General features: G+C 38.0%; 1 protein-coding gene across 7 annotated transcripts; it reads right to left on the reverse strand.

Annotated features, from left to right (window-relative positions):
* Window positions 1-61,013: 61,013 nt before the first annotated feature.
* LOC132189699 (YebC-like protein) lies at window positions 61,014-112,325 on the reverse strand. 7 transcript variants are annotated; one of them, XR_009441057.2, is made up of 8 exons: window positions 112,075-112,325; window positions 111,816-111,985; window positions 111,261-111,322; window positions 110,758-110,914; window positions 110,323-110,600; window positions 90,868-90,988; window positions 87,406-87,652; window positions 61,014-61,032 (listed from the first exon to the last, which is right to left on the reverse strand). XR_009441057.2 is itself a non-coding variant. In XM_059604472.2 (7 exons), the coding sequence occupies exons 1-7, from the start codon at window positions 112,169-112,171 to the stop codon at window positions 87,560-87,562; spliced, it is 978 nt and encodes a 325-aa protein (XP_059460455.2). In that variant the 5' UTR covers window positions 112,172-112,325; the 3' UTR covers window positions 87,234-87,559. The 7 variants fall into 7 exon arrangements, 1 of the variants encoding a protein (XP_059460455.2); XR_015909172.1 differs by lacking the exon at window positions 61,014-61,032 and adding an exon at window positions 86,616-86,930; XR_009441060.2 differs by lacking the exon at window positions 61,014-61,032 and adding an exon at window positions 86,616-86,967.
* Window positions 112,326-139,526: the final 27,201 nt, after the last annotated feature.

The following is a 139,526-nucleotide window of genomic DNA, read 5'->3' on the forward strand; positions in this document are numbered from 1 at the left end:
AAATGTAAATTAATGGGCTAAAATATGAATATTTTAGCATTTATCCATCACCCAAGTGAATCTTAAGTAGTCATCCACAACCACCATGATGTATTTCTTTCCTCCCATACTCTCACTTCTGTTGGGACCCATAAGATTCATGTGAAGTAATTCCGAAGAGAATGAGGTGTGAATGGATTTTGTTGCTATGTGTTGAGATTTGATTTGTTTTCCCAACTGACAAGGCCCACACACCATTCTTTCAAATTTACCTAACTTGGGAAAATCACTAACCAGCTCATCCTTAAAGGCCATGTAAAGGTCCTTGAAGTTCAAGTGACCCAAACATTGATGCCATAGATCAGCAATGTCTAGCTTGGCATGCCTGCAACTGAGAGAAGTCGTAGGGCCAATCCCATTGCAATTATTAGAAGTCCTCACTCCTCCCATAATCCATGTTCCATCCTCATCAAACACATTGCACTCCTTTTAAGAGAATTGAACGATACGGTCATCGTCACATATCTGGCTGATACTGAGCAGGTTGGCTTTGAGGTTCTTCGCATATAACACCTCACGAATCTCAAGAATTCCTTTGATTTCAACAAAACCCCTTCCTTTGATTTGAGCATGATTTTCATCTCCAAAAGTAACACTGCCACCTATATACATTTAAATAGTTAAACATAGACTTCTCCCCCGACATGTGCTTAGAACAAGCACTATTGAGGAACCAGAGAAATGAATCAAGAGCTTTTAAAGCAGTATGAACAACACGATTAACATAATCATGTTTTTCATTTTGACACTTCTTAAAAGAGCAATTGTATTCACTAAACTCTTGACTATGCACAAAAGCGGAGGGGTATTTAACTGAAATAACACTAGAAAGAAAGTCTAGTTTAGAATTTATGAGCTCCAACTATTGTTGAACAAAACTAGAGTGTTTTCTACCTAAGACAACATTTGATGACTTAGAACTCTGATGCTTCAAAAGAGGACATTTAGCACAAAGTGTCCTTGGACTCCACAATGAAAACAAGGGCCACGATTCTTAGTAATACAAGGTTTAGGAGAAAGAACAATCACGAGATTTAACAACCAATATCCCATATTGCTTAGAATCATGGAGTTCTTTTGTTTTCATCTCATTGTCCAGAGACAGTCTATCTATTTCAATGTTTACTCTGACCAATTCTTCCATAATATGATCGGTGTCTAGATTGACAGTGCAATGTTCCTTGGACATCATATTATGAGAATTTAGATGCAGCAGGGTCAATACAATCCTTTTCAATACAGTCAGAAGAATTAAGAGTTTCAGTAAAACTAGCACATGAAAACGAGGATATATCAAGTTGCTTAAACAGCCAAGCTCATACAAAAAAGGAATATTCAAAGACATGATAGAAACAATGGAAAAGAGATTGTGAACACACTCAAGATGTGAGTCAAAAACCGAGTGAACTCGCTTTGATACCAATTGAAAGAATACGAGGATCATGTTCTACCTCTAATCACCAAATAAAATTTATGGAACTAAGCTATTTGATAAAATAAAACATGCATAGCAGAATTTAAAAAATCATCACAAACACAACACAAAGTTTGTTTACGAAGTGGAAAACCCTTTGAACCAATCAAAAGTAAAATCCACTCTAGAGCAACCAAACCCGGGAAATCACTATATGAAGATTCAAAGTTACAAACTAGACGATACTCACAACCCTGGAGGATCTCTAGACTTAGTAAGAACAACAAGCTCCTAGCTTGTCACCATACTGACCATCTTCACGGATTGCATCTGCTCACTGACCCTTCAGTACACTTCTTTCACCAAGTGACCAACAACAATATTTTGAGACTTATACAAAGAAAAATCTCCCAAAAAGTCTGCAATGAACAGTGACAGGAAAATCCTTATATAGGGAAGACATTTTACTCTTTGCATCTTAATGTGACTCATTTCTCATTAAGATGGGATGAACAAAGCTTCACAGATTTTCTGATCTGGAAAATCCATGCCTTAACAAAAAAGGAGTCCTCATGACGGGAAGAACAAATGTCTCATCCTTGTCACATGTCTTGTCTTGACGCTCCATCTAATGAGAAAGCAGGGAGTCCAATATTGGTCCCGTTACATGTCCCATCCTGACGAGGAAACAGTAGGTTCCCATTACATGCCCGTCCTAAAGCCCCTTCTAACGAGGAAACAATAACTTCCCGTCACATGCCCATCTTGACGCGCCTTTTGACCAGGAAATAGTAGGTCCTAAGCTCAATCCCGTTACATGTCCCGTCATGACAGGGTTCATGACAGGAAAATAGAAAGCACTTGGTTAAGAGCCATCACGAGCCCGTCCTGATACATCTTCTGACGAAAAAATAGGGAACACTTCTAAAACTCCTAAAAACCTAACTCCTACTTCCTAAAGTTTTAAACAACAAAAAATTATAGACAATTTCATTGAATTAGGCCAAACTAAAACATAACAAAAAGGATTATAAACGTTGTCTTTTCTACTCTTAATCTGTAAGGAGAAAAGGGGAACTTTCAAAAATATTTCCATACACACTATGGAATGTGGCCAATTTAGCAACCAAGTGTGCTTGGGAGTTACCATATCTTGAGACTTTCAAAGCAAATCAACTTTCAAAGCGAAGAAGTTGTAGACAATTATCTGCCATCACATTGGCATAAGGCGAATCCATGAAAACTTGACCATTGAAAATAAGCAATAAACTAGAAGCCAAAAAAGCTGTTGAAGCCTCCCAATCCAAAATGAAACATGTATGATCACTCATAACCACGGCGGCAACACTGAGTAGAGGCCGAATAGCAACATCAAAGTTGTCTTTTATGAAACCACAGGGAGGAAGAGACCATTCAACATGAAAAAGGAGTGACTCTTTCTAGGACTTAAGATGAGCTTTAACCATAGAGCAGATGGACTTTGTGTTATCCCTCTCTTGATGTGTTGATCGTTCTATCATCTACAACCTTTCACTCTATAGTTGCGAAGAAGTCTACTGATGGGTCAGTGAGGATATTCACTCAAGGAAGATAGTTAGCTAAGAGGCAAGCGAGGAGCTTCTTGTCTTACAAAGTCTAGAGACTTGCAAGATTTTCAGAGTATTTTCTAATGTCTATAATCAAGTGTTAGGATTATGCCCTAAATCCCAATGATTTTATATATATATGTGTTGACATTCAAATGTTTGTTATGAACATCAATGTTATATTCACTAATTAAAATGAATTGAGCATATAACATATAAAATGTCTTTTACATGCTTATTACCAAGTTTATCATATTTGTTATGAATGTGAAAGGTCCTAGGATTACATTGAATATGGATATAGGTATGAATAACATGGTTATCACACAAGGTCATAGTCCATAATCCTTGTATCCTTAAACTATATAGTTCGTAGTCAGTAAATGGAACTGGGCATTCCATTTTGAGTAAAACTAAAACTGTTACTACAATACCTGGACAAAAACACCCGCTTTAAATAACTCATTACAAACATGGTTAATAATATTTTTAAAACAAAAAGACCTAAGCCCTTATGCATAACCAAACTCATGAAACTTTTAAGGCAAAACCCAAGCCCCACCCCTTCTGACCGAACGTATGTTGTGCAAATATCCACCTAAATTAATAGGGGAATAAATGTATGTTGTAACTTGCAAGTGCACAAGGTCAAAACAATAGTATAGGGTGCAAGTACGAGATCATTCCCACGAGAATTGCTATAAACTATGCTTAAAATTAATTCCGTAGATAAAACAAAACAAAAGATGGATTTTTGATCTAATAGAAATAAAAAGGGTAGGGCTTTGATATCCACAACGAATCATACTCAAATAATATAATAATATGCCAATGTTCCGATCATATGAAGATTACTTAATGTTTGTCAACCTAAGGGCATGGGTGTATACTCCTTAAGCTATTGATCTCCTAAGCAATGAATTAGGCATGGGTGCCTACTCTAATTCTTTTCTTTCTCAAAGGATTTAGCATGGGTGTTTACTAAGTTGTTCTTTAAGAAAGCATAATTCTATGGAAATCGACAAACACATGGAGCCTAGGGCATGGATGTCTACTCCCGGTTTTCCATGTTGATTAATCCAAGAATCCGTGATGAGATTCTTTTGTCACTCTATTAAGCCCAGGACTCGATCATCCAAATTGACTTAAATAACTAATCCATACCACATGCATATGTTGGCCAAGCACATTCATATGAGGAATTCAATAAAGCAGGAAATAATCAAGTTAAGCATCACAATATGATTATCATAAAGGCGTCAATATTGAAATATTAAAGAGACATGATTAGGGCTTCAATCTAGCCCTACTAAAGTAAACTCGTAGGTTTAAGTCCTAGTTCAACTAGGACTTGGAAAACCTATTTTGATGAGGAAAAGGAGTCTGGCAACATGTCTTTTTGCTCCAGCGCACGAGTGCGCTCTATCGCAAGGTTGGGCGCTTGATCGCAGTTGTGCGATCGATCTACTGTGTTGGGTGCTCGAGTGCTGATGCGCTTGAGCCTTCTTCTTGCACGCGATCGCATGCTGTGCACGCTCTTTGGCTTAGGCGCTCAAGCCTAGGTCATGTGCGCTCGATCACACACTCTAGCTTTTTCCAATTTTGCCTTTTATGCTCAAACTTTCCAGGGATGCTTCCTTTTCTTCCATGAAGGAAATAAAATATCACAAAATAACAAGACTAAGAAATTAACAAGTGAAAATTAAGTGAATATTTTAGCTCTTATCACACCCCAAACTTACATATTACTAGTCTCTTAACAATACGAAACTAAAAACAAAATGAAAAACAGAAAACAAAAAGATAAATCCATCTTTCGTGGAATGTACGATTGCATTTAGCATATGCAACAAGCCTTTTAAACCCCTAAGCATTCCGTAGAAGACGAGTCAAGTTTCATGAGAGTTTTCCAAGAATGTTACCCAAAAACCTTATGCAAAGTTCACGTTATCCAAAAATTTATGTATCACTCAAAACCATGGTTTTCATTCATTGGCAAGATTAAAAAAATAAACTCCATCTTCACAATGAATTGGAATTTTAAAGTTTAATCACTTACAAAAGACAGGCTAAGGCATCACAATGTGCACATAAATTTGAAGCTTCCAATTATTTCCAATGTGCAATGTCTCAATATCTCAAAGTTTACTGAAATCCCTATTAGAATGAAAAATTATGGCATAACTTTCTTTTTCTTCGTTTTTTTCTTTTTGGTCATGGTGTGCAATGCTTGGTTCCCTTAAGCTTTCAAGTTGACCCATGTAACTAGTGTTAAGTCAATGACTCCCAAGGTTTTAGGGCATTAGGTGTAAAGACACCCTTAAGAACTTACTAACACGAGCAAAAAAGGCTACGAAACCAAACTAACCATGACATTAACCAAATCAAAATTCTTCACCTTTTGACATGAACACTCATTGCTTACTGAGGCAAGAGGTCCAATTACTTAGTGAAATGTTTATAAAAGATCATCATTTTTTTTTTTGAAATATTAAAATTATGCAAAAGTATCCGATCAAAAAATCATCCAGTTTCACTCAAGACATCGAAACATACACATCAGACTCTCATGTCATACCCCAAAAATTATGTGCTAATGTGCTTGTGTGAGATCAGATCAAATAGTTGAATTCTCAAATGCCTAAAGTAAGTACCCAAACTTACAAACTCTATCATCAGATCATGTGTTCAAAATTATAAGCTCACCGATGAAATCAAATCACAATTTTTTCAGATCAACCAAAATTTTAAGATAAAAATGAACATGCAAATTTTTTTTTCATAAAAAAAAAAAAAAAAAGTTATGGGGCAAAGTGTGTGTAAATGACTGTTAAGTGCCAAAATATTCATATTTTAACCCTAAACTTACATTTGTTAATTTCTTAGTTTTGTTAGTTTATGCTATTTTAGTTCTTTTATGTGCTTTATGTGTTTTTTGTAGGCTTTTGGGAGAAAAGAACGCCTTTCTGGAAGTCTCAGGCTTACAGGACAAAATTGGAAAAAAGCTAGAAGATTTGAGTCAAGCAAAAGGTTCTGATAGTGCGATTGATCGCAGGGTTACTGCGCTCGAGCACACTACCAAAGAGGTCCAAGCCAAGACAAGGAAGGCGTGCGCTCGTGCACACATGAAGCAGCCTCGATCGCACCTACGATCGAGTGCCCAACATATACGATTAATCGCATACCTGCGATCGAGCACACACGAGATGCGATCGAGTGCACCTGTGCGTGAGGAGCGAGGCAACTGCGGCCTATTATGGAAAGTTCTCTTTTTCACCCCTTCAAAACCCTAGGTGACTTAGAACACAAAAGCTACGATTTTTAGGGTTTCTAGAGTGTTCCTAAGGCCTACAAATAGACCCTTAAGCCTTTAGAATAGACACACCACTCCATGGTGAAGAATTGGAGCTCTTCAATTTCAAGTTTTCGAGTTTATTCTTTTCCTCTTTATTTTATTTTATGAAGATGTTTAACATCAAACTCCTGTGTAACTAAACTACTTCGTAGGGCTAGATTCAAGCCCTAATTATGTTTAGTTAATATTTAAATATTTGCGCCTTTGTGATAATCATGTTGTGATGCTTAACTTGATTAATTCTTGTTTTATTGAATTCCTCATATATGTTTGCCTGATCAACATATGCATGTGGTATGGATTAGTTAATTAAATCAATTTAGATGATCGAGTCTTGGGTTTAATAGAGTAACAAAAGAATCTCACACCGAATTCTTGGGTTAATCAACATGGGGAACCGGGAGTAGACACCCATGCCCTAAGCCTCATGTGTTTGTCGATTTTCATAGATTTATGCTTTCTGAAAGAACAACTTAGTAGACACTCATGACTAATTTGTTGCTTTGGGAGATCAATAGCTTAAAGAGTAGACACCCATACCCTTAGGTTGGCAAACATTAAGTATTCATAATAGGATTGGATCATTGGCATATTGTTATATTATCTAAATGTGATTAGTGGTGGATATCAAAGCCCTACCTTTTATCATTATTGAATCAAAATCAACTTGTTATCTTGTTTTCTTTACTGAAATTAATTTTTATCAAAATTTACCAATCCTCGTGGGAATGATCTCGTACTTGCACTCTATGCTACTGTTTTGACCTTGTGCACTTGCGAGTTTAAATGTACAATTATTTGTCTATTAATTTGGGTAGGTATTTGCACATCAATGACTTCCGTACCCCCAAGCTTAAATTACACATTGTCCCCAATGTGTGCATCACATGGAAAGATTTTACCCGGGAGATGCAAAAACTGGCTGGAACAGGTATGGCTTGCAGCACACCCCCAAATTTGAATGCAAACACACTTGCCCCTTAAAAACAAAACACTAAAATAACAATGGAAAATAAAAATATATAAAAACAAACATAAATAAAATGAAAGACAAATAAAGAAATAAAAAGGATGTGTTGTGGGGTGCCTCCCATGAGCGCTAAGTTTAACGTCTTCAGCTAAACTATGGTCTTCCCCTCACTATTGTCCAGAAGAAGACGCCCCTGGAGCAGGTGGCAATCGTGCTAAAAGGAACTGTAGCAATTATTCTTGTTTTGCTAATCTTTGATCTACCAAGATCTTGTCCTCCCATGCTTCTCTTCTTTGATTAGCAAGCTCGTATCGGAGGAATTCGAACTCATCACAAATGAATTGATAGTGTGAAATGCCCATGGTGATGGTCTCCTCTCCCCCTGCCTGCTCAGCTGCTTGGTCATCCACGTCCATATGCCCCACCTCCTCTACTCTCTCTGCCTCAGCTGCTGGCGCCCGAGGTACCCTTGGCATGTGTGAATAACTTTGGTTCCACTGGGTTCTGCCAAATTGCGGGTGTTCTTTGACAGGTCCATTTGTTGGGGTGCCTTTAATGCCCTTTCTCTGAAGTATATGAGTGAGTAAAAATGGAAAAGGTAACCCCCATGTGTTGGTATTGTCTGCTCCTCCTACATGCACTCCTTCCCAGAACTTATGCATCTGGCCCCATATGAGCTCAAGAATAGAACACCAGTATCCTTTATGAAAGACGTATAGAGCATTAAGGAAAGGACCTTGTCTTTTTGTTTTGCATCCCAAAGGACATGCATTCCGATGGAGGATAAAATCCACAAGCTAGAGTTGTGGAGGCAGCTTGGCCTTGGTGGCTGCATTGCGGTGCTTATCTACATATTGTCCCTCACACATTTCTTCAACGATATCCGAAATAGTGAGCACGGGAGGTTCCTCTTTAAACTGATTCTCCTCTGGGGGTAACTCATTATTGCACTTAAGAGCAGCTACAATGTCCGCAGCAGTTACTTCAATGTTGTCGCCCTTGATGGATGATGGGAGGACACCTGGCTGGTTGCAGTCATATGTAGGATTTTTGTAGAATTGCCGGACCAGACTCTCGTAGGCAGTGGAGGCGACTAGTTTGAACAACCGTTTCAACCCACGGCGTTTGAACTCTTTGACTGCCCATTGATTAGCTTCAAAATTTGTGAAGTCATCTTTGATTGCAAAGGAGGTCTCCATAATGAGTTTCCATTCCTCAAAGTTAGGCTGGGAGGAGATGGCTTGAGTTTCGGAGGACTGAGAAGACGAAGCTCGCACTCTAGGCATTGTGCAAACTGGTTCAGGCTTTTCGTCGAATAGGTGGTGTGCACTCCCAAAACCAAGTGGTGTAAAACCACTTTAAAATTGGCTCCAACCCCCTGCAAAACAAGAGAAAACCAACACAGAGACAATTCGTGTGTGGAGAAACACCCACGACTAGTCTAAACACAAAAGAAATTGGGAAAAGGGGAAATGGGTTAGGGGAGAAAAATGGGGAGGAAAAAAAATGGGGGAAAATGGGTAAGGGGTGTGGCGGTGTGTGATAAGTGCTGAGGTGAGATGGGTGCCACGGCAGATATGACTAGTGGTGCTAGGCGGTGATGGGTGTGTGCAGAGTGTCACAGCGCAGGGAGGAAAGTGAAGGGAAAAATGGGGGTTTGTGACCTAAAAACAGGTCACGTGAGCCACTGGTCGATTGCGCTCGATCGCACTCGCGCAGAGGATGCGTGTGCGCGTGCTGCGCTCGAGCCTACCTGGGATGGACTTCGAGCGTAGGTGTGAAAAAAATTTTCTTTATTTTTTATTTTTTTTAAGGACAAAAAAAATAAAAATAAAAAATAAAAAATAAAAAATAAAAAAAATAAAAAACTTCAATATGAAAGGAAACTAACATGCAATTAAAAGAAATAAAACAAAGCAACAAAAATTAACAACAGAACAAAATTCTTTAAAGGTATAGATTTTTAGTGCATGCAGTGGCCTCAGTACCACTGATCTAGGCAGATGCAGATGAGCTCCTGGACTGCTCAAGCGCTTTTGGCAGTAGCTTCAGTGCTACTATTCTGGGGAGATGCTCTTGAGTTTCACTGAATGTGGCTCAAGCACTGCATATTCGACAGACTGGAGTGCCAAATCTTCATCTCTTGGTCCAAAGTTCATTTCAATGTATGGCTTCACTCTAAGTCCATTGATTAAGTGCCAAAATATTCATATTTTAGCCCTTAACTTATATTTGTTAATTCCTTAGTTTTGTTAGTTTATGTCATTTTAGTTCTTTTATGTGTTTTCTACGTTTTTGTAGGCATTTGGAAGAAAAGGAAGCAATTCTGGAAGTATCAAGCTTAAAGAGCAAATTTGGGAAAAGCTGGAGGCTCTGGTAGTGTGATCAATCACAAGGGACCTGCGATCGAGCACAGTACAAGCAGAATGGCCAGACGAGCCCAAGGTGTGTGCTCGTGCGCACAAGCAGCAGCCTCAATCACACCTGCGATCGAGCGCCCAACACTAGAGATCGATCGCAATCTTGCAATCAAGCGCACCCGTGCGTGAGGAGCAAGTCAGCTGTAGCCCTATTCTGGAAAGTGTTTTCTTTTAAGGTTTTGAAGTTTGTGCGAACTATGGCTCAAACCCTACAATTTTTAGGGTTTCTAGAGTGTTCCTAAGGCCTATAAATAGACCCTTAAACCTTTAGAATAAACAAACAATTTCCAAGGAGAAGAATTGGAGCTCTTCAAGTTTAAGTTTCAGGTTTATTCTTTTCCTTTCTATTTTATTTTATGAAGATGTTTAACATCAAACTCATGTGTAACTAAATTACTTAGTAGGGCTAGATTGAAGCCCCAATTATGTTTATTTAATATTTCAATATTGGCGCCTTTGTGATAATCATATTATGTTGCTTAACTTGATTAATTCTTGTTTTCTTGAATTCCTCATATGTGTTTGTCTGATCAACATATGTATGTGGTATAGATTAGTTAATTAAATCAATTTGGGTGATCAAGTCCTGGGATTAGTAAGAGTAACAAAAGAAGTCCACACCGATTTTTGGGTTAATCAACATAGGGAACCGGGAGTAGACACCTATGCCCTAGGCCTCATGTGTTTGTCGATTTTCATAGATTTATGCTTTCTTAAAGAACAACTTAGTAAACACCCATGCTAAATCCTTTAAGAAATAATAGAATCAGTGCAGACACCCATGCCTAATTTGTTGCTTAGGAAAATCAATAGCTTAAGGAGTAAACACCCATTCCCTTAGGTTAGCAAACATTAAGTATTCATAAAATGATTGGATCATTGGCATATTGTTATATTATCTAAGTATGATTAGTGGTGGATATCAATGTCCTACCTTTAATTATTATCAACTCAAAATCAATCTTTGTTTTGTTTTACTTACGGAATTTATTTTAAGCAAGATTTAGCAATCCTCGTGGGAATGATCTCGTACTTGCACCTTATACTACTATATTGATCTTGTGTACTTGCGAGTTAAACATACAATTATTTGCCTATTAATTTAGGTAGATATTTTACACTCCATTGACATGAAATTCGAATTATTGATCAACATCTTCTGCCCCACATGAAATTCCTTCCTAACAAGTTGCTTATCATGATATGCCTTGGTTCTTTCCTTGTAGAGCTTGGCATTCTCATATGTATCACGCCTCAACTCCTCAAGTTCATTCGGCTGCAGCTTTCTCTTGTCACTTGCTTGTTTCATATCAAAGTTGAATTTCTTGATGGCCCAATAGGCTCTATGCTCCAACTCCATTGGTAGGTGACACGCCTTCCCAAAGACCAACCGATATGGGGACATTCCAATAGGAGTTTTGTAGGCAGTCCTATAAGCCCACAATGCATCATCATTCAAGCACAAAGACCAATCCTTCCTACTTGTATTCACTGTCCTTTCTAGGATTTTTTTATCTCCATGTTGCTTATCTCTACTTGACCACTAGTTTGAGGATGATATAGGGTGCCAACCTTGTGTGTGATCCCATATTTTTTTGTTAAAGAAGCAAAAGGTTGGTTGTTGAAGTGGCTACCTCCATCACTGATTATTGTCCTTGGAGTCCCAAACCTAATAAAGGTGTTCTCCTGCAAGAGCTACACAACAACTTTGTGATCATTAGTTTTTTAGGGAACGGCCTCGACCCATTTAGACAAATAATCCACACCCACAAGAATATATAAATAACCAAATGAGTTAGGAAATAGACCCATAAAGTCAATACCCCACACATCAAAGAGCTCCACCACTTGAATGTTTTGCAATGGCATCTGATTTCTAGATGAAATGTTACCTATCCTCTGGTATCTATCGCAAGAACTACAAAACCCAACAGCATCTTTAAACACATTAGGCCAATAAAAACCAAATTGTAATATCTTAAGTGCTATTCTTTTGGCTCCAAAGTGCCCTCCACATGCAAGTTGATGACAATGTTGTAATATGCCATGTGCTCCTCCTCTGGCACGTACCTTCGGATGATTTGGTCAGCGCAGGATTTGAAAAGATAAGGGTCATCCCAATGGTACTGTCTAGACATAGACATCAACCTCTTCCTTCCTGACTAGACAATCCTGGAGGAGAAACCTTCTCAGTTATATAATTAACAATATCTGCATACCATGGAAGTTGGACATCTATTGTAAATAGCTACTCATCTGGAAAGTTTTCACTCAAGGAAAGCTCATTTCCTTCTTCATCAGGAAGTAACCTGGATAGGTGATCCGCCACCACATTCTCACTGCCCTTTTTGTCCCTAATATCAAGGTCAAATTCTTGTAATAAAAGTACACATCTAATCAATCCAGGCTTTGCATCTTTCTTAGCAAACAAATATCTCAAAGCAGCATGGTCAGTGAATACAATAACTTTAGAACCCATCGAGTATGACCTAAACTTCTCCAAAGCATATGTGACAGCTAACAATTCTTTTTCAGTAGTAGAATAATTTAGCTGAGCATCATTAAAAGTTCTAGAGCCATAATATATAGCATTAGGTACCTTGTTGATTCTTTGACCTAAAACAGCTCCCAAGGCAAAGTCACTGGCATCGCACATGAGCTCGAATGGAAGGCTCCAATCAGGTGCCATCATTATTGGTGCAGATGTGAGTAGCCTTTTCAAGATGTTGAAAGCATCCATGCATTCGTTAGTCCATTCAAACTTGACATCCTTGGGCAGTAGTGCACAGAGGGGTCTAGAGATCTTGGAGAAATCCTTGATGAATCTACTATAGAACCTGACATATCTATTGTGCAAATTATATTAACTTGCAAGTGCACGAATCGATTGTAGTTGATGGATTGCAAGAGCGAGGTCGATCTCACAGAGAATTGTATTTTTGAAAGAGCAATTTAAATCTAAACTAATTCAGTCCTAACCTAGTTCCAAAAAGGGTTTTTGAACTTGGTTTTAAAATTAAAAGACTAAAGATAAAACAAATAAACTAAGTAAATCAATAGATAAAGGCACTAAGGATGCGGAATCCACACTCACCAAATCATAACAACATACTTTGTGTTCATCAATATTAATCTAAAGTTCTCACAATTTAAATCTTATGTATGTTTTACTATGCTTCAGAGAATTAATTAAAATCATCCCATGTATCCATTCATTGCACAAATCACAAGAGGAATCCAAATTTAATTGAAACACCAGATGTATCCGAAGAACAAATCACAAGGGATATCCAATTTTTAGGCATATAAAACCAAGCAATCAATCATGTGAAATTATCATAAATCATCAAGTGTATCCTTGAATCACAACAAGATATCCAAGATTTCATTCAACACGATTGAAAAGAAGTAAAACAATTGAAATAGTAAACTCAATAAAATCATAATAATAAATACTTACATAAAAGTAATGTTGTTCTTCATCGATGAGGCTTCATCCCCAACCTTGGTTGAGAGTTTAACTCCACATGACTATGAAACTAAAACCTAAACCTAAAGAAAAACTAAACTAAAAGAAAAGCTGTGGATTACATTCTGTCTCCAAAATTGTATCTCAAAACTAGTCTCTGGAGTTGTATCTTTTCTTGAATGCAAAGAAGTCTATTTATAGGCTTTGGAAAATTCTAGAAGCCCTATTAAACCTAGATAATTCGGAGGTCTGTCTCCTAGTCAAAGTAGAAGTCTAAAATCAAAATAGGATTCGTCCAAATTTGTGTCCTTTTATTGCGAGGCAATTTTGGCATAGTAACCATCCAAACTAGGAAAATCTTATTTCCCATCAAATTGTAGTAGTTTGAGTTATCTTTCCAATGCCACTTGAATCACTTCAATCTGATATTGGAGCGGAAAGTTATGGTCAAAATACTAAAATATGTGCAGAATTTGAATTTGAATACAATCTGAAATTTTATCCAATCTGATCTTTAATCCGATTTAACATTTTCTTGGATTTGGTTAAACTTAACCAAATCATTTAGGTCTTCTCAAAGTATGCTTTCTTCCAAACTTTGCATTTTTCCCTTTAAAACTGTAGTTTTTCTTCAATGACCTAAAAACACAAAACTAACACAAAACATTAAATAACGACAAAACTAAAGGATTAACTAATGTAAATAAAGAGGTCCAAATATAGAATATTTAGCACTTATCAAAGTCCCAGAAAACTTCTTACACCTTTGGCCGTTATAGGAGGAGGAAGTTTGGAGATGATGTCAATTTTGGCCTTATCTACTTCAATGCCCTTGCTGGAAATGGCATGACCTAGCACAATGCTTTGTTGTAACATAAAGTGGCATTTTTCCCAATTAAGCACTAAGTTGCATTCTTCACACCTCTTGAGGACAATCTTCAGATGATTGAGGCATTCATCAAAATTGGAGCCAAAAACACTAAAATCATCCATAAATACCTCAATAAATTTTTCCACCATGTCTGAGAAAATGCTCATCATGCATCTTCATCATGCATCTTTGAAAGGTGGCAGGTGCATTGCAAAGTCCAAACGGCATCCTTCTATACGCAAATATGCCAAAAGGACATGTGAAAGTGGTCTTTTCTTGGTCCTCTCATGCTATTGCAATTTGGTTGTAACCACTGTATCCATTCAAAAATCAATAATATCTATGGCCAGCGAACCTCTCTAGCATCTGATCAATAAAGGGCAAAGGAAAATGATCTTTTCAGGTCACCTTGTTCAGTCTTCAGTAGTCAATACATACCCTCCAACTAGTGGTTATTCTTGTAGGTACCAGCTCATCTTCTTTGTTTTTCACCACTGTGATCCCACTCTTCTTCGGCACTACTTGAACCGGCCTTACCCATTTACTGTCTGAGATGGGTAGACAATGCCAACATCCAACAATTTCAAAACCTTAGCCTTGACTACCTCCTTCATGTGTGGGTTGAGTCTTCTTTGTGCATCCCTGGTTGGCTTTGCTTCATCCCTAAGGAAGATTTGATGCATGCACTTGGCCCAACTTATTCCTTTGATGTTGGCAATAGTCCATCCTAACGCAGTTTTATGCTCTCTAAGAAATCTTAATAGCTCCTCCTCCCCCAAACTTAGGTTTGCAGCAACTATCACAAGAAGTGTCTGGTTCTCTCCCGAGTAAGCATATGTCAGATGTTCTGGTAACTGCTTCAACTCCAATTCTGGAGCCTTGACAGTGGAAGGGACAAGAGTAGTATTAATAGGCACAAGAGTCTCAAAGGGAGCGGTGTACTTACTTAAATGTGGTAGAGAGGTCTCAAGGAGGTGCACGGCTTCAATGATGTCATCAGTAACATCTTCAAAATCTGGCTCAGTGTCTTGCCTTGTGAAACCGTGAGTGAGGGTGACCTCCCATGGATCAATATGATGGACCTAAAAAACTCTCTCAATAGCACCTGAATGATACAGACATTAAAGCATTCCAGATTATCTTGGGGTAATTTCAATGCATCAAATATTTTGAATTCTATCTTCTCACCATTTACCTTCATACTCACAGTACCCTTTCTCACACAAATTTTAGTATCAGCAATTCTCATAAAGGGTCTTCCTAAGATAATAGGCAAAGGAAATGGCATAGGGGATTCTTCCATATCTAATACAATGAAATCAGTAGGTAAAATAAATTGATCTACCTTTACCAAGACATCCTCCAGTATACCTCTCGGTCTTTTGATGCTTCTGTCTACTGTGATTGAAGTTGGATGAAGTTTCCCCAAACCTAGTATCTCATACACAATGTATGGCAGCAAATTGACACCCCCCTCCTAGATCCAGTAATGCATGTTCAAAAAGCTGGTCACCAATTATGCAAGGAATAGTAAAACTACCCAGATCTTTAAGCTTTGGTGGTTATTTCCTTAACAACACCGCACCTACCTCTTCTGTTAAAGACACTGTTTCATACTCCTGAAACTTCCTTTTATGAGTGCAACAATCCTTTAAAAATTTAGCATATGAAGGAATTTGTTGAATTGTATCTAATAAAGGAATATTCATTTATACTTTTCTCAAAGTCTCAAAAATATCAAGTAGTTGCTTTTCTTTCTTTGGTTGTACTAACCTTTGAGAGAAGGGTGGTGCATTCACCTTCTCCATTTCACTTACCTTGGATGTTGTCACTTCAGTTGGAGATGCTTGTGCTGTCTCTCATCAGTTCCTATGATCTTACCATTTCTGAGAGTTGTGACAACTTTTAGTTGCTCATGACCTCCTGGATTGGGTAATGTTTGGGATGGAAATTCGCCCTTCTTTCTTTCACTCAGCTCGTTGGCCATTTGCCCCATTTGTGCTTCCAGTCTTTAAATAGCTTGATTGGTCCATGCATTGGCTTGTTGTTGTGCAGCCACAAATTGTTGTTGCAAGGTCACAAGTTGGAGTATAGTACTCTCATGGTCATTCTTCTTCGACTCCAAAGTTGGTTGGGCCGCTTGTGGTGTAGCCTGGTAGTTACCTCCTTGTTGGGAATTCCTCTGTTGCCCTTGAGGGTTCAGAACATTCTAATTGGTACTCCATGAGAAATTTGGGTGGTTGCGCCAATCTGTATTGTAGGTGTTGGGGTAGGGATTGTTCTTGGGAGGATAATTGTTTTGTCCCACATAGTTTGCTTGCTCCTGATCTATAAATGAGTACGAAGAGCAAGTCTTAGTGGTGTGGTCAAAATAGAAACATATGGCACATACCTGGACTTGTGCAGCTTGTTGAACGAGAGAGATGTTCTGAGTAGTCATGGCCTTTACAAGCATATCTAGCTTCCTCTCCATTGCTGCCATCTAATTTTGAACTCTGCCATTCATGTTTACTTCATACATGCCCTTACTTTTTACTCTTTGTCTAGCTCTAGATGAGAATTGTTGGGAGTGCTCATTTAATGTCTTGAAGAGCTCTATGGCTTCCTCACTGCTCTTTTCCATAAGCACACCTCCACAAGCTAAATCAACAATACCTTTTTTAGTGTCATTTAACCTTGGTAAAAAACCTGTACTTGGTCATCTAGAGATAAGTTGGGATGTAGACACTTGAGAAGCAGCTTATTGAAGTGTCCTCATGCTTCAAAGAAAAGATCTCCATCTTTCTATTGAAATGTTTGAAGCTCCCTTCTAAGTTGCCTTGTCTTTCGAGCTGGAAAAAACTTCTTAAGGAATTTAGTAGCCAACCCTTCCCAAGTAGTAATGGAACCTACAGGCAAAGAATTTAACCACAACTTAGCATTATCTTTTAAAGAAAAAGGAGAGACGATTAACCGAATTCCCTCTGGAGTTAAGCCTTGTATATGCTGAGTCTTGCAGAGATCAAAGAACTCCCTAAGGTGTAAGTGTGGATCCTCAGTAGGTGTGCCTTTGAAGTGAGTCAAAGTATTGAGTATTTGAGGGGACAAATTGAAGTTGCTCTGTGCTTGTACTTGGTAGGCAATGCATGATGGCTGGCTGAGGTTTTGAGGGATGAAAGAATGTTTCATAGGTCTCTACACTGGTGGTGGGTTCAAGGCAGGTTCTCCCATTGTTTCCTCAACTTTGTCTCCTTCTTCTGTATCGGAGTTGTCTCTAAGCCTTCGTCGAATGGTCCGCTTAATTTCTGGATCGTATGGAATGATGGTTGGGTCCTGAGATCGAAGACCCTGCATAAGAAAAAAGTCAGTTTCTGCAGTTATAGCAGCTTCAGTGCTGCTGTCTGGACAAGTGCACTCGATCGCATGATGCCTGTGCTCGATCGCAGAAGTACACTCGATCGCTCCTGAGTATGCACTTGATCACAGTGCTTCCAGAACAGAACACAGAACTGAAATCGAACTGAGGAAAAATTTAGATTTTTGATAAAAATTAAAAATTAAAATTAAAATTAAAAATTAAAAGATTAAAAAATAAAAATTAAAAACTAAAGGGAAAAAAAATTCTAAACCAAATTTAACTCAATCCCCGGTAACGGTGCCAAAAATTTGTTACGCAAATATCCACCTAAATTAATAGGCGAATAAATGTACGTTTTAATTTGTAAGTGCACAAGGTCAAAACAATAGTATAGGGTGCAAGTACGAGATCATTCCCATGAAGATTACTGTAAACTATGCGTAAAATTAATTCCGTAGATAAAACAAAACAAAAGATTGATTTTTTATTTAATAGAGATAAAGGGGAAGGGCTTTGATAGCCACCACTAATCATACTCAAATAATATAACAATATGCCAATGTTCCAATCATATCAAGATTACTTAATGTTTGTCAACCTATGGTCATGGGTGTATACGCCTTAAGCTATTGATCTCCCTAAGCAACGAATTAGGCATGAGTGTCTACTCTAATTCTTTTCTTTCTCAAAGGATTTAGCATGGGTGTTTACTAAGTTGTTCTTTAAGAAAACATAATTCTATGGAAATTGACAAACACATGGAGCCTAGGGCATGGATGTCTACTCCCGGTTTTCCATGTTGATTAATCCTAGAACCCGTGATGAGATTCTTTGATCACTCTATTAAGCCCAGGACTCGATCATCCAAATTGACTTAAATAACTAATCCATACCACATGCATATGTTGGCCAAGCACATTCATATGAGGAATTCAATAAAGCAGGAAATAATCAAGTTAAACTTCACAATATGATTATCACAAAGGCGCCAATATTGAAATATTAAAGAGACATGATTAGGGCTTCAATCTAGCCCTACTAAAGTATTTAGTTACACATAAGTTTGATGCTAATCATCTTAATAATAAAATAAAAAGGAAAAGAATAAGCCTGAAAAACGCTTCCATGAAGAGCCGTCAATTTTTATGTGCCAAAATATTCATATTTTTGCCCTAAAACTTATATGTGTTAATTCCGTAGTATTGTTAGTTTGTGCTATTTTACTTCATTTTTGTATTTTCTTTGTTCTATAGGTTTTTGGAAGAAAAGAAAGCGTTTCCGAAAAAGTTTCAAGCTTTAAGGGAAAATTGGGAAGACCTAAAAGATATGATTAAGCTTAACCAATCATAATATGATGTGGTTAAGTTTAATCAAATAAATGAAAGGATTAAATCGGAATTTCTCAAATTGGAGTTAAAATCGGATGGGATTCAATTTTGAATTCTGCACATGTCTCGGTATTTTGACCATAACTTTCAACTCAAATATTCGATTGAGGTAATTCAAGCGGCATTGAAAATCTAACTCAAAATTATATAAATTATTGGGAAATAGCATTTTCCTAATTCGGAGCGCCGCTATGCCAAAATCATCCCGCAAGATAGGAACGCAATTTTGGACGAATCTTATTCCGATTTGGACTTAGGTTTTCTCTATCCTAATTGGACTAGGACTTAAATCTCCGAATTTCCTAGGATTTCTAGGGCTTCTAGCACTCTCCTAAGCCCTTTAAATAGACCTCTAAGCCTCACAATTCAATACACAATTTGAAGGAGACAACTTTGGGGAGAGGAATTGGAAGCTACTTCTAGGAGCGGTTTTCGATTCTTTCTTTCCCTTTTCTTTTTAGTTTTATTTTAATTATGTGTAACTAACTCTTAAGGAGGGCTAGATTGAAGCCCTAATTATGTTTATTTAATATTTCAATTTAGCGCCTTTGTGATAATCATATTGTGTTGCTTAACTTGACTAATTCCTGTTTTCTTGAATTCCTCATATGTATGTGATTGACCATTATATGCATGTGGTATGGATTAGTTAATTAAATCAATTTGGATGACTGAGTCCTAGGTTTAATAAAAGTAACAAAGGAAATCCACACAGGATTCTTGGGTTAATCAACATGGAAAACCGGTAGTATACACCCATGTCCTAGGTTTCGTGTGTTTGTTTATTTCCATAAATTTATGCTTTCTTAAAGAACAACTTAGTATACACTCACGCTAAATTCTTTTGAGAAAGAAAAGTGTTAGAGTATACACCCATGCCTAACTCATTGCTTAGGGAAATGGTAAGTGCTAAAATATTCATATTTTCAGCCCTTAAATTGTATGTTTTAATCCTTTGGTTTTAGTTAATTGGGCCATTTTAATTCATTTTTGTGTTTTTCATACTTTTGCAGGCTTTTGAAAGAAAATGAAGTAAATCTAGATGATTTGGCTCAAAGAGAGAAGATAGGAAAAATTGGAGCTCTCTGACACTGCGATCGATCATAGGGTACCTGCGATCGAGCGCAATACCAGAGAGGACACAGCACAAATCAAGCCAGGAATGATCGAGCGCATGACAGAAGAAGGATCGATCGTAGACCTGCGATCGAGCGCACACGGGCTGTGATCGATTGCACCCGTGTGCAGAAGACACATCAAGTGGCGGCCAGAATGTCCCTCTTTCCATATTAGGGTTTCCCGACTCCCAATTGTAATAGGTCTCAAAACCCTACAAAATCCCTAGCTTTACTACTTTGTCAAGAACTTCTAAAACCTATAAATAGACCCTTAAGCCTCAAAAATATATATGCCTTGTAAGGAGAAGAAGATGAGCTCTTGAAGTTCAAGTCTCGGGTTTATTCTTTTCTTTTCTTTTCTTTTCTTTTATGAAGATGTTTAACATCAATTTTATGTGTAGCTAATTTAATTAATAGGGCTAGATTGAAGCCCTAGTTATGTTTAGTTAATATTTCAATATTGGCGCCCATGTGATGATCTTGTTGTGCTATTTAACTTGATTAATGCCTACTTGCATAAATTCCTCATATGTGTGTGCCTGATCAACATATGCATGTGGTATGGACTAGTTAGTCAAATCAATTTGGATGGCCGAGTCTTGGGTTTAACATAAGTAACAAAAGAATCCACTCCGTGATTCTTGGGTTAATCTACATGGGGAACCGAGAATATTTGCCATGCCCTAGGCCTCATGTGTTTGTTGATTTCCATAGAGTATATGCTTTTCTAAGGAACAACTTAGTATACATCATGCTAAATCCCTTAGAAAAGAAAAGAGTTAGAGTATACGCCATGCCTAACTCGTTGCTTAGGGAAATCTATAGCCTTAGGAGTATACGCCATGCCCTTAGGTTGACAAACATTAGATATGCATAACATGATCAAAGCATTGGCATATTGTTATATTAGCTAAATATAATTAGTGGTGGATATCAAAGCCCTACCTTTTATTATCATCACTTAAACAATCAATCATTGTTTTACTTAAGGAATTTATTTTTTTAAACATAAATCCAGCAATTCTCGTGGGAATGATCCTGTACTTGCACCATATACTACTATGTTGATCTTGTGCACTTGCAGGTAAAATATACAATTATTTACCTTTTAATTTAGGTAGATATTTTGCACATCAAGTTTTTGGCGCCGTTGCCAGAGATTGCGATGAATTTTGTTTAAAATTATTTTCCTTTAGTTGTGTTATTTTAATTTTTAATTTAGTTGTTATAAAAAAAAAAAAATCAAAAATAGTTTTCGTTTTCCCTACCTTTTCTGTTTTCTGTTTCAGGTTGCAGATTGGCATTCTATGATTGCGATCAATCGTCAGCCAGGTGCGATCGAGTGCACTGCAATTGAACGCACCAACCTGCGATCGAACGCACCAACCTGCGATTAAACGCATCAACCTACTATCGAACGCACCAACCTGCGATCGAGCACAGTTCCAGGGAGCATTCGGACCAACAGTACTAAAGCTGCCTAACTAAAGAACTAATTCAGTTGATGCAAGGTCGTCAATCTCAAGCCTCAACCGTTATTCCACTCAATCCTGAAGTTAAGCGGACAATTCGACAACGACCTAGAGACAAAGAAGAAGATAAAGAAATTGAGATGGAAGATTTGCAAGAGAATCCAATTGGGCCAAGACCATTAGAGGCAAATCCACCACAGGTGAGGAGACCAATGAAGCAGGCATATGTTCCAGCAAACCTCCATCAACCCTCATGCATAGCATATTAACCAGAGATTCCATCCATACTTGGGAAGAATTAACCACCAAGTTTCTAAAGAGATTTTTCCCAGCCCAGAAGACAAAACAACTTAAAAGGGAACTTCAAATGTTCCAACAACGAGACGGAGATTTGTTCATTGAAGCCTGGGATCACTTCAATTCCTTGCCTCTAAAGTGCCCACATCACAACATCCCTCAAGATGTGCATGTACAAATTTTTTATGAAAGATTAGATGATACTAACAAAGGGATGGCTGATTCAGCTTGTGGAGGAACACTTATGGAGAAGAGTAGTGAGGAAGCTATGGAACTTTTTGAGACATTAAGTGAGCATTCACAGCAATTCTGTTCAAGAGGAAGGAGAGGAATCAAAAGCAAGGGCATGTATGAAGTAAACCTCAGTGGGGGATCAACCAATCAGTTGGCTGCTGTAGAAAAGAAGTTGGACATGATTGTCAAGGCCATGACTGTTCAGAAAATCTCACCTCTGCAACAGGACACACCAATCCAGGTATGTGCTATCTGTTCCCATTTAGATCACACCACTGAGACGTGTCCTTATGCAGCGCAAGAAGAGGTGAATTTTGTGGGACAAAACAATTACCCCCACAAGAACAACCCATACTCCAATACTTACAATCCAGGATGGCGCAACCATCCAAATTTCTCTTGGAGTAATAATCAAGGACAACAGAAAGGGCCCCAACAAGAAAGCCAACCAACTCAAGAGTCAAGGATGAACCAACTGGAGAATATGATACACAACCTGGTGACTTCACAACAACAATTCACGGCTGATCAAAAGCAATTCAATACAAAGACTGATCAAGCCATTCAAAGACTGGAAGTGCAAATGGGTTAGATGGCAAAGGAGCTGAGTGAGAGGAAGCAAGGAGAATTTCCAGCTCAAACAATACCTAACCCAGGGAGTCACCAGCAGCTGAAGGCAGCCACAATTCTAAGAGGTCCTGCCCCTACAAAGGCATTTGAGCCAAATTCTAAAGAGCTCAAGTGCAACTCTTCACACTAGGAGCATTACAGTCACACGTAGATGCTTTTGAGCAGTCAAGAACCTCAAGCGCATCTACTCAAAACAGTAGTACTGAAGCCACTGAAGGTAGTAACCTTTTCCCTCTTGTTTTCTTCATATTACTTTCTTTACTTTACATATGTCTCAATTATTCCTTGTATTTTATTTTATTTTTCTTTTGCTTTGTTTTTTTTAAAAAAAATAAAATAAAATAAAATTTGACATTCTGTTACTACGATCGATCGCAACAAGTATGCGATCGAGCGCAGTAACCGAAGGGTGGCTCGACACTTTCTGTCAGTGCAATCGAACACACCTTAGGTGCGATCGAGTGCACATGACCCACACACGCACACCTCTACCCGAATGCGATCGAGCGCACTCGGGCAACAGGCCACGTGACCTATTTTAGGTCACTTTTTCCCCATTCCCCTTCACATTCTCACAACGCCGTACAGTCTCCATCATCTGCACCCACACTTTCACCAGCGCACCACCATTTTTCCTCATCTCCACCGGCCTTCAACCACCACCACCACACCGCATCTGCACTTGCACGGCCCCATTCTCCCCTGCGGCCACCACCATCATCACATATCACACACACATCACCCATCAACACCCCAACTCCGTTCAATCCCCAACCTCCATTTTTCCATCATTTTCTACAATTGTGGGTGTTCATCCACCCACATTGCCTCTCTGTGTTGGGTTTTATTATTTTGCATGGAGTTTTGGGCAGTTGTTGTCGTGCCTTGGCAACCTTGGTCATCAGAAGTGCGCACCACCTGTTCGATAAAAGTCCCCAATCAAGCTCAACATGCCTAGAACCCGTGCTTCATCTTCCAGGGGGTCCGAGGCCCAAGCTATTTCTCCCCTGCCCACTTTTGAGGAGCAGGAGCTACTGTTTGAGACTACCTTCGCCATTCACGAAGACTTTCAAAACCATGAGGCGACTCAATAGGCGGTCGCCGAGTTTAAGCGAAGGGAACTCAAGAAGCTCTTCAAACCGGTCACCTCCACTGCCTACCAGAAGTTGGTCATTAAATTTTATGCCAAGCTTTCCCATGACTATGACAACTCGGCTGTACTCTCCTCAAAGGTGCAAGGCCAAGTTATTGATGTGACTAGGGCCGACATTGCCGCCGCCCTTCAATGCAACGATGAGCATCCTCCAGAAGCTACACACCTTGCAGAGCAACCGCCCCGATACAATGTGGCGAAAATCATTGAAGATATGTGCCAAGGGCATTATGCGGATGCCCACCATAATGCCGGCAACCGGTCCAAGCTACCTCGAAGGCTGTGGTTTGTGGACTCCATTTTACATCGCAATGCCTTCCCCTTGGGACACAAAACTCAATGGCGTGATCAATTTCTTCAAACTCTCTACGCGTTCCACAAAGACGCTTGGTACTCCATTCCCGACATTATTTGGAACCAAATACATAAATTTTGGAAAGGAGTGGACATTGGGGGAGCGGAGTCCACTCATTCATGGGGGTTGCCTTTCCCATATCTCATCACATATATTTTTCAGAAAAAGGGCATCAAGGGCACCGCAGCTAATGAGCCAGTCACCACCACTCCCATATACGGCATTCGCCAATGGAACAAAAGCTGCTCCCATATGCCCCGGGCACCTCCCGTACCAGAAGCTGGTGAAGAGGCGGATGAGGCCTAGCCAATGGCAGAAGATAAACCGGCAGCTGAGTCGGTAGCAGCAGAAGATGAGGAGGCCCCATTTGTCTTTCGAGCCACCCAATACCGCTCCCTTAGTGAAGAAATGGCGGGCCTTCGGATAGAGCTAGCTGATCAAAGAATGGAGGCTCGGGAAGATAAGGCACTAATGGATCAACGCTTAGTTGCCTTGGAAGAATTGATGCAAACCATCCTAAGCCGTTTGCCACCACCATCTGGAGCATCTACTTCTGGTCAGCACTGAGATGGGACCACTGTCTGGCTGAAGATGTAAAACTTAGCGCTCATGGGAGGCACCCCATAGTTTATCCTTTTCTTTTGTTTAAAGTGTTTTCAATTCAATTTTTTTTTTTTTTTTTATTTAGTCTTCGTTTTGTTCCTTTTTACTTGTTTGTGTGTTTTCTTATTTCGTAAGGCCAAGTGTGCTTCACTTCAAGTTTGGGGGTGTGCTATGAGCCATACTTTCCACTACCATATCGACCATCTCTTGGGTACATTCTTTCCTTTACTTAGACACATTGGGGACAATGTGTCATTTAAGTTTAGGGGTATGGGTACACATGTTCACACACACTTTGTCCCAATTTCATGTTATTTGTTTTGTGTTGTTGTTTGTTTATTTGAGAAAAAAAAAAAAAGAAAAAAAAAGTTTATGCATGTTCATGTTTGCTCTAAAATTTTAAGTTGATCTAGAAAGAATTGTGGCTTGAATTCATCAATGAGCTTAAAATTTTGAACACATGATCTGATGAGTGAATCTGTTAGTTTGGTTACTTGTTGAGGATAGTTGAAAAATCACATGTTTGATCTGATCACACAAGCACATTAGCACATAATCTGTGAGGTGTGACATGAGGTCTGATATGTGTGTTTTTGCATCTTGGATGAATTTGGATGACTTATTAGATGACACTATGACATATATAGTGATGAAAAGAAAAAAAAAAGAATAAATAAATGATCATTGATGGATTTTCACTGAGTAACTGGACCTCTTGCCTCAAAGCATTGAATGTTCACATCAAAAGGTGAAAAATTTGGATTTGATCAATGTCATGGTTAGTTGGTTTTGTAGCCTTTTTGACTTGAGTTAATAGGTCCCGAGGGGTGTCTTTACACCTAATGCCCTGAAACCATCTGGTTTGGGAGTCATTGACTTAACACTCGCTACAAAGGTCAATTAGAAAGCTTAAGGGAACCGAACATTGCACAACCTGACCAAACAAAAAAAAAAAAAAAAAAAGAGAGAGAAGAAGAAAAAAAGAAATATGCCATGGTTGTTCATTCTAATAGGAATTTCAGTGAATTTTGAGATATGGAGACATTACATGTTGGAAAGAATTGGAAGCCTCATAATTTTGTGCTAATTCACCTTACACTGTTTTCAAACTTGTGATGTTTTAGCATGTCCTTTGTAAGTAATTGAACTTTGAGATTCCAATTCATTGTGAAGATCGAGTTCATCTTTTTAAACTTGCTAATGAATGAAAATCATGATCTTGAAGTGATACTTTAATTTTTGGGATAACATGAACTGTGCATGATGTTTGTGGGTAACATTTCTAGAAAACCCTCACGAGACATCACTCGTCCACTATGGAATTCTTAGGTGTTTAAAAGGCTTGTTGCATATGCTAAATTCAATCGTACATCCCACGAAAGATGGATTTATCTTTTATTTTTTGTTTTTCCATTCTTATTTTTAGTTTTGTATTGCTAAGGGACTAGCAATATGTAAGTTTGGGGTGTGATAAGTGCTAAAATATTCATATTTTTAGCCCTTAATTTCCATGTTTTAATCCTTTGGTTTTAGTTAATTAGGCTATTTTAATTCCTTTTTGTGTTTTTCGTACTTTTGCAGGCTTTTGGAAGAAAATGAAGCAAATCTAGATGATTTGGGCTCAAAGAAAGAAGATGGGAAAAATTGGAGCTCTCTGACACTGCGATCGATCACGGGGTACCTGCGATCGAGCGTAATACTAGAGAGGACACAGCACAAATCAGGCCAGGAACAATCGAGCGATTGACAGAAGAAGGATCGATCGCAGACCTGCGATCGAGCACACACGGGTTGCGATCGATCACACCCGTGCGCAGAAGACACATCAACTGGCGGCCAGAATGTCCCTCTTTCCATATTAGGGTTTTCCGGCTCCCAATTGTAATAGGTCTCAAAACCCTACGAAATCCCTTGGTTTACTACTTTGTCAAGGACTTCTAAAACCTATTAATAGACCCTTAAGTAACAAGAGAATCCACAGCGCAATTCTTGGGTTAATCAACATGGGGAACCGGGAGTATATGCCATGTCCTAGGCCTCATGTGTTTGTCGATTTCCATAGAGTATATGCTTTTCTAAAGAACAACTTAGTATACATCATGCTAAATCCCTTAGAAAAGAAAAGAGTTAGAGTAAATGCCATGCCTAACTCATTGCTTAGAGAAATCTATAGCCTTAAGAGTATACACCATGCCCTTAGGTTGACAAACATTAGATATGCATAATATGATCAAAGCATTGGCATATTGTTATATTAGCTAAATATAATTAGTGGTGGATATCAAAGCCCTACCTTTTATTATCATCACTTAAACAATCAATCCTTGTTTTACTTAAGGAATTTATTTTTTTAAACATAAATTCAGCAATCCTCATGGGAATGATCCTGTACTTGCACCATATATTACTATGTTGACCTTGTGCACTTGCAGGTAAAACGTACAATTATTTACCTATTAATTTAGGTAGATATTTTGCACATCAGGAAACCAATAGCTTAAGGAGTACACACCTATGCCCTTAGGTTGGCAAACATTAGGTATTCATAAATGATTGGATCTTTGGAACATTGTTCTATTATTTGAGCATAATTATTGGTGGATATCAAAGCCTACCATTACTTTATCTTTATATCTTTTTATTTCTTTTTCATAATATCAATTTAGTGACAACTTGATATTTTTAATCAATTCTAAATAAAATCAACAATCCTCGTATGATCGATCTCGTACATGCTGCACTATACTATCGTTTAATCTTGTGCATTTGCGAGTAAAACGTACAATTATTTGCCTATTAATTTAGGTAGATATTTGCACAACATCAATTATTCTTCCAAAGCAAGTCTGGAATTCCCTATTTTTCCTAGAGGCCTAGAGGTCTATTTATACGTTTAGAAAAACCCTAGAAGTCCTAGAAACCCTAGTAAACTCCTAGGTTTAAGTCCTAATTCAACAAGGACTTGGAAAACCTATTTTGATGAGGAAAAGGAGTCTGCCCACGTGTCTTTTTGCTCCAACACACGAGTGTGCTCGATCGCAAGGTTGGGCGCTCGATAGCAGTTGTGCGATCGATCTTCTATGTTGGGCGCTTGAACGCTGATGCGCTCGAGCGTTCTTCTTGCACGCGATCGCATGGTGTGCTCACTCCTTGGCTTGGGCGTTTGAGCGCTGATGCGCTCAAGCCTAGGTCTTGTGCACTCGATCGTACACCCCAGCTTTTCCCAATTTTGCCTTTTATGCTCAAACTTTCCAGAGATGCTTCATTTTCTTCCATGACCTACAAAAACGTAGAAAACACAGAAAGGAAATAAAATATCACAAAATAACAAGACTAAGAAATTAACAAGTGTAAATTAAAGGTCTAAAATATGAATATTTTATCAGTTACCAACATACACCATGGGACCACCCATAAGTACGCACTTGCCTTAGTGAGAACATACGCTGAGGGACCATCTGAACGTACGTTAACTATTCCTTGACCTAGTGGGCAATACCCCAGAACATACACCCAAACAATTTTTTCCAACATATAATAGTACCTGTTGTGCCAAATACTACCTAAATTAATAGATAATATTTAGTACGTTTTAACTCGCAAGTGCACAAGATCAAAACAATAGTATAGTGCAGCAAGTACGAGGTCGAACCCACGGAGATTGTGATTTTGTGTAGAATTAATTAAAAATATCAATTTGCCATTGAATTGATATTGTGAAAAAGAAATAAAAAGATATAAAGATAAAATAAAGGTAAAGGCAGGCTTTTATATCCACCACTAATTATGCTCAATTAATATAACAATATGCCAATGATCCAATTATATTATGAATACCTAATGTTTGCCAACCTAAGGGCATGGGTGTATACTCCTTAAGCTATTGATTTCTCTAAGCAACGAGTTAGGCATGGGTGTATACTCTAACTCTTTTTTTTCCTAAAGGATTTAGCATGGTATATACTAAGTTGTTCTTTAGAAAAGCATAATTTCTATGGAAATCGACAAACACATGAGGCCTAGGGCATAGGTGTATACTCCCGGTTCCCCATGTTGATTAACCCAAGAATCGCGGTGTAGATTCTTTTGTTACTTATGTTAAACCCAGGACTCGGTCATCCAAATCGATTTAACTAACTAGTCCATACCACATGCATATAATGGCCAGTCACATACATATGAGGAATTCAAGAAAATAGGAATTAATTAAGTTAAGCAACACAATATGATTATCACAAAGGCCCCAATATTGAAATATGAAATAAACATAATTAGGGCTTCAATCTAGCCCTCCTTAAGATTTAGTTACACATAATTAAAATAAAAAGAAAAGAAAAGGGAAAGATTTAGTTACACATAATTAGGGCTTCAATCTAGCCTCCAATTCCTCTCCCCAAAGTTGTGCCTCTTCCAACGATGTTTATTCTTGAGGTTTAGAGGTCTATTTATAGGCTTTTGAAGTCCTTGATAAACTAGTAAACCTAGGAATTTCGTAGGGTTTTAATCCTATTACAATTGGGAGTTGGAAAACCATAATATGGAAGGAAAGGGAGTCTGTCCGCAGCTTCTTGAATTCTCCAGCGCACAGGTGCGATCGTTCGCAACCCGTGTGCGATCGATCACAAGTCACCTGCGATCGATCACACTACCAGAAACTCCAACTTTTCCAAAATTCTCTCTTTGAACCCAAATCTTCCAGATTTACTTCATTTTCTTCCAAAAGCCCACAAAAGTATGAAAAACACAGAAAGGAATTAAAATGACCTAATTAACCAAAACCAAAGGATTAAAACATGCAAGTTAAGGGCTGCAAAAATGAACATTTTAGCACTTATCACACCCCCAAACTTACATATTGCTAGTCCCTTAGCAATACAAAACTAAAAACAAGAATGGAAAAACAAAAAACAAAAGATAAATCCATCTTTCGTGGGATGTACGATTGCATTTAGCGTATGCAACAAGCCTTTTAAACCCCTAGGAATTTCCTAGTGGACGAATGGAGTCTCGTGAGGGTTTTCCAGAAATGTTACCCAAAAACATCTTGCAAGAGTTCATGTTATTCCAAAAATTAAAGCATCATTTCAAGATCATGGTTTTCATTCATAAGCAAACTTAAAAAGATGAACTCCATCTTCACAATGAATTGGAATCTCAAAGTGCAATTACTTACAAAGGACATGCTAAATCATCACAAGTTTAAAAATTGTGTACAGTGAACTAGTACAAAATTATGAGGCTTCCAAATCTTTCCAATATGCAATGTCTCCTTATCTCAGAATTCACTGAAATTCCTATTAGAATGACACACTGGCATATTTGTTTTTCTTTCTTTTTCTCTTTTTTTTTTTTTTTTTTTTTTTGGTCAGGTTGTGCAATGTTGGTTCCCTTAAGCTTTCTAAATTACCCTTGTAGCGAGTGTTAAGTCAATGACTCCCAAACTAGATGGTTTTAGGGCATTAGGTGTACAGACACCCCTAGGACTTACTAACTCGAGTAAAAAAGGCTACGAAACCAAACTAACCATGACATCAATCAAATCAAAATTTTTCACCTTTTGAAGTGAACACTCAATGCTTTGAGGCAAGAGGCCCAGTTACTTAGTGAAAAGCTTATCAATGATTTTTTTTTTTTTTTTTTTTTTAAACATGCCAAAGTCTCATCTAATAAGTCATCCAATTTCATCCAAGATGCAAAAACACACATATTAGACTTCATGTCATACCTCACAAATTATGTGCTAATGTGTTTGTGTGATCAGATCAAACATGTAATTTTTCAACTATCCTCAACAAGTAATCAAACTAACAGATTCACTCATCAGATCATGCGTTCAAAATTTTAAGCTCATTGATGAATTCAAGCCACAATTCTTTCTAGATCAACTTAAAATTTTAGAGCAAACATGAGCATGCATAAACTTTCTTTGTTTTTTTCTTTTTCTTTTTTTTTTTTTCAAAAAAACAAACAACACTCAAAACAAATAACATGAAATTGCGACAAAGTGTATGTGAACATTGTCCCCAATGTGTCTAAGTAAAGGAAAGAATGTACCCGGGAGATGGTTGACATGATCTTGGGAAGCATGGCTCATAGCACACCCCCAAAATTGAAGTGAAGCACACTTGTCCCTGCAAAATAAGAAAACACACAAACAAGTAAAAAGGGACAAAACTAAAGATAAATAAAAAGATTAACTTAAAACACACTAAACAAAACAAAATAAAAAGATAACTATGGGATGCTGCCCAAGTGCACTCGATCGCACTTGCGCAAAGCTGTGCATGTGTGGGTGATGTGCGCTTGAGCGCACACAAGGTACGTTCAATCGTACTCAGGGTGCGTTCGATCGTACTTAGGGTGCGCTCGATCACAGTAACAGAATGCAATGAACCACAAGTGGAGACCTGGGCTCGATCGCATGCAGGTTGCGATCGATCGAAGTAACAGAATGTAAAAAAAATGACAAAAGAGTTGCAACACTAAAACACCAAAGTAAAATAAAACACAAAGGAAAACAAAAACAAAATATAAGTCAAACAACAAAACAAAAGGATATGCTATGGGGTGCCTCCCATGAGTGCTAAGTTTAACGTCTTTAGCTAGACTGTGGCGCTTTAAACTCAAAGCACCAATCTTTCCGTCTCTTGCACCAAAGGGAATGAATCTTTTCTGTTGCATGGTGCTTCCGAGTGTCTATAGATTTGGGAGGACCACTCTGAGTTTTCTCAAACAGTTGCTCATCAGGTGGGGAATCATGAACTAGAATAAAGTAAGAAGAAAACTCAGGGAGCTTCTCTATCTTAATGTCCTCAATTTGCTCATGTGGTAGCTCTAACCGACTTCTCTCCTGGCCTCTTAGTGTTTCAGGAATAAGAGTTGTTGTTAAAGAAATCTCAGTGCTCTCTTCTTTTCCCTGATGTGCCTTTTGTGGAACTTCGGCTTGCTCTTCCTTCTCCTCTTCCACTTGATTTTCTTCACTCCACAATGAGACAGCTTGCTCATGATAGTAGGTGCACTCTTCCTCCATGTATTGTCCATTGGGATTTTCCATCAACTGACTTTGTCACTCTTCTTCTTGGTATTGTTGAGGCCTATTGATGCGGAATGTACTCGTCTCCTTGGCCAATTTTTCCATTTGTACTTCCAGTCTTTGGATGGCTTGATCGATCCTTGTATTGAATTCTTTTTGATCAGCCATTGATTGCTGTTGTGAAGTCACAAATTGTCGTAAAAGACTCTTCAGGTCCTCCTTTTCTGGGTCTTGGGCTGGTTGAACTGTTGGTTGGAAATTGCTTTGCTGTCCTTGAGGGTTCCGAATGTTCCTACTATTACTCCATGAAGAATTGAGGTGGTTGTGCCACCCAGAATTATAAGTGTTGGAGTAAGGATTGTTCTTGGGAGGATAAGTGTGCTATCCCACATAATTGGCTTGCTCCTGATTAGCGGATGGGTACAAAGGGCAGGTCTCAGTAGTGTGATTTAATTGAGAACATATGGCACATACCTGGAATTGGGTGGCTGGCTGATTGGGAGAGATGTTCCGCATAGCCATGGAATTAACAGTATATTTACTGTCTTCTGCAAGGCAACCAGCTGATCTTGTAGTGATGGATTGGAATGAGAGGAATATGAATGATTTCTAGGAGCTTGAGCTTGCCATGAAAGATTGGACTGTTGGCTCCATGTTGGGTTACAGGAATCAAAATAGTTATCTTTCTCCGGTCCAGAGATCGATGTGTTCTTATGCCCATTAATTTTGTTAGAAATTTGTCTCATTCTAGGACATTCTCTAACACGATGATAAGGGTCATGGCATAAAGAACACGGTCCAGGGGGTGTCGGAATGCCGCCCCACATGTGTGAAAGCAAAAATAACAAAGGATTAAAATAAAAAGGGAAAATAACAACAAAATTAAAAATAAAACTTACAAAGATGCAGACTCAACTGACCCTGCATGAAATAAAAGAAAAAAATTTAGATCTATAATTATCGCAGTACTGTGTTGCTCTCTGGATGTGCAATCGATCGCACCGTGAGGTGCGCTCGATCGTACTGGTTGATAAGTGCTAAAATATTCATATTTTCAGCCCTTATCTTACATGTTTTAATCCTTTGGTTGTAGTTAATTAGGCCATTTTAATTCTTTTTTGTGTTTTTGATGTTTTTTCAGGCTTTTGGAAGAAAGTGAAGTAAAACTAGGTGATTTAGGCTCAAAAAGAGAAAATGGAAAAATTGGAGCTCCCTGGAACTGCGATCAATCGCAAGGTACTTGCGATCGAGCGCAATACCAGAGAACATACTGCAAGAGCCAGGCCAGGAGTGATCGAGCGCAAACCAAAAGAAGCATCGATCGCAGACCTGCGATCGAGCGCACACGGGCTGCGATTGAGCGCACCCGTGCGCCGGAGGCATTCCAAGTGGCGGCTATAATGTCCCTATTTCCATATTAGGGTTTTTCAAACTCCAAATTGTAATAAGATTGAAACCCTATGAAATCCCTAGGGTTTACTACTTTTCCAAGGACTTCTAAAGCTTATAAATAGACTCCTACGCCTTTAGAATAAGAAGGCTTGGAGAAGGGTGAAGAATAGGAGCTCTCAAGTCAAGTCTCGGCTTTATTCTTTCCATTCTTTTCTTTTATTTTATGAAGATGTTTAACATCAACTCTATGTGTAGCTAATTTACTTAGTAGGGCTAGATTGAAGCCCTAGTTATGTTAAATTAATATTTCAATATAGTCGCCTTGTAATGATCATGTTGTGCTATTTAACTTGATTAATACCTGCTTGCATGAATTCCTCATATGTGTATCCCTGATCAACATGTGCATGTGGTATGGACTTGTTAGTTAGATCAATTTGGATGACCGAGTCCTGGGTTTAACTTAAGTAACAAAAGAATCTACACCGCGATTCTTGGGTTAATCAACATGGGGAACCAGGAGTATACACCCATGCCCTAGGCCTTGTGTGTTTGTCGAGTACACCCATGCCTAACTCATTGCTTAGGAAAATCAATAGCTTAAGGAGTATACACCCATGCCCTTAGGTTGGCAAACATTAAATATGCATAACTTGATCAAAGTATTGGCATATTGATAAACTAGTTTAATATAATTAGTGGTGGATATCGACATCAACAATCAATTTTTATTTTGCTTTTGCTTAAGGAATCTATTTTTAAACATAAATTCAGCAATCCTCGTGGGAATGATCCTGTACTTGCACCTTATACTACCATGTTTACCTTGTGCACTTGCAGGTAAAACGTACAATTATTTACCTATTAATTTTGGTAGATTTTTGCACAACAAGTTTTTGGCGCTGTTGCCGGGGATTGCGGCGAATTTTGTTTAAATTTATCTTCCTTTAGTTTTGTTATTTTAATTTTCAATTTTTAATTTAGTATTAGCAAAATTCAAAAAAAAAAAAAAATTCTTGTTTCCCTTCACTTTTCTATTTTTTGTTGCAGGTTGCGGATTGGCATTCTGTGATTGCGATCAATCGTCAGCCAAGTGCGATCGAGCGCACTGCGATCGAACGCACCAACCTGCGATCGAGCGCAGTTCCAGAGAGCATTCGGACCAGGCAGTGCTGAAGCTGCCAAGTTCACTCAAGGTCGTCAATCTCAAGCCTCAACCGTTTTTCCCCTCCATCCTGAAATTGAGCGGACAATTCGACAATGACCTAGAGACAAAGAAGGAGAAGAAGAAGTTGAAATGGAAGACTTGCAAGAAAATCCAATTGGGCCAAGACCCCTAGAAGCAAATCCACCACGAGCGAGGAGACCAATGAAGCAAGCATACATGCCAACAAACCTCCATCAACCCTCATGCATAGCATATCAACCGAAGGTGGATGGCAGTTATTATATCTCTCCCCAAATCCTCAATGCATTGACTCACTTCAGAGGCATAGCTACTGAGGATCCTAACTTGCATCTTAAGGAATTCTTTGACTTATGCAAGTTGCAGAATGTTCAAGGCCTAACTCAAGAGAGACTCAGGTTAGTTCTCTTTTCTTTTTCCTTGAAAGATAATGCTAAACTGTGGTACAATTCCTTGCCTGCAGAGTCCATTCATACTTGGGAAGAATTGACCACCAAATTTCTGAAGAGGTTTTTCCCAGCCCAGAAGACAAAGCAACTTAAAAGGGAACTTCAAATGTTCCAACAACGAGACGGAGAACAAAGCATGGGATCACTTCAATTCCATACTTCTAAAGTGTCCACATCACAACATCCCTCAAGATGAGCAGGTACAAATTTTCTATGAAGGATTAGATGATACTAACAAAGGGATGGTTGATTCAGCTTGCGGAGGAACACTTATGGAAAGGAGTAGTGAGGATGCTGTGGAAATTTTTGAGACATTAAGTGAGCACTCACATCAATTCTGTTCAAGAGGAAGGAGAGGTGTCAAGAGCAAGGGCATGTATGAAGTGAATCTCAGTGGAGGATCAACTAATCAGTTGGCTGCACTAGAAAAGAAATTGGACATGCTTGTCAAGGCCATGACTGTTCTGAAAATTTCACCTCTGCAACAAGACACACAATTCCAGGTATGTGCTATTTGTTCCCATTTAGATCACACCACTGAGAAGTGTCCTTTTGCAGAACAAGAAGAGGTGAACTTTGTGGGACAAAACAATTATCCCCACAAGAACAAACCCATACTCCAATACTTACAATCCAGGATGGCGTAACCATCCCAATTCTCCTGGAGTAATAATCAAGGACAGCAGAAAGGGCCCCAACAAGCAAGTCAACCAGCTCAAGAGCCAAAGATGAACCAACTGGAGAATATAATACATAACCTGGTGACTTCACAACAACAATTCATGGCTGATCAAAAAGATGTCAATACAAAGACTGAGGAAGCCACACAAAAGCTGGAAGTGCAAATGGGTAAGATGGCAAAGGAGCTGAGTGAGAGGAAGCAGGGGGAATTCCCAGCTCAAACAGTACCTAACCCAAGCAATCACCAGCAGCTAAAGGTAGTCACGGTTCAAAGAGGTCCCACTCCTACAAGAGCACTTGAGCCTAATTCTGAAGAGCTCAAGTGCAGCTCTTCACACTAGGAGTCCTACAGTCACTAGTAGATGCGTTGAGCAGGCAAGAACCTCAAGCGCATCTACTCACAATAGTGGTACTGATGCCACTAAGAGGACGGTAACATTTTCTCTCTTGTCTTTTCATCTTACTTTCTTTCCTTCACACATGTCTTAATTATCCCTAATGTTTTGACCTTTTTCTTTTCTTTTGTTAAAAAAAAAAAAAAACTTTTAAAATTTTGACATTCTGGTACTACGATCGATCCTAGGGTCCCTGCGATCGAGCGCAGTTACCGAAAGGGGCCTGATACTTTCTGTTAGTGCGATCGAACGCACCCTAAGGTGCGATCAAGCGCACTATGCCCAGGCATGCGCACCTCTAACCAAATGCGATCGAGCGCACCTGGAGTGCGATCGAACGCACTCGGACAGCAAGGTCTGCGACCTATTTTAGGTCACTTTCCCTTTGCCCCACATATCACTATTCCGGCGCCGTACAAGATCTCCACAAAACCTCCCCCTCCAGCACTCATCTTCCTCCCATCTTACACATCAGTTTCACAAATATCACCACACCACCACCACATACATCATTCTCCGGCCACCATACCACCCTCTTTCACCGAAAACCACCTCATACAGCCCATTCTCACCTCCAACCCTCAATCTCTCCGAACATTCATCCAACCTCCTATTTTTTTCAATTTTTCTCGCAATTGTGGGTGTTTACCCACCCACATTGCCTCTGTGTTGGAATTGTTTGTGTTTTTGCCGGGGGTTTGAAACATCCTAGGCCGAAGTTGTCGTTGTGGTCAATAGGAGTGCACACTACTTGCTTGACAAAAGTCCCCAACCAAGTCCCAAATGCCTAGAACACGTGCTTCATCTTCCAGAGGGTCAGGAGCTCATGATATTTCTCCCCCACCAGCTTTTGAAGAGCGGGAGCTACTGTTTGAAACCACCTTCACCATAAGAGAAGATTTTCAACACAATGAGGCGACTCAATGGGCGGTTGCCTAGTTTAGGTGAAGGGGCCTCAAGAAGCTCTTTAAACCGGTCACTTCTACCGTCTACCGGAAGTTGGTCGTGCAATTCTATGCCAAGCTTTCTCATGACTGTGACAATCTGGCTGCTCTCTCCTCCAAAGTTCAAAGCCAAATTGTTCATGTGACGAGGGCCAACATAGCCGCCGCCTTGCAGTGCAATGATGAGCATCCTCTAGAAACTACAAATCTTGCCAAGCGATCGGCCCGATATTATGTGGCGGAGATCATCGAAGACATGTGACAAGAGGACTATGCAGATGCCCACCACAATGCTGGCAGCCGGTCCAAGTTGCCACGAAGGTTATGGTTCGTGGACTCGGTGCTTCATCGCAATGCCTTCCCCTTGGGACACAAAACTCAAAGGCGAGATCAATTTCTACAAACCCTTTACGCCTTTCACAAGGATGCCTGGGTATTCCATTCCCGAAATTATTTGGAATCAAATACATAAATTTTGGAATGGAGTGCATGTTGGGGGAGCAGAGTCCACTCACTCATAGGGGTTGCCGTTCCCATACTTGATCACATATATTCTTCGAAAAAAGGGCACTGCAGCGGACGAACCAGTCTCGACCACGCCCATATTTGGCATTCGCCAATGGAATAAGAGTTACTCTCATATGCCCCAAGCACTTCCAGAAGAAGGGGAAGAGGCAGAGGAGGTCGAGCCAATGGCTGAAGATGAACTAGCAGCTGAGCCGGTAGCAGAAGCTGATGAAGAGGCCTTAATTGATGTTCAAGCCATCCAATACCGATCCCTTTGTGAGCAAATGGACGGTCTTCGGAGAGAGGTAGCTGATCAAAGAAGGGAAGCTAGGGAAGATAAGGTCGCTATGGACAAATGTTTAGCTGCCCTGGAAGACTTGATGCGGTCCATCCTAGCTCGATTACCACCACCATCTGGAGCATCTACCTTTGGGCAACATTAAGAGGGGACCACAGTCTGGCTGAAGACATAAAACTTAGCGCTCATGTGAGGCACCCCATAGCATATCCTTTTGTTTTATTTTTATTTTATTTTGTTTCTATTTGTTGTGTTTTATTTTACTTTGGTGTTTTTGTGTTTTAAGTCTTTTCTTACATTTTTGCATTCTGTTACTACGATCGATCGTACCTTATGTGCGATCGAGCGCAGATTTCCATTTGTCATTCCATCGCATTCTGTTAGTGCGATCGAACGCACCATGCGTGCGATCGAGCGAACTTGGCAGGATCCCATAATTATTTTTTCTACTAAAATTTTATTTCGTTTCAAGTTTTGTTCCTCTTTACTTGTTTGTGTGTTTTATTATTTTGCAAGGACAAGTGTGCTTCAATTCAAGTTTGGGGGTGTGCTATGAGCCATGCTTTCCAAGACTATGTCCACCATATCCCGGGTACATTCTTTCCTTTACTTAGACACATTGGGGACAATGTGTCATTTAAGTTTGGGGGTATGGGCACACATGATTGTACACACACTTTGTCCTAATTTCATGTTATTTATAGTTCAAAAAAAAATATATATATATCAAAAAGAAAAAAATATATGCATGTTCATGTTTGTCTTAAAATTTTGGTTGATCTTAAAAAATGTGATTTGATTTCATTGGTGAGCTTAAAATTTTGAACACATGATCTAATAATTGAATCTTTCAGTTTGGTTACTTGCTTAGGACAGTTGAGAATTCACATGTTTGATCTGATCTTACACAAGCACATTAGTACATAATTTGTGAGGTATGACATGAAGTCTGATGTGTGTGTTTCTATGTCTTAAGTGAAACTGGATGATTTATTAGATGGATACCTTGGCATATATATATGTGAAAAAAAAGAGAGAAAAAGAGAAAGAGAAAAATATGATCTGATAAGCTTTTCACTGAGTAACTGGACCTCTTGTCTCAAAGCATTGAGTGTTCACGTCAAAAGGTGAAGAATTTTGATTTGGTTAATGTCATGGTTAATTTGGTTTCGTAGCCTTTTTGACTTGAGTTAGTAAGTCCTAGGGGTGTCTCTACACCTAATGCACTAAAACCATCTAGTTTGGGAGTCATTGACTTAACACTCGTTACATGGGTCCATTAGAAAGCTTAAGGAAATCAAGCATTGCAAAACCTGATGGGAAAAAAAAAAAAATATATATATATATATATATATATGCCATTGTTGTTCATTCTAATAGGGATTTCAGTGAACTTTGAGATATTGAAACATTACACATTAGAAACAATTGGAAGCTTCATATTTATGTGCTAGTTCACTTTACCCTATTTTCAAACTTGTGATGTCTTACCATGTCTTTTGTAAGTAATTAAATTTTAAAATTCCAATTCTTTGTGAAGATGGAGTTTATCTTTTTAAGCTTGCTAATGAATGAGAATCATGGTTTTGAGTGATACCTTAATTTTCGGATAGCATGAACTCTTACATGATGTTTGTGGGTAACATTTCTGGAAAACCCTCACGAGACTTCACTCGTCCACTAGGGAATTCCTAGGGGTTTAAAAGGCTTGTTGCATACGCTAAATGCAATCGTACATCCCACGAAAGATGGATTTATCTTTTGTTTTCTGTTTTTTTCCATTTTTGTTTTTAGTTTTGTATTGCTAAGGGACTAGCAATATGTAAGTTTGGGGGTGTGATAAGTGCTAAAATATTCATATTTTCAGCCCTTATCTTACATGTTTTAATCCTTTGGTTGTAGTTAATTAGGCCATTTTAATTCCTTTTTGTGTTTTTGATGTTTTTTCAGGCTTTTGGAAGAAAGTGAAGTAAAACTGGGTAATTTAGGCTCAAAAAGAGAAGATGGAAAAATTGGAGCTCCCTGGTACTGCAATCAATCACAGGGTACCTGCGATCGAGCGCAGTACCAAAGAAGATACTGCATGAGCCAGGCCAGGAGCGATCAAGCGCAGACCAAAAGAAGGATCGATCGCAAACCTGCGATCGAGCGCACACGAGCTGCGATCGAGCGCACCCGTGCGCAGGAGGCATTCCAAATGGCGGCTATAATGTCCCTGTTCCCATATTAGGGTTTTTCAAACTCCAAATTGTAATAGGATTGAAACCCTATGAAATCCCTAGGGTTTACTACTTTTCCAAGGACTTCTAAAGCTTATAAATAGACTCCTAAGCCTTTAGAATAAGAAGACTTGGAGAAGGGAGAAGAATATGAGCTCCCAAGTCAAGTCTCGGGTTTATTCTTTCCTTTCTTTTCTTTTATTTTATGAAGATGTTTAACATCAACTCTATGTGTAGCTAATTTACTTAGTAGGGCTAGATTGAAGCCCTAGTTATGTTAAATTAATATTTCAATATTGGCGTCTTGTGATGATCATGTTGTGCTATTATTTAACTTGATTAATACCTGCTTGCATGAATTCCTCATATGTGTATGCCTGATCAACATGTGCATGTGGTATGGACTTGTTAGTTAGATCAATTTGGATGACCGATGACCGAGTCCTGGGTTTAACTTAAGTAACAAAAGAATCCACACCCCGATTCTTAGGTTAATCAACATGGGGAACCGGGAGTATACACCCATGCCCTAGGCCTTGTGTGTTTGTTGATTTCCATAGAACATTTGCTTTTCTAAAGAACAACTTAGTATATACCATGCTAAATCCTTTAGGAAAGAAAAGAGTTAGAGTATACACCCATGCCTAACTCGTTGCTTAGGGAAATCAATAGCTTAAGGAGTATACACCCATGCCCTTAGGTTGGCAAACATTAAATATGCATAACTTAATCAAAGCATTGGCATATTGATATACTAGTTTAATATAATTAGTGGTGGATATCGAAGCCCTACCCTTTGTTATCATCACATCAACAATCAATTTTTATTTTGCTTTTGCTTAAGGAATCTATTTTTAAACATAAATTCAGCAATCCTCTTGGGAATAATCCAGTACTTGCACCTGATACTACCATGTTGACCTTGTGCACTTACAGGTAAAATGTACAATTATTTACCTATTAATTTAGGTAGATTTTTGCACAACACTGGTGCGCTCGATCGCCCTGGTTCGGCGATCGATCACACCTCCAGAGGCACAGAACTGCGGAAAAGACTATAAAAAGAGAAAAATTTAAGATAAAAATAAACTAAGGAAAATAATTCCAATCAAAATCAAACAATCCCCGACAATCTCCGTATGTTTTAACTCGCAAGTGCACAAGATCAAAACAATAGTATAGTGCAGCAAGTACGAGGTCGAACCCACGGAGATTGTGATTTTGTTTAGAATTAATTAAAAATATCAATTTGTCACTAAATTGATATTGTGAAAAAAAAAAAAAAATAAAAAGATATAAAGATAAAATAAAGGTAAAGGCGGGCTTTTATATCCACCACTAATTATGCTCAATTAATATAACAATATGCCAATGATCCAATCATATTATGAATACCTAATGTTTGCCAACCTAAGGGCATGGGTGTATACTCCTTAAGCTATTGATTTCTCTAAGCAACGAGTTAGGCATGGGTGTATACTCTAACTCTTTTCTTTCCTAAAGGATTTAGCATGGTATATACTAAGTTGTTCTTTAGAAAAGCATAATTTCTATGGAAATCGACAAACACATGAGGCCTAGGGTATGGGTGTATACTCCCGGTTCCCCATGTTGATTAACCCAAGAATCGCAGTGTGGATTCTTTTGTTACTTATGTTAAACCCAGGACTCGGTCATCCAAATTGATTTAACTAACTAGTCCATACCACATGCATATAATGGCCAGTCACATACATATGAGGAATTCAAGAAAATAAGAATTAATCAAGTTAAGCAACACAATATGATTATCACAAAGGCGCCAATATTGAAATATTAAATAAACATAATTAGGGCTTCAATCTAGCCCTCCTTAAGAGTTAGTTACACATAATTAAAATAAAAAGAAAAGAGAAGGGAAAGAAAGAACCGAAAGGTAGCCTCCAATTCCTCTCCCCAAAGTTGTGCCTCTTCCAAGGATGTTTATTCTTGAGGTTTAGAGGTCTATTTATAGGCTTTAGAAGTCCTTGATAAACTAGTAAACCTAGGAATTTCGTCGGGTTTTAATCCTATTACAATTGGGAGTTGGAAAACCCTAATATGGAAGGAAAATGAGTCTGTCCGCAACTTCTTGAATTCTCCAGCGCACAGGTGTGATCGATCGCAACCCGTGTGCCATCTATCGCAAGTGCGATTGATCACAAGTCACCTACGATTGATCACACTACCAGAAACTCCAACTTTTCCAAAATTCTCTCTTTGAGCCCAAATCTTCTAGATTTACTTCATTTTCTTTCAAAAGCCTACAAAAGCATAAGAAACACAAAAAGGAATTAAAATGACCTAATTAACCAAAACCAAAGGATTAAAACATGCAAGTTAAGGGCTGAAAATATGAATATTTTAGCACTTATCAGTACCTGATTGTTCGCTGACACCCTGAAAAACATTTTTAACTTATTATCCACTTTTCCATAGAATGCCACGCCCCAAGCCCTTATATAAGACCCCTATTCGACCTTCAGCCTCCCTGCACTCAAAGAAACCCTAAAACCTAGAGTAAGGAGTGGTTTTGTGAAGGAAGGAGGAAATTGGAGCAGTTGGCCTTCTTCTAAAGGTAACCTCTTGCCTTTTTCCATAACTTTCATGTAGTTCTTACTACTTTCCTAATGTTATGAAGTTTCAAAGATACTTGATAAGTTCTTGTGCCTATTTTCTTACAAAGACCAAGAATGTTTTATGGAACTTTATACCCCTTTTTATTCCTTGAGTTTGCATGATAGCATGAGGTAATACCTTGCATGTGTTTACTAGAAGCCTAGAGTGGGATATGCCACACACTAGTAGCATAAGGTCATGTTTCAGGCTTCTAGTCTAGATTTTCTACTTCCTGGCCGAACGTAAGCCCTCGTGACCGAGCGTTCGCCCAGAGACTAGGAAGGACGCCAGTGACCCAAACCTATAAGTGTAAGGCTTTGACGACCCCTTCTGCTAGCTAGAAACTTATTGTGTCACTTGAGGAGTTCTCTAGTACTGCTCATAGCGATGTGTCGTATTTCATTATAATAGGAATTGGTGATGTTGGAGGACTCGATCGAATGCGCAAGGTAAGTAAACACTTATGAACACTTTTCTTAAAAATATGGGATATGTCAGCTGACCGGCCACGAGTATGATATGAGAATGTTTACTTTTTGGTAATAACTTGGTAACTGCTTTAATAACTGTTAATAAGATGCATTGTATAACATGGTACACCGGTCCATGCGGTATAATGGTCACGGGCTTACTACATAGACTTGATTCTATGGTCAAACGTGTGTGATGTTATATGGGCCTTAGATCCAATGGTTATTCATGACCAGTGCAGCCATTGCCTAATCGTTGGTTACTATAGGACGTACATCGTTAGTAACATGGGCCACCCAAGGTTAGACTCAGTTGGGCTGCTAGTATTATGATCGGTACCGTACAATGGTCGGGGCATCGACATTATATTATAGGTCCCTCGGTACAGCGTTGACCCTGCTGAGAAGGGGTAATATCTCGGGTAGACTATAGACGATAGTTACGACCTATAAAGCATTAGTTTTATTGCATTAAAAATACTTAGGCGATTGTCGCCAATAGTACACCACTCTTTTATTAATCAAAAAATGCTTTTATTGTGTATTAACGGAGGTGATGTGGTATTTTTGTGACCAAAAATATCAATTATAAAAATAATCACTCGCAATAGGACGAATCTTTGTAGGATACGGGTATAGAGAGGGTGTCGAACCTTAAGGACTGTAGGGGTTTTGTTATCAAATTCGAAAAATCAAAATTAACTTAATTAAAAAGAGAATTGATTTGATTTTCTTTAAAACTAAAGTACATGAAAATAAAAGAGATTTAAAATAAGAGAGAGAGAGAGAGAGAGAGAGTAGGGTATTGACTTCACCTCTATCCGCACAACAATGGCTAATCATAATTAATCCCAGAAATTCATTCAATGCATGTTATAAATAAACAAGAAACTACCTTATTAAATAATAAGCATAATCTATCTTTGGTTGGCACGGATCGTCCACCTGACCAATAAGATGTTGTACGACCCGTCTTCCCCAGGTATAAATTATCAAATTCTTTAACATGATACATACAATCAATGAATAAGTGTAACCCATCTTCGGTTGGCACGGACTGTCTACCTAAATTACACTAATTTATGGTGTAGTACAATCCATCTTCCCTAGGCATGGGCTATCAAATCCTATTGATCATATGTCAATTAAACCCATTGTTTAACCATCCTCCTTATAATCACAGAAAACAAGAATAATTTGAGATCAACAAAAGTAAAATACTTTCTAAGACAAGAGAAGAATCTCACAATTATTAATTTTGGAATTTAAGAACAATTGCATTTAATAAATAAGAACAGAATCAGAAGGTAGCAATTCTCATAATTATACAATTAACATGCATAAATTGAAAATCTAGAAATTAAATACAATCAAACCATTGTGCTTGGATATGGTTACATCAACACCCCATGAAGGGGTTTAGCCGCTCATGATCTTCTAAGCGCCGAAGACAATTTTCTGATTTCTAGCTCTAGGAAGCTGTGTCTGAGGCCTATTTATAGGGATTAGAAGACCCCTAAAAACCCTAGAAACCCTAGAAAAACCAGAGGTCAGTCTCCCAGTCCAATTGGGAGACTAAAAACCAATTCCAAGCTGTAAAAGGATGCCCGTGTGCGCTCAATCCTAAGTCCAGAATGCCTCCAGCTTTTGCGTTTTAAGCTCGATTTTCAATGGTTTGCCAAATAAAACCTGAAACACAAAAACAAAAGAAAAATCAAACAAATAACAATGCTAAGGAATTAACATATGCAAATTAAGGGGCTTGAATGTGCAACATTCGGCGTTTATCACACCCCCAAACTTACATATTGCTAATCCCTTAGCAATACAAAACTGAAAAAAATAAAAAATAAAAAATAAAAAATAAAAGATAAGTTCAACTTTCGTGGGATGTACAATTGCATTTAGCGTATGCAACAAGCCTTTTAAACCCCTAGGCATTCCCTAAAGGACAAGTGAGGTCTTGTGAGGATTTTTCGGGAATGATACCCACAAACATTGTCATCATTATGTCATTCAAAAGGATAAAGCATCACAAAAATAATGGTTCTCATTCATTAGCAAGCTTAAAATTATAAACTTCATCTTCAAAATTCCAAGGAATTTACAAGTCAAATCACATACAAATGGCTGATTCAGATACACAAATTTCAATTAGTGCAAAGTGAACTAACACATAATCATAGGGCTTCAAAATAATTCCAATATGAATGAATCAACATCTCAGAATTCATTGGACTTCATATCAAATGAAACAACCAAGGCATACAATTTTTTTTTTTTTGTTTTGTAGGCTTTGCAATGCTTAGCTCCCTTAATCTTTCTAGTTGACCCATGTATCGAGTGTTAGGCCAATGTCTCCCAAACCAAATGGCTTTAAGGCACTAGGTGTAAAGACATCCCTAAGGACTTACTAACTTGAGTTAAAAAGACTGCGAAGCTAAGCTAGCCATTTTATTAATCAACCAAAAATTTTCACTTTTTGACGCGAACACTCATTTCTTAATGAGGCAAGAGGTCCGGTTACTCAACGAAAAATTCAAACTTGAATTTTTTTTTTTTTTTTTTTTATAGCATGCCATAGTTATTCATCCAATATGTCACCCAACAGAATTCAAGACATTGAAAACAAACATAATTGGTCTCAAAATTCATACCTGACAGACATGTGCTAGTGTGCTCAAGATAGATTTAAATTGAAACAAGAAGCATCTCATGTTGCCAAAAGTAAGTAACAAGACTTAAAATTCCTAAGTCATATGATCATGTGTTCATAACTTTAAGCCTATCAATGAAATTTAAACCAGAATCAACGCTCAACCATATGCTTAAGAATGACATAACAACAAAAATGGACCGTGTTTTGTTTTTCCATACCCCCAAACTTGAATCATACATTGTCCCCAATGTATGTATAGCATTGAAAAATAAAATCAAGAGTATGGACATACCTGAATGCAAACTTGAATGCAAAAACACATGTCCTAAAAAAAAAAAAGTGATACTCCAATCAAATACCAATCAAGTGCATACATTGTTGTAAAAATATAATCAAATAATGAAGCAACAATGGATAAAATAAACCTAGATGGAGATCATGTACCCTCTTGAAGTGAGGAGTCGACTGCACAAGGCCTGCGCTTGATCCTATGAGGTATTTCTCAGTTGAAGTACGAGTTCCGAAGGATCTTACCTCGATCCTTCAGAAGTCCAAGCAAGCTTTTCCATCCCTTCTTCTTTATGATCATGTAGCACTCCACAAGGAAGAGGATTCCTCTTAACATCCCGAAACTGCTTCTCTTAGCTAATAGGTCTTGATGCTCCCCATGAAGATGTTCAGGGTGTTTGTCCCGAACTGGTTTCATGATCAACCTCTTGTCTCTATGGGAGTTCTCAAAAACTGGGGTAGCCAGGGAATTTGCCAAAAAAATTTCCACCCCAATGAAATCCACTTCGGCAACCTCTGAATGAAATATGTCCCCTGTGGGGTTGTCATCAGGTGGTGGAGTACTTGAAGTGAGAGGCATAGGCTCTGGTGGGTTGCCCCATGATGGGGCTTCAGATAGAGGATCAGGAGGTGGATCTTCAACAGTTTTTCCAATGTCATCCAAGAAGAAACTTGCATTCTGATCAGGCACATTCTGCAAGGCATTGAAGATGTTCAATATGATCTTCATATTCTCAAAAGAGATCTTCATTACTCCGGTCCAGCAATTGATGGATGCATTGGCTATGGTGAGGAAAGGACACCCAAGGATGACAGGAATCTGCTTCTCTAGATTGAAGGCCGGTTCTGTGTTCAGAACTAAAAAGTCAACTAGATAGTAGAACTTGTCCACCTTGATAATGACATCTTCCATAATCCCACAGGGTTTTCTTGATCGAGCGATCAACCAATTGCTAGACAGTACTTGTCAGTTTCAATTCCCCTAAGCTCAGTTTCTGATATACCGAGTATGGAAGCAAATTAACACCATCTCCTAAGTCGAGGAGAGCTCTCTTAATCTCAGTGTTTCTAATGACACACAAAATTGTAGGCGCTCCAGGGTCTTTGAACTTTGGAGGAGTGTTATACTGAATCAGAGAGCATACTTGCTTTGTGAGAATGACCTTCTTGGGAATGTGCTTTTGATTCTTCCTCTTTTGAGTGCACAAGTCCTTGAGAAATTTTACATAGGCTGGAATTTGCTTGATGGCATCAAGGAGTGGGATGATGATTTGAGCCTGCTTGAAGGTTTCCATCATGTCTTGTATCTTCTCTCCTTGTTTCCAGAAGTGGGAGGGTGCCTTAAGACGCTCTGGGAATGGGACCCTAAGCTCAGATGGTATCTCAAGAGTGGGGGAAGCTGATGAAGAAGCCTCGGTGCTTATTTGCTTACCATTGTCCTGATGCAAATTCTGTGGGGCCTCAATATGCTCATCCTTCTTTTCTTCCACATGAATGTCAACCAGTCTTCCGCTTCGCAATGTGGTGATGGCTTGAACTTGCTCCAGATGAGGCGTGCTTCCTTCTACCATGTACAATCCCCTAGGGTTGGTCACTGGCTGACTTGAAAGCTTTCCTTCATCCCTCTTGTTGTGGGCATTTGCAAGTTGTCCGACTTGAACTTCTATCTTGGCTAAGGATTGGGAGTGTGAGTTCACTATCTCCTGTTGAGATTTCACAGTATGACTTATCTCACCCACCTTGCCGGTCAACTCGCTCATCATTTTCAGCATCCGATCCTCAAAATTAGAACTTGATCGGGGAGGTGGTACAGCCTGGTATTACTGCTGTGGAGGCCGGTAAGTGGAATGAGGTTGGTAGGGCTGCCTGTTGGATTAAGCTTGATTGTACGGCCGTAGGGCTGAGTTGCCCGAATTTGGATTCTTCCATGAGAAGTTGGGATGTAGGTATTGGAATACGGATCATTCCCCGGTCTTGAGAAAGCTGCATTAACCTACTCATTAGAAGCATTAGTATAATTTCCAGTAGTAGAGCAGTTTACATGATGCATAGGACTAGAACAGAATAAGCATGGTTCAGGTAGTGTGTGCATGTGAGCAGTATTAGGAGCAAAACCAACAGTCATCCATTGATCTAGCTTCTTGGTGATAGCCTTAACTACTTGGGTGGCCATGTTTGAGGAATGTCCTACTCCAAAAAGACTCTCGGTCTTTGGTGCTTTTCATGCTGGTGCCCTCCGTCTGGTGGAAACATGCTGAAAAGAATTATTACTCAAATTTTCAAACATAGACCATGCTTCATCTTCACTTTTCAACATGAATGCTCCCCCACAAGATGCATCTACCATATTTCTATTGGACTCGGTCAAACCATCATAGAAACTCTGCATTAGCTGCCATTTTGGGACAGCGTGGTGTGGGCATGATCTAAGCAAGTCCTTCAGCCTGTCCCAGGTCTCATGAAAATGTTCTCCCTCATATTGGGAGAAGCTAGTGATAGCTCTCCTAGTGTCATTGGTCATTCTTATGGGAAAATACTTCTTAAGAAATTCTTGTTGCAATTGAGCCCAAGAAGTGATAGAGTCAAGTGCTAATGACTGGAATCAATGTTTGGCTTTTTCCTTAAGGGAGAAAGGGAAAAGACGCATCCTCAGAGCATCCTCAGTGAATCCAGTCAATTTAATGGTTGAACAAATTGCTTTGAAATCACTGAGGAAGTTATAAGGTTTTTCAGTGCTAAGCCCTAGGAAAGAAGGTAAACTTTGTATAGTGCTAGGCTTAATCTCATAGTGGGCTGCCATAATCTCCGGTAGCCAGAGACATGTGGGGCTAGTATAAGTGGTAGGGAGAAAGTGATCTCTCAAAGCCACATGGTCACCCATGGTCTCTGTGGTGTGTGCTCTTAGCAAATTAGAATTCCTTTTGGCTCTAAGTTGTCTAAGAGTGTGTTCAATGTCGAGGTCGCAAGTAATTAATGGCAAAGACAAAGAACGGTGACCTAACATAAACTAAAAAGAAAATAAAAACAGAAACAAAAAGAATAAAAACAAACTAAGACAAACAAACAAAAAAAAAATTGAAGCACACAAACGGCCCTTAGTTGCGCTGGAATTTAGATCCAGAATGGTGCTGGTGCGCTCGACCGCTCTACAAAGTGTGCTCGAGCGTACTACCGCAGATAGGTGTGAGCGCAGGAGTGGAGGGCTGTTAAGTGCTAAAATATTCATATTTTTAGCCCTTAACTTGCAAGTTTTAATCCTTTAGTTTTAGTTAATTAAGCCATTTTAGTTCTTTTATATGTTTTCTTTGATTTTGTAGGTCATTGGAAGAAAAAGAAGAAATTTTAGTAGTTTTGGACTTGAAAATGAGCTATTTTCAATTTTGGAAGGCTCTGGTAGAGCGATCGATCGTAGGGGAGCTGAGATTGAGCGCACTATAGGCGAGGACCACAATGCACAAGGCATCCACGATCGAGCATAGGCACAAGGAGGATCGATCGCAGACCTACAATCGATGGCACACGGGCTGCGATCGAGAGCACCCGTGCGTGATGGCCAAGACAGCCACCAGCCCTGCTATGGAAAGAGCACCTTTAGGGTTTTGTAGCTTAGTGCGAACTAGGGCTAAAACCCTACTATTTTTAAGGGTTCTTGAGTATTCTTAAAGGCTTATAAATAGACCCTTAAGCCTCTAGAATAGGTGTGCTTTTGTAAGGAGAGGAATTGGAGCTCTTCAAGTTCAAGTTTCAGGTTTATTCTTTTCCTTTCTTTTCTTTTATTTTACGAAGATGTTTAACATCAACTCTTTGTGTAACTAATTTATTTAGCAGGGCTAGATTGAAGCCCTAGTTACGTTTAGTTAATATTCAATATTGACGCATTTGTGATGATCTTGTTGTGATATCTAAATTAATTAATTCCTATTTTCATGAATTCCTCATATGTGTGTGCCTGATCAAAATGTGCGTGTGGTATGGATTAGTTAGTTAAATCAATTTGGATGACCGAGTCCTGTGTTTAACATAAGTAACAAAAGTAATCTACACTGGGTTCTTGGGTTAATCAACATGGGGAACCGGGAGTATACACCCATGCCCTAGGCCTTATGTGTTTGTCGATTTTCACAAAATATATGCTTCTCTAAAGAAAAACTTAGTATACACCATACTAAATCCTTTAGGAAAGAAAAGAGTTAGAGTATACACTCATGCCTAACTCGTTGTTTAGGGAAATCTATAGCTTAAGGAGTATACACCCATGCTCTTAGGTTGACAAACATTAGATAGACAAAACATGATCAAAACATTGGCATATTGATATATTAGCTAAGTATAATTAGTGGTGGATATCAAAGTCCTACCGTTTTATCATTATCAACTTAAATTCAATCTCTTGTTTTATTTGACTTTGGGAATTTATGTTAAACAAGATTCAGCAATCCTCGTGGGAATGACCCCATATTTGCACACTATTCTACTATGTTGACCTCGTGCACTTGTGGGTAAAACATCCAATTATTTGCTTACTAATTGAGGTAGGTGATTGTGAACAACAAGTTTTTGGCGCCGTTGCCGGGGATTGCGGCGAATTTTGTTTAAAATTATTTTCCTTTAGTTGTGTTATTTTAATTTTTACTTTTCAATTTTGTTTGTATCAAAAATATTTTCTGTTGATTCTTAATTTTTTCTGTTTTCTGTTTCAGGTTGCGGATTATCATTCTGTGATTGTGATCGAACGTCAACCAAGTGCGATCGAGCGCACCAATCTGCGATCGAGCGCAATTCCAGGGAGCATCCAGACCAGCAGCACTGAAGCTACTTTGACTAAAAAAGCAACTCAATTGATGCAAGGTCGTCGATCTCAAGATTCAACCGTCATTCCACTCGATCTTGAAATTAAGCGGACAATTCAACAAAGACCTAGAGACAAAGAAGAAGAAGAGGAAGAAATTGAGATGGAAGATTTGCAAGAGAATCCAATAGGGCCAAGACCACTAGAGGCAAATCCACCACCGGTGCGGAGACCGATGAAGCAGGCATTTGTTCCAGCAAACCTCAATCAACCCTCATGCATAGCATATCAACCTGATGTAGAAGGCAGCTATTATATTTCTCCTCAAATCCTCAATGTATTGACTCACTTCAGGGGCACAGCCACTAAGGATCCCAACTTGCATCTTAAAGAATTCTTTGATTTATGCAAGTTGCAGCATGTCCAAGGCCTAACTCCAGAGAGACTCAGGTTAGTTCTCTTTCCTTTCTCTTTAAAAGATAATGCTAAACTGTGGCATAATTCTTTGCCTGTAGATTCTATACATACTTGGGAAGAATTAGCCACCAAGTTTCTAAAGAAGTTTTTCCCTGCCCAAAAGACAAGACAACTTAAAAAGGGAACTTCAAATGTTCCAACAATGAGATGGAGATTTGTTCTTTGAAGCATGGGATCACTTCAATTCATTGCTTCTAAAGTGCCCACATCACAACATCCTTCAAGATGATTAGGTACAAATTTTCAATGAAGGTTTAGATGATACTAACAAAGGGATGGTTGACTCAGCTTGTGGAGGAGCACTTATGGAAAAGAGTAATGAGGAAGCAATGGAGCTTTTTGAAACGTTGAGTGAGCATTCCCAACAATTCTTCTCTAGTGGGAGGCGAGGAGTCAAGAGCAAGGGCATGTATGAAGTGAACTTCAATGGGGGATCTCCCAATCCAATGGCCACTGTGGAAAAGAAGTTGCACATGATTGTCAAGGCCATGACTGCTCAGAAAATCTCACCTCTGCAACAGGACACACCAATTCAGGTATGTGCTATTTGTTCCCATTTAGATCACACTACTAAGACGTGTCCTTTATCTTCATTTGCAGAGCAAGAAGAGGTGAATTATGTGGGACAAAACAATTACCCCGACAAGAACAATCCGTACTCCAACACTTACAATCCAGGATAGCGCAACCATCCCAATTTCTCTTGGAGTAACAATCAAGGACAGCAGAAAGGGCCCCAACAAGCAAGCCAACTAGCTCAAGAGTCAAAATTGAACCAACTAGAGAATATGATACACAACCTGGTGACTAAACAACAGCAATTCATGGCTGATCAAAAACAATTCAATACAAAGACTAATCAAACCATCCAAAGCCTAGAAGTGCAAATCGGGCAGATGGCAAAGGACCCGAGTGAAAGGAAGCAGGGAGAATTTCCAGCCCAAACAATACCTAACCCAGGGAGTCACTAGCTGCTGAAAGCAATCACAGTGCTCAGGAATGGCAAAGTCATTGGAACTGAAGAGCCACCTTAAGCATCTCCAAAGGAAGCATCAACTTCTAAGGTAAACAAAATGGAGAAGGTGAATGCACCACCCTTCCCTTAAAGGTTAGTCAAACCAAAGAAAGAAAAGCAACTTATGGATATCTTTGAAACTTTGAGGAAAGTAGAAATCAATATTCCCTTGTTAGATGCAATTAAACAGATTTCTTCTTATGCCAAATTTTTAAAGGATTGTTGCACTAACAAAAGGAGGTTTTAGGAGCATGAGACGATGGCCCTAACAGAAGAGGTAAGTGCAGTTTTGTTGAGAAAATTACCACCCAAGCTAACAGATCTAGGTAGTTTTATCATTCCTTGCAGGATAGGAGACCACCTTTTTGAGCATGCATTGTTGGATCTGGGAGCAGGGGTCAATTTACTGCCTTAAGATGTTACTGATGACATCATTGAAACCATGCACCTCCTTGAGGCCTCTCCAAAATATTCAAGTACACTCATCCCTTTGAGACTCTTGAGCCTACTAATACCTCTCTTGTTCCTTCTATTGTCCAGGCACCCAAGCTGGAATTGAAGCAATTGCCAGAAAACCTAACATATGCATACTTAGGAGAGAACAAGACACTACCGGTCATAATTGCTGCAAATCTGAGTTATGGGGAAGAAGAAAAGCTGTTGAGAGTTCTTAGAGAACATAAAACTGCTTTGGGGTGGACCATTGCTGACATCAAAGGAATAAGTCTAGCCAAGTGCATGCATCAGATCTTCCTTGAAGACGACGCAAAGCCAACCAGGGATGCACAAAGAAGACTCAATTCTCACATGAAGGAGGTAGTTAAGGCAGAGGTATTAAAATTGCTAGATGTGGGCATCATCTATCCCATCTCAGATAGTAAATGGGTCAGTCCAGTCCAAGTAGTGCCAAAAAAGAGTGGGATCACAGTGCTGAAGAATGAAGATGATGAGCTGATACCTACAAGGGTAACCACTAGGTGGAGGGTATGCATCGATTACAGAAAGCTGAACTAGGTAACCAGAAAAACCATTTTCCATTACCCTTCATTGATCAAATGCTAGAGAGGTTAGCTGGCCATAGCCACTATTGTTTCTTGGATGGGTATAATGGCTATAATTAGATTGCAATAGCACCAGAGGATCAAGAGATGACCACCTTCACATGTCCTTTTTTCACATTCGCCTACAAAAGGATGCCATTTGGACATGACGAGCATTTTTTCAGATAAGGTGGAGAAAACCATTGAGGTATTTATGGATGACTTTAGTGTTTTTGGGTCTAGTTTTGATGAATGCCTCCACCATTTGAAGAATGTTCTCAATAAATGTGAAGAATGCAACCTAGTACTCAATTGGGAAAAATGCCATTTCATGGTTCAACAAGGCATTGTATTGGGTCATGCTATTTCAAGCAAGAGCATTGAGGTGGATAAGACTAAGATAGATATCATCTCCAAACTTCCCCCACCTCTGACAGTAAAGGGGGTGAGGAGCTTTCTTGGACATGCCGGATTCTATAGAAGGTTCATCAAGGATTTTTCCAAGATCTCTAGACCCCTCTATGCATTACTAGGGAAGGAGGCCAAGTTTGAATGGACTAAAGAATGCATGATTGCCTTCAACACACTGAAAAAACTGCTCACATCTGCACCAATAATGCGGGCACCTGATTGGAGTCTACCCTTTGAGCTCATGTGTGATGCTAGTGACTTTGCCGTGGGAGCTGTCTTGGGTCAAAGAATCAATAAGGTACCTCATGCCATTTATTATGCTCTAGAACATTGAATGATGCCCAGCTAAATTATTCTACTACTGAGAAAGAATTATTAGCTGTCATATTTGCTTTGGAGAAGTTCAGGTCGTACCTAATTCGTTCTAAGGTTATTGTATTCACTGATCATGCTGCGTTGAGATATTTGTTTGCCAAGAAAGATGCCAAACCTAGATTGATCAAATGGGTATTATTACTACAAGAGTTTGACCTTGAGATTAGAGACAAGAAGGGCAGTGAGAATGTGGTGACAGATCACTTATCCAGATTACTCCATGAGGAGGAAGGAGATAAGCTCCCATTGAATGAAGATTTTTCAGATGAGCAGTTGTTTGCAATTGATATCCAACTCCCATGGTATGCAGATATAGTGAATTATATCACTGCCAAGGTGTTTTCTCCAAGTATGTCTAGTCAAGAAAGGAAGAGGTTAATATCCATATATAGACAATACCATTGGGATGATCCCTATTTGTTCAAATTCTACCCTGATCAAATCATTAGAAGGTGTGTCCCAGAAGAAGAGCACTTGAGTATTTTGTAGCACTATCATCAGTTTGCTTGTGGTGGACACTTTGGGGCCAAGAGAACAGCGCTTAAGGTATTACAATCTGGTTTTTATTAGCCTAATGTGTTTAAAGATGCTTTCTTGATTTGCAGCTCTTGTGATAGATGCCAAAGGACAGGTAACATCTCATCTAGAAATCAAATACCACTACAAGATATTCAAGTTGTAGAGCTCTTCGATGTCTGGGGTATTGACTTCATGGGACCATTTCCTAACTCATTCGGTTATTTATATATTCTTGTGGGTGTGGATTATGTGTCTAAATGGGTCGACGTTGTCCCCTCAAGGACTAATGATCACAAAGTGGTTGTGAAGTTTTTGCAGGAAAACATCTTTGCTAGATTTGGGACACCAAGGGCAATCATTAGTGATGGGGGGAGCCACTTCAACAACTATGCCTTTGCCTCTATGATAAAGAAGTATGGCATCACTCATAAGGTTGGCACTCCATACCACCCCCAAACCAGTGGTCAAGTGGAGATCAGCAACAGAGAGATCAAAGGTACCCTTGAAAGGACAGTGAACCCCAGTAGGATAGATTGGTCACTACGCTTGAATGGTGCACTATGGGATTATAGGACTGCTTACAAGACACCTATCGGTATGTCTCCATATCGGTTGGTTTTTGGGAAAGCATGTCATTTACCAGTGGAATTGGAACACAAAGCGTACTGGGCCATCAAGAAGTTTAACTTTGATATGAAGCAAGCTGGTGACAAAAGGAAGCTCCAATTAAATGAACTGGAGGAACTGAGGCGTGATGCATATGAGAATGCCAAGCTCTACAAGGACAGAACCTAAGCATACCATGACAAGCAACTGGTCAGGAAAGAGTTTCAAGTAGGACAAAAGGTTTTGATCTATAATTCCAGATTGAAACTCTTCCCTAGAAAGCTTAAGTCAAGATGGTCTAGACCCTACATTGTTACACAAGTATTCCCTCATGGAGCTCTGGAGGTTCACAACCCTCAGACAAACCAGTCATTCAAGGTCAATGGACACAGAGTCAAGCCATATCATGAAGTAAAGTTAGTACCAAGAGATGAAGATTTGGCACTCCAATCCGTCCAACATGCAGTACCACCAGCTGGAGCGTCTTCTTCTGGACAGCATTGAGCAGGGACCACCGTCTGGCAGAAGACATTAAACTTAGCACTCATGGGAGGCACCCCATAGTTTATCCTTTTATTTTGTTTAAGTGTGTTTTAAGTTAATCTTTTTATTTATCTTTAGTTTTGTTCCTTTTTACTTGTTTTTGTGTTTTCTTATTTTGAAGGAACAAGTGGGCTTCAATTCAAGTTTGGGGGTGTGCTATGAGTCATGCTTTCCAAAACTATGTCGCCCATCTCCTAGGTACACTCTTTCCTTTATTTAGACACATTGGGGACAATGAGTCATTTAAGTTTGGGGGTATGGGCACACATGTTGTTCACACACTTTGTCCTAATTTCATGTCATTTGTTTTTGTTTAATTGAAAAAAAAAAAAAAAAAAAAAAAAAAAAAAAAAAAAATTATGCATGTTCATGTTTGCCCTAAAATTTTAAGTTGATCTAAAAGAATTGTGGCTTGAATTCATTAGTAAGCTTAAAATTTTGAACACATGATCTAATGAGTGAATCTGTTAGTTTGGTTACTTGTTTAGGACAGTTGAAAAATCACATGTTTGATTTGAGCACACAAGTGATAAGCGCTAAAATATTCATATTTTCAGCCCTTATCTTACATGTTTTAATCCTTTGGTTTTGGTTAATTAGGTCATTTTACTTCCTTTTTGTGTTTTTGATGTTTTTACAGGATTTTGGAAGAAAGTGAAGTAAAATTGGGTGATTTAGACTCAAAAAGAGAATATGGGAAAATTGGAGCTTCCTGGTACTGCGATCAATCGCAGGGTACCTACGATCGAGTGCAATACCAGACGAGATGCTGCACGAGCCAGGCCAAGAGCGATCGAGCGCAGGCAAAAGAGGCATCGATCGCAGACGTGCGATCGAGCGCACACAGGCTGCAATCGAGCGCACCCTTGCGCAGGAGGCATTCCAAGTGGCGGCTACAATGTCCCTATTTCCATATTAGGGTTTTTCAAACTCCAAATTGTAATAGGACTGAAACCCTGCCAAAACCCTAGGGTTTACTACTTTTCCAAGGACTTCTAAAGCCTATAAATAGACTCCTAAGCCTTTAGAATAGGTAGGCTTGGAGAAGGGAGAAGAATAGGAGCTCTCAAGTCAAATCTCAGGTTTATTCTTTCTTTTCTTTTCTTTTATTTTATGAAGATGTTTAACATCAACGCTATGTGTAGCTAATTTATTTAGTAGGGCTAGATTGAAGCCCTAGTTATGTTAAATTAATATTTCAATATTGGTGCCTTGTGATGATCATGTTGTGCTATTTAACTTGATTCATACCTGCTTGCATGAATTCCTCATATGTGTATGCTTGATCAACATGTGCATGTGGTATGGACTTGTTAGTTAGATCAATTTGGATGGCCGAGTCCTGGGTTTAACTTAAGTAACAAAAGAATCCATACCGCGATTCTTGGGTTAATCAACATAGGGAACCGGGAGTATGTATCCATGCCCTCGGCCTTGTGTGTTTGTCGATTTCCATAGAAAATATGCTTTTCTAAAGAACAACTTAGTATAGACATGTTAAATCCTTTAGAAAAGAAAAGAATTAGAGCATGGACCAAGTGGCTAATTCGTTGCTTAGGGAAATCAATAGCTTGAGGAGTTAGAGTTTAACCCTTAGGTTGGCAAACATTAAATATGCATAACTTGATCAAAGCATTGGCATATTGATATACTAGTTTAACATAATTAGTGGTGGATATCATAGCCCTGCCTTTACCTTTACCTTGTCATTTATCTTTTTGTTTCTTTTTTCTCAATATCAAATCTGTGACAATTTGATATTTTTTAATTAATTCTAAATAAAATCACAATCCTCGTGGGAATGATCTTGTATTTGCCTGCTATACTATTGTTTTAATCTTATGCACTTGCGAGTTAAAACGTACAATTATTTACCTACTAATTTAGGTAGATTTTTGCACAACAAGCACATTAGCACATAATTTGTGAGGTATGACATGAGGTATGATATGTGTGTTTCTGTATCTTGGATAAAATTGGATGACTTATTAGATGACACTGTGGCATATATATTCACAACATATATATATATATATATATATATATATATATATATATATTAAATAAATAATCATTGATAAGCTTTTCACTGAGTAACTAGACCTCTTGCCTCAAAGCATTGAGTGTTCACGTCAAAAGGTGAAAAGTTTGGATTTGATCAATGTCATGGTTAGTTTTGTTTCGTAACCTTTTTGACTCGAGTTAGTAGGTCCTTAGGGGTGTCTCTACACCCAATGCCCTAAAACCATCTGGTTTGGGAGTCATTGACTCAACACTCGTTACATGGGTCAGTTAGAAAGCTTAAGGAAACCAAACATTACACAACCTGACCAAAAAATAAATAAAAGAAGAGAGAAAAAAAGAAAAAGAAATATGCCATGGTTGTTCATTCTAATAGGGATTCTAGTGAATTTTGAGATATGGAGACATTACACATTGGAAAGAATTGGAAGCCTCATAATTTTGTGCTAATTCATTGTACACAATTTTCAAACTTGCGATGATTTAGCATGTCCTTTGTAAGTAATTGCACTGTGAGATTCCAATCCATTGTGAAGATGGAGTTCATCTTTTTAAGCTTGCTAATGAATGAAAATCATAACCTTGAAGTGATACTTTAATTTCTGGGATAACATGATCTGTGCATGATGTTTGTGGCTAACATTTCTGGAAAATCCTCACGGCACTTCACTCGTCCTCTAGGGAACTCCTAGAGGTTTAAAAGGCTTGTTGCATACGCTAAATGCAATCGTACATCCCACGAAAGATGGATTTATCTTTTTATTCTCTATTTTTCATTTTTGTTTTTACTTTTGTACTGCTAAGGGACTAGCAATATGTAAGTTTGGGGGTGTGTTAAGTGCTAAAATATTCATATTTTTAGCCCTTAACTTACATGTTTTAATCCTTTAGTTTTAGTTAATTAAGCCATTTTAGTTTTTTTATGTGTTTTCTTTGATTTTGTAGGTCATTGGAAGAAAAAGAAGAAATTTCAGAAGTTTTGGACTTGAAAATGAGTTATTTTGGATTTTGGAAGGGTCTGGTAGAGCGATCGATCGCAGGGGAGCTGCGATCGAGCGCACTACAGGCGAGGACCACAATGCACAAGGCATCCATGATCGAGCGCAGGCACAAGGAGGATCGATCGCAGACCTGCAATTCATCGCACACGGGCTGCAATCGAGCGCACCCGTGCGTGATGGCCAAGACAGCCGCCAGCCCTGTTATGGAAAGATCACCTTTAGGGTTTTGTAGCTTAGTTTGAACTAGGGCTAAAACCCTACGATTTTTAAGGGTTTTAGAGTATTCCTAAAGGTTTATAAATAGACCCTTAAGCCTCTAGAATAGGTGTGCTTTTGTAAGGAGAGGAATTGGAGCTCTTCAAGTTCAAGTTTCGGATTTATTCTTTTCCTTTCTTTTCTTTTATTTTATGAAGATGTTTAACATCAACTCTATGTGTAAATAATTTATTTAGTATGGCTAGATTGAAGCCCTAGTTAGGTTTAGCTAATATTCAATATTGGTGCCTTTGTGATGATCTTCTTGTGATATCTAAATTGATTAATTCCTGTTCTCATGAATTCCTCGTATGTGTATGCCTAATCAACATGTGCATGTGGTATAAATTAGTTAGTTAAATCAATTTGGATGACTGAGTCCTAGGTTTAACATAAGTAACAAAAGTAATCCACACCGGGTTCTTGGGTTAATCAACATGAGGAACCGAGAGTATACACCCATGCCCTAGGCCTCATGTGTTTGTCGATTTCCACAGAATATATGCTTCCCTAAAGAATAACTTAGTATACACCATGCTAAATCCTTTAGGAAAGAAAAGAGTTAGAGTATACACCCATGCCTAACTCGTTGCTTAGGAAAATCTATAGCTTAAGGTGTAGCGTCCCAGATTTTTATAGTCTTATTTCAGAGATATTTACTTGATGATATATTATTCATATTAGGTAATGACATTTATTTTGAGGTGGAGATATTTATTGAAGATATTAGGTAATAATATTTATTCTTGAGGAATTTATTAGATCTTATGAATATTATTGGAATGAATATTTATTTGAGGTTATTATATCATGATGTTGATTTTGTATGAGAGATTATGTCTTGATTATTTTATTGGGCGATTTAAGAAATATGATAATTGATGATTGATTGATATAATTTGGAGTATGATTGTAATAATTGGTGATTGATTTTATGAGTGAGGAATTTGTGGGATTCAGATTATTAAGGGAAATTAGGTGAAAATAATATGGGAGATTTTATTAGATTTGTTTTTAATACATTGGAGTGAAATTCACGCCTACTTTTCCCAATTTTCTCACCTGCTCCCACTCTTTCTTTCTTATTCCTTTTTATTCTTCTTTTCTATTATTTTCTTTCTTTTCTCCCTCTGCCGACAGCACTGCCCTTCCACTTTTCTTCTTTCTCTTTTAGTCCTTCCTTTTTCTTATTTAAATGCCTCACTCATACAGAAGAGAGGAGAGAAACTGAGAGTGAGATGGGAAAAAGAAAGAGAGTTTAGGCGAGAGAGATAGAGAGAAAGTCAGTGAAGGGATAGTTATGGGTAAGGACCAACTGCTGCAGAACGGGTTTCAAGTAATTACCTTTGATGATCCATTCATGTAATCCACTGTAAGCATTCTTACTAACTGAGTATGATATTAATATCCAATAATACGGATTCTTGTGGTTTTATAACTTGTATGGCATTTTGATATATATGATTCAACAATGATTTATATTATCGGAAATCAATTGACTCACTACTTCACAGTTTTTTTGTAGTGCTTGCAGGAATGGAAAATCAAGGTAATTATGCAGTTGTGATTAGAGATTCATATTGAAATGTACAGAGATTCCATGTTGGTTAAGTTTTATCTAGAGTTTGAACTGTCAGATAGATTTGTATAAATGCCTTGTACGACATAGATTTGGGTATTTTTGTATAAAGAAAAGTATTTTAACAGTATTGTTTTGTATTGATAATTACAGTTTTTCCGCTATATGAGATTATTTCAGCGTAACATTCGAGTTTATCTACAAGATAAAAGAAGACAAATATCGGGATGTTACATAAGGAGTATACATTAGCTAAATATAATTAGTGGTGGATATCAAAGTCCTACCTTTTTATCATTATCAACTTAAATTCAATCTCTTGTTTTATTTTACTTTGGGAATTTATTTTATACAAGATTCAGCAATCCTCGTGGGAATGACCCCATATTTGCACACTATACTACTATGTTGACCTCGTGCACTTGCGGGTAAAACAAGGGCTCGAGCGCAGCTTGCTGAATTCCTGCTGGAATGCGTACTTGCGCTTGATCGCAGTCCAAGGGATGGGTAGCTACGGACCTGAGTGAAAAACTCAACAAAACCAAAATAGAACACACACACACACAAAAAAAAAAAAAAAAAAAAAAAAAAAAAAAAAGCTTTAAATTAGAAACATAAAATAAAGAAAAACAAAAAAAAACAAAAATTAAGCTAAAATTAATCCTTAAAATTTGATAATGAAACCGTTAAGCAGTCCCCGGCAACAGCGCAAAAAATTGATGTGGCATTTTTTTGACAAAAAATATCAATTATAAAAATAACCACTCGTACTAGGATGAATCTTTGTAGGATATGGCTATAGAGAGGGGTCAAACCTCAAGGACTGCATGGGTTTTGTTATCAAATTCGAATATCAAAATTAACTTAATTCAAAAGAGAATTGATTTGATTTTCTTTAAAACTAAAGTGCATGAAAATAAAAGAGATTTAAAATAAGAGAGAGAGTGTAGGGTAGTGACTTCACCTCTATCCGCACAACAATGGCTAATCATAATTAATCCCAAAAATTCATTCAATGCATGTTATAAATAAACAAGAAACTATCTTATTAAAGAATAAGCATAATCTATCTTCAATTGGCACGGATCGTCTACCTAACCACTAAGATGCGGTACGACCCATCTTCCTTACGTATAAATTATCAAATTCTTTAACAGGATATATACAATCAATGAATAAGTGTAACCCATCTTCAATTGGCAAGGACTGTCTACCTAAATTACACTAAACTAGGGTGTAGTACAATCCGTCTTCCCTAGGCATGGCCTATCAAATCCTATTGATCATATGTCAATTAAACCCATTGTCTAGCCATCATCCTTATAATCACATAAAACAAGAATGATTTGAGATCAACAAAAGTAAAATACTTTCTAAGACAAGAGAATAATTTCACAATTACTGATTTTGGAATTTAAGAACAATGGCATTTAATAATTAAGAACAGAATCAAAAGGTAGCAATTCTCCTAGTTATACAATCAACATGCATAAATTGAAAATCTAGAAATTAAATACAACCAAACCATTGTGCTTAGATAGTGTTACATCAACATCCCACGAAGGGGTTTAGCCGCTCATGATCTTCTAAGCTCCAAAGACAATTTTCTGATTTCCAGCTCTAGGAAGCGGTGTGTCTGTTTACAATGTTTTGAGGCCTATTTATAGGGATTAGAAGAACCCTAAAAACCCTAGAAACCCTAAGAAAACTGGAGGTCAGTCTCCCACTCCAATTGGGAGACTGAAAACCAATTCCAAGCTATAAAAGGATTCTTGTCGTGCACTGTATGCCCATGTGCGCTCAATCCTAAGTCCAGAATGCCTCCAGCTATTGCCTTTTAAGCCCAATTTTCAATGGTTTGCCAAATAAAACTTGAAACACAAAAACAAAACAAAAATCAAACAAATAACAATGCTAAGGAATTAACATATTCAAGTTAAGGGACTTGAATGTGCAACATTTGGCGCTTATCAGGAGGCAACACATCCTTTTCACTACTTACCAAAAGCTGCACATTTATTTTTGTTTAACAATAATGAACATATGTCATGCCCAATTGTGAGGTTTACTTATTAAGTCGTTAGACTTATGTGGTTATTACTCTTATAGGGAGCTTGTTTTTAAAACTCAGGAGTAGTACGATTGCCACTACAAACCTTGACCTAAGATCTTCATACTGTTAACAAGTTTGACTTACCTTATTGTTAGTTGCTCCTTGTCTTTGGATTTAGGATTATATTTGTACCATAATGATTTATAGATCTCTTAGATTCATTCACCTTCCTTGGCATTAACTCTAATAATGCTAGAAGGGTGGTTCCCCCATTTAGCCACCACTTGGTTAAGTTGGGGTAATCGCCCATAACCCTGCCACGCTATCCAAGGCCAGTTTTGGGGGCATTACAGTTACACATCGAATCTTGGTGATCTACTTTGATCAATCGAAATGGTGACTTCAGGATTGATGTGTAGTGTGCTGAGAACCTAAGGTACTGAACGGACCAAGGAATTGTCTTTTCATAAAGATACTGTATATTGAGAAAAGACAATAAACTCCTTAGAGGCTATTTACACCTTTATTCTAAATCCAGAGAAGTTCGTGAACTCAAATGTGAAGTGTTGATTACTTAGATGTATCTTAGAGTGAGACCTATCGTTGGTCAACAGAACTCAATGCGTTGGGTAATCACATCTAACATTGTGGGAACACCAACTTCAAGAGGGAATCCAAATCTTTTGGTAATAAACAATGAGACAAGAAATTTCCCCTTGAGATAGATTTTATGGATATTATTCTCAGAGTCTTTGGCCAAAGCATTTTGGTTGGTATGCTAAAATATATACATGTGTTTTTCATATGTATGAGAATAACATAAAGTCAGTGACTCAAGAATAAAGAAGTAGAGAATGAAGTGGCAGTATCCTAAGTCTTAATTCTGCTACGTTATATTTCATGAAGGAATCATAAGTCAAAAAGTCAAAGGAATTAATTGTTTTTAAATCAAAAATACTTATTTGAGTTCAATCACATTCATTTAGTGGAATTAATTGTGATTAGAATATTGTTGCGTAATAAATATCGGGGTGACACGATTACGAACATTTTCAAGCCAATAATATTTTTCTCATTAGGTCCCTCACCAAGTTGATTCTTTGTCCCACATTGCTTAAATCTGATTCTCTACCTCCCTGCTTTACCTATGAATAGAGACGAGCCTGGAGCTCTCAAATCATTCAATCAAGTATTCTTGATCATAGTTTTCAGAAACTCTCTAAAAACTATATTAGTTCTTTGTGTTAACTCACAAAAAACAAAAGTTTAAAATTTGAAGAGCCAAGTAAGAGCCCACAGTTTCTTGGTTATTATCAGTCATTAGTGAAAGATCTGGAGGTCCCTATATTCCCAAATTCATTGTGTTCTTGAAGAAAATAAGAATTTGTTCTTCGCGTTCTTGAAGAAAGAAGAACTTGTTCATCGTGTTCTTGAAGAAAGAAGAATTTTTTCTTCGAGTTCTTCAATAAAGAAGAAATTATTCTTCGTGTTCTTGAACAATAAAGAACATGTTCTTGCAGAAGCAAAAAGATTTTGCCCAAAGCCAAGAGTATTCGTTGATATCCAAGTAAGTGTTCTTCGTTCTTGAAATTTAATTTTAAATAGCAACGGTTCTTCACATGTTCTTCATAAAGGATCTTGGCATGGGAATTAGATTCCTTCTGCTGCGCAAATACTTCGATTTGCAATCCTATTCTCAACAATTGATAACAGAGCGAGCTTTATTGAAAGCATGGGGAAGAACGCAGTATGTAGAAAACTGTTTTCAGTTTTTTATTTGCTAAATTTGTAATTTTTCCGGGGAATTCCAAATACTGAAAAACATTTTTATGACCTAGAACATGATCTATAACAGGTTAGGATCTAAACTGGAAAATTTCGACTTGCTTGGAATTTGTTTGCTATTTTTAATTGAATTTGTCGTTTAGGGCAAAATTGTAGTTTTTCTCCTAGGCATGAAGGGATTACAACTTTAAATTTCTGTTTCTGGGCAAGTCATAAAAATGTTTTAAGACCTGTTCCTGCAAGTAAAATTTGTGGTCGACATTTTAGTCTTGGCGTAATCGCGTTTTTATTTTTATCGAAAGAGATATGGCTGTTTCAAAATTTGTCGACGAGTCTGAAAATCTGGATTTTGTAGCTAGGCCTATGAGAATTACGATTTTAGATCTATTGCCATAGACAAGTCCTACAAATAAGTGGGAACTTTTTTTTGCATGTAAAAATCGTTGTTGACACAATGGTCTAAACGAATTTACGTTGAGTAATATTGAAAGAGTTATGCTCTGTTGAATATTCGTCAACAGATTTGGAAATTTAGAAAAATCTTGCAAACAGTTTTGTTTTGTTAAAAATCTGTTTTTTGTGATAATCAAAGATTTATGAAATTTTGATTATGGAATATATTGTATATTTGATATAACGTATTGGGAACACAAAATAAAATTTTTACAAGATCAATTTCATAAAGTTTAGCTATTCTTGAAATTGAGTTTCAAGTTTATGCCTAAAGGGTATGAAATTATACAAAGTTTTCTTATGAATTCTTTGGTAAGCAATAAATGATTTTTATTCAGTTAAAATCATTTGATTGTTTATGGATTGTAGATATGATTGAAAAAATATTTCAGGATAGTATCTTGATTGAAAAATCAAAATACTATAATTATCTGTTTGACAAATAATTAAAGCAATTTTACGTGATAATCATGAATTTGATTCATGGATTTAATGTTGCCTTGTAGACTATGGTTCATGGTGAAATTTTCTTGATATAGTTGGTATGAAAGACTACCTTGTTGATAGATAAACTACCAGTTAGAGATTGATGTTTGATCTATTAAAATCAAGAAATATGAATATAGTGATATTCCTAAAAGTTAGAAAAAGTAGTTTCTTTTGTGAAAAAAAAAAAAAAAAAAAAAAGAGTAACAAGGCTTAGAGTTGTAAAGGAATTGCAACTCTTGAAGAAAAAAAACCCATAAGTTTTTGAAATATCAAGTAGGAGATTCAATAATGAATCTGGCAATTTTCGTCATAGATCTATAAATGATGAAATAAATCAGCACCTCACCTTGGCCAAGGGCTCTGCTCCCTACAGAGGGTGTCGCTCTTTAATTCGTGGATTAAGAAAGATTTCCGAAAGGATAGAGGAGACGTGTTTTTGAATTGATAATGATCACACCAATTTGGAGTTATCAATCGGACAGTCAAATATAATTGACAGTGATACACTTGACTGGTCTTAAGATATTAATCTCCCTAATGAGCTATGTTGTTATCTTAAGATTAGAAACTGCAAAACACGGTTGTTCATTAATGGGGTAATAACATTAATGATAAGATGTTAGTCTCGCCTAAGTCCAAGTAATTAAGGACACCTTGCTGATAAGCGCTGAATGTTGCACATTCAAGCCCCTTAACTCGCATATGTTAATTCTTTAGCATTGTTATTTGTTTAATTTTGTGTTGTTTTATTGTTTTCAAGTTTTAAATAAAGATGCAATTAATTCCATTAATTTTGGGCTTAAAGCACACTTTGAGAAGACCGAAAAGATATGGTTAAGCTTAACCAATCATAATAAAAGACCTATATGATGTGGTTAAGTTTAATCAAATCATGGAAATGATTAAATCGGAATTTCTCTAATTGGAGTCAAAATCGGATTGGATAAAATTTTCAGATTCTGCACATGTCTCAGTAGTTTGGCCATAACTTTCAGCTCAAATATTGGATTGAGGTTATTCTAGCGGCAGTAGAAAGCTAACTTAAAATAATACAAATAATTGTGAAATAGGATTTTCCTAATTCGGACGTTTGCTATGGCAAAATCGTTTCGCAATAAAGGAACGCAAATCGAGACGAATCCTATTCCGATTTGTACTATGACTGCCAGGGTCATTCGAGTCTGCATTTTCGTAAGTTTTAATTTTGTTTTTATTTCCCTTTTAATTTTCACTTCTTTTTGTTATTTTATTTTTGTTTTCACACATGTGGTGAAACATTCCGACACCCCATGGACCATGTTCATTTTGTCATGACCTTTATCACCATGTTAGAAATTGTCCCTCAATAAGACAAATTTCTAACGATTTTTTGGGCATATGAACACATCGAAGAACGACTGCTATTTTGATTCTTATAACCCTCATGGAGCCAACAATCCAATCTCTCGTGGCAAGCTCAAGCTCCTGGAATACATGCTCCACAATTTCATGGACTGCAACATCAATCATATCCGCAGTTCTATGATCGTTCATATTCTTCTCAATCAGCTCCACAATAGCAATATCAAGAAGAACCACCTCCTCATAAGGTTTCTAAAGAGTTGTTAGATGTGATGGAGGAAAGCAAGCGATCATTTAACTCTCGCATGCAATCATTTGAAAGGATGGAGGCTCATGTCAAGCAAATATCAAACATACTTAAAGAAGAACAAGAACAAGAACAAGAAGCATACCAAGAGGAGCTATCTTCCACCTATTGGCCTCCACAATACCAAGAAGGGAAGCCATCTCCACAATTCTATAATTAATCATATTCATTTCTTAGTCCCAGCCTACGACAATCCATTTTCAAGATAGCAGCTCATGAAGAGGAACCATCTCCTATATATGATCATTCAGATTCCTCTCCACATCAACAATACCAAGAAGAACCACCCCCTCTGAAGAGTTCTGCCTTAGAAGAAGCGCATGCTACGTTAGAAGAAACAAAATCAGCTTTTCTTAGCCACAATAAGGCCTACAATCAACGGTTGCAATCCACCATGGCCAAGATAGAGGATCACTTCAAGCAAATATCAGAGACCATAAAAGAAGAAGCGCTCCAAGATCAATCGGTGGCCAATTATAGTGGACACTACATGGAGGATGAGGGCACTTACTATCATGAGCAAGCTGTCACATTGAGGAGTGAAGAGGTGATTGAAAATCAAGTGGAAGAGAGGAAGGAGGAGCAATTTGAGGTTCCACAAGAACCACATCGGGAAAAAGAAGAGAGCACTAAGAATTCTTCAACATCAGCTCTTATTCCCAAAGTACTAAGAGTCCATGAGAGAAGTCTGTTAGAGCTACCACATGAGCAAATTAAGGACATCAAGACAGAAAAGCTCCCTGAGTTTTCTTCTTATTTTATTCCAGTTTATGATTCCCCACCAGATGAGAAACTGTTTGAGAAAACTCGGAGTAGTCCACCCTGATCTAAGGACAATTGGAATCCCTCTGCTATAGGAAGAATTCATTCTCTTTGGTGCAAGAGAAAGAAAGACTGGTGCTTCAAGTCTAAAGTGCCACAGTCTGGCTGAAGACGTTAAACGTAGAGCTCATGGGAGGCACTCCATAGCATATCCTTTTTATTTTTTGTTTATTCTATTTTATTTTTATTTTGTTTTGTTTTCCTTTGTTACTTTAACGTTTTATTTTTCAAGACAAGTGTGCTTCAATTCAAGTTTGGGAGTGTGCTATAAGCCATGATACTCCATACAGTTTCATCTATCTCTCGGGTAAGATCTTTCCATGTTATACACACATTGGGGACAATGTGTAATTTAAGTTTGGGGGCATGGGAGACACTTTACACACACTTTGTCCCATTTTTGAAAAATATGCATATTCATGTTGTCTTAAAATTTTGGTTGATCTAAAAAAAATTAAGATTTGATTTCATTGGTAAGTTTAAAATTTTGAACACATGATCTGATGATAGGATTTTCCAGTATGGTTACTTGCTTTTGGCAGTTGAGAATTCACATGTTTGATATGATCTACACAAGCACATTAGCACAAAATTTGTGAGGTATGACATGAAAGTCCGATGTGTGTGTTTCTATGTCTTGGGTGAACTAGATGATTTATTAGATGGATACTTTGGAATATATCATTATTAAAATAAAAAAAAATGATCACTGATAAGCTTTTCACTAAGTAACTGAACATCTTCCATCATTAAGCATTGAGTGTTCAAGTCAAAAGCTGAAGAATTTTGATTTGGTAAATGTCATGGTTAGTTTGGTTTCGTAGTCTTTTTGACTCGAGTTAGTAAGTCCTTAGAGGTGTTTTACACCTAATGCCTTAAAACCACCTGGTTTGGGAGTCATTGACTCAACACTCGTTACATGGGTGAATTAGAAAGCTTAAGGGAACAAAACATGCACAACCTGACTAAGAGAGAGAAAGAAAAAGAAAAGTTGTGCCATAGTTATTCATTCTAATGGGAATTTCAGTGAACTTTGAGATATTAAGACATTGCACATTGGAAATAATTGGAAGCTTCATATTTGTGTGCTAGTTCACTTTACATTGTTTCGAACTTGTGATGCCTTAAACTGTCTTTTGTAAGTGATTAGACTTTAAAATTCCAATTCATTGTGAAAATAGAGTTTATCTTTTTAAACTTGATAATGAATAAAAGTCATGGTTTTGAGTGACACTTGAGTTTTGGATAACATGAATTTGTGCATAATATTTGTGGGTAACATTTCAGGAAAACCCTCACAAGACTTCACTCGTCCTCTAGGAAATTTCTGGGGGTTTAAAAAGCTTGTTGCATATGCTAAATGCAATCGTACATCCCACGAAAGATGGATTTATCTTCTTGTTTTTTGTTTTGTATTGCTAATGGACTAATAATATGTAAGTTTGGGGGTGTGATAAGTGCCAAAATATTTATATTTTAGTCCTTAACTTATATTTGTTAATCCCTTAGTTTTTTTAGTTTGTGCTATTTTATTTCTTTTTGTATTTTCTTTGTTTTATAAATTGTTGGAAGAAAAGAAAGCGTTTCCGTAAAAGTTCCAAGCTTAAAGGACAAATTGGGAAGACCTAGAAGATATGGTTAAGCTTAACCAATCATAATAGAGGACCTATATGATGTGGTTAAGTTTAATCAAATAAAGGAAATGATTAAATCGGAATTTCTCAAATTTGAGTCAAAATCGGATTAGATTCAAATTTGGATTCTGCACATGTCTCGGTATTTTGACCATAATTTTCAGTTCAAATATCCGATTGATGCGATTCAAGTGGTATTAGAAAACTAGCTCCAAATTCTACAAATCATTGTGAAATAGAACTTTCCTAACTCGGACTTGCGCTATGCTAAAATCATCCCGCAAGATAAGAACGTAAATCTAGACGAATCCTATTCCGATTTGGACTTAGGTTATCTTTATCCTAATTGTACTAAGAGATAAACCTCCGAGTTTCCTAAGATAACTAGGGCATCTAGGACTCTCCTAAGCCCTATAAATAGACCTCTAAGCCTCACAATACAATACACAATTTCAAGAAGACAACTTTGGAGAGAGGAATTGGAGGCTACTTCAAGGAGTCGTTTTTTGTTCTTTCTTTTTCTTTTCTTTTAAGTTTCATTTTAATTATGTGTAACTAATACTTTAGTAGAGCTAGATTTAAGCCCCAATTATGTTTTTTTAATATTTCAATACTAGCGCCTTTGTGATAATCATATTGTGATACTTAACTTGATTAATTCATGTTTTATTGAATTCCTCATATGTGTGTGATTGGCTATTATATGCATGTGGTATGTATTAGTTAATTAAATCAATTAGGATGATCGAGTCTAGTGTTTAATAAAGTAACAAAAGAATCTCACCATGAGTTCTTGTGTTAATCAACATGGGGAACCGGGAGTAAACACTCATGCCCTAGGCCTCATGTGTTTGTCGATTTCCATAGATTTATGCTTTCTTAAATAACAACTTAGTAGACACTCATGCCTAATTCGTTGCTTAGGGAGATCAATAGCTTAAAGAGTAGATACCCATAACCTTAAGTTGGCAGACATTAGGTATTTATAACATGATTAGAGTATTGGCATATTGTTATATTATTTGAGCATGATTAGTGGTAGATATCAAAGCCCTACCTTTTATTTATTTTTATTTCTTTTTCATAGTATCAATTTAATGACAAAGTTGATATTTTAATAAATTCTAAGCAAAACCAACAATCTTCATGGGAACGATGTCACGGAGATTGTTGATTTAGCTTAGAATTTATTAAAATATCAACTTTGTCACGAAATTGATATTGATATATTGAAAAGAAATAAAAATAAATAAAATGTAGGGCTTTGATATCCACCACTAATCATGCTCAAATAATATAACAATATGTCAATGCTCTAATCATATTATGAATACCTAATGTTTGCCAACCTAAGGCTATGAGTGTCTACTCCTTAAGCTATTGATCTCCCTAAGCAACAAATTAGGCATGGGTGTCAAGTCTAATTCTTTTCTTTCCTAAAGGATTTTACATGAGTGTCTACTAAGTTGTTATTTAAGAAATCATAAATATATGAAAATCGACAAACATATGAGGCCTAAGGCATAGGTGTCTACTCCCGGTTCCCCCATGTTGATTAACCCAAGAACTCGAGGTAAGATTATTTTGTTACTCTATTAAACATAGGACTCGATCATCCAAATTGATTTAATTAACTAATACATACCACATGCATATAATGGCCAATCACATACATATAAGGAATTCAATAAAACAGGAATTAATCAAGTTAAGCATCACAATATGATTATCACAAAGGCGCCAATATTGAAATATTAAATAAATATAATTAGGGCTTCAATATAGCCCTACTAAAGTATTAGTTACACATAATTAAAATAAAACTAAAAAGAAAAGGAAAAGAAAGAACCAAAAACGACTCATTGAAGTAGCCTCCAATTCCTCTCCCCAAAGTTGTCTCCTTGAAATTGTGTATTGTATTGTGAGGCTTAAAGGTCTATTTATAGGGCTTAGGAGAGTCTTAGAAGCCCTAGTAATCCTAGGAAATTCAGAGGTTTATCTCCTAGTCCAATTAGGATAAAAATAACCTAAGTCCAAATCGGAATAGGATTCATCCAGATTTGTGTTCTTATCTTACAGGACGAATTTGGCATAGCGTAAGTCCGAATTAGGAAAATACTATTTCACAATGATTTGTAGAATTTGGAGTTAGTTTTTCAGTTCCACTTGAATCATATCAATCGAATATTTGAGCTAAAAGTTATGATCAAAATACCGAGATGTGTGCAGAATCCAAATTTGAATTCAATCCGATTTTGACTCAAATTAGAGAAATTCCAATTTAATCATTTCCTTTATTTGATTAAACCTAACCACATCATATAGGTCCTCTATTATGATTGGTTAAGCTTAACCATATCTTCTAGGTCTTCCCAATTTGCCCTTTAAGCTTGAAACTATTCCAGAAACGCTTTCTTTTCTTCCAAAAAACCTATAAAGTAAAGAAAATACAAAAAGGAAATAAAATAGCACAAACTAACAAAACTAAGGCATTAACAAATATAAGTTAATGGCTAAAATATGAATATTTTGGCACTTATCACTTCCTAATTTGACTAGGAGAGTGAATTACGATTTTTCTAGATTTCCTACGGCTTCTAAGACTTGTTTACTCCTTATAAATAGGCCTTAAACTTCAAGAGAAATGTGTGCTTAGTTTTAGATACAAAAATCTTCTTGGAGGCTTAGCGGAACCATGAGCGACTAAACCCCTTCGTAGGGTATTGATGTAACCCTATCCAAGCACAATGGTTTGATTGTATTTAATTTCTAGATTTTCAGTTTATACATGTTGATTGTATAACTATGAGAATTACTACCTTCTGATTATGTTCTTAATTATTAAATGCAATTGTTCTTAATTTTCAATTTAATATTAGTGAAATTCTTATCTTGTCTTATAAAGTCTTTTACTTTTATTGAATTCAAATCATTCTTGTTTTCTGTGATTATGAGGATGATGGTTATACAGTAGGTTTAATTGACATATAATCAATAAGATTTGATAGGCTATGCCTAGGGAAGACGGATTGTACTACACCCTAGTTTAGTGTAATTTAGGTAGATAATTTGTGCCAACCGAAGATGAGTTATGCTTATTCTTTGATTATATGTATTATATTAAATAATTAGATAATCCATACCTAGGGAAGACGGGTCGTACTGCATCTTAGCAGTTAGGTGGACGATCCGTGCCAACCAAAAATGGGTTTATACTTATTCTTTAATAAGGTAGTTTCTTGTTTATTTATAACATGCATAGAATAAATTTCTTGGATTGAATATAGTTAACCATTGTTGTGCGGATAGAGGTGAAGTCAATACCCTACACTCTTTCTCATATTTTAATTCTATTTTATTTTTATGCTCTTTTGTTACACAAATCAAATCAATCTCTCTTTAATTAAGTTACTTTTGATCTTTTGAATTGTTATTATTGATATTTTTGGACACAAAAAGACCATATCACTTGCCTTGGCCATGGGCCTACTACCTACGGAGGGTGTTTCTTAATTATGGATTAGGCAGCCAAAGTTTTTTAAATATTATATGTTTTGATTGGGCTTACATATTCTATTTATTGCTTATATATATATATATATATATATATATATATGCTCGTTTTTAAATATTTTGTGAGAACTATAATATCTGCTTTTGCCTATTGTTGTTAATTTGACTGAACCAAGTTATGTAGTCCGGAAACGCAATTTCGATAAATTGCTCAAGGCTGAAAGAAACACATATGTGTTGTCTTAGCCGTATATAGATATTCCAATTTTGGAGGTCTCTCAAAATGACAAACAACGATATACTCATTGGCTAAATGTCAAACAGAGATGACTCAATGTTACATGTTGACTACTATGTCAAATGTACCCTTGCAAGAGATGCAAGAGATCTTGCTATTTCAGAATCCTAGGGATGTCTGAAAAATGTGTTTGGTAAAACTTCATATTGCATTTAGTTTCAAGGAAATTGAAGTTGAAGGATGATGAGAACTTTGTTGAAAAACAATGATGAATGATGGTATTGGGTGCAGAGATTTATAGAAATCTCATGTAGATTGTATTCTACACTCCCTACAAAATTCTTTCGATTAGTTAGGGCTAAAATGTGTTGATGATCACACATTAGCAAAATTGATGAATGAGTTGAATGCCGCCGAAAGTGTCCTAAAGTCCATAGTCATAGTTAATACTTCTAAGCCAAAAGGCTGTAGGAAGAAGAAAAATCCCACCAAAGCATGTTGGCAAGGTTAAATGCCAAGTGAGTAAAATTGGAAAGAATCAAAGGTTGAACTAAGTGGAAAGTACTCCCACTGTGGTGATACAGAGCAGTGGAAAAGAAACTGCACCAAGTTTCTAGCATGCAATAGTGAAGGTAATCTTCCTACTTAAAAGGAAAGATGTACCTAGGCACTAGGAGTTGGACAAGGGTTCTTATCCACTCCAATAGAGTTAATGAACTTTATAATACAAGAGTTCATTAGAATGTCTTATAGATGGTTGGTTAATAATGACTCTTGACTTATAGTATGTTAACAATTCTAAATTTAGAACCTCAGAAATATTCCTTCAACTAAAGCATACTTTTGGTGTCTACATCTTGGACATAATAACTCATAGAGTATTCAAAGACTGGTTAATGATGGGCTTCCAAGTCCATAGAATTATCCAATCTATGAATAAAGTTTGAGGTTAGAATAACCAAGAGACCCATTTCTGCAAAAGGACTTGGAGCCAAAAAGTTGCTAACAGTTAGTGCATACTGATGTATGTGGTCACATAAGTATCCTTGTAATTTGAAGATATTTGTTTAAGGTATACTTCACCCCTGAGATACAAAGACCATTAGTTAGTAACAGGGATGGTAAAATCCCTGTTGATGGCACGTGGTAAGTTCCCAGTGCAATGGTGTATCAACAGAAGGAATATAATGCTCTTACACTAATAAGAGCTCTCATAAGGTAAACTACTCTACCTATGTCATTTTGGGATATAAGAAACAATATACTTGCTTAAATTGGATCCATTTGAGTCTACTCCACGATACCCGCTGGATTGTGGTTGAGGTGAATCCCAACATAAGATGTATTCACATTTTGGGTTAAATGGAAAGATAGATTGATGGAATCCAAAATAGAAGTATGATTGTTTGTTAGATATCCAAAAGGGGCAAGGGGTTATTTGTTTTATCGTCCTAAGATTAAGTAAGTGTTTGTTACTACAAATGTTGAAGTACTTAAAAGAGGACAATGTAAACAAATTTAAACCAGAGTAAGATGGTTCTAGAAGTAATGCAAGAAATTGGATGAGGATCATCTTCAAAAGTTCTTGAAGATGATGTGGTTGTATCAAATACACCACAAGTTACTAGTAAGACACCAAAGTACCAGTGTATTGTTTTTCAGTGCGAGGATTGGTTAGGATGCCTCACAAATTCATATTATTAGGAGAAGCTTGAGGGGATATACCTAATGAACTTGAAAAAGGATCCCAAGATCCCAAGAGGTAGCATTAATGGACCATTAGGTCTAAGCTATGGAAAGTGTCTTGGAATTTTAGTATTGCCAACTATGTCTAAACTCTTGTAAAGACGCATAATGGCGTTTAATCTATTGGTTGTGAATAGGATTTACAAGAAAGAGAGGAATGGATGGTAAGGTTGGAACCTTCATTGGTAAGATGGTGGCAAAATAGTTTTGCCAATAGCCATGCTTAAGTCCATTCAAAAACTCTCAACCTTTGCTACTCATGTTTTCTATGAGTTTTGGCAAATGGTTGTCAATACTGCCTTTATGAAAGACAAAATTGACATGGGCATCAATATGATGCAACCAAACAGCTTTATAGCTTAAACCCTACACAGATACTTGGTTAGGAAACAATTCCTAAGTCCATCTAAGGTAATTCAAAATACCTAAAAATATACTAAAGTATCTAGTACCTACCATATTGTGAGTAGGAGCTAAGGTTCATCAAATGAATCAAACTCCGAAAGACAAAAGAAGTGGTTGGATGCAGTGAGATTGGGCTAAGTTAGTTGGGGAATCCGAACTAAAGTCTGACAAGACATGTAAGAATACCAAAAAGGTATTCTGTGATGATGATATAATCAACAAGTAGCAAAGACAAGGTTGGATCCTTCATGCTTGGTAGTTAAAGATAATTTTCTCATTATATTGGATTCTAAAGATGAGAAAACTCTAACATTTTTTCTTCAAACCGAGCAAGGAAGTCTATAGTAGTCTAAAGTTAAAAATTTGACCAAAGTGTCTGAAAAGATATTGTCATTAGTTAAAACTTTGACTAAAATATCTAAAAAGATATAGTTAGACTAGCATGCATCAATGGAATGTCAAGTTTGATCTAAATGAGATCAAAGATGTGACAAGACCATTAGTACAAGAGAAATGGTTGCACTCAAATTCCCTAAATCATCTTGGATGATATGGAATACTATCAGTCAAATCGTGATTCAAAAATTCTACTGTAGAGTATGTCTATACCCTAGGTAGATGAGCAGTTTTGTAGGAGAATTATCAAGCAATCTTGGATTGCTGACTCCACTATGGAAGCTGATGTGTCGCAGCTTATGAGACTGTGAAGAAAGCAGCATTGGCTTAGGTTATTCCTGGTGGATCTTAGTGTCATTGAGATAGAGCAAACTCCTATTAGGCTGTTTCATATCAACAATGAAGTAGTTACAGAATCCAATGAACTAAGGAACCATAGGATTGGAAATCACAAAAAGCAAGGGTATCTATCCCATAAGGAATATAGTTTGTCAATGAGATATAGTTACAATTAAGATTCCATTGGCTAAGGTTTTGACCGACTCGACCTTGCCATAGGAGATTTTAAAATCTTGCTTGGGAGGAATGGGAGTCAAATATGTGCCTAATTGAAATTACAGGCAAGTGGGAGTTTGTTGGGATTATGCCCTGAATCCCAATGATTTTATATATTCATGTTGACATTCAAATGTTTGTAATGAGTATAGATGTTATATTCACTAATCAAAATGAATTGAGCATATAATATAAAATGTCTTTTACATGCTTATTATCAAGTTTATTATATTTGTTATGCATGTGAAAGGTCCTAGGATTACATTGAATATGGATATGGGTGTGAGTAACATGATTATCACACAAGGTCAAAGTCTATAATCCTTGTATCCTTCAAGTATAAAGTTCGCAATCAGTAAATTGAACTGGGCATTCAATTTTGAGTAAGATTATTACACATCAAATCTTAGTGATCTACCTTGATCAAGCGAAGTGGTGACTTCGGGATTGATGTGTAGTGTGCTGAGAACCTAAGGCACTGAACGGACCAAGGAGTTGTATTTTCATAAAGATATTGTTTATTGAGAAAAGACAATAAACTCCTTAGAGACTATTTAGACCTTGATTCTAAATCCTGAGAAGTTCATGAACTCAAATGTGAAGTATTGATTACTTCGATGTATCTTAGAGTGAGACCTATCATCGGTCAACAGAACTCAGTGCGTTGGGTAATCACATCTAACATTGAGGGAACACCAACTTCAATAGGCAATCCAAATCTTTTGTTACTAAATAAAGAGACAAGAAATTTCACCTTGAAATAAATTTCATGGATATTATTCTCAATGTCTTTGGCTGAAGCATTTTGGTTGGCATACCAAAATATATACATGTGTTTTTCACATGTATGAGAATAACATAAAGTCAATTACTCAAGGATAAAGAGGTAGAAAATTAAGTGGCAGTATCCTAAGTCTTAATTCTGCTATGGAATATTTCAATGAGGAATCATAAGTCAAAAAGTCAAAGGTATTAGTTGTTTTTAAATCAAAAATATATATTGGAGTTCAATCACATTCATTTAGTGGAATTAATGATAAGTGCTAAAATATTCATATTTTTAGCCCTTAACTTACATGTTTTAATCCTTTGGTTTTGGTTAATTAGGTCATTTTAATTCCTTTTTGTGTTTTTCATACTTTTGTAGGCTTTTGGAAGAAGATGAAGTAAATCTAGACAATTTGGGCTCAAAAGAGAGAAGATGGAAAATTGGGAGCTCTCTGACACTGCGATAGATCACAGGGTACCTGCAATCGAGCGCAGTACCCGAGAAGACAAAGCACAATCCAGGCCAAGAGCGATCGAGCGCATGCCAGAAGAGGATCGATCGCAGACCTGCGATCGAGCGCACACGGGCTGCGATCGATCGCACCCGTGCGCAGAAGACACATCAAGTGGCAGCCAGAATGTCCCTTTTTCCATATTAGGGTTTTCCGACTCCCAATTGTAATAGGTCTCAAAACCCTACGAAATCCCTAGGTTTACTACTTTGTCAAGGACTTATAAAACCTATAAATAGACCCTTAAGCCTCTAGAATAGATATACTTTGTAAGGAGAATAAGAGGAGCTCTTGAAGTTCAAGTCTCGGGTTTATTCTTTTCTTTTCTTCTCTTTCATTTATGAAGATGTTTAACATCAATTTTATGTGTAGCTAATTTAATTAGTAGGGCTAGATTGAAGCCCTAGTTATGTTTAGTTAATATTTCAATATTGGCACCCTTGTGATGATCTTGTTGTGCTATTTAACTTGATTAATGCCTACTTGCATGAATTCCTCATATGTGTCTACCTAATCAACATATGCATGTGGTATGGACTAGTTAGTTAAATCAATTTGGATGGCCGAGTCCTGGGTTTAACATAAGTAACAAAAGAATCCACACCGCGATTCTTGGGTTAATCAACATGGGGAACCGGAAGTATATGCCATGCCCTAGGCCTCATGTGTTTGTCGATTTCCATAGAGTATATGCTTTTCTAAGGAACAACTTAGTATACATCATGCTAAATCCCTTAGAAAAGAAAAGAGTTAGAGTATACGTCATGCCCTTAGGTTGACAAACATTAGATATGCATAACATGATCAAAGCATTGGCATATTGTTATATTAGCTAAATATAATTAGTGGTGGATATCAAAGCCCTACCTTTTATTATCATCACTTAAACAATCAATCCTTGTTTTACTTAAGGAATTTATTTTTTAAAACATAAATTCAGCAATCCTCGTGGGAATGATCATGTACTTGCACCATATACTACTATGTTGACCTAGTGCACTTGCAGGTAAAACGTATAATTATTTACCTATTAATTTAGGTAGATATTTTGCACATCAATTAATTGTGATTAGAATATTGTTGCGTAATAAATGTCATGGTAACACGATTATGGACATATTCAAGCGGATAATATTTTTTCCTTTAGGTCCCTCACCAAGTTGATGTAATTTAACCATAAGGCTTTCTTATTTATTGGGCTAAGTGTTTTATTTAATTAAAACATGGGCTAAAGAAATTAAATGTAATTGGGCTTGGGATAAAACCTAGAGGCCTAATGAGCATAAGTGGAAATGCATAAGGCCAGAGTTTATTCACTAGGCCTAAGTATTAGTGACGAGGGAAAAAGGCTTGGGGTGAAACCCAAGCCCAATCGAAGAGCATGAAACCGTGTGGCCCATGGAGATTTCTCCATGGACCACACGGCCATAGCATGGAGGCTAGGATTTAATTCTAGCCGTCCATGCTACTTTAATATCAACCATTGGATTGATATTTCAAAGTTCTAATTGGATTAGAACTACTCATTTATCCTACATTGCTTAAATCTAATTCTTTGTCTCCCTGCTTTGCCTATAAATAAAGACGAGCCTAGAGCTCTCAAATCATTCAATCAAACATTCTTAGTCATAGTTTTCAGAAACTCTCTAAAAACTATATTAGTTCTTTGTGTTAACTCACAAAAAACAAAAGTTTAAGATTTGAAGAGCCAAGTAAGAGCATACACTCTCTAGGTTATTATCAGTCATTGGTGAAAGATTTAGAGGTCCCTATATTCCCAAGTTCTTTGTGTTCTTGAAGAAAGAAGAACTTGTTCTTCGTGTTCTTGGAGAAAGAAGAACTTGTTCTTCGTGTTCTTGGAGAAAGAAGAACTTGTTCTTCGTGTTCTTGGAGAAAGAAGAACTTGTTCTTCGTATTCTTGAATAAAGAAAAAAAAATTTCTTCGATTTCTTCAATAAAGAAGAAATTGTTTTTCGTGTTCTTGAACAATAAAGAACATGTTCTTGCAGAAGCAAAAAGATTTTTCCCAAAACCAGGAGTGGCCGTTGATATCCAAGTAAGTGTTCTTCGTTCTTTAAATTTAATTTTAAATAGCAACGGTTCTTCACACGTTCTTTATAAAGGATCTTGGCATAGGAGTTTGATTCCTTCCATTGCGCAAATACTTTGATCTGCAATCCTATTCCCAACATCTGGTTCTTCATATAGTGATTTTCCAAGTTTGGTTGCCCCAAAGTGGTTTTTACTTTTGATTCGTTAAAAACTTTTTCCACTTCGTAAACAAGTTCTCATGTAATGGTTGTGATGATTTACTTTCCGCTGTGCAATTTTTTATCTTTATTGCTTTATTGTTTGGGTTAGTTGTTTTTGGGGGTAGAACACAATCCTTGGGTTTTATCAATATTAAAAGAGAGATTATGCTTCTTATCTTGTGAATGACTCCACTAGATTTTCCGCAACGAGGATTCAATGTCATGACCAACAATCTTGATCAAGGTGGTTCGAGCAACTTAGGAGAGGAGTTTGGCCCATGTGGGACATTAATGTTTCCTGCAATTTAGCAAGTACTAGATCGAGTTGGAGCTTAGAGTCTTTCAGCGGGCTTGGGATGTAGAGAGAATAGTAGGCAGTTTTAATGTGTTTTAGTACTTATGTACTCTAGTAATGTATTAGATGATAGTTGTTGGTACATTTCATGGATTTTGGATTGTAATTTTATTTGATATATATTTTTGAAGTATTAATTGAAGCTTAAATTATATCTTTTCGCATTCCACTATTTTATTCACTCTAATAGGTGTTTAGGGTAGTTTTCTCAGTTATTTACAAGTTAATTAATTTGGAAAGGCTGTCAGTAGGGGTGTCAACCCGGTCCGGTTTCCCGGTTTTTTGCCAAAACCAGGACCGAAACCGGGGTACCCCGGTTCTTCGTTTTGGGCAACTGGAACTGAAAACCGGGGTCCTAGTTACTGGCTGGTTCCGGTTTGTACCCAGTCCGGTAAACGGTTCGGCCAAACCCACACCATGTTCTCCGCTGCTCATCGTTCCACTCCCACCAAATCCGAAATTGCAGCGCCCCAAATTAAGCAAGCCCATTACAAATTTAACGAACAAGCATGTAAATGAAGTAACGAACACTGAAAAGTAGAGTAGATTAAATCGTATCTACTAAAACTAAGCAAAACAAAACAAAACAAAACAAAAAACAAAAAAAAAAACAATAAAATTCCATGGATCAACAGAGAAAATATCAAAGAAAATATAAAAGAAACCCAGAAATAGAGAGTCCCTAGTGCTCATTGCTCAGCTGGAGCGAGAGAGAGACGGTTCGACGGAGTTCACGGAGCAAGAGATGGTGACGAAGCAAGAAACGGAGAAAGAGTGAGTCAGAGAGAGAGAGAGAGAGGTCGAGTGTGAAAAATGAAGATGAAGTGAATGGGTGTTGTGAAATGAAGAGGCGGAATGGGTGTTCAGTGTTGTGAAATCACTGAAATGAAGAGAAAAAAGGGAAGGAGGCGGAATGGGTGTTGTGAAATGAAGAGGGGCGTGAGAAATGAAGATGAAGGGGCAAAAGTGCTAAACCTAAATCTAAAAAATATTAATATATCAATATAATAATATATAAATATATTATTATTTTCTGTTCACAATTTGGTTGTTTTGTTCTGCTGCTAGTATGTTTTGCAGCTTTGTGATTTGTTTCGTTGGTATTCAACCTCTGTGAGGCTTTGTTTTGGGCCTTTTGAAAGGCTTGTATTCGGTGATACTCTGTATTTGGTTTGTCTTGCTTTTAATGAAGGTGCTTATTCATCTAAAAATAATAATAATAATATATAAATAAGATGGAACCCCAATTCCCTGTAACCTGGTAAAAACCGAGTACCCAAAACTTTAAAACCCAATCGTGGCCATTAAGGAAAAATAACATCTTTGGTGAATATTTTTTCTATTTTAAGAAAAACAAACCAAAAACCTAAATTTTGGCTCTGACTGAACGTTCAGTAGGAGACCACCGAACGTTTGACCAGGGAACACATCAAACGATTCATGACCAAATCTAAAACCACTATTGACCAATGTTCAATTCGAAATCCTAGAACTACTGTGCAATAGTATACCGAACGTTTGAGCATAGTACCAAACATTCGATGACAATCTAAAAAGTTCTTTTAACCTATATCTAGCATGCACCACCCCTATAAATAACCTATCCTTCTGCCCATTTCCCTCACTTCCACATGTAACGCCCTAGAGAAATCAATTAACTGCTAATTGACTCCATGGTTCACCTCCCAGCCTTATTCCTCTCGGAACAAGACTTAGGGATCTCATCCTCTCCGGAGAGAGGCTGCAGCGAAAAACTTTAACTAAGGGACAGAGATAACAATAATTTTAAACCACAATCATAATAACCAAAGTAAAACTAAACGCATCATAACATAGGTAGATCTCCAAAAGTATCAATCGGAGACCAGTCACCAAATATAATACATAACATGAATAGCTATTTTAAATAAATAAAGCATAAAGATGATCTCGAGCAACTCTAGAGGAACAGACCCGTCGACATCCCATATTGACTTCAGCCATACAAGGTCCCAAGTCCTCAAAAACGATCTTAAGCAAATCCGTCATGATGACTATGTGTCTCCCCAGATCCAAATTCAACTAAGTTAACTAAACAACGTAGTTATACATAATGGAGGGGAAAGAATACAAGGGTAAGCCCAGCGACTTAGTGAGTAAAAGTGCACACAATGTACATGTTATTTAAAGATGAACTCAGTTGTTAATAAATTTGTATGTAGCATTATGACGTGACAGTTATTCATATATACAATATAGATATAATATATGCTGTAACTATGAGAATCAAGTGATAATTCAAAATGTATGATCTACCCAAGATATTATCCTTTCTTATGAGAGTTGGCGCTATCCCAAGGGACCTATAATACAATGTTGGTGCCCCGATCATTATACGCAACCGTTAATAGCACTAGCAGTCCGACCAAGTTCAACCTCGAGTGGCCCACGCTACTAATGATGTACGTCTGCAGTAACCTACCAATCAAACATAGTTGTGCCGGTCACGAAACAACCATTGGATCCAAGGCCAATATCACACACACACTTTTGACCATATAGTTAACATATATAGTAAGCCCAATACCATTATCTCACACGTACCGATGTACCATGTCATAAGATGAAATTAGTTTTATTCGTCTTTTACATACATGCTTTTACAAATTTCACCATGTTCATTATCTTGTTTAAGCAACACATGTTTTCACAAAATATAGTTCATAGTAGAACAAAAATGTGTTTCATGAGGGCTATAAGGATGCATGTTTGGTATATGTAAAATAGTCGTGCAATCGAGAAAATAATGACAAGTATTCATGTGAGTTTGTACTCACCCGGGCCATATTGTTCCTTCAAGTATTCTTCGAGGTGTTCACACTCTCAAAATTTGTGAAAAGGCGCATTAGTCTTACGCCCGAGCTACAACGAATCCTTGTTCCAAAACTACCCAAAATAGAGGTTCTGCCTGGCCAGCGAACGTTCAGGCTTAGGGCTGAACGTTCAGCCAGAAGGTGAGAATGTTCTCTCCTGAGCAAAAAACTCATCTCGAACCAAACAGGCTTCTAATCATTTCTAAACAAGTTCTAAGGCTACAAAAAGGATTCTTAACATACTCGCCGAAAATAATATCTCTATGCAGAACAAAACACGTAATCAAATATCAAAACGCTAACTCATGCTTAAATTGAGATTAAAACCTAAAATGCCAACATAAGCTCAATACTACAACTAAGCTACGGAAATAATGTTTAACCATAGTAACAACTAAGTAAAACACAAGCTAAATCAAGAAAGTTACATTTCTAGATCAAGAACCTCCAAGAAAGCCATCATTCTTCTCTCACAACTCACCAAACACTCAAGTAGAGTTTCTTTAGGGCTCAAAGGATAGAATGAGACTTAGAAGGGCGTGGGCGGGGATATTTATAGGATTGGAAAAGCTAAGGGCACTGTTGTGACAATCCTGAAAGCATCAAACGTTCGGTGGTCCATGGCCGAACGTTCGGTGTACTATTTGCACAGTGTTTTAGAGTTGCAGGCATACGTTTGAGCATTACCCAGTGAGTCAAAATTGGTCAACAAACATTTGGTGTGGTCCCCGATCGAATGTTTGGTGTACTATTTTACCCAAAGATTTCTTGGTTTAGGGTCGAACATTCGGTGTACTTTCAATTGAATGTTCGGTTAGAACCGAAAAACCCCAAAAACTCCTCCCAACGGGTTCTAATGACCCGAGAAACCTTGCTAACCTTTCGACTAGGCTAACCACAGGCTAGTAATTACCCAAGGCAATATACCACATTTCCACTAACCTTAAACCTACAAAGAGGAATCCTAGAGAAGAGAGAAGAAGATTTGAGTCTTGCCTAGCCCTCCTTGAGGTAAGCCCTCTATACTAAGTTGGTTTTCATGTTGGTAGTAGGGTTTTTTCATACTTCTTGCAAAGTCTTACGGTACCGTGATTAAGCATGTGTTATTCTTTTTCCTTAAAAAGAAAAAAAGGGTTTTTAAATGCTTTAACCCTCTCCATGATTTCCTGAGCTTGCGTGATGATGTGCCCTAGTATGTTTGTAAGAACCCATTAAAGGCCTAGGATGAGATTTGCTACGTTTTGATTTGAAAATAGGAGCCTTGCATTCTGACTGAACATTCAACCTCAAGTCCAAATGTTCGATCATGTGATAGAACGTTCAATCAATGTTTAGAATGAGTAAAATTAGGGTTTTGTGACCTTCCAGCTAGTTGTTCTCGATTAGGGCTCTACGTATTTAAATCGGTTCTCTGGTACTGCAAATAACAAGAAACCATGTTCATTACAGCAGGAATTGGGAATGTCAGAGGATTTGGGCGAGCCTATGAGGTAAGTAAATACTTATGACTGCTTTCCTTAAAAATGTGCAATATGTCAGCTAACTGAGCAAGCGTATTTATGAGCATAATTACTATATTTTGTTGTGTAATAACATAGGCAACACCTCACTTGCTTACTAGAACAAAATACATTTTTACTTATGCCTATAACAAGAGTTCATATCATACTCGGCTGTAAGGTTTACTTACTAAGTCTTAGACTTACGTAGTGTTTGCTACTTGTCAGCTTATCTGTTTTAAGATGAGCCTTAAAGGAAATAAGTCTGGAGACTATTGTATTTATACCAAGTTTGATTAGAATAACTGTATTTCAATTAGTAGCTCCCAGTCTGTGATTGATGATAGTACATGAATGCCTTGTGACTTATTTTAGATATCTTAGATCTATCATTTTTACCTTCCATTACAATTACTCTGAGTATGCTTTATGGGCGATCCCTTCAATTAGTTACCAGTTAACTAAACTGGAGGAATTGCAGTAACTCTACTAAAATGGTCAACGCCAGTTTTAGAGGCGTTACACCCTCACTATTTTAAGAGCCATCAACCCACCATTTCCCTTTTTTTTTCTTCATTGAAATTTAGATCTCATGGGCTCAAATTGAATTGTGGTGTATGGATCTTCCTTGAAGGAAGGCAGACTGGTTTGGAGAGATACTATTATGAAGCAAGGGTTTCAATCTGTTTGCAAGAATCTTGCAAATGATTTTGTAAATGAAATTGGTGAGGCTTATGAGTTTGTATTGGGAGACTTTGGGATGAGTTATCCACTTTCGGTATAAGAACAAGATGAGTATCAATGAAGGATATGGGGAAATAACCATTTCGAAAAAAGGATTGGATAAAATTAGTCACACTTCGTTTGACAATAGCCTAGTAAGTTCTATAAAAGAGAACCCTAACATGCCATCAGGACCCCGGGTGCCTTATCACTCCCTAAATCAGTAACTTGGATGATAGATTTCATTTTCACCAAGAATCGTAAGCAACAAATCATTCTTAGAATCAGAAATATCACTTAATGTCCAAACAAGGTTAGAGGAGTTAAAAGAGATTCTGAGAAAAGAAAGCCAAATGCAAACCAATGTCATTTCTGTTGTAGAGTTAATACAAGTAATAAAGTTATACCTTCTCCGGATCACCATTGAGGTATGGAAAAACTTAATCCATGTTTGGCAAAGGCCTTTCAAAGTCCACTTTTTTTTTCAACTCTCTAATATTCTTACTTTTTATATCACATCAATAACTTTTTATTGCTATTCAAATAAAATAAAATAAATAAAAAATAAAAAAACTCATTATAAAATACTACTTTTTCAATTTTTCATACAAAAAATTAAAAACTTCTATTTACTTTATATCACATCAATTACTTCCAAACCAAAACTTCCTACCAACTCTAATTAGTGTTTAAATTTCTCCATGTAAGCCAGAGCTCCCTGGACTTAAGTTTTAAAAATGCTTTGTTTTTTTAAGGTTTCAAACACTAAAACATACTTTATAAAAACTAATTGTCAAATGAAACACTTCTAAACAAATAAAACATAAAATTTGAGTATTTTGAGAAAACGTATATTTATTATTTTAGGTGTGAAAATTGACTTGTTACTTAACAATTTTCTTATAAAATAAAAAATAAAAAAAGTTGGCCTCTCCAACGAGACAGATGTGGCTACACAACCACTCACAATAGAAGAGGGAATAGTCGCACTACCGTCATAACAGAGGTGGCCAAACAGCCACCCATGCAACAACCAAACAAGGCAAATGTGACTACACAAGCACTCTAATAGAAGAGACAGAGTGGTCACACTGCCATCTAAAGAAAATTGAGATGGCCACACAACCACTCCTAACAGAAAAAATGAGGTGGTCACACAACCACCACTAGCAGAAGAAAATGAGTGGCTGCATAGCCTCCTTCAACAGAAGAGAGTAGCTACATAGCCACACTAAAGAGGGGTTAGCCAAGCAATTAACTCTTCATCTTTTGCAATTTTTTTTTTCTTTTGTTCTTTTTTTGTCATTTGAAAACACTCCTTAAATTATTTTCTTTTGAAACACTAAAAAGTTATTCAAACAATTTCTTATAAAGAATACTTCACAAATATAACTCTCACCAAAAACACTCCTCAAATTTTGACCTTTTCAAAACACGGGACAAAAACATACTTTTCAAAACCTATAGCAAACAGCGGTGCAGTTTTCTTCAGCCCTCCCCCATCCAAAAAAAAAAAAAATACTTTAGCAAACACGAGCCTTATTTATTCTATGAAGTGTACATAACTCGGATCAAATTCAAGACTTTGAGACTCCATCACCCGAAATATACTGTTCTTACAAAAGAAAATCCTAACGTTCCACTCAAACAACACAAACTCACTTTTTCTTTGTTTGCTTCAATCATCTCTTTTGACGTGCTCATCCGACTATACGCACTGGTGCCAGATTTCTGAAAACATGGAGCTACAAAAGCACCTTGAATGAAACTACTACATACGAATACAAAAAATAATTAGAAAAAAAAAAAGGCAGCTAGCGATGACTATGACAAGAATCAAAATGTAGAAGGCGCAAACATTGCGCAGAGACTGCAACTCCACCCTTGCAGAGTTCTTAAAGCGATTTATTTGGAGGATTGAGTAGTGTTTGGCGTGTGCATGCACAAGGAGGTCCCATATGGATTTTAAAACGCACAATCCTTTGAAATTTAGGGACAATTTGTTCTAGGATTGACCCACTTGGCTAATAGACATCAAGAACTAATCCTTGTACTATTATTGGAGGAAAACAATCTTATGAATTGTCCTTCACAAATATATATATCTTTAGTATTCACAGTTCTTCCAGATGCAATAACCAAGCTGTAACAAAAATTCTGGCCTTGCAAAAGTAGAAAATATAAAAGCAGAAAAGCGTCAACTCACCTCCATAACCATTCCCTCCGTCCCCAAAAATGCCACATCGTCTGAACAAGGTATCTTATCCATGGATTGTTGTAGTTTTATAGACGAAGCAGAAGTGGCAACTACTGTCTAGCCGCACAAATACCTCGATTCAGTTGTTGAGAAGTAAATTTAATCACTGCTGGTCTGTATAAACGGCATCAACATCATCAAGTTCAAGCAACTTGCTCATAATCTCCTTGTTCAAGTCCATTGCCTCGTCATCTACCTAAAACCCAACAAGTTACTGTATCCATTACTATTTATAGGAGATATTTAGAACAGTCATCACACAAAAATAAAAAAATAAATAAACACACAAATTTTCCCACGGGAAGCATGCTATGTGCATAACAGTAAAATTAGAATTTTACTCTCAGGCTGCAGTGATCAGTCAAAAAGTTCAGAATGGGAAATGATTCTAAAAAGTCGGAGAGTGTAACAACAATTTTGTGTTGAAGAAGGAAAGTTATGATATGATTCTCTCTAATCTGATTTTATTCCCTTTATTTCACATCGTAATCAGCAATAATTATATTTCCACATTAGATTGTATTACTCTTCTATTTAAACTTATGCAATGATGGTATGGTAGAAGCATCAATGAAATAAGACGGTATTTACTCTTCTTCTTCTTCCAATTATTCTTCTTTTCTTTCAACTCTTAGATGATGGTTCACAGTCACCAGATACCAGAGAGAGAGAGAGAGAGAGAGAGAGATGGGTGCAATCCAACATGACAGCATGAGGCATAAAATATAGTGACTGTGGTGTCATCTATACACACAAGTCCTTGCATAACAAAATATTTAAGATATGTACTGCAGCCTCTTTTTGAAAAAAGAAAAATGCTGGGTGTAGAAATAATAAAGATAAAATGAAGATTGTCCATGGGTCAATTGCTCTGTTCCTAAAACACTCCATTCTCTCTCTCTTCATTTTTCTTTTCTTCCTCAGCCCTAGCAGTGGCGCGTGTAGGCGCTGCACGCTAGGGTCCAGTGTGTCTGTTATGGAAAGGAGCTTCTCTATTGAAGCAAAAACCTTCTGCCTTTCGGTGAAGGAAGGGTGTCCAGAGTTTCGACCGGAGGAAAAGAGAAAGGGGTTCATAGGGGTCATCTTTGTGAGTCATCCATGCGCTTCCTGGTTGGTGGTTACAGTGGAGGCGGCGAGTCAATTGAAGGCTGACATCGCCAAGTCTTACCGTGAGAGGGGTGAGAAGGTTTTAATGGTTCATGGGGGCGATAACAAGGCAGGAATGTTCCTAGAGGTGGTCATCTTTGCTGAGGGTGGTCATAAAGGAGTTATTTGGCACCCAGAGGGCCGTGGTGGGCAGGGATGGCATCGGTTCACAAGTGAGTTGCGGCGGTTGTTGCCACCTCTTGAAGGAAAGGTTGGGTCTTTGGCCTCTGATGTGCCGGGGAAGCAAACCAAGTTCATTTTGGGAGAGGGATGCCCTCCTAGACACTCTTTTGCGGAGGCACTAAGATCGGCACCTCGCTCCAAGGTGCAATCAATTGGGTTGAAATGTCGATCCTCGCATCTCTTTGATTTGCTTCCGGTGCCGGCATATCTTGAGCCGGGGGACGGTGGAAATGAGCCGCGCTCAGCGGTGGACTATTCTGAGCTGGAGAAGCCGAAATCCAGGGCTCATCAAGTTCTGCCAAAGAAGAAGAGAGCTCCAATCCCATCTTTGGCGACCTATTCTCTATTGGCGGCAGACTCCACGAAGATGACGAAGGGCATTTCTATCACTAAATGGGTTAAGCAGCAGTTTGGGTTTTTCCATGTTAAGTTGGGTCGGGTTTTAGCCAGGCTGCTTGAAGGCCTTTTAGATGGGCTGGTTGTTAGATGGGCTGGTTGTTTTCAAAATTCTTGAAAGGCCTCAAGGGCTTAGGGCTTGGGTCCTCCCGCAAGCCCAAGCTTTCCGGCCGTCATAAGGATGCCCAAGCTTGCCGGTGCAGGGGCTTCAAGCGAGCCCTCAAGTTTCCACTGAAGCCTCTCTCCACTTCTTCCTGGGCGGGGCCTTCTAGCCAGAGGTCGTTTTGATCCCAGCGGCCTCGCCCAAGGTGGCCGCAAGTCCAGAGGCTGAGGTCCGCTTGGGCCCTACTATGTCCAAGTTCGACGGGTTTTCTGTGTCTCCGATGGGCGAGGTGTTGGAACCGGATTCGCGAGGTGTCGGGGATTCGTCATCGGAGGTGTCTATGGTGGTTCCAGAGTCTCCTGCAGCAACGCCGGAGTCTGCATCAACAGTGATGGCGTTTACAGTGGTTCAAGGTGATCTTCTCAGAAGCGTGGGGTCTATCGTTGAGGTGTCGATGCTAGCTCCGCCGTTTTTTGTTGTCTCCGATGGCTTCCCCGATGCACTCAGAGAAGGTCTTGCCAATGCGATGGTGTGTCCGGCAAGTTCTAAGAGCATGGTGAGTGCAGACCCTTCTGTTTCTCCGGTGGATTCTGTTTCTCCAACGGTGGAGGAAGCCTCCTTTAAGACTAATCAGAAACTTTCTTCGACGAAAGCTATGCTCCGGCGGGGGGTTTTTGGGTCGAGAACTGTTGCTCCTTCTCCACCTAAGGTGAAGTAAGTGTCCTCGTTGACCCTGGTTGCTAAGGAAGACTCTTCTTCTTCTCAAAAGATGGGTCCTCCGACAGCAATCACAGGCCAGTTTTACAGTTTCTAAGGGTTTTCTGGTGGTTCTTCCTCAGGGGCGACTGAGCTGGGTATGAGACTCCACCTCTCTCATCCTGGAATGACGAAGAGTGGAGCACCTATTTATTCTTCTGTTTCCAAGTCTCAGTTGGGGTATTCTTTGAGAGTTGAAGAATAAAATAGGTAAGCAACTGAATAACAAGAAGTTGTTGGCCGAGGTCCTGGCAAATACTCTAGTTGTGGGGATGGAAGGCTATTCTGAGGTAGTGCTCGGCGCGATGGAACTCGCTCCCACTATGGGATTGACTTTTGAGGGTGACGAGAAAAGCCTTTTGAATCTTTTTTTAGTCATTGAAGAGGATCAACACCGTGAAAAGGGGGTTTCTGCCCCAAATATTAAGAGCAAGAGTGAGCTCAAAAATTTGGAATGTTCCATTAATTTTGAGGCTAGAGGATGTGGCTCTAGTAGGGTCAAAGGAAGGGTGGTTTAGGCTTGCCTTGTGAGTTTAGGGTTGTTTTGGGTTTTTGGCTGAGGGCTCTTTAGGCTTCTTTTGGGTTTTAGGGTTTTTTGGGGGGTTTTTTGTGGGCTAATGTGGGCTTTCCTATGTATACTCTCTATGTACTTAGAGACGAGACGCATTGCGCTCTTTTTGATATATACAATATTACTTATCAAAAAAAATAAAGATAAAATAGAAAAAAATTATAGCTAATTATTTTCCTTTTTCTTAAGGACTACAATTTTTGTAGCAAATAAAATACCAAGGAAGCCATATCTGCAAAGAGACAAAGAGACATACCTCAATAGCAGTTAATGGAAGCAGCTCAGAACCATTATCAGGCTCAAAATGTATCCCTTCCTCGCGTAGTTTTGATAGTATTGCCGTGTAGTTCTCTGATGAACTTACAATTTTATAATATCTTCCATTAAAAAAAAAAGTAAAGTTAGAGTTGTACAGTTTACTATGAGAGGGCAAAAAAAAAAAAAAACTCCTATGTATACAATTATATCACAAATGCATTCTGCTATCGTGCAAGCATTTATCAAAAAAAAAAAAAAATTAGGAGAAGATATTGTGGCAATAGCTGCATATGTACCTAAGAGCAATTGCTAAAGAGAGAAGAATACGCTTAAGAGGAAATTTACACGAGAATATCACTATCCCCCTTGTTCTTGTTCTCCCAGCAGTACATATACATGAAGAACCCCAGAAAGCAGGCCTAACTATGACATGCCCTAATACCTGAACAGTAGAGGAAACATGCCCTTGCATTCCCTTTTCCTTGCTTTATATAGCGTACCTCTCTGTCACACATTTCCATAAATCATAGCAAGATTCTGGAAATACTTCTATACAACTCATGTCACAGATCACAGCAGAACAAATTTGATACTTTCTCCATCGCAAACATGATTATATTCAAAAAAATCCCCTTTACGAAAAACAGGAGGGTTCCTAATGTTCTCACTCTTCAGATAGAACAGCTGCTTCAATAGCATAGCATGCCTACTGCAAGATCACAAACTATACCCACCTCATCCAATGACACTAGCTATCTATCGTTTTCATTGAAAGAAACCTGTAAGACATGGAACACATAGTTGCAGCAACTGAAAAAAACAAAGCTTTTACAGGATTTGGAGAAAATGATGACAGATTTCATTACATTGGCACAGTTGCATATTTTTTTAAAAAGGCCACTCAATTTTTTAAATCCCTACATTGTTATGTAATTGAAAATTCTACTTGTAAGCACCACTCCTAGTGTCATGAACATGACTGCTTATTCTTTTTGCCAGATTTCAGTGAAAACATGGAGCTGAGAGCGCCATGTACGTTGTAACTGAAAAAGTTCCAGGCTTTTATGTCTATGCTCTCAACAAACACAAACAAGGGCGAACCACAATACAACCTTTATTTCGATTGGCACCATACGAAATACAGAACAAGCTTCTTAATTCGTCATTCATTAAATTTAGCAGTATGTATACCAACTAATCTACATACATAGAGGCTTTACTCTATCTTATAAGAGTCGTTATCAAAGTTATCTACTCAACCATGCGATAGGAATAGTTGAAAACAGTAGTATTGATAAAGTTCACCAGCCCCTCTTCAACACCTACTCAAAAAACAAACCAAATTCCTTGACTCCCAAACTTTACTTGAACTAGCTGAAAGATCAAAAGTTGCCTTTTAAGGCAGTCAAGGAATTCTATCCCACCAAGTGGGGAGATATATTATCGATGTCTGCCAAACTTTCTAGGATTTCAGCAACTCTCAAGGGCTACACCCTGGGCGTAAACACCTGTCATAGGGTGGAGTCACTGTTGCTTCTGCTGGCTTAGGGGGCTGCCTTTGAACCAGGCATTGCTTCATGAGTATTAGGTCCCAGCAACAAGGGGCTGTTAGTACTCCCCCACGAGGACATCACCTATTTGTTGTACAATATGGAACATTTGCAGTCATCAATTCTCAGCTGCCAACATGCATCAGATAAGATATCTAGACCTCACATTTTGAAGCATAAGCCTACAAGGTAAAGCTTCAAGGCATTCAAATCAACCACCAACTTGCATGCTTTTTTAAAAAACATTTGTTACTCAACTCAAGAATGTCAATTGCACTGAATACATCTCATTGTGAGGGTCCCTCGTATTATATAGAAATTGTCCCGCTAATTTCAAGGCTGAATCTCAGCGATTACAGCAATCTAGGAGACCAAAGAGGCAACTAAAATCAACCTACTAATTACAAGATATCTACAACTATAATACAAAAATATGTCATAACTACAGAGACTAATTATGGCTAAATATATATGCTATATATTTAGAGCATTCCCAATGAAAAAACCAAATGTTACTTTTATCTAAAATGGCTATTCAACTGTTTAAAAAACCCCCTACATTGAATTAGTCAAAAGAAAATGTAAAATAGATATTTGATTGGAAGAGCTAAAAAAAAAAAGCTAAATATAGCAACACTTTTCAAGGGAGCCATTTTATTTTTCATTGTTTCTCACACCTGTTTCTCTTTTTTCCAAATCTTTTCCTACTTTTTCTCTCGCATATTCTCTTTTTCCCAAAACTTTTCCTATTTTTTCTCTCACATGTTCTCTTTTTCCCAAAACTTTTCTCACTTTTAATAATATTTAAATGATATAGATAAAAATATAGCTAATCGGATGTAGAAGACTCTTAAAAATTCATTAGCCAAATTAGATAAAGTACATTTTGAGAAGCCATTTTGCATAAAAATTTGGCTCCTCTATTGGGAATGCTCTTAGCATATGACTGACATCCCCCCTCAAATTGATGCTGGTCGATCAAGAAGCATCAATTTGCCCACAAGGAACTGATGGCACTGTTGTGTCATGGCATTCGTGAATACGTTAGCTATTTGGTGATCAGTAGAAACATGAGGAAGAGATATAACACGAGTGTCCAAGGCTTCCCGAATAGAATGACAATCTACCTCAATATGCTTTGTACGCTCATGGTAAACAGGATTAGCAGTGATTAGAATGGCACTAGTATTATCAACATGAAGAGGAGTAGAATCAGATTGAGAAAAACCAAGCTCAGCCAGAAGCTCACGAAGCCAGACAATCTCAGAACAAGAAGCAGACATTGCCCGGTATTCGGATTCAGTAGAGGATTTAGAAACACAAGCTTGTTTCTTACTCTTCCAAGAGATCAAAGAATCACCAAGATACATGCACCAACCCGTGACAAACCGCCGAGTATCAAGACATCCGGCCCAATCCGCATCACTATAAGCAACAAGGCGAAGAGGAGCCGATTGGAAAGAACAACCCATAGCTAGGTGACCCCTGAAGATATCGAATGATCCAGCGAACAGCAGCTAAATGAAGATGGCATAGAGTTTGCATAAATTGGCTAACCTGCTGGACAGCAAAGGAAATATCAGGCCGAGTAATAGTCAAATAGTTCAAGCTACCTATCAACTATCGGAACACAGTAGGATCAGAAAGAAGATCACACTCCTCACTTCAATATTTAACATTGACCTCCATAGGAGTATCCACCGAAGAAGAATCCTGAAGACCAGCCAGGCTAATCAAATCCTGGGTATATTTTGTGTTGATTCAAGAATATACCTGAAAAATCAGTGTGCACTTCCAACCCCAAAAAATACGTAAGAGGACCAAGGTCTTTCATATGAAAAGAAGCCTGAAGATTCTGCTTGAGGTGGGCAATCAAGTTGGAGTCAATGCCAGTAATGACAATATCATCCACATACACAAGTAAAAGAACGAGACCAGTCGGAGTTTTGCAAAGAAACAAAGAGGAGTCATAGTAGCTTTGGACAAAGGAGAAGCAACACAGAGTAGACCTGAATTTTTCAAACCATACCCGGGGAGCTTGTTTTAAGCCATAGAGAGACCGCTTTAACTTACACACAGCGAAAGACGGAGAAGAAAACAAACCCAGAAGAGGAGTCATGTAAATATGCTCTTTGAGATCACCATGAAGAAAAGCATTTTTGACGTCCATCTGGTGAAGTGGCCTACCTTGGGAGGAGGCAATAGAAATAACCGTACGCACTATAGTCATCTTCGCCACCGGAGCAAATGTCTCCTCATAGTCCACCCCATATTCTTGCATGTTCCCAAGGGCAAATAACCGTGCATTATACCGGTCCAGAGTCCCATCAGAGCAGAGCTTAATTGAGTAAGCACATTTACAACCGATGGCTTTAAAATTAGAGGGGCAAGGAACCACGTCCCATGTATGATTGTCCTTGAGAGCCTGAAGTTCCTCATCCATTGCTTTTCGCCAACATTCATGTTTAACAGCCTTGGAAAAGCATGTAAGGATGGAAATAGAAGACAAAGTAGCATTAAAAGAAGTGTGGGAAAAACCATACCGATCAGGAGGACATGATACTCAGGTAGATCGTCGAGGACCAGGCTCAGGGGGCATGGGAGAATTGATCGGACCTGTCTTGAATGACATGTCAATCTCAAGAGAAGTTGTCGAAACAGTTTCGGATGAAGGGTCAGTCTCGGGAAGGGGCAAAGTTGGTAGACGTCGAGTATACACAATTCCAGGTTTGAACCGTTCTGGGAGAAGAGTCAATTCATCAAAACAAGGGAGAATACTAAGCTCAAGGAATGACTCAACATGTGTAGAAAAGAAACATTGATTCTCAAAGAAAGCAGCATTACGAGATATACGAAATTTGTTAGAACAAGAATCATAGCAAACATAACATTTGTGTGAAATACTATAACCCATAAAGGCACATCTAACAGACTTAGCAGAGAGTTTGAGACGTTCATGAGGAGGTAAATGAACAAAACAAACACATCCAAAAGTATGCAGATTAAGATAGCTAGGATGCTGATGATACAAACGATAATAAGAAGAATCAGAATTCAAGACCTGAGAGGGCAGCCTATTAATTAAGTAAACTGCAGTAGATAATGCATCAACCCAGAATTTAGAAGGAACAGAGGATTCAAGCAATAAAGTGCGAACAACATCCAAGAGATCTCGGTTCTTTCGTTCTGCCACCCAATTTTGTTGAAGAGTATAAGGATAAGAGCGCTGAGAGACAATTCCTTTGTGGTGTAAGAAATCATGAAACTCGTGGGACATGTTTTTTCCACCAGAATCAGACCTCAAAATCTTAATACCTGTAGAAAATTGGTTCTCAATATATGATACAAAGGTCTAAAAAACAGACAGGACCTCAGATTTGGCCTGAAGAAAATAGACCCAAGTATACCGACTGAAATCATCTATGAATGTCACAAAATATTTATATCGAGCATGAGAAATTACAGGAGAAATGCCCCATACATCACTATGCACAATATCAAATCATTTTGCAACACAACTACCATAAGAAGAAAACGAAAGAGTCTTACTCTTACCAAGTTTGCATACAGAATAGTCAAATGACAAATTTTTAGAAATTTGTTATTTATTGCCTAACAAACCAGAATTTAACATATGAGACAAAATAACAGAGTTTGGATGACCCAAACGTTTGTGCCATACTTCATTCGGAGTGTTAACTGTCATACAAGCCAAAGATAAACAACTAGGAATTGAAAAGTGTAGTAGAAATAGTCTGTTAACTTTAGGCCCCTTCGCAAGTATCTTCCCCGACATCTAATCCTACACAAGACAACCATCACGAGAGAAATGGACATCACAATTTTTTTCAACTAATTAGCCAACTGAAATAAGACTATTAGAAAATCCAGGAGATACATGAACATCTTCGAATGAAGGATTGATCTCCTACTTCATTAATAGCTAAATGATTCCCATTAGCTACCTGAATTTGGGATGAACCATGATATGGACGAACAATGCAAAGAGTATCAGATGATCTGGTCATTTGATTGGATGCAACAAAATCAATAAGCCAAGATTTATATGAAGTAGTACCATTATTTTGAAGCCCTAACATAATCATCTGCTGAACCAATTCAGGAGTAAGGGCAGATGATCCGACTGCAGAAGAAGAAGCTAAGGACATCTCTGGAGCAAAAAAGGTGTTCAATGTAGCCTAATAGACGGTAGCTTGACAATTCTGAGGCCAAGTGGGACATTCTTTGATAAAGTGACCTTGTTTCTTACAGTAGTTGCAAGATTTCTTTGCATAGTTGGCGGCAATATGACCATACTCCTTGCAACTGAAACACTGGACCTTGTACATATCCTTACCCTTCCCTTTCTCGTAGGCTGCATAGGCTACTGGATTCGGGTTGGAATCTTGCTGGAACGTAGCCTGTGTGAGAAGACGCTGCTCCTCAAGAAGTAATTCTCCAAAACAAACATCCAAGGATGGTGAAGGATCCTGGTTTATTAAATTTGAGCAACCTCAAATTCAGGGTGCAATTTCATCAGAAATTGATCTCTTGCTCTGCACATGAACAGCCTGAACAGCAGAGACAGATGCAGCAGGTACCTTCGCATAAACCATATCAGAAAATTCTCCCCACAAATTCTAAAACCAAAAAAATACTCCTGAATGGAGAGATTGCCTTGAGTGTAACTAGCAATCTCACATTCCAACTGAAAACGGCGTGCGGTATTATCCTGGTGATAAACCTTCAGCAAATACTCCCACATGGTCTTCACAGTCTTATAGGGCCTCAGATTGAGCACAATACGAGGATCAACAGACCCTAAAATCCAGGACATCACACATGCATCTTTGACCTTCCATTTAGCCAACTCCTTAGGCTCCGTAGGAGCTGGATTACTACCGTCAATATGGCCCCACAACTCTTTTCCCGTAACAAACAATTGAAACTAGAATTCCCAAACAAAATAATTTTTTCCAGTAAAACGGACCCCGAAAGACTCCCTAGAAGACATGATGAAACCCAAAATAGAATCATAAATTATAAAACCTGATAAAGGAGTAAAAGGCCCACCAGATCTGTTGGACAGCAAGCCCAAGTCCACCAAATAGTAACTAAACTTGTTGAACCTCAAGCCCAAGCCCACCAAACAGCAACCAAAAGCCCACCAAACAGCAACCTTAACAGCCCACAGCAACCTTAAGAGCCCACAGTTACCAGTCACCAACCCAAACAGCAACCAAAACGACCATGCCGACAGCCCCAAATCCTCCAGAAATCGCCGACAGACAAGACACTCCAAGACTATTCTAGCAAGGAATAGCAGCCACAGGACCTACCGACAACCTCCATAGAGTCTGCCGACAGCCACTAAGAAGAAATTCTGGTAAGAAGAAATTCTCTACCCTCAACAGAAACTGCCGCTACCCTACCCTCATCAGAAACTGCCGAGTAGCAGTTTAGAACCCCCACCAAAATTGTCGACAACTTCCCCTGAAGTTACCGACAGCCAAAGAGACCAACAGCTCAGTCCCGACCCAACTCAAAAAACTCGAATCACAACCCTAATTTAGATGATTTTAGCTCTGATATCATGTCAATTGTACTAAATACCTCTCATTGTGAGGGTTCCTCGTATTATCTAGAAATTGTCCTGCTAATTACAAGGCTAAATATCAGCGATTACAGCAATTTAGGAGACCAAATAAGGCAACTAAAATCAACCTACTAATTACAAGATATCTACAGCTATAATATAAAAACGTGTCATAACTAGAGAGACTAATTATGGCTAAATATATATGCTATATATGCTCTATCTGACTGACAAAGAAAGCCTTGAACAAATATTAGAATATATGTAAACATTCTTTTCAAAACTCATGTTGGAAAAGGCTGAGGTGCATGTTAGGTTTTCATTGCATAGCAGGAGAGTTATGTAGAAATTGAAAATACTGTTTTGAGACAATCTAAGCTCATAGAGAGAACCAGGAATATAGGAAGAAAATACCCCCTTGCATTCTTCTAAGAAAAGGAAGAAAAAGAAAAATTAAACAGGCTCCTTACAATAATTTTTTTTTATAAGTAACATATATCATTAATGAGCGCAGAGGAGCGCAACCTTGGTACACACATACAAGAGGTAACCCCATTAAAGATTAAAAGAAGCACAAAAATGCACAAATTCAGAAAATTTAGAAAAATGAGAAATATTATAAGACCATGTCCATTTTTTTTTTTTTTTTTTTGATGAATTATAATTTATTAAAAAAGTGTAACGCACCCCCTAAATACACAAGCAGTATACACAAAGGCTCTAAACTCACGACGGGTATTTATAGATCTAAATTTTTAGCCATCACGTCTAAACAGGATTCATTTCGCGTTAAGATGGAAAGAACAAAAGAAGCACATCTTAGATCTAGAATTATGTCTTAAAGGAAAATGAGTCACGTCATGACATGAAGCGTAAAATCTTCACATTCACGTCATGTCATCACGTCTAAACAGGATTAATTTCGAGTTAAGACGGAAAGAACAAAAGACTTAACGGAAAATGAGTCACGACATGATATGAAGAGTAAAATCTTTGCATTTCCGTCATGTCCATGTTCTGACGCCCCATTCAACGGGGTTGATAGAGAGCAAAACCAGAGTCCCGTCAAGTCCACATTCTGATATGCCATCCAACGGGTAGGCCGAGAGCTTTTCCCTAAGTCCCATCACATGCCCGAACGTGTTGTCTAATGCATAGGCAGAGAGCAATTCTGTAAGTCCCATTACGAGCCCGTCCAGACGTGCCATCCTACGCGTAGGCCGAGAGCAATTCCCTAAGTCCCATTAGAAGCCCATTCTAGCGTGCCATCCAACGCGTAGGCCGAGAGCAATTTCTTGAGTCTCGTTACAAGCCCGTTCTGGCGCTTCCAGATCCTCTCCATTTCATTAGAAATTGAGAGGAACAAGCTAGCTGTTTTTAGGGGGCAATTTTGTCATTTTTGGGCTCTCTATTTTTCATTTGGACAAAAATGCCCTCTTAAAACAACTAAATGGATCCCCTCCATTTCAAATGAAATGGAGAGGATCCTTCCCCCGTTCTAACGCCCATCCAACGAGGTTGACCAAGAGCAGCACTTCTGTCAATCCTGTTACATGCCCCGTTCTGACGCCCCATCCAATGGGGAAGGCAAAGAGCTCTATTAAACATCCAATCTTCACCCCAACACTTGGAGAATGAATGTGAAATTACAAACAAATGTTTTAATCATTGAATAAGAATAAAATAAACCTAACAATATGCAACCCACGCCTCCTTACAACAAGCACTAGTAAACAACTCCAAAAAGAATTCCTTCAGTGGTTGATCTCCACACCATATATTATGCCAGAACCTAATCTTAACTCCATCTCCCACTTCATATCTTACGAATTTTGAAAAAACTCCCACCCCCTCCTAAATGTTTCCACACTCCAACTCCTAAGTACTTTTGGTCAGGGTAAACCTACCTCCCTTTGATAAATATAGACTCTTCCAACCAGCCAACTTCCTTTCCATTTTTTCAATAATGCCACTCGAAATAGAAGTGGACTTGTATGGAACACCCAAAGGGACACCCAAGTATTTCAATAGTAACAAAGCCACTCTAAATAGAAGTGAACTAGCCGCTCCAAATAGAAGTGAACTGTATTTGGTGAAGAGGAGGGCTCTTGGTTGGAAAGAGAATTTGAGGAGATAGAGGTATTTGAGGTGGTTAAAACACTAAATGCTGATAGGGCCCTGGGTCTTGATGAGTTTTCTTTGGGTTTCTTTCAAACATGTTGGGAGGTCATTAAACAGAATATTATGGCAGTATTCATTGAGTTTCATGGTAAAGGGAGACTTGAGAAGAGCATTTAAGGCTACGTTCATTTCTCTTATCCCAAAGAGAGTTGGTGTCGTAGATATTAAGGATTTTTTGGTTGCAAATGAGTGTATTGATAGTCAAATCAGATCAAGGGTTCCTGGCTTGTTGTACACATTGGATTTAGAGAAAGCATATGATCATGTGAATTGGGAGTTTTTGTTGTATTTGTGGTTTTGGGAGTAAGGGAGAGCATGGATAGCATTTTGTAATTCTATCGTGCAATTCTCATTTTTAATAAATGGAGCCCCCTCTGGTTTCTTTAGTAACTTTCACGTGACATCTCATTTTTGAAATCCCTTAGACTTTACATTTACAATTAAACACATAAAAGATAATGTTGTTTAATATAGATCATATCGTGGAAGATTACATGTCATCCACTAGGAGAAAGAAGCTAAAATAATGTGGCTAATTGATGTCGTTTGAGACTGTTCCAACACCATTTTGAAAAAAGGCCTCTGTGCAAGACCATTCAAATGTGTTCCCCATACATTTCAGACTTAGCTTTCTGACCTCTCTAGATGATGACGGTTGAGATTTATTTGAACACCATTCAAACAAAACAACTTAGAAACCCTTGAGAAGAGACCGTCTAGAGCACTCTTTAAACACCACAAGGAGATTGGCAATTTCTTTTTATAAGTAATTCAAATTTATTAAAAGCGTAGAGGGGCACAACCTTAGTACACAAAAGTATACAAGACAACTCCTAAAGTATAGAAAAAGAAGAACAAAACATCAAATCTCAAAGAAATTAGAAACAAGCAAACTATTAAACGCTACTATCCATGTATGAAGGGATTGGAACAACATCTTCTTCAACTCTAAAAACACAATCTCATGATCTTCAAAGCTCCTTGTGTTCCACTCTTTTCAAATATACCACATTAACCACAAAGGAACCAACCTCCACATTTCTAAAGCAGTACGGTGTCCCAATTGTCCCCTTCAACTCCCAATTGTCCCCTCCGACTCACCAACTCTCCCACCCTTCAAGGAGGCATAACCCATGCAACACCAAACAACTGGAAGAGCGAACTCCATAATTCTCTTGCAACCTCACAATGAAGAATGAGGTGATCAATAGATTCCCTACTTTTCTTACACAGACAACACCAATTTACAACATTAACATTTCTCTTTCATAAGTTATCCAAAGTTAAGATTTTTCCTAAAGTCGTGGTCCACACAAAGAACATTGCTCTTAAGGGAGCCTTAACTTTTCAAATACTCATCCACGGAAATGGGGAACTTACCAAAGTAAATAACACACGATAGTAAGACACTTCAAACGATTTCCTTTTAGAAGGAATCCAGCAAATTTATCCTCACCTCTTTGAGAATACAACTAAAAGAAAGCAGAGATCACTTCCACCCCCCAATCATGCACAGATCTTGTAAAGAAAATATTCCAATGAATGCTTCCATTCCGGAAATACATATGATCCACCACCCACACATCCTTACAACAAGCCATAGTGAATAATTCCAAAAAGGAGAACTTCAAAGGCTGCTCTTCACACCATAAATCATGCCAAAACTGCACCGTAGATCCATCTATTGGGGAATGTGCCCTAGATCCCATAGATAACATATCTATATTTGACATTCAATGTTTGTAATGAATGTAAGTTATTATTCACTGATTAAATTATTTGAGCATATGGCATATAATAATTTTACAAGCTTATTACAGTTATATATGTTGTGCATGTGAAAGGTCTTTGGATTGCATTGAATATGGTCTATGAATGTGAATAACGGGGTTATCACACAAGGTCTTAGTACATAATCCTTGTAGTCTTAAATTTTGATTAGTTTTTGATAAGTAATAATCCAATCTCATTGAAAGCGTAAGGCTCCCCTTAGTACATTGGAGGTATACAAAGGAAACACCTAACTAGAAGGGAAAAGCGAATAAAGAAATTATCAAAACTAATCGACAAAGGGAACACATACATCATAGTCCAAAGATACAAAGTACGGTAAAAAGACCCTAAAATCTCCTCCAAGGTCCTTTCCAAGTCCTTAAATTTTGATTAGTTCACAGTTGGTAATAGAATTTGATGTTCCATTTGTGAAAAACTGTTACACATTGAGTCTTGATGATCTACCTTAATCAAGCGAAGCTGGAGGATTCAGGTTGATGTGTAAGTATTATGCACTGAATAGACAAAGGAGTTGTCTTTTCACAAAATACTGTCAATACGAAGACAATAACTCCTAAAGGCTACTTATGGTATTAATTCTAAATCCTAACAGGATCGTGCATTCATATGTGAAATTTTATTTTTTTTTATTTTAAGAATTCAGATGTGAAATTGAGATTGCTTTGATATATCTATTGATGAGACCTTTGCTGCGATCAACATTCCTGGTGTGTTAGGTAATCACATGTAGCATTGTGGGAAAGTTTTTTTCAAGAAGGAATCCAAATATATTTTCTTAAAAAGAACAAGAAATTTTCCCATGTGATGGATTTTATGGATTGAAGTATTCTCGGTCTCTTCCTTAACCGAGCATTTTGGTTAGGCAAACCAAAATAATGTAAATGTGATAAGGCTTTCACAAATACAAGAATAATAATAAAATCACTGACTCAAAGATAAAGAGGTAAAAAATTAAGCGGCAGTATCTTTAGCCTTAATTTTACTACTGAAGATTTCATGGAAAAATTAAAAGTCAATATTAAGTTAAAGGGAATATTTGTTTTAATCAAAAATATAACTATAGTGCAATTATAATTGTTTAGTGGAATCAATTGTAATTAAATAGTAACTTTGGAAAGCCGAGATATTTGGAGCTAATTTTTATTTTTCCCTTTAAGTCCCTCACCAAGCTGATGTAATTTAACAAAGTCATATTTTCTGATTTATTGGACTGTTTGTTTTTATTATTAAAACATGGGCTAAAGAGAAATTGTGCAGCATGTAAGGGAGAATGGGCTTGGGATAAAAGCCAAGCCCAGAAGCATAGCATATGACGCATGGGCCAGGGAAATTTTTCCCTACCCTATGTGCCACATACTAAAGGAGGTGAAGGCTAGGGTTTTACAAGCCCTAGCCGTCCACCCCTAGGATTCCTAGTGAGATTAGTATTTCGACTACTTGTCCCACATGGGTTATATCTTCCACCTCTCCTAGCATGTAAACTTATAAATAGAGAAGAACTTGAAACTTTAAAGACATACCACCTCTACAGTTCTTTAGTTTTTAATAAGAACTTTTTTTTTTGATAAGTAAGTAGCTGGTTTTATAAAAAGCGTAAGGCGCCCCTAAGTACACTGGAAGTATACAAGGAGGAACACCTAATTAGAAAGGGAAAAACGTACAAGGAAATCATCATAGCTAACCGAAATCGGGAAAACAAACGCTACAGTCCAAAGATACAGAGTATGAAAACAATAGGATAAAAAGTCCTCGAAAGACCTCTCCACATCCTCGAAGCACCTATTATTTCTCTCCCTCCAAAGACACCAAAAAAAGCAAATAGGCACCATCTTCCAAACTGCAGCACTCCCCCCTCTACCTGCAGACCACCAACAGGCTAGCAACTCAAAAACCCGACCAGGCATCACCCAAGATAACCCAAAGCGGCCAAAAAAGGCACTCCACAAAGCAGACGCCACCTCACAATGGATAAGAAGATGATCAACTGTCTCCTCACTCTTCTTACACATCCAACATCTGTTTACCACAATCACATTTCTCTTCCTGAGGTTATCTAGGGTCAGAATTTTCCCCCAAGCCGCCGACCACGCAAAAAAAGCTGCCCTTGGAGGAGCCTGAGTCCGCCACACACTCTTCCAGGGGAACCTCCTCCCTTCCGAGCATGCCAAGGAGAGAAAGAGAGATTTGACCTTGAACGTACCTCTTTTGGAAGGGGTCCACCATAATCTATCTTCCGACCCTCTTCTCACTCCTGTAGAATGTAATACCTGGAAAAAGGAGGCAAAGGCCTCCACCTCCCAATCATGCGCCTCCCTCGAGAAGCTCACGTTCCACTGGTTGGACCCCCCCTAGCATCTCCACATTATCCGCAACTGAGGCTTCCTTCGCACAAGCAATACTTTAAAGGATCGGGAAAGCTATCTTGAGAGCTGAATCTCCACACCACCAATCATGCCAAAAGCTAATCCTAGACCCATCCCCCACTGCATATCTCGTAAAGCTTTTGAAAGTTTCCCACCCTTTCCTAATATTCTTCCATAACCCTACCCCAGAGGCTCCTCCAGGCTCAACCGAACACCACCCTCCCCCCAAGCTTCCAAACTTCGCATCTATCACAACTCTCCACCAAGCTTCTCTTTCCGCCCCATAGCGCCACAACCATTTCCCCAAAAGAGCGCGGTTGAAGACCAATAAGTTCCTAATCCCCAACCCTCCTTCCTTGATCGGAGTGCAAACCTGCGACCACTTCACCAAGTGGTATTTGAACTCTTCGCCTATCCCTCTCCAAAGAAAATTGCGTTGAAGCTTCTCAATATGCTTAGCAACACTCACCGGAATAGGAAAAAGAGACAAGTAATAGGTGAGCAGGTTAGCAAGAGTGCTCTTAATAAGGGTGACCCTACCCCCTTTCGACAAATACAACCTTTTCCAGCTGGCCAACTGATGTTCAATCTTCTCAATCACTCCATCCCAAATATGCTTGGACTTATAAGAGCCTCCCAACGGGAGACCAAGGTACTTCACTGGCAAAGGAGCTGCCTCACACCCTAAAATACCGGCTAACGAAGCCACTTGCTCCACATTCCCCACCGGAATAATCATTGATTTAGCCAAATTAACCTTCAACCCGGAAGCAGCTTCAAACAACAAGAACAAACTCCGCAAGTAGCGTAGCTGGGCAGGCCTATCATTGCAGAAAATCAAGGTGTCGTCGGCAAATAAAAGATGAGAGACTGTAGTGTTGCCGATTTTGAACCCTTCTAACAACCCCCCATGAACCGCCGCCGAAATCATCCTACTCAGAACCTCCATCACAAACACAAAAAGCAAAGGAGAGAGTGGATCCCCTTGTCTCAACCCCCTGGAGCTACTAAAAAAACCTTTAGGAGACCCATTAACCATAATCAAGAACCGCACCGAGGAAATGCAATGTTGAATCCAAGAACACCAAACCCCTCCAAAACCACACCTTCTTAGCAAATACATCAAGAAGCCCCAATTCACATGATCGTAGGCTTTTTCCAAATCCATTTTGCAAATGACCCCTGGCTCCCCAGATCTCAACCTACTACCAAGGCATTCATTAGCAATCAAGATAGGATCTAGAATCTGTCTACCTTTGATGAAAGCATTTTGCGACTTGGAGATAATCTTGTCCAACACAACCTTCAATCTATTCGCTAAAACATTGGCAATAATTTTGTACATACCTCCCACAAGGCTAATCGGGCGAAAATCTTTAAGGTTGATGGCACCGGGAATCTTCGGAATAAGCGAAATGAACGAAGCGTTGAGGCTCTTAACAAACATCCCGCCAGCATGAAAAGCACTGAAGACCCTCATAATGTCCTCCCTCACCACATCCCAACAAGCTTGGAAGAATGCCATAGAAAAACCATCGGGGCCCGAAGCCTTGTTGCCATTCATCTTAAACACGACCTTTCTAACCTCTTCCTCTTCAAACTCTCTCTCCAACCAGCTGGCCTCTCCCTCCGAGATGGAATCCAAGGAGATACCATCTACCAAAGGCCTCCAACTGCGTTGTTCAACAAAGAGCTTTTGGTAGAAATCCACAATGTACTCACTAATCTCATCCTGATTTGAAGAAAGATTATCCCCAATCATAAGATTCTCTATCGAATTATACCTTCTATTAGAGTTGGCTATGGAATGAAAGAATTTAGTGCACTTGTCCCCTTCCTTTAACCAAGACACCCTCGATTTTTGTCTCCAACTTATCTCCTCCATAAGAGTACACTTCTCTAATTCTTGAACAACCTCGGCCTTCCTCGCTAATTCCTCCACATTCAAAGCCCTACTTTCTTCGTGCTCATCAAACACCCGAAGATCTTCAAGAAGAGTCCTCTTATTCCTCTCAATGTTACCAAACACCTCCTCATTCCAAGTCTTCAAATTCAGTTTCAAGGCCTTGAGTTTGCGAGCAAGAACAAAGCTCGGCGTACCTTGGAACTCATAAGAATCCCACCATTGTTTCACTAAGGCAACAAACCCTTCCTCTTTAAGCCACATATTCTCAAACTTGAAAGGCCTTTTCCCCTGGGAAATCTCCCCCAACTCAAGCATAATTGGGAAGTGATCCGAGCAAAGACGTGGAAGCCTTTTCTGCTTCACCCCTGGAAACCAGGCTTCCAACTCCGGAGAAACAAGAAACCGATCAATCCTAGACCATAGCGGAGGGTCTTGAGAGACCGACCAAGTACAAACACCCCCTACAAGGGGAAGGTCCATAAGCCCTTGTTCAGAAATAAAATCTGAGAAACCCATCATAGCAGAATCCAAACGAGCTCCACCCGATCTTTCACTAGGGAATCGAGTAACATTGAAATCTCCCCCAATACACCATGGCAAGTTCCACCAACTAAGCACGCCAGCCAACTCATCCCAAAGGAGCCTTCTATCCCTATCAATATTCGGACCATATACCCCTGCAAACGCCCACACAGAGAGATCTGCCACGTTCCTGAAAGACAAAGCCAGGGTAAAATCCCCTATACAGACGTCAATCTTCTCCACCACCCTAGTATCCCACATGATTAAAATACCTCCCGAGGCCCCATTAGAATCCAAACAGCACCAATCCACATGATTTCGCCGCCATAAACTGCGAACAATGCTTCTAGACATACCCTGAATCTTGGTTTCTTGAAGACACACAACATCTGCATTCCAATCCCTAAGTAAATTACTCACCCTTAGGCGCTTATCCCTCTTATTCAACCCTCTCACATTCCAAGAGATAATGTTTATCTTCATAACACAACTACATTCCCCCTCCCTTTCCTGCTTCCCCGAATCGAGCTCCCACTTCTTGCATCATAATTCACCGAACACTCCAAATTTCTTATCTCCCTTTTACCCTTAGTGCCGCTACTAGAAGTAGAAACCATCCCATTATTTCGGCGCTCCTCTTCTAAAGAATTTAACAATGCTAACAACTGCAGCTTATGACCGGCAAACGAGATCCCCACGATCGGATATATCTCATTGGCACACTGAATAACCCAATCGGAAAAGCCTGCTGCATCCCCTGAATTAGGACCATAGCTGTTCAACGGCGAAGGCCCCTCTGTTCCACACTCCTCTGCCCTCCCGTCTTCCTTACTCCTATCATCATCAATGACTTCACCCCCACAACTCTTAGCTACCACCTCCTGCCCAGCCTCTCTAGACTCAACCAAGCCTGAACACCGGAATCCAATAATTGAAGGATCATCATCCCAAATATGCAACCCACCAGAAATCCTTAGTTCCTGCTCTTGACCCATTCCCCCACTAGCCTGACCGACAACCTGGAGCACTTCACCGCCACACCAAGGAACCACCTCACTGCCCTCACCTACTGTACCAGTCATCACCGGCAACTTCTGGTACGAAACAGTATCCCCACCGCCCAAAACCACCATCCCCGGAACTCCAACAGCTCCAGATGTCTCCCCAGACTCGGCCCACTCAATTTCCTCACCGGCATCTACCAAAAATGGCCCCTCCGGCCTTGTCTGGCTCGACCGAAACTCCCCTTCGTCCGAAATCACGATCGCCGGAGCACTGAGACACTCGCCGGCCCTCTCTGACTCGCCGGCGACAACCTCCAACGGCATCTCCGGCTTTGTCTGGCACGGAAGCACTCTCGCCGGCGTGCAGCAGCGAATTCCGGCCAGACTCGCCGCTTCTCTGCCACCAGGAAGCTCACCGGGACCATCACCAGAAAGGTTCACTGTAGCCGGCGGACTCACTTCTGACTACATCCCTCCTGCCGCCGACGACGAAGCACCTGGGTCACCTGCCGGAGACCTTCGGCATCCCTCCTGCAAGTCGATCGTGTTAAACACCTCCGGCGCTCCCTTGGGTCTAGCCCCTTCTGGACCAGACGTGCTTGGGCTGGACTGACCAAGACCGAGGCCCATCTTCCTACGCCTATACACAGCCACCACCTTCTTCTTTCCCTTAAACTTTCTCTTGGGCCATTGTTCTTTCCCCTTAGACCCATCCACCCCCTCCACCTCCCTAACCTCCACGTTAATCTTCTTGGGCTGGGCCTCCCCTTGCTTGAGAGAGCCCCCTCCTGCCATACCGCACACGCACGCCCCACCAGACCTTGTGTACCCACTCCTTTCCTCCATATTTTTTATTAAAAAATCAAACCTCTCTAGACCCACGTCAATCTCTCCCCTCAACCTGTTCAACGACTCCTTCGCATTAATGAGTTCAGATTTTACACGAAACCAGGCCTGCGCCTCGAGCCTACCTACCCCCTCCCATCCCTTCACGTGATCATCTCCAACTTCCGAAGCTGCCATCATTGCCGAGGCATTCAACCTGCTCGCCGGAAACTGATTTCTGCTCGCCGGCAACCTATTAACAACACCCCGAGACCCCCCTACCTTCAGGTTGCACATTCCTTCCTCGCCAGAGAATTGGTTCCTCTTCAGTTCCTCCACGCAACCGCCATCATTCCTCACCTGAATCCTCTCCTTGTACGTACCCACCCCCTGAACTGTGGAGGCATGGTATTGTTTATCCTTCTCTGCAGCAGCCTTGGCTATCGGCTCTGAATAAGCATCAAAACAGTCATCTGCCGGTTGCAACGACGACCCCAGCACCTCCGCGAAACTCCTCCTTCCCACCCCCTCAAACCTCTTCTTATCTACCGTGACCTCCCTGACCTCGCACAGTGCAGACTTAGCCAAACTCACCTCCGAGATGAAACGTTCCCAACCTTGACCAACTCGCCCTTCTGGTATAATAATCGATCCTCTTCTTTGCCTTCCATCATATTCTTCTACTGTCAGAAAACGTCCATTCCTGTTGGAGCATTTTTGCGCAATAATCCGAGGAAACCCTGCCCTGGATTGGTCCCAAAATACCTCTGTAGTTTCCACTGCCACCAAGTCCTTCACAATGCGCCCCAACCACAACAACTCATCCTTCTTCAAGAAAATGGTTTTCTGTATCCTACTGCTTCTTTCAAAGATCCTCACCCTTGAGCTTTTAATCAGTAACTCAAACTTCTTGGACTCCACTGACCACTTCCTCGATTCAGCCATAACACTAACCAACCAGCTAACAAGCTAGACACCCAAACAGGTCACACGCGCCACCCACACGCCTGCCCTCAGGCGTGGGTGGATGAGAGAGAAGAGAGAAAAGTGTGCATGAGGAAAATTAGAAATAAATACCTTGATTTTAATAAGAACTAATATTCTTGATTTAACTTTCGAGAATAAATTAAAACTTTTGAAGAACAAGGAAGGAGCCCACACTCCCTTGGTTATTTTCAATTATTAGTGAGAAGATCTAAAGGTCTCATGATCCCTAAGATCACATGTTCTTCACTAAGGAGCAAGAAGCAAAGTTTTGCTCAAAAGCCAAGAAGTGGCCATTTTCTAATAGTAATTAATTCTTGTTCTGCAGTTTAATCTTAAATAGCATAGTTATTTACCTGCTCTTCATAAAGTTCGATCTTGGCTTGCGAATTCTTATTTTGATGCCTTGAATCCAGACATTCTAAAGTGAATTAACAGGTTTGAAAGGGTTTCTCTTCTAGTATTCACACACAAATCAACAAAATTAGTGCAAAGTTCTTATCTTTTTCTTGCATACTTCATTTACTTTACAAACTTTACTCCGATAGCTATCAGATAGTTCCCTCCCTGCATCACTGTCTAATCTAACTTTTTTGCATTTGTCAACTCTAATGATATAATCTTGTCAAAATATAATAACCTTAGAAACCAGGTCGTGAAACCTAGAGTTTAAACATGACAAATAAAGATTAGAAACATAATCTCTACGGAGCAAAGTGGAGTGTTACCTTTCCGACCTATCTTCTTCAGTATCATCTTCATATATTGGAGGTTCAATAACATCCTCAGCACCAGCATCCAAAGCAATGGCAAGGAGCTGGTCTTTGTCAACATCTGTGACCTTTACATTTACAACCCGGACACGTCTGAACTTGAACATTACAGATCCTGGATCTGCCATCTTTCCCCCATAGTCCTTCACTACCTCTCTAACAACTGCTATAGACCGCTTTATCTTATCTGTTGAGACCTCAACTACCATACTAACTCCACCATAACCATATACCTGAAAATAATAAAGAAGCCTTTTTCAAGACCCAAATAAAGCCATCCAGAAGTATCAATATGAAGTAAAATAATTGAAGTGTCAATCCTTGAAAACTAACTCTGAACAATTAAACATCATCCCTCAAATAAAAATGATAGATAATGTATATACCAACCTCGTAAATTTTTTCAATGTATGCCTCTTGTCCCTTCTCAGAAGCTTTCTTAATATTGCGGTCCAGAATTTCCTTTGGCACATCAAGCTCCTTGGCTTTCTCAAGTACAGCAGCCAGAGCCGTATTTGATATTGGATTTGGACCCCATTTCTTTACACTGGATCAGTGAAAAATATGGGCATTTTAGTCCCACAATTGTAAATATAGCACTGACTTAATATTATAGGTATGACCCATAGAAAAATGAATAAATAACTCAATGTACATCAAAAGTATAGACAAAGGTCATGACAAAACCTAACAAAAAATAGGGCAGCTAAAGAACTTCATGGCAGTTTCATGCTAATATCCCTCAGTAACAGAGAATACTACCAAGCAGCTTCCACTGTAAAGAAACTTCGGCTAGTAGGTAATTGGTAAGAGTAACGTTCTATACTTTCTTAAAAAAATGTATTTTCAGACTATGAATTCAAGAAAAGTTAACTAAAAATGGAGTATCTTACGCAGATACGACTTCCTTTCCAATCCTACAATATAGCTTTGCCTTCTTTGCATCTTGCGCCCCCTGCATTTAAATCACATTTAGAAAAACGGATTAGACTTAGGTGTTGTAGTTCACCTATGTTGTAGTTTGTTAAGGGTATCGATTTTATTTTACTTTTTTTCTTTTTCTGATGAAAAACTTGAAATTAAATCTCGACCCTTAAAAACTATAACATGGGTATTGTAGTTTTTTTTTACAGCACCTAAGTCTAGCTTCAAACACAACGAATTCAAGTCGAAAAAGGTTTGGAACAAAAAGTGAAAATTTAAAGGGAAAATCTCTCCTAAAATATATTTAGGTATTTCATCAAACATATAGCGTTCAAGTAGAATTGCAACTCGTAAATACATCTTCAACAGACACGTCAGTGAGTCAGTGAGCACATACAAGCAAAACATTATTAAGATAAGTCCTCAAACTAATTCAAAAACACACTACAGTCAGTAGTCGTACAATGTCAAAGTTCATTGCTTTGTTACGAAAGCAAAGAAAAGCACGAACTGAAAGAGAGAACCTTTCTGCCAGCGATTTTGGAGGAACGCCTGCCCATACAAACAGGAGAGAATGTCCATATCATTCTCACTTGAACATAACGCCTACTATACTTGTTTTCAACCAAATACAATGAGGAGAGCTGTGATACTGTTGATGAGGATGATAAATTTCTGCTTAGCAAACCATTTCCTGAATCACAAATACATATACACAGAGGTGAGCGCTGCTACCACTTCAAACTTGAAGAGAGTGAGAAATTCAGAGTGAGCGGGTGTTACTTCGGAGACCAAAGGAGTTGGGGCATTTGGAGGAGAAGCCATGAGAGAACCTGTGAAGAATAGCGCCAAATGCTCTGAATGACGAGGACGAACCCATTTCTTTTGCTTCTTTTTTGTTTTTATTATGTGGTATTCTTCTTTACCTCCAAATTTCCGATCAGAGGAAGCAGGGCAAGAAATAAGAATGTGGAGATTTTCCAGACTACTTGGCTCGCGCAGCGTTTAGCCGCGGCCCGAGGGGGTGAAAAGCTTTGTCCAGCAATGCAACGATTGATTGTGGATATTATTTTTTAAGAAAAAATAAATAAAATTGACTCTTATTTCCTTCACCCGATTTTTAGAAAATAATATTCACATGTGACAAAAAAAAACCATAAAACACCTAGTCACCTAGCATTTCTCTTGATTCCTTATATATATATATATGGCCCGAGCCAAAAAGTATTATGGGCAAGAGCCAAGGCATAAAGTTTAGAAAAAAAAAAAAAAAAAAAAAGCTACGTCATAAATTTAAATTTTTTTTTTTTTTAATCATCTAAGGTGATGGGTTCAATGGCCCAAGGAATGATTAAGTATTGTAACGCACCGAAAATTAATTAATTAGTAATTAACTTCACAATTCATCTCCAGCCTTATCTCGCAAGGGACAAGACTCAGGGATCTCTACTCCTTAAAAGAACAAGATACTAAGCAGCGAAGACATTAAGAATCTATCAACATTAATCATTACAACCAGAATATGTAACAAAAATTATCATAGTAACTAAAATCATATTATACATATTCTCGTTACAAGGGATCTATGGTATACCTTAATATAGAAGCATGCATTAAGACTCTTAAGTCTACAACATCACCCAAAAGTACTAGTTACCATGAGCACCCGCCTAATCTCGTAATAAGTCCTCAAGCGCCACCCGGATCAAGTCATCCACAATAACCAGATGTTTTACGGTATCTATTTTCTGTTAAATTATCTATAACAACACATTTACATATGTGGAAAATATATGAAAAGAATACAAAGGTACGTCCGACGATTGAGTGAGTATAAATGCACATGACATATATGTCATTAATTGATGAACTTAGTTGTTTATAAAGCACATATAGCATTATGAGGTGACAATTTATCATAGATGTAATATAGATATAATATATGTTGTAATATGAGAATCATGTCATAGTTCAAACCATATGATCTACCTGGGATATTACCCATTCTCGGTAGGACTAACGCTATTTCCGAGGGACTTGTAATACAATATCGGTGCCCCAGATATTGTACGCTATCGTCCATTACTAACAACCGACTAAGTTAGACCTCAGGTGGCCTACGATACTAATGATGTCTCTTATGTAGTGGCCAACCAATCAAACATGGTCGTGCCAGTCACGAATAACTATTGGATCCAAGACCTATATAAACACACACATATTTAATCATAGAGTTTATCCTGTACGCACCGATATACCATGTCATACAATGCAATTAATCTAATCCGTCTTTTACATGCATGTTTTTACAAGTCTTGTTAATCAACATACATTTTCACAAAATAAAGTTCACAATAGTCCAAAAAGTATTTCATAAGAGTTGTAAATATGCATATTTGATATATATAAAATAGTCATGCAATGCGGGAAAAGTAACAATAACTATCCATGTGAATTTGTACTCTCCCAGGTCGTAAGGCTCCTCCATAAAATGCTCTTGAGGCTCCACAACCTCGAATACTCCTTGAAACAAAACCTCCAAAAAAATCTCTCATTCTCCTTCAAGAACTCTCACAACTCACAAAATCACTCAAGCAGAGATTTTACAGGGTAACAAGGGCGAAATAAGTGTAACACCCCCAAAACTAGCATTTGCCAGTGTAACGCCCCAAAAATTAATTCACTAGTAATTAACTCCATGATTCGTCTCCTAGCCTTATTCTGCGATAAACAAGACTCAGGAATCTCTACTCCTCAAAAAAAGAGGATACTAAGTAGCAACAACATTAAGATTTTATAAACATTAATCATTACAACCAGAGCATTTACCAAGGATTATCAAAGTAGCTGAAATCACACTATACAAATCATCTTTACAAGGGATTCATTCTATACCTTAATATGCAAGCATGCATTAAAGCTCTTAAGTCTACAGTATAACTTAAAACTACTAGTTACCATGAGAACTCGCCTAATCTCGTAATACGTCCTCAAGCATTTCCCAGATCAAACCCTCCATGATAACCAGATACTTTGCGGTATCCGTCTTCTGTTAAACTATCTATAACAGCACAGATGTACATATGGAGAAAAAATGGAAAGAATACAATGGTAAGTTGAATGACTTAGTGTGTAACATCCCCAGCCCGTTAAGGCTGAGTTTGCCACTTTTCTTCTTTTACAACAAAAGTTATTGCAAAGATCTATAAGGTCTATCAGAGTACTTGATTTTAAAGGATACGAAAAATGTATAAAACATTATTCAAGAGATTTTATTACAAGCGAAATTAGAAAACATTAAACTTTAGTTGCGGAATATCATATTATTACAATAACTTATATGAAAAGACTTTGAAAATTAATAATTATTCCCACCCCATTCCGGCCTCCTATTCCAGCATCCTTTCTACCTGAAAACAAGAAATAAAACTGAATGAGCCCAAAGGGGGCCCAGCAACTAAAATCCACAACCATAAATAGTTTTACTCCTTGTTCTCAGTTTTGAAAATCGTTTTCGCAAATAAATATAATTCTAGCCATAATAATATCTGTATGTACGGTTGCATCTCCCGTAACATATACATACTATTACATCTAGTAATAGATCATCGTTGTAAATCATCTTTATAAATCATCATCATAATGCATCATTATAAATCATCATTGTAAATCATCTCTGTAAATCATCATAGCATATCATCGTTGAAAATATAGTATCATTTTCTCATAATAGGGCCCATGTACACTATTACCCCTGTGCACGAGGGTTGCGGGTCCTTGTGACCATGGCACTGAACTGTGGCCACAGCCATGCCCGACCGTCAATTAACTCTTTCTTGGTGCACTCAACGGTCTAGTTGATGGAATACCACCTTCTGGCATAGCCTCCTTCAGTGGTTTCGCCTCCATCCGAGTATCGGTACCGAACTCTCATCTTTACTTATCTTGGGACCAAAAATACTCTCCTCCATACATGTGCCCTTATTTCATAAACATTTATCTCATCTCTTGTACTTTTCTTTGTACTTATTTTGATGCATCTTAGGGCAACATGTAGGAGGGTTTATCATCATTTTTCTTTCTTATAATCATCATCATTTCTCAACTTTCTTTTCTCAAATTGAAAACCTTTTTAAATATAAACTTGTTGTACTTAGAAAGCGTTTAAATAAATAGAAACTTTCTAGATAATTCTTTTAGAAATCCTTCATGCATGCAACATAACTTCATAATACGTAAATAAAATAATCATTTACAATTTACTAAAGAATGAATAAATAGCATGACATGAAGTAATTTTAGAAGGGGTAGTGAATTTACTTACCTCTAGACTGAAGCTAAAAGTGGTATGAAGGAATCTAGTTGCTCCAATATGACTAACACCACTAGTATATCTTTTGAAACTAATTTCTAAAGTCCGCTATCTCTTGTGTTCTTTCTTTCTTGTAGCGCTTGGTCTCGCCCTTTCTCTCTCTGTTCTGAGTAAACACTCTTAGAAAGAAGAAAGACCGAGTAAAAAGCGGAAGAAGGAAGAATATATGCAAGAGATGGGAGAGGAGATGAGTGGTGAAAATACTGAAGGAGAAGAGCTCTATTTATAGGAGAAAATCAAACACTATTCTACATTCAATTTACAATTATACCCTCATTTTACTATTTCACCAACCCTATACTATTTCACCAACCCTATACTATTCTACCTTCAATTTACAATTATACCCTCATTTTACTATTTCACCAACCCTATACTATTCTACCAACCCTATATCATTCTACCTATACTATTCTACCTTCTTATTCTACCATCCTTATACCTACCATTTACTATCCTATTATTTCACCAATTACCATTCTCTAATTACTACTCTCATAAATTTCCCAAGAATTAAAATCCTTAGCTACAATGGATATTAAAATAACATCATTATCAAAATAATCTATTTAAATAGCTTTGAAAATTCTGAGGCACTACAATCTTCCCTCCTTATTAGAATTTCGTCCTCGAAATTAAAACCTATAATATTATCGTCCAATCTTCAAGTTGAGGGATTCAGATTTAAAATATTCCTTTCAATCCTTCATCAGAGCCTACTCTCTTTTATCATATTGAAATTTTTATCTCCTTCTACTAGGAGTAAATCTTATTCACAGTCTAAAGTCTTGATTTCTGCAATCATTCATCAATTCACACTAAAATCTTACCTCAAAATCTTTTCCATTGTTTCTTTCCAACCTCAATAACAACAATCGAGTTATTCATCAACAGTCTACAATCAAGGTTTAAACATCAAATTAATAAATCATGTGATCAATAGTTTATACCTCCAAACATCATAGTCCTCATTTCAAGCCTGCAATAATTTTCTCGATCTAATTTAATCAATTTATCAAAAAGGTGTAAAATCATTCCTGCCTATATTCTCTTTAGTATCTCAGTATTCCCAATCATGCATACGAAATTTTAATATGATGCTCTAATAATTATTAACTTCTCACCATCATAAACCTGTAAAAGTAAATAGCACCAACATTCAAACATCATTACATGAATATACCTCAGGAGTGACATCATAATTCGATTCATTCTAAATACACAACCGTTTCTATTTTCTCATCCCAACTTTGTGTCGATGCTACAATATTAGCGAAAATCTTTCAGTACTACATTTTTACTTAATAAATCATAACTCAACAAAAGAAACTCGTAATTAAGATTTCAACTCAAACGAAATACACGATTACATCAAATGTAAGATTCTCATCAATTCTTGACTAATACATGCTGTGTTTTGCTGCGTTCTAGAGATGAAATTGATAAGCAAGCAAAGTAGGATATGGGTAAGTTTCCAGGCTGGAAGTTCCAAAGTACACATGCTATAATTTCTCTCCCTTGGGTCTTGCAAGGTCAAGAAGAGAAAAGAGAGAAAGATAGTCCTGTTGCTTTCTAGAAATGAAGATTTGAAAAGCATTTCAGGACATGGCATGTATGTGAGACTTTCAAAATACCCACATCGGATGCTCTCTCTCTTCTGTCATTTATGGAGACTGAGAAGAAAAGAGAGATATTTAGCCTGAGAAGCATGATCAAGGATAATCTTGCTTCCGCAGGACATGATCAACGATAATCTTGCTTCAATGGTTTACTACTGAGAGTATAAGGAGTTGGGTTTGTGAATCAACTCGTGAGGCTGCATTTTTCTCTTGAGGATACGCTCAACTAGGAGGAAAAGTCGAGCTTTCATTGTATGGAAGGTCATTAGAAGATTTCAGGTGAAGGAGTATGATTAGAAGGCATGCGTTGCAATGGAGAAAGAGGTGTGAATTTATATGAAGGGTTTCTGGATAATGAACGAGCGCGTGGTGCGCGTTGGCATGACAATTCATTCAGTTGCCCACGCATGGTATTTGAAGTCGTTGATTGAACAGTGGGTTTGAAAAATGAGCTCAGTCGAATTTATGACAGGAGACAAGATCCTACTTCCACGGGATCTTTTGACAAAATTTCCATCGCGGCCCGAGGTCGCCTAACGCTTTGTTGTTTACTGTTTTTTTTCACCTGAAGTGAAAAATTCCTTTAAAGCCACTCGTCTGCTGCTTCCAGAAACTTCACAAAAATTTCTTCAGTTCCTAACGCTTAGTCTCTTCTCAGTACTTCATCTCTCCCAATTTCTTCGTATTCTCAACTATTTTTCCTTACTCTCCTAAATATGGGAGTATCATTATCATCCGTTAACAACCTCGATTTGAATGTTGCTCCTGCAGCACAACCCATTGTTATGCCTGACGTGCAACCGGATGTGCCTGTTGTTCCCCCTGAAGTGTCTGCTATTCATCCCGTCATACCTGTTACACACCCTAATGAACCTGCTGCATATCCTAACGTATGGCAGCCAACTTTTGTCTTTGACAATCGTCCTATCACTATTCACGATTCTGTCATGCTCCATGATTCTACTGCTGTAGCAGTGGCCAAAGGTTTTGTAATTCCACGGGATCAAACATTCTTAGCGGATAGGTCGGATACTGATGCCATTAATAATTCATTGGCATTCAGTATCCAAGGTGCTGCTTCAGTTTCTGACATGGCACAACGTTTGAGTGCCAGAAATGTTGAGCTGAAAGTCTCAAGAAACCAAATCGGGGTCTTACAGCGACTGCTCAAATACTACAAACGAAAACACGTGGATTTGAAGCAGGAGAATACTCAGCTGAAAAAGATGATGTTATCTTACGCAGAATACTTGGGACCAAAGATGCTAGAAATGGAGAAGAATACCGAACGTCTCCAGCGACAGCACGAAAAACTCCGGGTCGATGTTCAGGGGTGTTGCAAGTCTCTCCGGACACGCTCTAGTCAGGTACCTCATTAGAAATAAATATTCTCTACCACCTTCTGGCATAGCCTCCTTCAGTGGTTTCGCCTCCATCCGAGTATCGGTACCGAACTCTCATCTTTACTTATCTTGGGACCAAAAATACTCTCCTCCATACATGTGCCCTTATTTCATAAACATTTATCTCATCTCTTGTACTTTTCTTTGTACTTATTTTGATGCATCTTAGGGCAACATGTAGGAGGGTTTATCATCATTTTTCTTTCTTATAATCATCATCATTTCTCAACTTTCTTTTCTCAAATTGAAAACCTTTTTAAATATAAACTTGTTGTACTTAGAAAGCGTTTAAATAAATAGAAACTTTCTAGATAATTCTTTTAGAAATCCTTCATGCATGCAACATAACTTCATAATACGTAAATAAAATAATCATTTACAATTTACTAAAGAATGAATAAATAGCATGACATGAAGTAATTTTAGAAGGGGTAGTGAATTTACTTACCTCTAGACTGAAGCTAAAAGTGGTATGAAGGAATCTAGTTGCTCCAATATGACTAACACCACTAGTATATCTTTTGAAACTAATTTCTAAAGTCCGCTATCTCTTGTGTTCTTTCTTTCTTGTAGCGCTTGGTCTCGCCCTTTCTCTCTCTGTTCTGAGTAAACACTCTTAGAAAGAAGAAAGACCGAGTAAAAAGCGGAAGAAGGAAGAATATATGCAAGAGATGGGAGAGGAGATGAGTGGTGAAAATACTGAAGGAGAAGAGCTCTATTTATAGGAGAAAATCAAACACTATTCTACCTTCAATTTACAATTATACCCTCATTTTACTATTTCACCAACCCTATACTATTTCACCAACCCTATACTATTCTACCTTCAATTTACAATTATACCCTCATTTTACTATTTCACCAACCCTATACTATTCTACCAACCCTATACTATTCTACCAACCCTATACCATTCTACCTATACTATTCTACCTTCTTATTCTACCATCCTTATACCTACCATTTACTATCCTATTATTTCACCAATTACCATTCTCTAATTACCACTCTCATAAATTTCCCAAGAATTAAAATCCTTAGCTACAATGGATATTAAAATAACATCATTATCAAAATAATCTATTTAAATAGCTTTGAAAATTCTGGGGCACTACATAGTGAGTATAAATGCACATGACGTACCCGTTATCAAATAGTTAACTCAGTCATTTATAAAACATATGCAACATTATGAGGTGACAGTTTATCAAGAATATAATATAGATATAATATATGTTGTAATATGATAATCATATCATAGTTCAACAGTATGATCTACCCGAGATATTACCACATCTTACTAGAGTCGGCGCTATCCCGAGAGACCTATAATACAATGCAGGTGCCTCGACTATTGCACGCTACTGTCCACTACTAGCAGCCCGACCAAGTCCAACATCGGGTGTCCCACGCTACTAGTGATGTACGTCCTGTAATGACGAACCATTTGGCAATGGCTGCACCGGTCATGAAAACGCTGGATTCAAGGCCCACACACACACACATTTAACCATAAAAGTTAACTTGTATAGAAAGCCCATGGTCGTTATCCTGCACATACTAGTATACCATGTCATACGATGCAATTAATCTTATCCGTCTTTTACATGCATGTTTTACAAGTCTCATCATTATCTTGTTAATCAACATATGTTTTCATAAAAGAAAGTTCATAGTAGTCCAAAATGTATTTCATGAGAGTTGTGTATATATATATATATATATATATATATATATATATATATATATATATATATATATATATATAGTCGTGCAATGCGGGAAAAGTAATAACAAGCATTCATGTGAGTTTGTACTCTCTCAAGTCGTCAAGCTCCTCCATAAAATTTCCTTAAGGCTCCTTAACCTCGAATACTGAAAAAAGACCTATTATTAATTCTTAAATCCAAGTAAAACGAACTTAGAACATGAAAACATAAACTCTCGGACGACTAGTCAAAGTGGCATTCCCTGGAATGCTTCGGGTCGTACGTCCAAGCTCAAGGCCGTACGTTCGCCCAGAAGGTTCAAATAGAACGTCAATTGTTCCAAACATCCTCCTACCCTCCCAAATTGGTTCTAAAGCTACCCAAAGGATTTCTAGAACCTCCTATCTCAAAATAATGTCTCCATGCATAAGAAAATACGTTCAACAAAGATGAAACGCTAAACCAACTGAAACCAAGATTAATGGCAATAACATAACTAGAAGCTCTACCAACTAAGCTAACTATGAAAAATACTTAAAACAACATAACAACTAAGTATAGAACAATCTAAGCTTAGAAGATTACCTCCTTGAAGCAAAACCTTCAAGAAATCTCTTATTCTCCTTTAAGAACTCTCACAACTCACAAAATCACTCAAGTAGCGGCTCTAGAGGGCAACAGGGGCAGAATGAGGCTTAAGGGCCGAGTGGGGAGGGATATTTATAGGGTTGAAAAGCATGTGGGTGCTACTGGAACTGTCCTAAAAAGTAGAGTACATCCGGTACTATGGGCCGTACGTCCCCAGGGGACTAAAGGCTGCATCGTATGTATGCCCTCCCAGATGTTCCTAGTGACCCAAAGCTCAAATTAACCCTCTAACTAAGCTACTTAAGCTTAGTTAATTATTTGGGTCACTACAACCAACATGATAGGATTACTATTAATTACCGCAGTTTAACCAACTGGTGACTAAATGGGGAACCGCTCCTCTAAGCATTATCAGAGTTAATGCATAAGAAGTTGAAATAAATCTGAGAAATCTATAAATCATTACAGGTGCAAGTATAATCCTCAATTTGAAAACATGGAGCAACTAATAATATAAGACAAACTTGATACCACCATGAAGATCTCAAAGCAAAGTCTATAGTGGCAACCATGCCACTCTTGAGTTCTAAGAACAAGCTCCCTGTAAGAGTAATAACCGCGTAAGTCTAACGAATTAGTAAGTAAACCTCACAATTGGTTATGACATGAGCTCAATATTATTAAGCAGAAGTAAACATGTAATTTTGATAAACATTGAAAGGAGGTGTTGTCTCCATTAATATACCTTGAAAATATCATTTGGTTTGATAAAGGGTGATGTCCTCCCGGCGGCAATCGCCTAAGTATTTTAACGCAGAAAACTAATACTTTAAAGGTCATAACTATCATATATGGTTTACCCGAGATATTACCCCTTCTCAGCAGAGTTAGGACCGAGTCCGACCTTAGGTGTCCCACACTACTAATGATGTATATCATGTAATGACTGCCTCTTAAGGCTGCACCGATCACGAAACAACCATTGGATCCAATGCTCATATAACAACACACAGCATTTGACCATAAAATCAAGTCTATATAGTAAGCCCATGGCCATTATATCGCACGTATCGGTGTACCATGTCATACAATGCATTTTATCAGCCAGTTATTAAAGTAGTTACCAAGTTATTACAAAAAATAGATATGCTCATATCATATGCGTGGTCAGTCAATTGACATATCTCACGTTTTTAAGGAAAGCGTTCGTAAGTATTTACTTACCTCGTATGTTGGCTCGAATCCTCCGACATCACGAATCTCTACTATAACGAAACATGACTCATCGTCATAAGCAGTATTAGAGAATTATACGAGGTCCCATCTAATGAAAATGGATGGTTAAAACCTTTGTACAAATTTATGGGACTAAGGGGCATGTAACTCACTCTCTAGTCTAGCGCTTGTTCCCTAGGAGGAGCGTTCAGCCAAGGGCTAGGGTTTGGCCAGAAATCCCCAAAAATGCTTCTAGGCTTCTATCTAAGGCTGTGGCTTGGCATTTCCTTTCCTAGGCTTAAAATAAACACATATACCACAACGCAAAGAATCAAAAGGTGTTTAAAAGCCTTTTGAATGCATTCTTAGTTTTGTTAAGAAATAGGCACATCCAAATGCTAAACATATTATCATGCAACTTTTAAAGAAAACAAGAGTGGGTTGAAAATCTTTCGAAATCATTCTTTGCTTTTACAAGAAATGGGTACAAGAACTTGTCATGGTATCTTTAAAACTTGTAACACTGGAGAGTAGTCAACAATAGAAAATCATGAAGAAAAGTTTTAAGAAATTACCTTAGAAGATAGCTAAAGCTCCACACCTCCTCATTCTCCAAGAACACTCACAAACCTCACAAACTCACAAAAACCAATCAGGCAGGATTTCTTTAGGGCAACAGAGGCTAAAATAAGGGTTAAGGGTTGTATAGGGCCTGGGTTTATATAGGGGAAAAAGTTGAGGGTGCTGCAGGCAAAATCCTCACAAGATGCGAGCCCTCGTGTACTGTTCACAATGGGTTAAAAATGATTTTTAAGCGTGCAATTTGGGTATTGTCTAAGAGTCTAGAAATCGGTCAATGAGTGCTCGCGTACTGTAGCAATGAGCTCGTGTACCATTCACAAAATGTAAAAAAATGCTCAGAGGTATGATTAGGTAATGCACAAGGGGTATTGCACTGTTCATGCAAGCGCTCATGTGGTCCTCTGGGCGAGCGCTCACCCATTGAGGGTACTTTGGGCTCTTGCTTGCTAAAAGGCATTAAGGGCTTGGATTAATCAAAGCAGGTTTAGGCCACATGTTTTAAGGTTCATTTTAAGGAATTATTAACCAGTTAAGAAACCTTTACCATTTTAAAAGAAATGGTGATTTATCAGGGTATTACACTATCCCTCCTTATAAGAATTTCATCCTTGAAATTGGTTTTAGTAATAAATAAGATCCTCCCGGCAGAAAGGGTTTTCAAAAATCTCTTAAAAAATACTAGGATTGTTTAAAAGATATATATTGACAATAATATTAAAGCATGCATCAATAAATCCAAGGAAGAAAGGAAATGAAAAGGACGGAAAACAAAAGCCGTATACATACAAATTTGCCACCACCAAGGTGGACTTATAATGTAGCAAAATAGATACAACTACCATACAAGCCAAAAAGTCTTAAGTCTATAACAAAATAACCTATGATCGGCGTCGCTCAGATCGCCTCGGGCTAGGCTATACCAATCCACAACCCGGGTGCCTCGTGCACTAGGGCTCCCTCTCCCAAGGTGGACACTTGGGCTCTGGATGCCATAATCCCTCATATCGAGCGGAGGTCCCATCATGTAACATTCCCAGCCCGTTAAGGCTGAGTTTGCCACTTTTCTTCTTTTACAACAAAAGTTATTGCAAAGATCTATAAAGTCTATCAGAGTACTTGATTTTAAAGGATACGAAAAAATGTATAAAACATTATTCAAGAGATTTTATTACAAGCGAAATTAGAAAACATTAAACTTTAGTTGCGGAATATCATATCATTACAATAACTTATATGAAAAGACTTTGAAAATTAATAATTATTCCCACCCCATTCCGGCCTCCTATTCCAGCATCCTTTCTACCTGAAAACAAGAAATAAAACTGAATGAGCCCAAAGGGGGCCCAGCAAGTAAAATCCACAACCATAAATAGTTTTACTCCTTGTTCTCAGTTTTGAAAATCGTTTTCGCAAATAAATATAATTCTAGCCATAATAATATATGTACGTACGGTTGCATCTCCCGTAACATATACATACTATTACATCTAGTAATAGATCATCGTTGTAAATCATCTTTATAAATCATCATCATAATGCATCATTATAAATAATCTTTGTAAATCATCATAGCATATCATCGTTGAAAATATAGTATCATTTTCTCATAATAGGGCCCATGTACACTATTACCCCTGTGCACGAGGGTTGCGGGTCCTTGTGACCATGGCACTGAACTGTGGCCACAGCCATGCCCGACCGTCAATTAACTCTTTCTTGGTGCACTCAACGGTCTAGTTGATGGAATACCACCTTCTGGCATAGCCTCCTTCAGTGGTTTCGCCTCCATCCGAGTATCGATACCGAACTCTCATCTTTTCTTATCTTGGGGCCAAAAATACTCTCCTCCATACATGTGCCCTTATTTCATAAACATTTATCTCATCTCTTGTACTTTTCTTTGTACTTCTTTTGATGCATCTTAGGGCAACATGTAGGAGGGTTTATCATCTTTTTTTTTTCTTTCTTATAATCATCATCATTTCTCAACTTTCTTTTCTCAAAATGGAAACCTTTTCAAATATAAACTTGTTGTACTTAGAAAGCGTTTAAATAAATAGAAACTTTCTAGATAATTCTTTTAGAAATCCTTCATGCATGCAACATAACTTCATAATACGTAAATAAAATAATCATTTACAATTTACTAAAGAATGAATAAATAGCATGACATGAAGTAATTTTAGAAGGGGTAGTGAATTTACTTACCTCGAGACTGAAGCTAAAAGTGGTATGAAGGAATCTAGTTGCTCCAATATGACTAACACCACTAGTATATCTTTTGAAACTAATTTCTAAAGTCCGCTATCTCTTGTGTTCTTTCTTTCTTGTAGCGCTTGGTCTCGCCCTTTCTCTCTCTGTTCTGAGTAAACACTCTTAAAAAGAAGAAAGACCGAGTAAAAAGCGGAAGAAGGAAGAATATATGCAAGAGATGGGAGAGGAGATGAGTGGTGAAAATTGTGAAGGAGAAGAGCTCTATTTATAGGAGAAAATCAAATACTATTTCACCAACCCTATACTATTTCACCAACCCTATACTATTCTACCAACCCTATACTATTCTACCAACTCTATACTATTCTACCTATACTATTCTACCTTCTTATTCTACCATCCTTATACCTACCATTTACTATCCTATTATTTCACCAATTACCATTCTCTAATTACCACTCTCATAAATTTCCCAAGAATTAAAATCCTTAGCTACAATGGATATTAAAATAACATCATTATCAAAATAATCTATTTAAATAGCTTTGAAAATTCTGGGACACTACACATCATGTGGTTGTACATGTAACATCCCCAGTCCGTTAAGACTGAGTTTGCCACTTTTCTTCTTTTTCAACAAAAATTCTTGCAAAGATCTATAAGGTCTATCAGAGTACTTGATTTTAAAAGATACAATAAATGCGTAAAACTTTTTTTTCAAGAGATTTTATTACAAGCGGAATTAGAAAACATTAGATTTTAGTTGCGGAATATCATATCATTACAATAACTTATATGAAAAGACTTTGAAAATTAATAATTATTCCCGTCCCCATTCCGGCCTCCTATTCCAGCATCCTTTCTACCTGAAAACAAGAAATAAAACTGAATGAGCCCAAAGGGGGCCCAGCAAGTAACATCCACGACCATAAATAGTTTTACTCATTGTTCTCAGTTTTGAAAATCATTTTCGCAAATAAATATAATTCTAGCCATAATAATATCTGTATGTACGGTTGCATCTCCCGTAACATATACATACTATAGATCATCGTTGTAAATCATCTTTATAAATCATCATCATAATGCATCATTATAAATAATCTTTGTAAATCATCTTAGCATATCTTCGTTGAAAATATAGTATCATTTTCTCATAATAAGGCCCATGTACACTATTACCCCTGTGCACGAGGGTTGCGGGTCCTTGTGACCATGGCACTGAACTGTGGCCTCAGCCATGCCCGACCGTCAATTAACTCTTTTTCTTGGTGCACTCAACGGTCTGTTGATGGAATACCACCTTCTGGCATAGCCTCCTTCAGTGGTTTCGCCTCCATCCGAGTATCGGTACCGAACTCTCATCTTTACTTATCTTGGGGCCAAAAATACTCTCCTCCATACATGTGCCCTCATTTCATAAACATTTATCTCATCTCTTGTACTTTTCTTTGTACTTCTTTTGATGCATCTTAGGGCAACATGTAGGAGGGTTTATCATCATTTTTCTTTCTTATAATCATCATCATTTCTCAACTTTCTTTTCTCAAATTGAAAATCTTTTCAAATATAAACTTGTTGTATTTAGAAAGCGTTTAAATAAATAGAAACTTTCTAGATAACTCTTTTAGAAATCCTTCATGCATGCAACATAACTTCATAATACATAAATAAAATAATCATTTACAATTTACTAAAGAATGAATAAATAGCATGACATGAAGAAATTTGAGAAGGGGTAGTGAATTTACTTACCTCTAGACTGAAGCTAAAAGTGGTATGAAGGAATCTAGTTGCTCCAATATGACTAACACCACTAGTATACCTTTTGAAACTAATTTCTAAAGTCCGCTATCTCTTGTGTTCTTTCTTTCTTGTAGCGCTTGGTCTCGCCCTTTTCTCTCTCTGTTCTGAGTAAACACTCTTAGAAAGAAGAAAGACCGAGTAAAAAGCGGAAGAAGGAAGAATATATGCAAGAGATGGGAGAGGAGATGAGTGGTGAAAATTGTGAAGGAGAAGAGCTCTATTTATAGGAGAAAATCAAACACTATTCTACCTTCAATTTACAATTATACCCTCATTTTACTATTTCACCAACCCTATACTATTTCACCAACCCTATACTATTCTACCAACCCTATACTATTCTACCTATACTATTCTACCTTCTTATTCTACCATCCTTATACCTACCATTTACTATCCTATTATTTCACCAATTACCATTCTCTAATTACCACTCTCATAAATTTCCCAAGAATTAAAATCCTTAGCTACAATGGATATTAAAATAACATCATTATCAAAATAATCTATTTAAATAGCTTTGAAAATTCTGGGACACTACAATCTTCCCTCCTTATTAGAATTTCGTCCTCGAAATTAAAACCTATAATATTATCGTCCAATCTTCAAGTTGAGGGATTCAGATAATATTCTTTTCAATCCTTCATCAAAGCTTACTCTCTTTTATCATATTGAAATTCCATCTCCTTCTTTTAGGAGTAAATCTTATTCACAGTCTAAAGTCTCAATTTCTGCAATCATTCATCAGTTCACACTAAAATCTTACCTCAAAATCTTTTCCATTTTTTCTTTCCAACCTCAATAACAACAATCGAGTTATTCATCGATAGTCTACAGTTAAGGTTTAAACATCAAATTAATAAATCATGTGATCAATAGTTCATACCTCCAAACATCATAGTCCTCATTTCAAGCCTGCAATAATTCTCTCGATCTAATTTAATCAATCTTATCAAAAAGGTGTAAAAATCATCCCCGCCTATATTCTCTTTAGTATCTCAGTATTCCAAATCGTGCATACGAAATTTTAATATGATGCTCTAATAATTATTAACTTCTCACCATCATAAACCTGTAAAAGTAAATAGTACCAACATTCAAACATCATTACATGAATATACCTCAGAAGTGACATCATAATTCGATTCATTCTAAATACACAACCGTTTCTATTTTCTTATCCCAACTTTTGTGTCGATGCTACAATATTAGCGAAAATCTCCCTGTACTACATCTTGATAAATCATAGCTCAGCAAAAGAAACTCATAATTAAGATTTCAACTCAAACGAAATACACGATTACATCAAATGTAAGATTCTCATCCATTCTTGACTAATACATGCTGTGCTTTGCTGCGTTCTAGAGATGAAATTGATAAGCAAGCAAAGTAGGATATGGGTAAGTTTCCAGGCTGGAAGTTCCAAAACACTCATGTTATAATTTCTCTCCCTTGGGTCTTGCAAGGTCAAGAAGAGAAAAGAGAGAAAGATAGTCCTGTTGCTTTCTAGAAATGAAAATTTGAAAAGCATTTCAGGACATGGCATGTATGTGAGACTTTCAAAATACCCACATCGGATGCTCTCTCTCTTCTGTCATTTATGGAGACTGAGAAGAAAATGGAGATATTTAGCCTGAGAAGCATGATCAAGGATAATCTTGCTTCCTCAGGACATGATCAACGATAATCTTGCTTCAATGGTTTACTACTGAGAGTATAAGGAGTTGGGTTTGTGAATCAAGTCGTGAGGCTGCATTTTTTCTCTTGAGGATACGCTCAACTAGGAGGAAAAGTCGAGCTTTCATTGTATGGAAGGTCATTAGAAGATTTCAGGTGAAGGAGTATGATCAGAAGGCATGCGTTGCAATGGAGAAAGATGTGTGAATTTATATGAAGGGTTTCTGGATAATGAACGAGCGCGTGGTGCGCGTTGGCATGACAATTCATTCAGTTGCCCACGCATGGTATTCGAAGTCGTTGATTGAACAGTGGGTTTGAAAAATGAGCTCAGTCGAATTTATGACAGGAGACAAGATCCTACTTCCACGGGATCTTTTGACAAAATTTCCATCGCGGCCCGAGGTCGCCTAACGCTTTGTTGTTTACTGTTTATTTCACCTGAAGTGAAAAATTTCTTTAAAGCCACTCGTCTGCTACTTCCAGAAACTTCAAAAAAAATCTCTTCTGTTTCTGACGCTCAGTCTCTTTTCAATACTTCATTTCTCCCAAATTCTTCGTATTCTCAACTATTTTTCCTTACTCTCCTAAATATGGGAGCATCATCATCATCCGTTAACAACATTGATTTGAATATTGCTCCTGCAGCACAACCCATTGTTATGCCTGACGTGCAACCGGATGTGCCTGTTGTTCCCCCTGAAGTGTCTGCTATTCATCCCGTCATACCTGTTACACACCCTAATGAACCTGCTGCATATCCTAACGTATGGCAGCCAACTTTTGTCTTTGACAATCGTCCTATCACTATTCACGATTCTGTCATGCTCCATGATTCTACTGCTGTAGCAGTGGCCAAAGGTTTTGTAATTCCACGGGATCAAACATTCTTAGCGGATAGGTCGGATACTGATGCCATTAATAATTCATTGGCATTCAGTATCCAAGGTGCTGCTTCAGTTTCTGACATGGCACAACGTTTGAGTGCCAGAAATGTTGAGCTGAAAGTCTCAAGAAACCAAATCGGGGTCTTACAGCGACTGCTCAAATACTACAAACGAAAACACATGGATTTGAAGCAGGAGAATACTCAGCTGAAAAAGATGATGTTATCCTACGCAGAATACTTGGGACCAAAGGTGCTAGAAATGGAGAAGAATACCGAACGTCACCAGCGACAGCACGAAAAACTCCGGGTCGATGTTCAGGGGTATTGCAAGTCTCTCCGCACACGCTCTAGTCAGGTACCTCATTAGAAATAAATATTCTCTTCTCTTTTTTTTTTTTTTTTTTTTTTTTTGATGGACACTGGTATGTAATATTATAAGGAGCTTGTTCTCCAAACATTTCTTTTCGTAATCATTCAGTACTCATTCATTATATAATCATCCTATCATTATAATAACTTCCTTTAAACAAACAATCTGTTTAGCAAGTTAATCACTCAATAAAACATCTAAGTATGCACCATCACATGTTATCAACCTCTAAAATACTTTAATATCATTGAACATATATCTTATAAGAGAAATTTAGATCATGTCACTATATTATATCACTGTATTATATTGTCTTTCAACTCTTACCTTTATGCTTCAATTTACCTCAAGAATAATAATCCATTATCTTTACTTAGTAAAAGAAAATTATATCAAAAGCTTTGGCATGTAACTAAAATTTCTCATAATTTCATATCCACTAATGCCTCAAAATTTAAATATTATCCACAACCTAGGAGCACTAATTCATCCTCAAAACTTTAAGCATCACTTCAATATAATTTACCTCAATTACAGAAAACCTAGCACCTCAATTTCTAAGAATCACCTCAAAGATTTCGTGAATTGTACCTTAAAGTCATCACAATCATTTGAAAATATCAAAATCCTTAAACCACAACTTTATATCTCAAAATATCTTATAGATTCTAGGGTATACCTTATTTGCATTTATCCCTGCAATACTTAGGCATTCACTTCATGCCACTACGTAATCCTTATTCATCAATCCATATATTATAACATCAATCATAATATCATTATTGTCATCGACCAAACCTTAGCCATTACCAAAAACTCATATAAACTCTTATATCATTAATTTAGTTCAAGAATCATTTCACCACCGACATCCATAAGACTATTCATTACCAAGTCACTTACACAATTTGTCTCACAACTTAAATCCATAAAACCATTTTGTCACCAAGTTAATTACACAAATCATCACGCAACCTAAATCTATAAAATCATCATACGATTTTTAAATCATGATCAATAATCTTTTCTAAATCCTCGAGACACCTTAAAATATACCCTTATCAATCGATACTCTAGAAAACTGCCTCAAATCCAAATAGGCAGATACTATAGATCACAACCTATCTATAAAATAAAAATTCATCTTCGTCATTAACATGATCACAATAATAAAATCCTCCAAATTAATCACACTAAGATGATTTTTGGTTTTTTTTTTTTTTTTTTTCACAAAAAATTAACCATTAGAAAAATGCTCATGCATCATTTATTAGAGACCACAGAACAATGCACACTCTACTTGGCCGGAATGTGGCTTCTTATTAACCCCCCCCCCCCCCCTTTTTTTTTTTTTTGAAAAGTCTGCCAGAACCTTATAATCTTTGCTCTGATACCAAAATTGTAACATCCCCAGTCCGTTAAGACTGAGTTTGCCACTTTTCTTCTTTTTCAACAAAAATTCTTGCAAAGATCTATAAGGTCTATCAGAATACTTGATTTTAAAAGATACAATAAATGCGTAAAACATTTTTTTCAAGAGATTTTATTACAAGCGGAATTATAAAACATTAGATTTTAGTTGCGGAATATCATATCATTACAATAACTTATATGAAAAGATTTTGAAAATTAATAATTATTCCCGTCCCCATTCCGGCCTCCTATTCCAGCATCCTTTCTACCTGAAAACAAGAAATAAAACTGAATGAGCCCAAAGGGGGCCCAGCAAGTAACATCCACGACCATAAATAGTTTTACTCATTGTTCTCAGTTTTGAAAATCATTTTCGCAAATAAATATAATTCTAGCCATAATAATATATGTATGTACGGTTGCATCTCCCGTAACATATACATACTATAGATCATCGTTGTAAATCATCTTTATAAATCATCATCATAATGCATCATTATAAATAATCTTTGTAAATCATCTTAGCATATCTTCGTTGAAAATATAGTATCATTTTCTCATAATAAGGCCCATGTACACTATTACCCCTGTGCACGAGGGTTGCGGGTCCTTGTGACCATGACACTGAACTGTGGCCTCAGCCATGCCCGACCGTCAATTAACTCTTTTTCTTGGTGCACTCAACGGTCTGTTGATGGAATACCACCTTCTGGCATAGCCTCCTTCAGTGGTTTCGCCTCCATCCGAGTATCGGTACCGAACTCTCATCTTTACTTATCTTGGGGCCAAAAATACTCTCCTCCATACATGTGCCCTCATTTCATAAACATTTATCTCATCTCTTGTACTTTTCTTTGTACTTCTTTTGATGCATCTTAGGGCAACATGTAGGAGGGTTTATCATCATTTTTCTTTCTTATAATCATCATCATTTCTCAACTTTCTTTTCTCAAATTGAAAATCTTTTCAAATATAAACTTGTTGTATTTAGAAAGCGTTTAAATAAATAGAAACTTTCTAGATAACTCTTTTAGAAATCCTTCATGCATGCAACATAACTTCATAATACATAAATAAAATAATCATTTACAATTTACTAAAGAATGAATAAATAGCATGACATGAAGAAATTTTAGAAGGGGTAGTGAATTTACTTACCTCTAGACTGAAGCTAAAAGTGGTATGAAGGAATCTAGTTGCTCCAATATGACTAACACCACTAGTATACCTTTTGAAACTAATTTCTAAAGTCCGCTATCTCTTGTGTTCTTTCTTTCTTGTAGCGCTTGGTCTCGCCCTTTTCTCTCTCTGTTCTGAGTAAACACTCTTAGAAAGAAGAAAGACCGAGTAAAAAGCGGAAGAAGGAAGAATATATGCAAGAGATGGGAGAGGAGATGAGTGGTGAAAATTGTGAAGGAGAAGAGCTCTATTTATAGGAGAAAATCAAACACTATTCTACCTTCAATTTACAATTATACCCTCATTTTACTATTTCACCAACCCTATACTATTTCACCAACCCTATACTATTCTACCAACCCTATACTATTCTACCTATACTATTCTACCTTCTTATTCTACCATCCTTATACCTACCATTTACTATCCTATTATTTCACCAATTACCATTCTCTAATTACCACTCTCATAAATTTCCCAAGAATTAAAATCCTTAGCTACAATGGATATTAAAATAACATCATTATCAAAATAATCTATTTAAATAGCTTTGAAAATTCTGGGACACTACAGTACATCTGCTGGATCAGGGAGTGAGCGGCTTGCTGTGCCTCTCGTATACTCTGGAATTCACTCTGGAACTCTGTAGACAACCTCCCTAACTCCGAAGTGAGGCTCCCCACAAATAGCTGGAGTCCATCAAGCGTGCTGTGGCTGTGCTCGCATACAAGATCATCCGCTGGTGTAGATGAGTAAGCTCCATCCGCCGCTCGTCTCCCAGATGCTGCCCGTGATGCTCATGTTGCTCTCAGTTCCGACTCGGCTCTGCAAAGATGGGACCTGCTCGCAACAAGGTATCGATAGGGCTGAAAATTTTGACAAGACCCGCGAACTCGGCACGAACACAGCACAAAAAAATAGGTATTGGGTTTGGGCTTATTGGGTTTAGGTCTTAATCGGGTCTACCTGATTAAGACCCGGTTACATTCGTGTCTGCCGGTCGACTCGCCAGACCCGTTTATAAAAAAATAAAAAAATAAAAAATAAAAAATAAAAAATCCTAAAGTCCCTAAGGCGTAAGGCTCGTGCCTCTCTCACTCTCGGCTCTCTCTCTCTCTGCACTCTCTGTCTCCTCACCGTCACTCGTCTCAGCCACGCCACCTCACCTCCTCGCCATCAGCAACTCAGCCGCGCCTCTCTCTCTTTGCACTCTTTGTCTCCTCAGTCCTCACCATCAGTCGTGCCTCCTCGCTATAACCTTCTTCAAAATTAGGGTTTCATTTCCTTTACTTCAAAACCAAAAGTAGAGAGGGCTTCACCGGTACATTGTTTTTGGTCTTGTAATTTTTCAGAATCAAAATTGTATGCTTTAGTTATTTGGAGTTTCGGTTTTCTGTATTTAGGCGAATGTTTGGGTTTGGATTTGTGTTTTGTGTTTTTTTTTTTTTCTTTTTATGTGATTTTTATGAGCTTTGATATGGATTTAGTGTGTGGAGAACTTCAACTGAGCTATTTTGGTTTTTAGAACTTCAATTGAGCTTATTATCCTCTCATCTCATCATTTTACTTGTTATGCTTTGTGAGAATTACAAGTTTCAGTTCTTAAATTATTCTCTTCCTCATTTAAGTTACCATATGTTTTTTGGGTTGAATATGTTCATTTATGGTAGTGGCCAGATTTTTGTCTTCAAATTGCACAAGATATTTAGGCTTAGTTATGGTCTTGCATTGAACATGTAGTGAGCCGATTCTAAATCTAAATCTGAGTATGTGTATTCTTTATATCTTTATTTTGAGTTGAATCTATCAATAGATGTTATACTACAGAGAAGAAATGCAATTGAATATGACACCTATCTACTTTGATTGAGGTTCCTATCCTCTGTTCTCATAATTTAATTTATGAATTGGTGCCTGTTCATTTTTCAGAATTCTTCTGTTGTTATTGAGAATTACAAGTTTCAGATCTCAAATGATTCTTTTCCTCTTGAAAATTACAATATTTAGAAAGCTATGTCATTGTGAAATCAATTTTGGGTGCTCTGAATTGGGTACTTGGTGTTCCAATCTAAAGAATTAGGAATTTAGGTACCTTTGTAGTATATGGTACCTTTGTAATTTTCTTTGAATCTTATTAAACTAGTTGATAGCATATAGTCATATACTTTAACTAATGATTATGTGTGTATATGAATACTGAAGAACTTGTTGAAGATGCATTCGAGTCATTCGAAATTGACGACGATGTGGTTGAATTAAATTCACTAGAAGATGACTCTATTTCTGGAGCACAATTTGTTAATATTTCTTAAAATGAGCATATTTGTAGTGTTTCATAATTCATATCTTTAATTACATGGGATGGATAATGGATCCTTCAAGTAGACAACACCGAGCATAATGGCCCATGGGAACCTAATTTGTAATGAATATAATGATAATGGAGTTTTGAGTCTTGTTTCTTTTTTTCTTTATTATTTTGTTTTTGTTTGCTTTTTTTTTTTATTATCTTTTTCTTTATTGCTATGATGGAAATGTCATGGGAAATCTAATTTGATCCATATTCATTTCATATATATACCATTAAAAATAATTAATATGAACAGTAAAACAGAGAACATTTAGACTGGTCATAGCAAACGACTCTCCTTAAAGAGAAACTAAAATTATCATTACTGATTGCATTACATCAACCAAATGCTTTGGTTGAGAGCACATACCAGATTAAGATGGTAGTGAGGTTCAAGTTGATCATAACAATAACAATTATCACTACTATATCAATGGGAGATCTTACAGAGAGGCTGCAGGGCCAGTCCAACAACTAGAATAAATACACATATTTTGTAAACTCGAAAGGTATTTAAGAAAAAAATATGTCTAAGAAAGGAAAAATAATAATAATAACGAAAGCAAAAGGTATACATCATCAAACAAAGTGAGATGTGTAGCACAGCACCTCCGCCTATGATGGAAATGGACTATTTAAGACTAATATGTATAGAGTTGAAAATTGCTAATTTTGTGAATGTTTTTATTAGCAATTGCATTGGTATTATTATTACATTTTTTTTTTAATTTTAGGGTTTAGGGTTTTTTAATTGGTCGGGTCGGGTCAGGTGCCTTCTAAGAAAACAGGTCGTGTCGGGTCGTGTCTACCTGATATGACCCAGTTATTTTAAACTGGCTAAATAGGTCATGTCGGGTTACCCGGCTATTTTTCGTGTAATAATCGTGTCAAACCCGCTGACCCGTTTAGCTAAACGGGTCGTATTCGTGTATAGGCTAATCGTGTAACGAGTCCTCGCAGGTCGTAATCAGGTCTTGTTAGGTACCTGTTTTGCCAACCACTATCGGGCATTCAATGGTCCCAAGGGCCTCATCTGCTCCTCTCCTGCTAGAGGCACTCCTGCGTGCTCCGCAATCCGGGTGACCAAGGCTCTGTACAGTAGGGAGGTGACTATCCCAGCCAGTTAGATCCCCATCATCGTCATAAGTACAAAGGAGCCAAAGTTAATGGAATTGTGGGTCAGGAGGGCGTATAGGCAGAGAGCCCTATCATACGTAATAATGGCAAGGCTCTGGACGTGGAGTGTAACAACCTAGAGAAAAGCGTTAGCCACATTTGCATTATTACTCCAAAAGGACTAGTCAATTTGAAGCTTCCCTACAATTCATTATAAAACCCAATTTCACCTAGAAACTAAGCAATGTGAGACTTAATACCCATGACTATCTTTATAAATCACACACTCTATGTGAGCTTCTTCTCATCTTTCCAATATGGAATCGGGGTGTTACAAACTCCCCCTCTTAAATTCCTGACGTCCTCGTCAGGGCCACATCATGCAGTGCTACCACATGACTTGGCGTTACTAGGTGGCTCTGATACCACTTGTAACGACCTAGAGAAAAATGCTAGCCACATCTGCTCTATTACCCTAAAAGGACTAGTCAATTTGGAGCTTCTTAGAATTTATTATAAAGCCCAGTTTCACCTAGTAACTAGGCAATGTGGGACTTAGAACCCATGACTATCTTAATAAACTACTCACTCTATGTGGGCGTAGGTCATCTGGTCATCATCCTAGAGGGCATTGATCAGGAAGCCCCTATCTCTCTCTACGTCCATCTGATGGGTGCGCCCATCATCGAAATGCTCGACCAACTGGAGGCGGTTGGGAGCACTATCAAGCGGCCAAGGGTAATTAGGGTTGCGCTCAAATGGGGTCCCAGTAATTTGATGAAATAATGGTGGGAGTCACAGTGATAGGCCTGTCTCTCAGCCAAGTTTGGAAGGAGTCCGACCTTCGCCTATGCAAATTCGCGTAGAACTCATGAACTATATTGATCACCACTAGCCCGTGATCCTCCATCATTGGCACCCACCCCCGTGCATTGAGTGCATCTCGTACTCTCAAGGCATGATTGCCTACATCAGGCACGTTCATCCCTCTCTCGACTATGATATTGCAGGTGCGGTAGAAAGCGATGTATCGATGCTCTACCTTGGTGACCCTAAAGCGAGTGTGATCATAGTCAAGCTTGGCGTTATCGCTATCGGTGTCAGTGCTCTCCTCATTGGTAGCATCGGAATCCTAGGCTGCAGGCTCCTCTGCAGTGGCCTCCTCCTCCGCCTCCTCAATCTCAAAGTCAGGGTCGGAGACGGGCTCTTGGACCTCCTGAAGTTGAGCCCTGGTCCTACGAAGTCGGGTCGGGTAGGATGAAGATGAAACTGCCGCACTAGCCTTTGTCCGTGCCATAACCTGCACCAGATCAAAACCACTCTAATAATTCTAGTGCAACCTTAATGCATCTAACTACAATAGTGATGACGTAGTCCTAGAAACTGAAATTCCTCTCCTCAGGTGTTAAGAAATATGCAAGGAGGTATCGGGGAAACATTTGGATGTCTGAAATGGAAATTTAGTAGAGTTGCAAAGGGGTTGGTTGTAGTTTAGAAATTCGGTCAAATGCTCAATAACATAGCAGGTGGGTTTGGTTGCAAGGGTAATCAGGTCATTTCAGACTTTTAGGCCAAATACCTAAGTCTGACTAGGTGAGAGTTGGTGGTTCCAATATCGGTTTGACTTTAATCTTAAGGTTCTTAAGAGGGTTTTTAATAATAAGAATGCTTTTAGGGATGAGAGGTGAGCAAGGTGAGGTCATCTAGGGGTAGGGTATTTTGGTCATTTTACAAGAACACCAAATTGACAAGATATTTAGTTCCTTTGAGTAACCCAACATAATGGTGACCTCAAAATGCGAGGGCACCAAGGCACTTGGCAAGTCATGGAAATTTTAGGTCTATGCTTTTAAGGGCGTCTTAGTAATTTTGCATTGAAAGAAGGTATCATCGAAATGAGTGGCACCACCTCATGGATAGTTCAATATAACGGCATCCTCAAGATGCATGGATATCAAGGTGATTGGGTAATTATAGAAATTAGGGTTTAGGTCTTAGGGATATTTCAGTAATTTTTGAATTCGAACAGAACACCAAAAAATGTTTGGGGTTAAGATTGATGGCTTGAGGTGCTCGGTACTGCCCCAAGGGCAAGCCCTTATAATGGCGACTTCAAGATGTGAGGTTACCAAGGTATGAAAGTTAAAGTTTTAGAGCCAAAGGTATTTTGGTCGTTTTAAGGTTCGAACAAAAATGCTAAAATTCAATGGTTGAGTTCTCAAGTTAGGCTTCCAATTCCAAGGTCTAAGGCTCGATTTTATGGTAGGTTTGACCCTTTAACAAAATCAGGCCATTCTCAAATTAGGGCAAAAATCCCCAATTTGAAAGTGAAGGGTATTTGGTAATTTTTGGATTCGGGCGAAAACTCCCGAATCCAATCAGTCCAAAGCATAGTTCGGGGTTCCAATCGAAGGTTTTGGGCCTCAATTGGCCTATGAGGCTAATTTGAAACCACAAAATTAGGAATTTTGAATTTAGGGCAAAAATCCCAAAATCCAAAAGTTAGGGTGTTGGGTTTGACGAAATTAGTCAAAGAAGTGAGCGAGTGTGAACTTAAGTCAATATAGGGGTGTTTGAGTCATAACCCATACATCAATTGCATGGTGAGGGCAAGGAAATTCAAAAATGCCATGAAATGCAACCAAACACAGAGGCTATTGTAGAGCATGATTCTAGTTCACAACCAACCAGCTAAATGCCATGAAATGCAAGAAATTAGAAGCTCTAAGTCAAAAACCCTAAAAATCATAAAACTAGAAATTTGAGTTTAAAACGTTAAAATCTCATACCTTGTTGTTGAAATGGAGTTTTGGGGCTTGAAATCCAAGGAGACACGGCTGAAAATCTTTGGGGAGTTTTTTGGTTTGAGAGAAAATGAGAGAAAGTATAAGGGAATAGGAAAAATGAGCGCTCGGCCGTTCCTTCTAAAATCTGTGTGGGACTTTGATCGAGTGCTCGTCCTTGGGGGCAAGCGCTCCACCTGAGACCCCAATTTATATATTTTTATTTTTTTTGAAACCAGCAGTAAAGAAGAAAAACAAGGTAAGTCCTTAAAATAAGTGAGGTACCAAAACAAGGATGGTTAGGATTGAAATTGACACGAAAGTTAATTTTGCGAAATTCGAGGTATGAGTGAAATTCATTTTCCTTTCGAAATTCATTTTGGAAAACACTTAGGTTCCTAATACAACATGTACAGCTAAGTACAATGCATAATCTAACTGCCTAGCAACCTACCTAGTCCAAAGTTACCAAATTCCTAAGTCTAGCACTCTCCGGTTGATTCTTTTGACAGGTCTTCTTCATCCTTGACCAACGCTTCGTAGTCCTTGTCAATGTTGGAGAGGAAGGCAGCCTTCTGTTGGTCAGACCCAACTGGCAAAGCTCCTGTCTATGGTAGTTGGATCTCTTCTTACTCCATCTTAGCATACTCATCCACAATATGGGTTAGATGTGTGTGCATCTCACACTTCCTTTCCGCACTAAGGTAGGGGTTATATTTTTCGGGGACCGGTGGAAAATCCTGTACCGCTGATACGCTACGTCGTCTCCACTTTGTCATTGTCTGGCAACCTTTGGAGTCTGTTCATGTTTCCTTTCCTTGGTTCTGAGCCCATGACTAGGACCTCGGCCTCCGAAAGGGCCGGGTTGAAATCTTGCGCTTGATGAGGCGAGGCTTATATCCAAGTGCATACGTACTCAGCTGGCCATTCTCGAATAGTTGCCCAGCATC

The sequence above is a fragment of the Corylus avellana genome, chromosome 9, assembly GCF_965113065.1.
Source record: "Corylus avellana chromosome 9, dhCorAvel1.hap1.2, whole genome shotgun sequence".
Taxonomy (NCBI): Eukaryota; Viridiplantae; Streptophyta; class Magnoliopsida; order Fagales; family Betulaceae; genus Corylus; species Corylus avellana.

What these genes read in the sequence shown, in the direction of transcription:
- LOC132189699 (XM_059604472.2), bottom strand. Translation starts at nt 112,171, where the DNA reads ATGGGTTCGTCCTCGTCATTCAGAGCATTTGGCGCTATTCTTCACAGG. An exon ending in CCAAAATCGCTGGCAGAAAG is followed by an intron (nt 111,323 to 111,815) that starts GTTCTCTCTTTC and finishes ATTTAAATGCAG; the next exon opens with GGGGCGCAAGATGCAAAGAA. An exon ending in TTCCATTAACTGCTATTGAG is followed by an intron (nt 87,653 to 90,867) that starts GTATGTCTCTTT and finishes GTTGGGTTTTAG; the next exon opens with GTAGATGACGAGGCAATGGA.